Here is a 131,425-nt window from a genome sequence, read left to right as displayed (position 1 = left end):
CCATTCTATATATATAAAGCATTTATATTATTATTTACAAATTAATATTGTATATTTTAGAATTTTATTGCACTCCAATAACCACATTAAATGTCATAACAGGGTGGACATGCTTCAGTATTCTTTTCCCTTAACCAGTATGACTTTTGAAAGGTTTAACATGCCTTTTTTATTGATGAAACAAGTGTCATCAAAATATGCTGACAAACATGTCCTTTAATTTTTCAGTCATAAAACAGATTTAAAATAGTCAAGACCCCCATTAAATAGGCATCATTCTATAGCCTAACCCTTTATGAAATAGTATGAAATGGTTTGACTTCATATTGTTTTACACTTTTTTTCGAAAATATATCTGCATTTGTCAAATGCCTGAAAATAAAAATAAAAAACTTTCAGCTGGTACACCAATTCTGACACTTTTTTATTTTCTCAGAACAAGCACTGTTGCAAGGCTTAACAAGTGTGCAAAAAAGCTAAACAAGATAAAAATTAGTCATTTAAATTTTTTATTTTTTATGTTTGTCCCTTGATTTCATATCATTGGTTTTATCAATGTTGGGAAAAAAAAAAAAAAAGTTTTAGAAAAGAAAATCAAAGTTCAGAGGAAGAAGATGCTCAAAAATGCACATAATGATTTTCCAACCATGTTGAATAAGTTATATTTTAAGTTTATATTCTAACATGGTTAATTTAAATATGTCCTTGTTTAAGTGACAGATTTTTATTGGGGGGAAAAATTATGGTATGATTTATTGATTTTAGTCTGATCAATTATGTATATCTTGCGATGCTATTGACAGCATCTTAGAAAATTAATCTTTTAAAAGAATTTGTCACTGGTGTTACAACTCTTGCTTTAAAATTAAAGAACAACAGTCAAGTTGTCTTTATGAATACAAATAATGTCAAGGTGTTAAAAAAAAATGTTTACCCTCAACTTTTATGGGCAAAAACTGAACTGAAATAGACATTTTAAAATGTTAAAAAAGTCGGAAAGTCAAATTTTTTTGAGAATGACTGAAACACACACACACACACACAAAAGTTTCCTTTCTCACCATTCTGAATTGAAAAGATGTGGGAATTGATGTTTTAAAAGATACTTAAAGCTACACTATGTAATTTTTCTTTTTTTGTAAAAATAAATAAATAAAAATATTATTAATAAGAGAGTGCAACAAAAATCCATCATCCAAACCATGTATTTACTTTACCCCAATACACTTGCGCGTGTGTGGTGTGGGAGTAGTGTGAAGCTGAAAGTTTGTTGTCACAACGAAGGAGAAAAAATGACCATGGATCATTCAAAACAGCAAACCTCCGGGGAATCACTTTGTAAAAACAAAGAAACCTGGAACAGAGCAGAGTCTACAAGCAAAAAGTCCTAGGCTTGCCAAGTCTTGAATGATGTTGACCACTGGTTGGTAACAATGACAATCTATAAATTATTTATTACCATGGTCTATTTGGCCAGAATATCCTGCAGTTATAAAAGCTTTACAATGTTTGATCTTATCAGACTAGCAATCATTGTATCTAATGTTAACAAACGTTGCCTTACTTTTGTAACGTCATTTATTTCAAAACATCAACATTTCCATTAAGTCAAAACAACAGCATAAGATATGGCACTTATCTGCTCAGATGACATGTTTTTGGATATCCATCTTTTCCTTTCTTTCGTCATTTATTTGTCCATTGGCTCTGATAAGATGTCCTGTATTAATGTGTACACCGGTGCCTCAAAGCACTTTCATCCACGCAGAGGAGCAGAGCTGAAGCACAACCAAAACAATGTTCTTCCGCAAGACGCATGCAGTTTTATTTTTTAAAAATGTTATATTTTTTTTTTTTTTGCAATAAATTTTTATTTTTTATTCCTACAAAACATATACACACACAAAAAAAATTATTAAAACACACACACACATATATATATATATATATATATATATATATATATATATATATATATATATATATATGTGTGTGTGTGTATGTATGTATGGAATCATTCAAATATTTAAACCCAAACATCCACCCCTCCCCCTCCCCCTCCCAATCCCCAACCCCCAACAAACATCCCTGTGGTCACATAAATGTATATACACATGATTATAGACAATAAAAAGATTAAAAATAAATAAATGAAATACAAAATATAATAATAATAATTACATGACAAGTAATGTCAGGTATCCGCCCCATTTCTCCATAAACAAATTAAATTTTCCTAGTCTTCTAAATGACCCTTCTTCAAAGGCCGCCACCCTCCCCATCTCCGAGCACCACTCATGAAATGAGGGCGCTCCAGCCGACCTCCAACCCCTTAAAAGAACCTGTCTGTCAATCATGATGCTAGTTAGGACCTAGAACTCTTTATGTGCCTATTCTCAATGTCGATGACCGCCCCATTGCCCAAAATACAGAGTCTGGAGCAAAATGAAAGCCGAGTGCCCAAAACATCACATACAAGACTCTGAACCTTCAACCAAAACTCCTGGATCTTAACACACCACCAAAAGACATGGGTTATGTCTCCATCCTCTGATTGGCATCGCCAGCAGGTGGGTGTGTCTTTAAGATCAAGCTTATACAATCTAGAGGGGGTCCAATAAAATCTTGTATGTAAAATCTTGAATTGCATAAGGCGCACCCTTGCGTCTCTAGATGCAGATTTGACATTTTTTAGAATCCTAGCCCACTCTCCCTCCTCCAATACCAAGTTTAAATCTTTCTCCCATAATCTCTTGAGAGAGGTTGAAGCTCCGTCCCCCAGACTCTGAATTAGCAGAGAGTATTACACTGATGCCTCATGACCTTTTCCAAAAGCAGGAATCACCATTCCCAGAGTATCCTCACACCTGTAAATATCTAAAGAGACCTTGGAATCCCAAAATGTTGAACCAGATTTTCAAAGGATCTTAACACTCCACTCTCATATAGGTCACTGAGTGTAGTAACCCCCCTCACAATCCTCTCTGACAAGCAAAAAGGGGACTTATTAAAACATAATTTGGGGTTAAGCCATAAGCTCGAGGCGACATTTAAATAAATGTCAGAATTAAACACTGGACACTTTTGTCCATACCGAGTGTAAATGCGAGATAACAGGATGTAACTTAACCTCTCCGATTAGTTTGATAGAAAGGCTCTGCAATGGCGAGATAGGGGCAAGAGCTTCCTGTTCAATATAAAACCAGGAAGGGGCTCTCTCAGTTGGAAGCAACCAATGAGCCAAATGTCTGTGACCGAACGCATAATAATAAAACAAACTCTTGGGTAGGCCTAGCCCACCTTTGTCAATTGGCCTATGTAATTTGTTGAAATGCAATCTGGGACGTTTACCATTCCAAATAAAGTTCTTCGCTATGCTATCAGATTGCTTGAAATAAGAGAGGGGGACATCTACAGGGAGAGATTGTAGCAGGTAGTTGAATTTTGTAATACAATTCATTTTAATTACATTAACCATCCCAATCATCAATAAATGTAATTCTCTGAGGCCATCAGACGACATTCGGTGCTTAAGCTCTGCCTCTGCACTTTTAATATTCCATTCCAACTCCATGAGTTCTCATGCTTTGGATTTTTTGATGAATGAGGCATACTGTATGATCCGACCCCTAAGAACCGCCTTAAGTGCCTCCCAAGTCACACCCACAGAGGATACTGATGACCAGTTGGTCTCCATATAAACATTGATTTCAGTCTTTAACATTTGTTGGAAATCAGGATTTTGCAAAAGGGATACATTAAAGTGCCAACTATATGATTTATTTTTCTCTGTATATGGCAACACCTCTAAACTCTCCAGGGCATGATCTGAGACTAAAATCTTTCCAATTGAGCAATCAACAACAGATGAAATGAGGGACTTGGATATAAAAAAAAATCTATTCTAGAATAAATCTAATGTATAGTACCTACCAGATGGGTTCAAAAGTTGCCAAATATCTGCAAAACCATCCTGTGAAGCGTCAATGTTGCTCTAGGGGGCTTACACACTTTTGCTTCACTATGATCAAGGACTGAGTCCATCAATAGATTAAAGTCTCCTCCCAATATTATACCATGAGGGGTGCCAGCGGCTTGCAACATCCCTTCAAGATCTATAAAAAAGCCCTGATCATCAGCATTAGGTGTGTAAATATTAGCCAAAATCAACCTTTGCCCCTGAATTTCTCCTAAAACAATAATGACTCTTCCTAATTTATCTTTAATCTGTTTGAGACATTTGAATTGTAGATGTTTATTTATCAGTATAATGACTCCCCTGCTCTTACTTGAGCCAGCACTAAAGAAAACATGTCCACCCCATATCTTCCCAAATTGTTCGGCTTCCTGTGAGGAGAGATGCGTTTCTTGAAGAAACACTATATCATATTTCTTACATTTAAGAAAAGAAATAACCTTCCATCTTTTTATGGGGTGCCCCAACCGTTTCACATTCCATGTGGAGAGAGATAACCTACTCATGATAACATTTGACATTTTGATATAATAGAAAAAATAAACTGTTTTTCAAAAATAAGATTATACAGACCACATTCCCCATTAGTGCAACAATAAAACCCCAAACAAAACAAACAGAAAAAAGAAAAACGTGCGCATTAACCCTACGACAGCGCCAACCAGCGTCAATCCCTCTAAACTCAAAGAGTCCGTGTACGCATGCGAGAGCCCCCGCGACAACTTTGCCAACGGATTTCTCAAGTCCGCTGCTTCTGTAAAAATTTTGTGAGGCAAAACTACAGAACAGAAAATACTCCGTAAAACAGACCCCAGCCAACAGGCAGAATAAACACAAAGAACATGTAGATTCATTCACAGAACTGCCTCGAAGGTGTGTTCCTCCACAAAACAAATTCCAGCTGATATAAAGCCGTTCAGTTTCCTCAGACAGACAGACAATTGTTCAGTGAGCTGGCCGTTCATGCGTGCGGCAGATGATGAAATCATTCCAATGTCCCTTAAAAATACTCCACAAAAACAAACTCCAGCCAACAGGAGGCACAAGCACAAAGAGCGAATAGATTCATCCACAACTGTCCCGAAGCAGTGTAATTCCACAAAACAAACTCCAGCCGCTAGGCGGTACCAGCACAAAAAGAAACAAAATAGGCATCCCTGTTCCTCAGATGATCAAGTGTGTATTGAGCGAGTCAAATTCACTCGGAGGCCGTGTAAAAAAAAAATACACCATGACTTACTCAGTCCGTCAACTTTATAAAAGACGTCCTTTATGTGAGCATGTAGATATTTTGTGGTCATCCATAGTGTCCATTCTCAGTCTGGCCGGGAATTTCAGTGTAAAAAATGTAAAAGTTTCTTGAAGGAAGTGTCATTCTACAAAACAAACTCCAGCCGCTAGTATGAGCCAACGCAAAAAGAAACAAAAAATGGCACCCAGCTTCCTCAGACAACCGAGTGTATGTTCAGTGAGTCAAACCACTAATATAAGAAACATCAAATGGCTAACTCACTCCAATGTATTTATAAAGGAGAGTGCCTGTTTTGGACATGTAAATACTTTGCGACCATCCTTCGTTTCTATTCTCAGTTTGGCCAGAAACATCAATGCAAAAGTGATCTTTTAATAGTTGATGTAAAAGTTTCTTAAATTCCTTGAACAGATCGCGTTTCTCTCTTGTCGAATTCCGGGAACAAGAAAATATTGTGATTCTTCCAAGAAAGCTTTCCTTTGCTCCTCGCCTGGCGCAACACGAGATCTTTATCGGATGATCTCAGAAATTTGGCCAGAATTGATCGGGGCCTGTCTTCCTCAGCAGATCCGCAAGCCAGGACTCTGCGAGCTTGCTTGATTTCCAGCCTATGGCCTGTTATGTCGAGCAGACTTGGGAAGAGCTCGTCTAGGAATTTCACCATATCTCTGCCTTCTTCATGCTCAGGAATTCCAACAATCCATATGTTATTCCTTCGGCTCATATTTTCGAGATATTTCAGTTTTTCCAAAATGTGTTGCAGGTCTATTTTGGACACGGGTGGATTAGCGGATAATATCCTTTCCGATGATTCCAAATAATCGATCCATATTTCAACATCTGCTACTCTTGTAACCAACTTTTTTGTTTCCATCGCCGTAATCGATCGACGAATTGCTGATCCTCCAAATCAGCAACAACCTTCGTCAGCATCACCGAGATGTTGGACAGTTGACGCTGAATTTCATCTCCCGATATGCTTTCTAAATCGAGTCCCCGGCTCGCAGGCCCATCAGAGGTTTCAGCTAGAGCACGTAAGTGTCTTTTAATGTCTCCAGAGTCTGAGGATTTTGACTTCTTTGCCATGTTTACCTCAAAGAGCAAATATGTAACTGGGTGTATCAAATCTCACCGGATTATAACATGAAAACAATCAAGAAACTAGCAAAGAACGCAGAGCTTGTCGCTCACACATCTGCCCCTCGCATGGCACCACGTGACCTCCCAATGCAAAAGTTTCTTGAAGGAAGTGTCATTCCACAAATCAAACTCCAGCCGCTAGGTGGAGCCAATGCAAAAAGAAACAAAAAATGGCGCCCAGCTTCCTCAGACAATCGAGTGAATGTTCAGCAAACCACTAATATAAGAAACAGCAAATGGCTTACTTACTCCAATGTATTTATGAAGGAGAGTGCCTGTTTTGGACATGTAAAACATCAATGCAAAATCGATCTTCTGTTGATGCAAGAGTTTCTTACATTCCTTGAACTGATCGTGTTTCTCTCTTGTCAAATTCGCAAAGTCCGGGAACAAGAAAATATTATGATTCTTCCAAGAAAGCTTTCCTTTCACCATATTCCTTTCACCATATCTCTGCCTTCATCATGCTCAGGAATTCCAACAAACCATATATTTTTCCTTCGGCTCATATTTTCAAGATAGTTTTTCCAAGATGTGAAAATGTAATCGAGCGACGTATTACAGCGAGATCCTCCAAGTCGGCAACAACCTTCGTCAGCATCACCGAGATGTTGGACAGTTGACGCTGAATTTCTTCTCCCGACGTGCTTCCCAAATCGAGTCCCTGGTTCGCAGCCTGTTCGGGGGTGTCAGCTTGAGCACGTAAGTGTCTTTTAATGTCTCCAGAGTCTGAGGATTTTGACTTCTTTGCCATGTTTACCTCAAAGAGCAAATATGTAATTGGGTGTATCAAATCTCACCGGATTATAACATGAAAATAATTAAAAAACTAGCAAAGTGCGCAGAGCTCATGATTCACACATCTGCTTCTCGCATGCCGTCACGTGTTCCCCGGAAATTTTTATTTTTATTCACAAAAGTGTCATTCAACTGATCACAATGTATAGTCAGGACATTACTGAAGTAAAAAAAAAAAAAAAAAGAAAAAAAAAACCAGCACCATCACTATTTGAAAAAAGTAATTTTTGATCAAATCTAAACAGGCCCCATTTCCAGCAGCCATCACTCCAACACCTTATCCTTGAGTAATCATGCTAAATTGCTAATTTGGTACTAGAAAATCACTTGCCATTATATCAAACACAGTTGAAAGCTATTTGATTTGTTAAATGAAGCTTAACATTGTGTTTGTTTTTGAGTTGCCACAGTATGCAATAGACTGGCATGTCTTAAGGTCAATATTAGGTCAGAAATGGCAAAAAATAAACAGCTTTCTCTATAAACTCATCAGTCAATCATTGTTTTGAGGAATAAAGGCTATACAATGCTTGAAATTGCCAAAAAAAAAAAGATTTCATACAAATGTGTACACTACATTCTTCAAAGACAAAGGACAACTGGCTCTAACAAGGACAGAAGGAGATGTGGAAGGTCCATATACAACTAAACAAGAGGATAAGTACATCAGAGTCTCTAGTTTGAGAAATAGACGCCTCACATGTCCTCAGCTGACAGCTTCATTGAATTCTACCCGCTCAACACCAGTTTCATGTACAACAGTAATGAGAAGACTCAGGGGTGCAGGCCTTATGGGAAGAATTGTAAAGAAAAAGCCACTTTTGAAACAGAAATACAAAAAGAAAAGGTTAGAGTGGGCAAAGAGACACAGACATTGGACAACAGATAATTGAAAAAGAGTGTTAAGGATTTTAACCCCATTGAGATTTTGTGGGATCAGCTAGACTGTAAGGTGTGTGAGAAGTGCCACATCTATGGTAAGTGCTACAGGAAGTGTGGGGTGAAATGTCACCTGAGTATCTGGACAAACTGACAGCTAGAATACCAAGGATCTGCAAATCTGTCCTTGCTGCACGTGGAGGATTTTTTTATGAGAAATCTTTGAAGTAATTTAAGACGTTCTGAAAATTTTTTTTCAAATTGTAATAGTAATTTTTCATGTTATTAATGTCCTGACTATATATTATGATCAGCTGAATGCCACTTTGGTGAATAAAAGTACCAATTTCTTTCCATAAGAGCAAGATCTGTACATTATTCCAAACTTTTGGCCACCAGTGTATATATATCAGCATTAGACACTGGAAATGTGATTGATTAGCAAATATACAATCATGTCTGAAATGAACGTTCTGATTGGTGGATCAGCTCAGTTGGACTGTCTGTCTTTCCTGTGCCATCAGTTGCACTCCCACCTCCCGCTGCTCTATGCACGTTTAGAGAGAATCTCTTTATCAAATAATAATAATAATAAAAATTCACACAAAGGTGCTGCTGCATCACGTAATTTGATTAAAAAAGTTCCGGGTCAACAGCCTACTAGTTGTACTGGCAGCCATATGTATCATCACTTATTTTAGATAATGATATGTGGGCATACGGCGTATGCCCGCATATGCCCTAGATTACACTACTGGTGTTTGAGTGGAAGGAATCACCCTTGTTCTGAGGGATGATTCCACCTCCCGCACATGCCCATCTGCCTCCTCTGTGTTAAGTTCTGAGGAACTCAGAACTCAGCTCAGGGCTGCGAGGTAGAGATGAATGAATCCAAGGAGGATCTTGCTCTGGCGCAAGCCCCACGATCCCCTTGTTCTTCCCACGTAGCGTCCTCGCCATTGCAGTATGCATGTGATGAACTACGGCCCTCTGTTGGAGAATACGGTCTTGTCACATTTGGGTTCTGACAGCGGAGATGATGCCATGTCCTTCGCAGCTTCAGGCATGGGCGAGTGGTGCACAAAGGATGTCACCCTGCGAGAGTGAGGAACATGCACAGGCCACTGACAGAGAGCTCCTTCATGTCCTCACATGGGTGGTTGAGGAGCTCGGTCTCGAGTGGTCCCCACCAGAGGAGCCAGTTAAGTCTCACCTGGACAAGTGGTTCCTACAGGCCGGTCGTCGCCAGCAGACTGTGGCTGGGAAAACTGCAACATTCTTTCCAGAGGTCCATGCAGAACTCATGAAGACCTGGCACACACCCTACTTGTCTCACGCACAGATTGGAGGAGCTGCAGTGATCATGAAGGTGGACCATGCAGAGGAAATGGGATATCTGAAGACATTATCATAAAATTCAACCAACAATACATGAGATTAAATAGGACGGAATAGAAGAGAGGAGGTAATATTAAGTAGGCTAAGATTTGGACATATGGGACTTAATGCATCCCTGGCTATATTAGGAAAACATGATATAGGCAGATGTGAATGTGGTGAATTAGAAACAGTGGGACATGTAATGTTAAAATGTTGCAAGAGAGTTGTGGATTTGCTGAGGTGGTTGTTGGGGAAAGGAATAGAAGATAGAGTGAATTGCAGGATAATTTTAGAGTTTCTGGGAAAAACAGGGCTGGACCTAAGGATATAATAATGTGTAATATTAATTAAACACTATAGGGATATATAACAATTAATTACACGCATAGAACTGATAAACACCCTGGGTGATGTGACTGGGGCAGGGGAGCTGAACACACAGCAGCCCAGACCACACATTGCAGGGATAAACATACACTACATAATACACAGTATGAGACATAGTAAGTCATCATGTTGGATGCACAATGCACAGTAGGTGGTGGTATGTGCTTATGGCGCCAACATTTCATGATGAGGCATTGATGGTGGTGTGTAATAGTGAGGAGCAGAGACCAAGTGATGAAAACGAAGGGTGTGTGCAAACAAATGATAATGAGTTGCAAGCAAGTAGGTGAAAAATCATGGGTGAATGGAATAATCACTGGGGTTCCATTAGGAGTATCTATAGAGGAACTGAAAGGAAATATAGAGGGAGGGAAGGTAGTGGAAGCAAGACGTCTACAGGTGAACAGAGAAGATAATAAAGTGGATAGTTTTTCTGAAATGTTAAGATTTGAGAAAAATTTGTTACCGATAAGGGTGATAGTAGGTTACAGTTGAAGTCAGAAGTTTACATACACTTAGGTTGAAGTCATTAAAACTCATTAATAAAGTTTGGGAGATGGGAACTTTACCCCAAAGTTGGAAGGAAGCAGTGGTGCTACCAATAAAGAAGCCAGGGAAAGACCCAAGTTTACCACTAAATTACAGACCTATAGCTCTCACATCGCACATGGGTAAGGTAATGGAAAGAAGGATAACGGATAGATTGATGTACCATCTAGATTAGAAAAAGGGGGGAAATTCTCATCTCATCAGAGTAGGTTTAGGATTGAAAGAGGAACAATGGATCCCGTTATATATAGGAATTGCAGGAGGGTTAAAGGGAGTGTTTTATTTATTTATTCATTTTCTTAGCTTTTTCTTCCTTCTCTGGACTGGGCAGGGCCGGGAGTGGAGGTCAGAAGACTGAACTTTAGGCTCTGATATGGTCGGGGGAGGGATGGAGTTGAGGAGATTCTTGTTTCTGATCCATGCTATCAGCAGATGGCGGTAATGCAATATTAAGTGCAATTCGCCAGTAAAACAGAAGAAGAAGAAGAAGGAAGAAGATTATTTCGACGTCACTGTGGTACAGGTAGATATACAGGTGTAATCTAAAGACGCTGATCGTATTTTTATATATGTAGAAGACAGGCACAAAATGAGGTGGGTTTGTTTTTGTATTAATATTCATTGAATGTTTTAGGAAAGTGCATGTGCACCATAAAATCTTACTAAAGCTCGGGGCATCAGTCCGTTTAGCATATTTGTGTTAAACCTGCACTGCATACATTATAGATTAATTGATGATCATATTGTTAATATTTATGCATTTTTAAAATAAAATGAGTGATTGCACAATCTGTATTTGCTGTATACATTTCACCAGAGACTCTTTCGTTTGTGAGAAAATGAATGTGAATGTGAAAGTGAATTCGTTTAAGAAACTGGTGGCAAACTTTTCTTTGTAAAGCCATGGTTATTACTGTTTTGTTAGAATTCACAACAAATTGAAATGTTAAACCCATAAATCATTAAAAGTAGCATGTTAACCAGTCAGTGGCGAAATAGCGCAGCTTTCTATTATTAGTTCATACTGACGTCACACATTGTCTTAGCCCGGGGTGTGAAAAGTGCTCAGAAATTATATTTAAGTGAAAGTATGGATACTTTTAAAGTCGCAATATAAATTAATGTCGCCTTTTTACTGTCTCTGACATTCGCAACCTGGTCAAAGAATCATGTTACAATAACTACGTTTTGCAAAATGATTTTTATGTGGCCTGTTGTACACGGCAATTTCCAGGTGGAATGAACAATAGCCGCTAAAACAACAATGACTTTCCCCTTTCACTCAAATCAAGAGTAAAACGGCAAAATGATCAGTTCATAAACACTTTTCACTCTGTTCCTCACACAATGCTATTTTATGACATATAAACACTTACTATAGCGCATGACTTATTTTGTTATTACAATTTTTTAGCCCCTCCCCTCCATGCACTCCAGTGTTCATAATTATTTAGAACATAACAAATTATATATTCAAAAAACAATAAGAATGCACATACACATTTAAAACTACAAATCCTGGGGGCCTGGGTAGCTCAGTGGTAAAAGACGCTGGCTACCATCCCTGGAGTTCACTAGTTCAAATCCCAGGGCATGCTGAGTGACTCCAGCCAGGTCTCCTAAGCAACCAAATTGGCCCAGTTGCTAGGGAGGGTAGAGTCACATGGGGTAACCTCCTCGTGGTCGCTGTAATGTGGTTCGTTCTCGGTGGGGCGCATGGTGAGTTAAGCACGGATGCCGCGGTGGATGGCGTGAAGCCTCCACACGCGCTATGTCTCCGTGGCAACGCGCTCAACAAGCCACGTGATAAGATGCGCAGGTTGATGGTCTCAGATGTGGAGGCAACTGGGATTCATCCTTCGCCACCCGGATTGAGGCGAATCTCTACGAGGACTTAAAAGCGCACTGGGAATTGGGCATTCCAAATTGCGTGAAAAAGGGGAAAAAAATCCCCCCCCCCCATTAAACAAATCCCATTTTCCCAGCCTTCTATATATCACCTCCTCGAATGCCGCCACCCACCCATCTCTGCACACCACTCCTTAAAAGAGGGTGCTCCAGCCGATTCTATCCCCTAAGAATTATCCGTCTGCCAATCATAACTCTGGCTAGGACCCAACTTTTTATATATCTGTCCCCTATATTAATGAACACCCCATCGCCTAAAATACAGAGTCTGGGGCAAAATAAAAATTGAATGTCCACTACATCACACACAAAGCTCTGAACCCTCAACCAAAACTCCTGGATCTCAACACATCCCCAAAAAACATGGGTTGTGTCCCCGTCTTCTGATTGGCATTGCCAGCAGGTGTCTTTAAGACCAAGCCTATACAATCTAGAGGGGGTCCAATAAAATTGATGCAAAATCTTAAATTGCATCAGACACACCCTTGCATCTCTAGATGCAGACTTGACATTTTTTAGGATCCTAACCCACACCCCCTCCCCCAATGTCAAGTTAGATCTTTCTCCCATAATCTTTTGAGAGAATTCAAAGTTCCGTCCCCCAGACTCTGAATTAGCAGGGAGTAATACACCGATGCCTCATGACCCTTCCCAAAAGCAGCAATTACCACTCCCAGAGTATCCGCCGCTTTAGGGGGCTGTGAGCCACTCCCAAAAACAGTGCAGATTAGGTGGCGAAGCTGTAAATACTTATAAAACTGAGATCTGGGAATGCCAAAATGTTGAACCAAATTTTCAAAAGGTCTCAATACTCCACCCTCATATAGGTCACCGAGTGCATTAACCCCCCTCACAATCCAATCTGACCAACAGAAAGGGGACTTATTAATACATAGTTTAGGGTTCAGCCATATGCTCGAGGCTGCGTTTAAATAAATATCCGAATTAAACACACTAGACACTTTTGTCCATATCGAGTGCAAATGCAAAATAACGGGGTGCAACTTAAACTCTCCGGCTAGTTTGATCGAAAGGCTTTGCAGTGGCGAGACAGGGGCAAGAACTTCCTTTTCAATACAAAACCAGGTAGGAGCTCTCTCAGGTGGAAGTGACCAATGAGCCAAATGTCTAAGACCAAATGTATAATAATAAAACAAAATCTTGGGTAGGCCTAACCCACCATTGTCAGTCGGCCTATGTAACTTATTTAAATTTATCCTGGGGCGCTTACCATTCCAAATAAAGGACATCGCTATGCAATCAAATTGCTTGAAATAAGAGAAGGGGACATTTACAGGGAGAGACTGTAGCAGGTAGTTGAATTTTGGAATACAATTCATTTTAATAACATTAACCTTCCCAATTATCGATAATTGTAATGAAGCCCACCTGCTGACATCGCTCAAATCTTTTTATTAAAGGGTCAAAATTAACACTAACTAAATCAGACAAATTTGCTGGGAATAAAATCCCCAAATACTTAATGCCCTGTTTGGGCCACTGGAAGGCACCCGGCAGGAAAGCCGTTACTGGACAGTACGCTGTCAGTGCCAAAGCTTCGGATTTAGACCAATTGACTTTGTATCCTGAGAACTTGGAAAAGGAATTAATAATTCTGTGGAGGCAAGGCATAGATCTAGTAGGTTCAGAGTCGAATAATAAAATATCATCTGCGTAAAGCAGAAGCTTATGCACCACGCCTCCCGCCGTCACCCCTGGAAAATCATCCTCCTTTCTTATCGCAGCTGCTAATGGTTCCAGGGCAAGACAAAACAATAATGGGGAAAGAGGGCAACCCTGCCGAGTGCCCCTATCCAGAGTAAAATAATCTGAAATTAATCCATTTGTTTGTACCGTTGCTACAGTGTGTCTCTAAAGTAACTTAATCCAACCAATAAATGTACTCCCGAACCCATAAGTTTCCAAAATCTTAAAAAGATAATCCCATTCTACCATATCAAACACCTTTTCGGCATCAAGTGAGATGGCAGCGACCGGAGATTGATCATTCACTACTGACCACATGATATTGATGAGATGCCTGATGTTATCAGAAGAGCTACGGCCTCGAATAAACCCCACCTGATCTGTATGTATAAGAGATGTCATAACTCTTAATCGGTTAGCCAAAATATTGGATGGTAATTTTTACATTCGCTTGGATCTTTGTCCTTTTTAAGAATCAGACTGATCCGGGCTTGTGTAATGGTTGGAGGAAGCTTTCCATTCTTTAATGATTCAGTATAAACTTCTAACAAAATTGGAGCCAGTTCTGTAGCATAAGATCTAAAAAATTCTGCGGCAAAACCATCTGTCCCTGGGGCCTTGCCTGTAGGTAAGGACTTAATTACTTCGTCAAGTTCCTCCTGGGTTATCTCAGAATCAAGAGAGTTTTTTTGCTCAATCGTCAGTTTAGGAGGATCTAATGGTTCCACAAAGTTCCTAATATCTTCATCAGTGGATGAAGATGTGGAACCATAAAGATCAATATAGAATTCTTTAAAGGCATTATTAATATCAATGGCCGAGGTAAATATTTCACCACCAGCAGATTTCACTGAGGGAATGGTAGAAAAAGACACTCTCTGCTTTATATATCTAGCCAAAAGCTTCCCTGCTTTGTCCCCTGACTCAAAGTATAACTGTCTTGCCCTGAATAACCAAAACTCCACTTTCTGCAACAAAATAGTATTATATCTATATTTCAATCAGGTCAATTCTCTGAGGCCATCAGCTGACATACGGCACTTCAGCTCTGCCTCTGCACTTTTAATATTTCCTTCCAACTCCATGAGTTCTTGTGCTTAGGATTTTGCAAAAGGGATACATTAAGGCGGCAACTGTATGATTTCTTTTTCTCTACATGTGGCATCACCTCTACACTCACCAGGGCATGATCTGAGACTAAAATGTTTCCAATTGAGCAATCCACAACAGATGAAATGAGGGATTTGGATATATATATATATATATAAAAAAAAATCTATTCTAGAATAAATCTTATGGACTGATGAAAAAAATGTATAGTCCCTACCAGATGGGTTCAAAAGTCTCCAAATATCCGTGAGACCAAGATTTTTACACATCCTGTGAAACGTCACTGTTGCTCTAGGGGGTTTACACACTTTTGCTTCACTGTGATCAAGGACTGAGTCCATCAAAAGATTAAAGTCTCCTCCCAATATTATATCATGAGGGGTGCCAGCAGTTTGCAACATCCCTTCAAGATCTATAAAAAAGCCCTGATCATCAGCCTTAGGTGCGTAAATATTAGCCAAAATCAACCTTTGCCCCTGAAATTCAGCAAAAACAATAATGACTCTCCCTAATTTATCTTTAATCTGTTTGAGATATTTGAATTGTAGATGTTTATTTATCAATATAATGACTCCCTTGCTCTTACTTGAGCCAGCACTAAAAAAAACATGTCCACCCCATATCTTCCTAAATTTTTCAGCTTCCTGCGGGCAGAGATGTGTTTCTTGAAGAAACACTATATCATATTTCTTATGTTTAAGAAAAGAAATAACCTTCCTTCTTTTTATGGGGTGTCCCAACCCATTCACATTCCGTGTGGAGAGAGATAGTACACTCATATTAACATTTGACATTTTGATATAGTAGAAAAAATAAATTGTGTGTCAAAAACAAAATTATACAGACCACATTCCCCATTAGTGAAACAATCAAACTCCGATCTTCCCCCCTAACAAGACAAACAGAAAAAAGAAAAACGTGTGCATTAACCCCGCGCACGAAAGCGCCAACCAGCGACAATCCCTCTAAACTCAAAAGGTCCATGAACGCCCATGAGCCCCCTCGACAACTTTGCCATCGGATTGCTCAATTTTGCCTCACAAATTTGTGAGGCAAAATTACATAACAGAAAATACTTTGTAAAATGAACCCCAGTCAATAGGAAGAATGAATACAAAGAATGTGTAGATTCATTCACAGAAGTGTCTCAAAGGTGTGATCTTCCACAAAACAAATTCCAGCTGATATAAAAACATTCAGGTTCCTCGGACAGACAGACAGATGTTCAGTGAGCCGGCTGTTATGAGTTCATCGGATGACGTAATTATTCCAATGTCCCGTAAAAATACTCAACAAAGCAAACTACAGCTAGCAGGAGGAATAAGCACAAAGAACAAACAGATTAATCCACAGCTGTTCCAAAGGAGTGTTATTCAATAGAACAAGCTCCAGCCACTAGGTGGAACCAATACAAAAAGAAACAAAACCCGGTTCCCTGGATGGTCGAGTCAATTCACTTGGAGGCTGCATAAAAGTATATACCATGACTTACACAATCCGTCAACTTTATAAAAGACATCCTTTGTGTGAGCATGTAGATATTTTGTGGTCATCTGTAGTGTCCACTCTCAAACTGGCCAGGAACTTCAATGCAAAAGTAATCTTTCGTCAATGCAAAAGTTTCTTTAAGGAAAAGTGTTATTCACAAAACAAGCTCCAGCCGCTTGGTGGAGCCAACGCAAAAAGAAACAAAAATGTCGCCCAGCTTCCTCAAGAGTAAGTACAGCGAGTCGACCCACTCACATGAAAAACACCCAATGGTTTACTCACCCATTGATTCAATAAAAGACATTGCCTGATTGGGACATGTAAATATTTTGCAACCGACCTTCGTTTCTATTCTCAGTTTGGCCGGAAACATCAGAGCAAACGAGATCTTTTGCCGATGTAAGAGTTTCTTACATTCCTTGAACCGATCGCGTTTCTCTCGTCGAACTCGCAAAGTCCGGGAACAAGAAAATATTATGGTTCTTCCAAGAAAGCTTTCCTTTGCTCCTCGCCTGGCGCAACACAAGATCTTTATCGGATGATCTCAGAAATCTGGCCAGAATCGGTCGGGTCTGTCTCCCTCAGCAAATCTGTGAGCCGGCACTCTGTGAGCTCGCTCGATTTCCAGCTTGTGGTCTGTTATGTCGAGCAGACTCGGGAAAAGCTCATCTAGGAATTTCACCATATCTCTGCCCTCCTCATGCTCAGGAATTCCAACAATTCAAACATTATTCTTGTGGCTTCTATTCTCAAGATCTTCAAGCTTTTCAAGGAAATGTTCCAAATCAACTTTGGTCGTGGGCGGATTAGCGGTTAATTCCCTCTCCGAAGATTCCAGACAATTGATTCGTCTCTCAACATCAGTCACTGTTGTAGCTAACTCAGAGAATTTTATTTCCATTGCCGTAATCGATCGACGTATTACAGCGAGATCCTCCAAGTCAGCAAGAATCTTCGTCAACATCACCGAGATGTTGGACAACTGACGCTGGATCTCCTCTCCCGCCGCGCCATCCAAATCGAGTCCCCGGTCTGTAGGCCTGTCGGGGCTTTCATCCTGAACACGTAAGTGACTTTTAATATCTACAGAGCCCGAGGATTTTGACTTCTTTGCTATGTTTTGCATCAAAGAGCAATTGTGTATCAGAAATCACCAGATTATAACATGAAAATAATTAAAAATTTAGCAAAGTGCGCATAGCTCGTTGCTCACGTGTCTGCTTCTTGCATGGCGTCACGTGACCTCTCCCCATTATTATCATCATTAATATTGCTGGTTTTATAGTTATTATTATAATTAATAGTTACCAGACAACAACAATAATAATTCAGCAAATAGGAAGTAGCAGTTCATAGATATGATTTAAATATGAAGGCAAGTGTAGAAATAAATGTACACATTTAATTACAAAACCCTTTTGTTTTTATATATATATTTGCAATGTAAATGATCATTTTTGACTTCATAACTCTCAATATTTAGAAGTAACAGGCATTAAGAATAAAGTTTTGGACAAAAAACATCAGTGTTTCTCACTTCGTGCTCATAGTTTTGAAGCAGAAATGCAGTACAATCAGGTTCAGTTATGTGGTAACGTTACTTTCGGTTGCTGAAGCATGTAACAATGTAAATTGTCAAGAATGCCAACCAGACTACAGTATGCACATTTTCTGTATGTGTGAAATACCTGGAAGTTCTTCTACACCTCCAGTTTACCCCAAAATGGAATACTAGAGATCTTCTATACCTTGCTCTGGGAATACTGTACAAATGAACCGGAAGCAATTTTTAACACAGTCCTTTCTACTTCTCTACAGATTTATATCTGCTCAAAAGTACAAGACATATTGGGGATGTGTTAATTAATTATAGTGCTGTTGTTTTGCAGAAACAAATAAAGGCAGCCTATTTATAACATGCTGTACACTATTTAAAATAGTAGAGACTGGGGCTGTTTGTCACACTTTTTACTCCAGTAAAAATTTTTCTGGGTAAGTTTATTTTTGAAATCCAATTTCTGTACAGGCACACTTTAAAGGGATAGTTCACCCAAAAATGAAAATTCTCTCATTTACTCACCCTCATGCCATCCCAGATGTGAATAACTTTCTTCTGCTGAAGACAAATAAAGATTTTTAGAATATTTCAGCTCTGTAGGTCCATACAATGCAAGTGAATTGTGACCAAAACTTTGAAGGTCCAAAAGCACAGAGGCAGCATAAAAAAATCCATATGACTCCAGTGGTTAAGTCTATATCTTCAGAAGCTATACGATAGGTGTGGGTGAGAAACGGATTCATATTTTAGTACTTTTTAATATTAATTCTCCTCCCTGCCCAGTAGGTGGCGATATGCACAAATAATGCGAATCACCAAAAACAAAATAAGAAGAATGTTAAAGTGAAAGTGGAGATTGATAGAAAAAATGACATAAATATTGATCTGTTTTTCACCCACAATTATCATATCTCTTCTGAAGACATTGATTAAACCACTGGAGTCTTATGGATTACTTTTATGCTGCTGAATTGAGAGTACACTTTTATGCTGCTCTCAATTCCTGTCTGTCAGGTAGGTCCTTCAAGGTAGCCTGGAGAGGTAAGGTATCCAAGCCACATCAGCTACTTACTGGGGTGCCTCAGGGATCAGTGCTTGGGCCACTTCTCTTCGCTATATACACAACATCACTGGGACCCATCATTCAGGCACACGGTTTCTCTTACCACTGCTATGCTGATGACACACAGGTCTACTTGTCTTTCCAGCCCAATGACAGCACAGTGACTGCTTAAATCTCTGCCTGCCTGGCAGACATCTCGGCCTGGATGAAGAAACACCACCTGCAACTCAACCCAGCCAAGACTGAACTCCTTGTCTTTCCAGCCAACCCTGCTGTTGAACACAACATCACCGTGCAGCTGGGTGCAACTACAGTAACGCCTTCCAAAACGATCAGAAATCTAGGGGTATCCATCGATAACAAAATTAATTTCACAGACCACATCTCAAAGACCACAAGATCATGTATCATAACTAGACTGGACTACTGTAATGCTCTCATTGCAGGCCTCCTTGCATGTGCAATTAGACCCCTGCAAATTATCCAGAATGCAGCAGCACATGTGGTCTTTAATCAACCAAAGAGAGCGCGTGTTACACCACTCCTTGTCTCTCTTCACTGGCTGCCGGTTAATGCACGTATCAAATTCAAGGCTCTGATGCTGGCATATAGAACAGTCACTGGGTCTGCTCCAGCATACCTCAAATCATTTCTGCAGAGCTACGTGCCCACTAGTAGCCTGCGGTCGGCTAAGGAACGTCGTCTTGTTGTACCAACACAAAGAGGCACCAAATCACTTTCCCAGACTTTTGGCTTCATCATACCACGTTGGAGGAATGACCTTGCCATCTCCATCCGTGAAGCTGACTCACTTTCTGTCCTCAAAAAACGGCTAAAAACACATTTTTTCCATGAGCACTTAACCAGTCACTAATAAAAAAAATAAAATAAAAATAACAATTTTTATTGCACTTTAATCTGTTTTGAATACTATTTTGATGCTAGTGAAACTTTGTAATATGGCACTTTTACGTACCACTGTCTCCTTAAGATGATTTGCTTATGTTTTTCCGATTTTGTAAGTCGCTTTGGACAAAAGCATCTGCCAAATTAATAAATGTAAATGTAAAATGTAAATGCCTTTATGTGCTTTTTTGACCTTCAAAGTTTTGGTACTTGTTCACTTGCATTGTGTGGACCTACAGAGCTGAGAAAGAAGAAAGTCATACACATCTGGTAAGAGTAAATGAGAATTTTCATTTTTGGGTGTACTATCTCTTTAAAGTATTGGTTCCATGGTCACAAAAAAACTGCTGTTAAACCAGTGGCATAGGTTTCATGTGAAAATTAGGGTGACACATCACCCAACGGCCACAAAAACAAAATCTGTGCCTCTCTTTCAATCTACACCTGCATTAAACAGCCTATTATAGGCTTTTCAAGCCTGTTTATAAAAAAATTATGCACAAAACGATTTATAAAACAACAAAATGGAAAAGGTAACGGGCCAATCTAATTAATCACTGTTTTACCCGACAAACTCAGCAAAAAAAAGAAGCGTCCTCTCGCTATTATTTTCAGCAAACTTAACGTGTAAATATTTGTATGAACATGAAAAGATTCAACAACTAAGACATAAACTGAATAAGTTTCACAGACATGTGACTAACAGAAATGGAATAATGTGTCCCTGAACAAAGGGGGGTGGGGGGGGGGTAACAGTCAGTATCTGGTGTGGCCACCAGCTGCATTGAGTACTGCAGTGCCACTCCTCCTCATGGACTGCACCAGATTTGCCCATTCTTGCTGTGAGATGTTACTCCACTCTTCCACCAAGGTACTTGGAAGTTCCCGGACATTTCTGGGGGGAATGGACCTAGACCTCACCCTCTGATCCAACAGGTCCCAGACGTGCTCAATGGGATTGAGATTGTACATGCTTGCTTTGATTATTAGTGGGTTACTTCCCACCCATCCCCCCGGAATCTATGCCCCTGGTCTTGGACATATATTGATGGCAGCGTAGATGCAGCATCATGTAAATCGCTTTGTATATTCAGTAAAAATTATACATTCAAATTTTTATATGAAATAAAATTGATAAATCATACAAATATAAATTATCAGAATTATAAAAATATAAACTGATAGAAGGATGTAAACCCTCAAGAATTCCCTTCTAAAGTGTGTTGTTCTTTGTCTAAATTTTTTCCTTTTTGTAACTTTCAGTTTTGAAGGTGGTTTAAAAACCAGACTGCTTCAGCAGGAGTGCCACTTTACTTGGTCTCTAAGAGAAGAAGACTTTAATCTCTTCGATTTACAGAATCGTCTGGAGGAACAGATTCAGTTGGAATCCGGCGAGACAAGAGTAACACGGGCTTACAGCAGCTTTGGATTTATTCATTACCTTCATGGCAACCTACAGGAAGCACTCACAAATCTGCAGAAATCTGTGCAGCTCGCAAAAGAATACTACAAAGAGAGAAGCGATGAAGTTCTTATTGTGACCTATGGTGACCTTGCCTGGCTGCACTATTATATGAAGGAATTATCTCAATGTGAAGACTACTTGAGACTGTTAGAAAGGACCCATGGAAAATGTTTGGATGAATTCACCTATAGCATCCCTCTAGAGGTGCTCAGAGAAAAGGGTTGGGCTTTTCTTAAATTCTCTCACAAATATTACAATGCTGCAAAAGAATGCTTTAGACAGGCCCTTGAAATGATCCCACATGACAGTGATTTAAATACAGGCTATGCAATTGCACTGTACCGTACTACAACCGAGAACCCTGACTCTCAAGATTCGCTGACAATACAACAATTCCAAAAAGCAATAAAGCTTAATACAGATGATGCTGTTCTACCAGTTTTGCTGGCCCTGAGAAGTGTCCACCAAAAAAAGTATAGAAAAGGTGATGATATGAAAGAATCACATTCTGAACTGTGCATAAAGATGGTGATTAGTGCGCTTTTGAAGTCTCCTGAAAACCCACATGTCATGAGATATGCAGCAAAATTCTTTCGTGAGTTGGAATCGTTGGACATGGCCATAAATCTACTGAAAAAAGCACTGCAGGGTTCCCCAGGCTCAGCCTTCATACACCATCAATTAGCTATGTGTTACAAAAAGAAGAAATATAAAGCAGTGTCAGATGAAAATTTCAAGTCGGACATGAAAATGTGCATCGATCATCTAAAAACAGCTGTTTCTTTAAGGCCCTCTTTCATTTTTGCTATGGCAGATCTGGCACTACATTATGGACAGGATGATTCTATCTCAGAAGCTGAGAGACTTTTTGAACAAGCATTTAAAGAGGCTATTTACAGAAAGGAGCATCTGCAGTATGTGTATTGTTTGTATGGCAAGTACCAGCTCTGCACCAAAAGTTCTGAAAAGCTAGCCATACAGAACTTCATGCAAGGCCTGAGGCTGCAGCCTGAATCAGCAGAAGGCAAGATATGTGAGAGGAGCCTGAAAAGGGTTGCTGAATGTCGAATTGAAAGGCTGAAAGATCCTAATGACAGTACGGCATGTTGCATACAAGGATTAATCCATGAAGTAAGAGGTGAAACACTCCAGGCTGCAGAGTTCTATGAGAAAGCCTTAACGAATGGCCTTGCTGTCGGTAAATACAGTTTTTCTGTTGTGCCACACTCACTATATAGTTTTACACATTAAAGAGATAGTTCACCTAACAATGAAAATTCTCTCATCATTTACTCACCCTCATGCCATCCCAGATATGTATGACCTTTTTTTCTGCTGAACACAAACAAAGATTTTTGGAAGAATATTTCAGCTCTGCAGGTCCATACAATGCAAGTGAATGGTGACCAGAACACCAAAAGCTCCAAAAATTACAAAGTCAGCATAAAAGTAATCCATACGACTCTAGTGGTTTAATTAATGTCTTCTGATGCGATCCAGTTTTGGGTGAGAACAGACCAAAATTTAACTCATTTGTCACTGTGCATCTTAACAGCAGTCTCCTTGGCAATCATGATTTCGAGCTCGATTACACTTCCTATTGACCCTTCAGCCCCGCCCATTTTCAGCACTCCTCATTTCTGAGATTTGTCTCTTAACCTCAGGTTTATATTGAAGCTACTGAGTTAATCAAAATGGATTATTTGTGGGAGCACAGAAAGTATTTTTCACCAAGAGTTGATGGTGAGTCTACACCACCCCTTTACTACATGAAAATGCTAGTGAGGTGTTTTTTCTGTCAATGTAAAGGTTTCAACTTGTTAATAATTTGTGTTAAAATGTGTAGTTGACATGACATTTCAAACAGTGACAGCTCATATTATTTCACATACAAGTTCATGACATTACATTTGTACTTTTTAAAATGTATTTCACAACTCAAAGTTCAAAGAAAACATTTTTAAAATTGTTGCGCGCTGGTTTCTCTGGCGCATAAGGTGAATAGCGCCATCTAGCTCTCGGTGCATGCGTCAATCACTAGGAAGTGTAATCGAGCTTGAAATCAGGATCGTGTGTAGAGAATGCAATGATAAAATGTACAATTAATTTTTTTTAAATATTTTGGTCTGTTCTCACCCAAAACCAACTGGTTCGCTTCAGAAGACATTAATTAAACAACTGGAGTCGTATGGATTACTTTTATGCTGCCTTTATCTTTCTTTGGAGCTTTTGAAGTTCGGGTCACCATTCACTTGCGTTGTTTGGACCTACAGAGCTGAAATATTCTTCTAAAGCTCTTCGTTTGTGTTCTTTGTTTGTCTCCCCTGGTCTGCCATTGGTCAGTTGTCTCTACAAGAATGTAAACTGAGAAAAATGACTCATATTTGCTTCCCTTTAATCCCTAAAGTTCTCTTTATGCAAAAATACAACTTGCAAAATGCATATTATTCAGGAAGATTGTGTATATTTCTTCAATAGGTGAAAGCATTCTTCTCACAGAAATCAGGATTTGGTTCATGGACTTCAAAGATAAAGGAACATCTGTTGTTGATCTGCTCTTTGAAGAATCAAAGATTTGTGATGAAGAACAGCTTGGCGATAACAGACATAAGATTGTCAAAGGCAAATTGACAGAGAAAAGTGCGTACTTGGTAGAGATTGACATTTGCGATGCCAAGAGGATTCTTAAATGGGAAAGACGTGGTCTCACTCCTGGACCCCATGCAGTTCTACTTGCCTTCCGTCTTGATCATGGGGAATTCACGGAGAAGACCAAAGAGATTCTTGAAGATTTAGAGTTTCTTGGAGAGAAATTCTGGAATCATGTCATTGTGGTATTTACTGAAGGAGACTGTAGTATAAATGAATATACTGGAGCTCAGAGAGAAGTATTGGAGTGGATTCGCGAAAAATGTGGATACAAATACTACATCTCTGGCTACGCACCAGAAATTACAGAGAGGATTGAGCTTTCAGAGAGGATACTAAGGATGATCAGGAGAAATAATACAATGCATCTGCTTTTACCAGAGATTTCAGATGGAGCTTCTCAATCCCTTTCAGAAGTCCTAAGAGTAAGTCATTTATTCAATTTGTTCATAATGCTTCATTGATAATCTCTTTGCAAATAAAAATATTGACTTATGAAGGTCTAATTTGAAATAAAATTCTGTGTTTATAGAAAAGGTCAAAATGCAGTACTTCATATTTTTTACAGGGGCCAGACAAAAAAGATTCGTTCACTCCAGAGATCATTGTTCAGGATGGACAAACTAAATACAGGTATTATGTCTAGAGACAGGAGGTGGAAGCTATAAAAGTGTATCAGTTCCCATTCAAGTGTGTGTGTGTGTGTGTGTGTGTGTTTTTTATCAAACAGGCTACAATGCAGTCATGCAGGCTGGTTCCAGTGTGAGTTTACACAGGTTGGTTTTAACATGTTGGGAGAAGGGGAGGTGTTGTACAACACTGTTCTTCAGGGGAGTAACTGTCCAGTCCTCGCCAACTGTTACCAAGCAGGGCCTCTGTATGACATCAAATGTGTTCAGGGTGAGCTCTCTCAACTCAAACTGCCACACTGCGAGACCTCCATTGGTGAGTTGTCAATCAGAGAGTTGCTGAATTTAATCTCTGAATAAGGCCTATTTCAAACTTCAAGTGTAAGCAGTACATATTTAGTTAGCGCTTGTAAGCAGCTGCAGTTAGAGTATGCAGAGCGTAACAAAAGCGCAGCTGTAAATTGGATTCCACAGCTGAGCCTGTTTTTGCTGCGCGTAGCATTCTGAACTCGTAGAAAATGCTTCAAAAATACACTAAACCTGTTTATTAACTCGTTTGCAATATAGGCTTTTTATGAAACAACATAAAATAATGGAGTAAACTACTCTTAAAAACTACCCAATGTTTGAAAAAGGACATCTGTCAGTCTTGTCGAAGGACATCATGCAGTTACTATATACAAACTGTACATGCACACAAACAGCACTTTCTAAGTCTGGCTGAATCCAAACAGTTTTAGCAGTTTGTGATAACCATCATTAAAAAAATCCTCAATGTAGTGTCCCAGAAATCCTTTTATTTTCTGTAATCTTTCTGATTGCAGTCATGCTGAGGCTTAGCTACACACTGCTTATGTGTGCATGTTAAACAGGCCTAATATTAGGCCAATCTCTTAAAAACCCTTCAAGACATGTAAAAACATAATGGTGAACTATTTTTTCTAATGTATTGCATGTAGAGGACACAGCAAAAATGTCAAATGTGTTTTATTTTTTTAATCGCAGAGGATGCACACCACTCTTTGTCAGTTATACATTACTCTAATCACATTGTTGATATTCTGAAACCTCAGAATGTCACAAGCACACATGTGACAGTGAGCATCCAAGGAACATCATCATTCTGGATTTCCAAGATAGTAAACTGGTTTAAGAAAAGGATCTATGGACAAGTGATGCTGTTTTACCAACCACAAAATCATAGGCTGCATGTGTACCTACAACCACGCAACGTGAACCCTAAAGAAGTAAGCCATAATGAGTTTTGTGTAAATGTAGTTTAAGCTTAAACAGTCTTTCTTTGTCATTTTGACTGGCTTTTAACCCTATCTTTGTTTTTTAGGTGAAAAAATTGGATACAAATTATCAATTAATCCAATCATCATGTGATTGCATGCTTAAACATAACTGTATGTACAGGATGTCCTGTGATACTGTAGATGAGTGTGGACTTTCGGTGAAGCCAGTATCAAAGATACAACCAGAGGTCAGTACCTATTAGTACAAGCAGAAGATATAACACAAGGCATGACAAACATTTCCTACTACATGCATGATAAATAATGTGAGATTTTCTCATCCACAATTACCACAAAAAATAATTTACACTCGTACCTCCTTTTCTTTAAAAAAAAAAAAAAAGCAAAAATCGAGATTACAGTGAGACATTTACAATGGAAGTGAATGGGGGCCAATTTTTGGAGGGTTTAAACACAGAAATGTGAAGCTTATAATTTTATAAAAGCACTTGCATTAATTCTTCTGTTAAAACTCTTGTATTATTTGAGCTGTAAAGTTGTTTAAATCTTTATATTTACAGTCGTTTTAGGGTTTGTTGACATTACATCATCATGGCACTGAAGTTGTAAAATTGGCTATAACTTTACACAGAAAATGTTTGTAAGTGATTTTATCACACTAAAATGATATTAACAAACATCCTTTATGTCTTGTGGTTATACTTTTGAAAAAGTGAGTATTTTAACTTAAATAAATTGGCCCCCATTCAGTTCCATTGTAAGTGTCACACTGGAACCTCGATTTTTGCTTTTTTTGAAAGAAAAGGAGGAACGAATAAATATTCAGTATTATTCCACAAATGCTTTCGATTGAGCTTAACTTGTATTGAGCCTGGAACATTCCTTTAAGTTGGAAATCACTGGTAATTCTTATATTTTAAATCCAATACAATTTTTATTACAATCGACAATTTGATTTATCAAAACTTTGAATATTTATTGGATTCTTTATTACTACTATTTTTCTCTTTTTAGTATAATATTAAAGACTACAAAATAACACAAATGGTATGGGAATTTTATCGTGACCAAAAGTGCTAAACAAATCAAAACTAAATTATTAATAAAGTAGCCTAGTATCTTTGTCTAAATTGCAGCTCTATACACATTCTCTCAATCAAGTTCATGAGGTTTCCACCTGGGATGCTTTTTAAACAGTATTGAAGGAGTTCCCATATACAGTGGCAAGAAAAAGTATATGAACCCTTTTGAATTACCTGCATTTATGTATACTTTGTCTTAAAATGATCATCTTAGTTACAAAAATGAACTAATAACACAAATTATTGAAATTCTCTTGTAAATATTGAATACATCATTCAAACATTCACAGTGTAGGTTGGTAAAAGTACGTGAACCCATGGGCTAATGAGGTCAACAAAAACTAATTAGAGTCAAGAGTTGGCAAACCTGGCATCCAGTTAATGAAACGAGATTGGAGGGGTGGGTTAGAGCTACTTTGACCAATGAAAAGCACTCAAAATTTTTGGTTTGCTATTTACAAGAAGCATCTGCTGACGCGGACCATGCCTCGCAAAATTAGATCTCAAAAAAGAGGTCTGTCTATTAATGGAGATGATTTAGTACTGTGGCTACTCTCCCTAGAAGTGGCTTTCTAGCCAAGATGACAAAGGGCACACTGCAGAATACTCAATGAGATGAAAATAAAAACCCTAGAGTGACAACTAAAGACTTGAAGGAATCATTGGGACTGGTTAACATCTCTGTTCATGAGTCTTCCATACAGAAAACATTAAATGGGCATGGTCTCCATGGCAGGACACCACGAAGGAAGCCGCAGATTTCCAACAAAAGCATTGCTGCACACCTGAATTTAGCAAAAGACCACCTTGACACTCCACAACAATACTGGGAAAATGTTTTGTGGACTGATGAAACTAAGGTTGAATAATTTGGGAAGAACACACAGCACTACCTTTGGTGTAAAATGGGCACTGCATACCAACATGAAAACATCATCCTAACAGTGAAGTACAGTGAAGGGAGCATTAGGATTTGGGGCTGCTTTGCTGCTTCGGGGCCTGGACCGCTTTCCATCATCGAGGGTAAAAATGAATTCCCAAGTTTATCAAGATATCCTACAGGATAATGTCAGGGTAGCTGTGCACCAGCTGAAGCTCGGTAGAAGTTGGGAGATGCAGCAGGACAATTACCCTAAACATTGAAGTAAATCAAATACAGAATGGCTTCAAAAAAAGAAAATCCACCCTTTGGTCAGGGTCCAGACCTTAACTCAATAAAGATGCTATGGAATGACCACAAGAGAGGCGTTCACATCAGACTTCATAAGAATATGACTGAGCTGGAGCAGTTCTGTAAGGAAGAATGGTCCAAAATTTCTTCTGAATGTTGTGCAGATCTAATCCACAGCTACCAGAAACGCTTGGTTGAGGTTATTGCTGCCAAAGGAGGATCGACCAGTTATGAAATCCAAGGGGTCGCTTACTTTTTCCACAGCACTGTGAATGTTTAATGGGATGTGTTTGATAAAGAAATGAAAGATTATAATTGCTTGTGTGTTGCTAGTTAGTCTATACTTGTGACTTTGTTGAAGATGAGATCACAGTTTATGACCAATTAATGCAGAAAAATAGGTAATTCCAAGGGTTCACATAATTTTCTTGCCACTGTATGCTAGGCACTTGCTAACACATTTGTTATTGTAGTGCCTTTTAATCAATTAACATATCCCTCTTCATGAATACTTGGCTTTCTCTTTTCTTTGCAAGAACACAAAATTTCACTGCACTGTGCAGTGGAATCATTTATATCCAACATTTGATATAAAGTTGCCGGATGGTGTGATGAATGTGAGATTATGCCTCAAAAAGGAAAACCCCAAAGAAGGAAAAGTCAAAGTTGTATGGGGCCTTGAAGTACCTCTCGAAGGTAAGCATTGCTGTGCATATTGTGTTACTGAAATTGTGGAAAAATTGCAATTTTGGGAAGTTCAATGGGAATAAAAGACATTGTTTACTCTTTATATGGTATATAATATATATACTAGACTGCCAATTACTGCCTATTAAACTGTGTCATCCCTGATGTTTATAGGGAACTGTGTCATTAAAGCTTCAGTCTCAGAGATAATTACAAGTGTAGTTTTTATGGCAATGCCAAAATTAATTCATGTCCAACTTTGCTATGTGGGCATTATGGTTTAGTTTCAGATAAAATGTAAAATATATTCTTTTAAAAAAGTAAAATATTATCCTCTATTAAGCCATTATCATTAGTAAAATTATAGTACATTTAAAAATGATTGGACGTCACAAAAATGTCCATGACGTCACAACAGTCAAGTGAGTGAAGATGGCGATTTCATAAAATGTCATGAATTACAAGGGTAAATTTACAACTTTAATGAGATCTGGCTGTATAATGATCAGTTTTACAAAGGTCTGAATGGTTTACTGTGGGGATCTAAAAATTTAGTAATGCCAGCATGATGGAAATAGCAGCAAAATATTTAATTTGTTCTGTTCTGTTATTCTTCAATATGTCAAAAACAAGGCTAATACGACATTGCACAGTTAATAAGGGACAATAAAGGGTCCTTGCACTGATTTACATGCACATTGCATATGAGCTCTGCACGATGTAAAATTTGTAATCAAGAAAATACTAATATTCACAATGGCAAAGATGTTTCAGAATGTCATAAATCACTCCAGTGGTTGGTATAGTCAATGACAAAATGTTAACTGGGTTGAAAATGACTTTTTATCTTACAGAATATAAAGCAGAAAAACGCAAACAGATCATATCAACCGATGAGCACTGTAAGCACATGATCTTAACATAATCTTAGCCATTTATTTCATATGCTATTTTAGAATTTTTTTAATCTTTAACCTTTTTTTTGTCTCAACTAATGTGAAACATATAATTATATATATATATATATATATATACACACAGGTGCTGGTCATATAATTAGAATATCATCAAAAAGTTGATTTATTTCACTAATTCCATTCAAAAAGTGAAACTTGTATATTATATTCATTCATTACACACAGACTGATCTATTTCAAATGTTTATTTCTTTTAATTTTGATGATTATAACTGACAACTAAGGAAAATCCCAAATTCAGTATCTCAGGAAATTAGAATATTACTTAAGACCAATACAAAGAAAGGGTTTTTAGAAATCTTGGCCAACTGAAAAGTATGAACACGAAAAGTATGAGCATGTACAGCACTCAATACTTAGTTGGGGCTCCTTTTGCCTGAATTACTGCAGCAATGCGGCGTGGCATGGAGTCGATCAGTCTGTGGCACTGCTCAGGTGTTATGAGAGCCCAGGTTGCTCTGATAGTGGCCTTCAGCTCTTCTGCATTGTTGGGTCTGGCATATCGCATCTTCCTCTTCACAATACCCCATAGATTTTCTATGGGGTTAAGGTCAGGCGAGTTTGCTGGCCAATTAAGAACAGGGATACCATGGTCCTTAAACCAGATACTGGTTGCTTTGGCACTGTGTGCAGGTGCCAAGTCCTGTTGGAAAATGAAATCTGCATCTCCATAAAGTTGGTCAGCAGCAGGAAGCATGAAGTGCTCTAAAACTTCCTGGTATACGGCTGCGTTGACCTTGGACCTCAGAAAACACAGTGGACCAACACCAGCAGGTGACATGGCACCCCAAACCATCACTGACTGTGGAAACTTTACACTGGACCTCAAGCAACGTGGATTGTGTGCCTCTCCTCTCTTCCTCCAGACTCTGGGACCCTGATTTCCAAAGGAAATGCAAAATTTACTTTCATCAGAGAACATAACTTTGGACCACTCAGCAGCAGTCCAGTCCTTTTTGTCTTTAGCCCAGGTGAGACGCTTCAGACGCTGTCTGTTGTTCAAGAGTGGCTTGACACAAGGAATGCGACAGCTGAAACCCATGTCTTGCATACGTCTGTGCGTAGTGGTTCTCCCCCACATTTTTGAATGGGTTTTGTTTCACAGTCCTCTCCAGGGTGCGGTTATCCCTATTGCTTGTACACTTTTTCTACCACATCTTTTCCTTCCCTTCGCCTCTCTATTAATGTGCTTGGACACAGAGCTCTGTGAACAGCCAGCCTCTTTTGCAATGACCTTTTGTGTCTTGCCCTCCTTGTGCAACATGTCAATGGTCGTCTTTTGGACAACTGTCAAGTCAGCAGTCTTCCCCATGATTGTGTAGCGTACAGAACTAGACTGAGAGACCATTTAAAGGCCTTTGCAGGTGTTTTGAGTTAATTAGCTGATTAGAGTGTGGCACCAGGTGTCTTCAATATTGAACCTTTTCACAATATTCTAATTTTCTGAGATACTGAATTTGGGATTTTCCTTAGTTGTCAGTTATAATCATCAAAATTAAAAGAAATAAACATTTGAAATATATCAGTCTGTGTGTAATGAATGAATATAATATACAAGTTTCACTTTTTGAATGGAATTAGTGAAATAAATCAACTTTTTGATGATATTCTAATTATATGACCAGCACCTGTATGTATATATATATATATATATATATATGTTGACTACATTCCATTTTTCTCTACAGTTGCATCCTTTCTGCTTGAAAACAAAAGCAAACTCATTCAAAGGGTGGGAAATGTTGATCCCATTTTAGATTACCTTGATGAATTCATTGAACCAGAAGAGATGAGTGAAATCAGAGCAATGACAACATCACAGAAAAAAATGAGGGCCATCTACAGGATCACAGAAAGACAAGGTCTTTCTTCAAAACGAACTTTTTTTGATTCGCTTCATGAAAATGAAACCATTCTTATGAAAGATATGAAAACAGACAATGACTAATACTACTAATGTATGTGAGATGAACACTCAATCAGCAGAGAAACTGATGTATTAATATCTACACAGTCGAATGTTTTAAAAAAATTGGGGTTGTACTGCTTTACAGTGTAACTTGACATTAATGTTTAGATTGGAGTCAATGGCTTTGTTTCATGGTATGGTATGGGATAAAAACTCAGTTGTAAATAAGTTTTCAGATGTATTTTTTATTTTATTTTATTTACTCTTGTCATCTCATGTGCCCTTTTTTGTTTTTAAGCCCTCATATTTGCCTTTGTCCTTGTCGAGTACTGTTGTTTTAATGTGGCTTCATGATTAGTTTATGTTCATGGATTTTGCTTATAGCCAATTCAAGTTAAAGACTTGGCTAGTCTTTCTGTTTAATTTAGTTTTTTTTATCACTTATGACGAGGATGAGGGCGTGCCCGGGCCGTGAGGGTGCACGGCCTGCGCTGAATCAGATGATCAGCGGGAGAGCGAGATAAAGGGGAGCCGGAGACGGCAGTTCGAGAGAGAGACACGGGGCCGTGCTGCATGTGTGTGTGTGTGTGTGTGTGTGTGTGTGTGTGTGTGTGTGTGTGTTTGAATCGGGCGGGGGAGGAGTGTGACGAGGAGGAGGCCGTGGCCGGGCCGTGTGTGTGTTTGTTTGTTTTATGTTGAGTTTGACATTAAACTTTACGTTGACTGGTCAGCCAGTTCCCTCCTCCTCCTTGCCTATCCTTTAACTGTTACATCACTGTTAATAAAACTGCTCTTGTGTTCACTTTATCACAAAATAATACTATACTGTATTTTCTGCTCCTGTCAGCAATGTTACAGAATACACGACCTACCCCATCATGAACCCAGCAGTTTAACTTATCTGTTTACGCCAGAGGAATTGTCCCTTTGAGGATTATGTAGTGGACTAATGATATTTCCCTCAAGGACCACGAGCCTGCACCCACGCCTGCCATGGACACCGCGCCTATGCCAACGACTGCCACGGACAAGGTCTCGGCCATCGCAGACCCAGAGTCTGAAGTCTCGGCCGCCACAGAGCCAGCGCCTGAAGTCTCAGATTGATCTAGAAGACCCACCAACATTCTTCTCTTGCAGATGGATGTCTATATATACTCCAGACATAGCCTTTTTTAACTGTAGACCTTTCCAAGAAAACAGCCATAGGAGGCAGTGACCACAGGCAAGCTGACTATGAACTTGCAGTATAGACCTCAAAACCCCAAGACCTTTCCCAGGTGGAACTGTAAGAAAGCCGATTGGGACAAGTTTGCAAAACTTTCAGACCTGTATTCCGAAAGAACTACAGGCTGTACTGGACAGAAGAGCTGCAGGAACTCGAAGATAAAGTCTCTAGATCAAGGCAAAAAATTTAGAACAACCCAACCACAGAAAATCGCAGAGCTCATAAAGCCTGTACTGCAAAATAAAGAAGAGCCTAAATCCAGGTTGCAAGATCAAACTGGAGAGTAAAAGACAAAAAATCTGGACAGGGATGGAAAGAAACTCTGGGAGCTTCTAAAAGCAATGAATGATGAGGACACGAGTAGCTCCTGTCTCTATTAAACAAGACCAAAAAACTGGCAAACTTATTTATTGACAACTATGAGCATGTCAGCAACATCTTTGTACCTGAGGACAGGAAACAACAGGTCTGTGAAGAGCAGAGGAATATTACCAGTTCAGAGCCGCAAGAAGTTTACAGGTACATAAGCAATTCAACATGAGGGAAATTGAAGAAGCTTTGAAGACCTTGAATGAAAAGACATCCCTTGGTCCAGACAAAGTCACCAATGAAATGCTACAATATCTTGCAATATAAAGCTTCTAGCTATATTTAACAACAGCTGGAAGATATGTCCCGCAGTTCTAATAAATAGCTGACATTGTGCCTATCAACAAGAAAAACAAAGACCGAGCAAAGGTGGATAGTTACAGACCCATAAGCTTCCCTAGTTGTGCAGGCATATGGAAAGGCTCATAAAGACCAGACTCTGGTGGCATTCTAAGAAAAACATCATGAACAGGCAGGCTTCAGGCAACACTGTTCAAGCAATGACCTGATCTGAGCAGGTGGCCATCTACAGGTTTACTTAAAATAAATGTGATAATTTCAGGGATTTTCATTAGCTACATAAATTTGCAACATTTTAAAGCTGAAGTAAACAGAATTGCAAAAATAAACACTTGTTTTCTAAACAGCTCTGTGAACACGCCCCCCTTCTGCCCTTGCTCGAACAAATAGATAGTCCCTCCCCCAATGTACGTCATTGGTCGAGTCAGTGTTATTGTGTGTGTGTGTGTGTGTGTACAGGAGGGTCCCTAAAAGCAAACAGAATAATTTTCACAAATGTAAACAAAAGTATTTACAGCTTTTAAGAAAATTAACCTATGGATGGCTTACTTGTACAGTTGCTGACCCTGCATATTAAGCTGGGATAGGAGAAAGTATTTTGACACCAGGGCCGGAGTGGCAATCGGGAAGATCGGGAGAATTCCCGCTGGGCCGGTCAAAAATTGGTCCGGTTAGGTCCGCATGTTGATTGACAAACTTTCATCATATGTCGCATAACAATTGCCAACAGTCCGTAACATCCGGTAATTAAAGGATCAGAATGGTGTTCCGTATTATAGCGGACGCAGTCTGTGTTTTATCATCTCACACTAAAACAAATGAGAGAGTATCCTGTGAGAGACGAAACTGATGTGCTTCACTTGACAGCGCGGGAAGGATCACGGAAGAGCCATCGAGAACAGATAGGCTACTAATAGCTGAATGGATGAACGTGCTTCAGGTACAAGATCATCACAAGTTTAATACTGACTGCAGTCTCACAATCTCAATCAATTAATCTCTGAAATCCTTTTCCCTAGCAGTGCAGAATTACAATAGCAAAATATTAAATATTAAATATTTTTTGTCACAAAATAACAGAATACTCGAAGTAAATGAATACAGATGCAACAGCAGGACACGGTACGAAAATAATGGGACTTTACAGCTCTCAAATGATTAAACTCAACGAAACAAATTGCACAGAGTGCCTTCAATGTTGTATAATGCGTTAAAACCCTCTTAAAGAGACAGTAACCATTTTGCCTTTGTCCTGAACATTTACAATCCAAGTGAAAGAAAAGTACAAATGTGTTATTTTTAGTCTTTTATTTCACTCTTATCATTGTAAAATGGCACGTTTTTGAATGGCATGTAAAAATGTAAAAACAATCACTCAACCTTCATTGTTTCACTGGATCTCAAATCAAATCACTTTTATTGTCACTCAACCATATACACAAGTGCAATGGTGTATGAAATTCTTGGGTGCAGTTTCGATCAACATAGTAGTCGTGACAATGATGAGTCATAAACCAATTTACAATAACATCAAATTAACACAACACAATTTAAAGTCTAATACACACATAATTACACATAACACAATATACAAATAATAACATATAATGTACAGTATACAATACACACAATATAGATACACATTATTCAATAAAAAAAAAGTATATATAGAATGTACAGTAGGTTGTATTGTACTGTATTGACATTCAGGCTGTCGGTTGATAGTCAGTTGTTAAGAGAGACATAATATAATAATAATATAATTTATGGCAGTCCGGTGTGAGATATAAGAGTAAGGGTAATAAAGTGCAGTGCTGATGTATTTTGATCGTGGGAGATCAAGAGTTCAAAAGTCTGATTGCTTGGGGGAAGAAGCTATCATGAAGTCGGCTGGTGCGGGTCCTGATGCTGCGATACCGCCTGCCTGATGGTAGCAGTGAGAACAGCCCATGGCTCGGGTGGCTGGAGTCTCTGATGATCCTCCGAGCTTTTTTCACACACCGCCTGGTATATATGTCCTGGAGGGAGGGAAGCTCACCTCTGATGATGTGTCTGGCAGTTCGCACCACCCTTTGCAGTGCTTTGCGGTTGTGGGCTGTGCTATTGCCGTACCAGGCGGAGATGCAGCCAGTCAGGATGCTCTCTACAGTGCAGGTGTAGAACCGTGTGAGGATGTAGCGGTTCATTCCAAACTTCCTCGGCCTTCTCAGGAAGAAGAGGCGCTGATGAGCCTTCTTCACAACGACTTCAGTGTGGACGGACCATGTGAGTTCCTCAGTGATGTGGACACCCAAGAACTTGAAGCTGCTGACTCTCTCCACTGGTGCTCCATTGATGGTGATGGGACTGTGTTCTCTGTCTTTTCTTCTGAAGTCCACCACAAGCTCCTTTGTCTTACTGACGTTGAAGGAGAGGTTGTGCTCCTGACACCAGTGTGTCAGAGTGTGCACCTCCTCTCTGTAGGCTGTTTCATCATTGTCAGTGATCAGACCTACCACCGTCGTGTCATCAGCAAACTTAATGATGGCATTGGAGCTATGTGTTGCCACACAGTCATGTGTGTACAAGGAATACAGGAGTGGGCTGAGAACACAGCCCTGTGGGGCTCCAGTGTTGAGGGTCAGTGATGAGGAGATGTTGCTGCCTATTCTAACCACCTGGCGTCTGCTTGACAGGAAGTCCAGGATCCAGCTGCACAGCGAGCTGTTTAAGCCCAGAGCCCGGAGTTTCTCATCTAGCTTGGAGGGCACTATGGTGTTGAATGCTGAGCTGTAGTCTACAAACAACATTCTCACATAAGTGTTCTTTTTTTCCAGGTGGGAGAGAGCAGTGTGTATTGTAGATGCAATGGCATCATCAGTGGAGCGGTTGTTGCGGTAAGCAAACTGCAGCGGGTCAAGAGAGATTGGCAATACAGAACAGATGTAATCTCTGATTAGTCTCTCAAAACATTTGCTGATGATGGGGGTCAGAGCAACAGGACGCCAGTCATTTAAACAAGTTATTTTTGATTGTTTTGGAACAGGCACAATGGTGGATGTTTTAAAGCATGTGGGGACTACAGACAAAGAGAGGGAAAGGTTGAAAATGTCCGTAAAAACACCAGCCAGCTGGTTCACGCACGCTCTGATGATGCGGCCCGGAATGCCATCTGGGCCCGTGGCTTTGCGGATATTCACCCGTCGGAAGGATCAGGTTACATCCGCTACAGAGACGGAGAGTGAACTAACCTCTGTAGCTTCGGCTGCAAGAGCTCTCTCCGCGAGGGTGGTGTTATTTCCCTCAAAACGAGCATAAAAATTATTTAGCTCATCTGGGAGAGAGGCAGCAGTGTTCATGGTGGAGTTTTTATTCCCTTTAAAGTCTGTGATGATGTTAATTCCCTGCAACATGCTTCTAGAGTTGATGGTGTTAAACTGTCCTTCAGTCTTGTTTCTGTACTGGCGTTTTGCTGTTCTGATTGCCTTTCGGAGGGCATAACTGGCTTGTTTATGCTCCTCCGCGTTCACGGAATTGAAAGCGGAGGTCCGCACATTAAGTGCCGCGCGAACATCGCTATTTATCCATGGCTTCTGGTTCGGATAGATCCGTGTTGTTCTGGTCGGAACGACGTCCTCCACACACTTTCTGATGAAACACGTTACGCTATCAGCGTAAAGCTCGATGTCGTCATCAGAGGTGGACCGGAACATCTTCCAGTCTGTGTGATCAAAACAGTCTTGTAGCGTAGAGTCTGATTGGTCCGACCAGCACTGGATCATTCTGAGGGTGGGTGCTTCCTGTTTCAGTTTCTGCCCATAAGCAGAACAGAAGAGTGGTTCGATTTGCCAAATGGTGGGCGGGGGAGGGATTTGTAGCCATCCCGGAAGGGAGAGTAGCAATGGTCCAAAACCCGGTCCCCTCGTGTGTTGAAACTAATGTGCTGGTGGTATTTTGGTGCGACTGATTTGAAACTGGCTTTATTAAAGTCCCCTGTCACAATGAACGCGGCCTCAGGGTGCGCGGTTTCCTGCTCACTTATACTCCCATACAGTTCCTTGATTGCCCGGTCTGTGTCGGCTTGTGGCGGGAATGTACACAGCTGTGATATTGACCGCTGTGAATTCCCTCGGTAGCCAGAATGGTTGACACAGAAGCATGAGAAATTCCAGATCAGGAGAACAGAAAGACTTGATAGAATGTACATTCCTCTGATCACACCAGGATTTGTTGATCATAAAACATACACCATCTCCTCTGCTTTTGCCTGAGAGGGCTTTCGCTCTGTCCGCTCGGTGCACAGAGAACCCCGCGGGTTCAATGGCTGAGTCTGGAATCTCCGCAGACATCCAAGTTTCTGTTAGGCAGATAATGCAGCAGTCCCTTGTATCTCGTTGGAAAGAGATCCGCGCTTTCAGCTCGCAGAGCTTGTTATCCAGAGACTGAACATTTGCCAGTAGAATACTGGGTAGCGGGGGTCGATTTGCGCGGCGTCTTACTCTGATGAGAACGCCGGCTTTGTTTCCCCTTTTCCTCCTGCGTTTCCGCGTCCGGACGGCCCAGACAAAGGGCTCCACTTGTGTGTTTGTAAACAGCGGGTCGGCATTGAGGAATTTGAAGTCTGGTTTACGGTGTGAAATTGCTGAACCAATGTCCAAAAGTGTTTGTCTGTCGTAGACAATAAGGCAGACAACATCCAAGACAGAAAACATAAGAATTGTGAACAAAACAAACAAAACACTACCATGTTGTGTCGGAGCTCGCAACGCAGCAGCCATACTCGGCGCCATCTTGAGTCCGATCTGTTGCTATTTTAATTATCTAAAATACAAAGCACTGACCATTTAATGTGTGAGCCTGTACATCTTGAAAGAGTTATAAACATTTACAGTTCTATAGTGTTATGTGCCTAGACAGTCTTTAAAATAAAATTAGTTTGCCCACAAATGAAATGTTTCTCATCATTTACTCACCCTCATGCCATCCCAGATGTGTATGACTTTCTGTCTTCTGCTGAACACAAATTAAGCTTTTTAGAAGAATTTCTCAGTTCTGTTAGTCCTTTCAATGCAAGTGAATGGTGATCAGAACTCAGAAGGTACAAAAATCTCATAAATGCAGCATAAAAGTAATCCATACAACTCCAGTGGTTTAATCAGTGTCTTCAGAAGTGATATGATAGGTGTGGGTGAGAAACAGATCAATATTTACAGTTTTTTTTTTTTACTATAAATTCTCCTCCCTGCCCAGTAGGGGGCGATATGCTTATGTAAATCACCATAAACAGAAGAAGAACTCTTAAGAGAGAAGAGTGCTTTTGAAAGTGAAAGTGGAGTTTTATAGTAAAAAATGACTTAATTATTGGTCTGTTTCTCACTGCTTCTCATTTACTTGCATTGAATGGACCAACAGTTCTTCTAAACATCTTCATTCATGTTCTGCAAAAGAAAGCGGTGTTTCTTCATGCTGTGACAATGTTCAAATTCTACCTGTTTTCATAACGATCTTTAGCGGAGACGTAAATCACGCAGTATTTCGTGCGAGGAGTAAATCGCCCAGAAACTCTCCAAGCTGTTCATGGCAAACGTCACTCATTTGTGTGCATGAGCTTCAGGGTTAATCATGAACTCCAGATCAAACTCTGAATTGACACACGACGTTTGAAGCGAGATCGCCAAACCCGATGTAAACTGGTTTGAAGCTGGTTTTGTTAACTTGAAACTTACTCTGAAACTCAGTTTATTCAACTAGCTTAGTGCAACAGATTTAGGCTGTTTGATGAATAAAATTCTTAGTTAAATGGACAGAACAAGTGTAAAAACTTTGCAGCAGTTATGCAAATAAAAACTATTAAGGTGGTAGGTCAAACTTTATTTGTGACCTGAAATCATGTGGGCTTTATTTTGAAATAAGCTGACCGAATTTTGAATGGTTTAGCGCGGTACATGTCACGTGTGGGATAAACTCAATTTCCCAGAAACCTCAGTGAATTCAACCTCGGAAGTACATTTCTCTTGTCTTAGCATGGCGCTAATGAAGTGTGGCCGGTTGTGTATCGTAGAGCTCGATAATGTTTATTAAAATAAACTATCTGGACATATAGATCAGACAGACAAAGAAAAAAGTAAGTTAAAATATGATTGGAGCTTTATAGCTCTCCATCCATTTAATATAATAGCTTCAATGCTAGCCGGACAGGTTTCAAGTTTATATTATTTACCCTTTTATTGCATTTTAAAAGAGTCTCTAAAATGTTTCTTTTAAGTTCTCTGTAATACTCGTAACTTACGTTACTTAAGTTATTGACGTGATTTGGACAGTCAAATGGAGTTTTGTGAATCATTCTGATGATTAATCTATGATAGACTTTGCTCATCCAGTTAGGTATTAATCATAAGATATTTTCTTGTGAGTTGCATATATACATTTAGAAGTTTTAAGCAGTTTTCATTAGCATGATGGACAGCGATTCCCCATGGTTATGAATGTCTGCGTCCTCCTAGTGCACTGTTAAGATTATATTGATTTATGGGAGTGACCAGAGAAGTGTTTAACATATATTACATAAATAACTAGTATTAACGGCCGATTATGTTTATTTGCCCAGGCTTAAGATTGTCTAAAAAAGCAAAGCTTATTTTTACAACAATTTAATTTAATTGTAATTTTTTTTTTATTTAATTGTTTTTGCATTGTGATATAATTTATCTAAACAGTTAAGGACTCTTAACCCCTGATTGTCATTATTGGAATACGTTTGGACGTTTTATATTGTAATTTCCATTATTCTCAATGATGGATTTTTATTAGATTGTCATTACTGTAATACTGATTAATGATTATTTAAAAAAATAAATAAAATGTATATCAGCATAAATAAATGGCAATATTACAAGTACTACCATCATGTAGAAGTGCCTTTAAGTAGCCTATTAAAAAACAACAACATAAAATTCGAAAACATATATTATTATTTTTTGTTTTGTTGTGAGTGCAGGGGGAGTTGTCATGAAATGTGATTATCATGAATGTAACCTAAGAACATATATGTTTAAGTGATTTACAGTTAGCGAATGAATTGTGAAGTACAAATTTAAATGGATATCTTAATATCTGAATTTGTCACACTTTTCCCAACATGTCTGACAAGCTGTGGTGTATGTTTCTGTAGATTTTTCTGAGATGGCGTCAGGCATGGGAGAACAAGCACAGGTCTCCAAAGAGGAGGACGCAGCCTTTGACATGACCACCAGTGAGAAGGTAACACACGGGGCCGGTGTTACAGTAAAAACTTTGAGCCTACATCGTTACTTTTCTGAAATAATTGTGGCTTTACTTTATATCATAGAATTTTACATGCAAGTTAAAAAAAATGTATTGACTTGTGTTCATTTTTATATTTATTTGCAAATGTGGCATCTAACCGTTTGGCATGGATTACATTTGTCCAACAGGTAGTGGAGCTGCTAAACCAGGCTGCTCTCATCTCCACTGAGGAAAAACTTATCGTTCTCAAACAGGTTTTGACTTCCTTTGCCAGAATCCTAGTAAACATAGAAATCTGGGCCCGTATTCACAAAAAAATCCTCCTGAGGGTTTATAACTCCCTAACGATCCGAAGCAAGACTGCTGCCGTCAGTCCACATTAAAAACAATATATTAGAATATTATTATGACACTGACCGTTTAAAAATGTATTGCCTGAATCGCAATTAAATCGATGTATTTTAATAATATGATATTATAATATTATACATATTAACATTAACCTTTAAAAAAAGGTATCGCCTGAATCGCGAGGGTGTTTTCATTATTGTAAACTTTTGGCACTTTTCCACTGCACATTACGGTTCGACTCGACTCTGTTCGCTTTACTTTTCTGAGCTTGCTTTACCACTGCAGTTTAGTGCAGCCTCATTAATCTATATTATAGGCTGATCGTCATAGTTGCGCCACGTCTACTGCCGTAGAGCTACTAATGTACTCCTCGGCTACTAACGAGAGGAATGTCTGCACCTCGTTTATTGACCACGGCGTGGTTTTGCACACAGCCATTTCTTTTTACAATTCGAAAGTCACGTGAACAAATGATATTGCTGTCGCCGTTGCTAATTTTAAAACTAGCGGGTTGATGTCCCGTGTCGCAAATCCAGTGACGCTGGTCGTGACGATTCTCTCTGACCAGTCAGTGATCTGCAGGGTTTTGACGTCACATTTAGTATCGGCTCGGCTCGCTTGGAACCTCGAACGAGGTGGTACTAAAAAAAGTATCAGGTACCAGGTACTATCCACAGTGGAAGACCCCAAAAAGCGAGCAGAGTCGAGTCGAGCCATACCGTGCAGTTGAAAAGCCCCATTAGAGATGTAGCTACCTTTCCCACAAACTGAAACAACCCAATTACACCGGAGATAAAGGTTTTAACAAGTCGCTCCCTAGCCACATCAAAATGAAACTGTTACGTGGATGAATTAGGAATTTCTGTCATCCATCAGCAGAATCATCTATCAAACTATGCCCTCTCTAGACCGCACATCAACAATTCATAGCGTATTTTTTCCTGTGGATGTGCACTCGCTGCAGATAAAAAAAAAAAGGGGGCATTCACCGGGAATCGCAGGGCTACCCGGTGTTTTGATGCTGGATTTCATACTGGATTGTACTTCATTGCGTCAACACAGGATGAAATGTTCATCAACCGAAAAAAAAATCCAGCCATCCATCATATACTGTATATATCATTGTCTGTCTTAGCTGACAAATAGCGTTTCCTTGTCTACCAATCACTGAGGGTGATTTAAAAGAGCGCGCTAGTAAAATGTGACATCATCCATAGCAATGAGGTCAACTCCGCCTTACTCTTAAGATTTCCTTACTAAAACTTGGTCTTAACAGTTTTGTGAATAGGTTTTAAGCAAAAACTCCTAGCTAGGAATTATTTGGAGAACTCCTAGTGGTAAGATAAAAATCTTTGTGAATACGGGCCCAGATGTTTAGTGTTTACATGATTATGCAACTCTGTTCTGTATCTTTTTTTTTATTAGGTGCAGGAATTGATTATCAACAAGGACCCTTCATTGCTCGATAATTTCCTGGATGTAAGTGTAACACCATTTTAAATAGTTGTGAGGCGAGGCAGACATGTAATAGCTTACTTTCTGATTTTATGCATCCTCCACAGGAACTCATCGCTTTTCAGACAGATAAGTCAATTGAGGTCAGAAAGTTTGTCATCGGATTCATTGAGGAGGCATGGTGAGTTTTGGCAGGTCTTTGTCTTGGCTTTGTTCAGACAGACCGCAAACATGAGGTTTTTGACATATCCGACTCCAATCTGTTTAGTTGTTTGTGGTCTGAACAACAAAACACCACTTTTGCACTTAAAACAACATATTTTACAAACCCGATCCACACCACATCCATATGTGGTTTGAAATACGATTAAAATCGGATTTTTTACTATGCATTTCAACCTGAATGGTCAGATCAGATTTCAAGTAGTTTTTTGTCACATTTCCATTTTCCATTCTCTGTCCTCAACTGCTTTCTATCATTACAATGGGAGCCTATGATATACGGCACGTTACAAATGGTTCTGATTTAATTACTTGAAAATGTCAATGCAGACATTCGGGTTTGAAAAGCGAATTCAGATTGTGTGCAGTGTGAACAGACCATACAGCGTTCATGATCATTTCCTAAAGAGATGTTTCTGTGTCTTTTATATGCAGTAAAAGAGACAATGAACTTCTGCTGAGGCTTATTGCCAATCTGAACATGCTTATGAGGGATGAGAGTGTGAATGTGGTGAAAAAGGCTATTCTGACGCTCACTCAGCTGTATAAAGTGGCTTTACAGGTATCAGCCATTTTTCACTGATAGTTTTCATTGTTTGGCTGGGCTGGTATTTTTTACATGACTAGTCATATGACATTGTCTTTGTTCTGTTAGTGGCTGGTGCGCACTAAGAGTGTCTCAGACATGCAGGAGGCATGTTGGGATATGGTGACCCAGATGAAAGAGGATGTTTTGGCATTGCTGGATTCTGAGAATGATGGAGTCCGCACTCACGCCATCAAATTCATAGAGTCCCTCATAATCACTCTGTCACCACGGACTCCCGACTCCGACACGCCCAAGAAGCAGGAGGGAGACATCAGCCTGGACAAAATCCCAAAAGACCACACATATATTCGTTATGGTAAGCACATTTAAAAAAAACAAAATAGAAAATGGTTCAACCAAAAGTCAAAATTCTGTATTTACATTTAATCACTAATATGGCATTCCAAACTCTTCAGTGGTTCTTTGAAACGAAGATGGAGAAATTTTGAAAAAAGTTTTCATTGTCTCCGTTTGCATCATTTGTCATCACCTCTTCCTTCTGTTCTGCTCTAAGACACCTTGTGTGAGGAGGGGAAATCGGCTCTGGAGCAGCTGTTAAAGTTCATGGTGCACCCTGCCATCTCCAGCATTAATTTAACTGCTGCACTGGGATCACTAGCCACTTTGGCGAGACAGCGACCCATGTTCATGTCTGAGGTGGTGCAAGCCTATGAGACACTACATGGTGAGTTCAGTGCACACACCTCTTCAGTAATACTGATTACTGTGTTTAGTGGTTCTTGCTAAGACAAGCATCACTTATTTTTGCTCATACTTGGGGTTGTTCTAAACCCCTAACTCCAAGTATTAAACTTTGGTGTGTAACACATCTCATACTATTGCTTTTATAATCATTCGGAAAAAGCGATTAGAACGATAAAACTGTGTAAAAATCCTAGAGACTTACATTGTAGCAACAGAAAATCATAGACACTTTGGGGTGATTTCTTTTGACTTGATCCAGAAAGCAATGACCAAGAGCACCCTAGCAACCACATAGCAATGATTTAAAACCACTCAGTTTATCAGCATAGCAGCACCCTGGCAACCACACACAACACCCTTGCATCATGACGGCAAGTTTTGCATGGCCAGAAAATAAAACATAAATGAAATTATGTAATTATTTTATTTTCGTTTTACATGTATACTGGGTTATTTCACCAGATATGAACATATTTATGAGCTCATATCTTGTAATGTCACTTAATTTGATTTTAGTTAGATTTGATTGATTTGTGATGTAGTGTACATACAAAATGGTGCATTGACATCGACTATGTTTACATGGACACCAGAAAGCAGCTTATTACCAGAAAATGGTGTTCTGGTTTACATGCACTGTATAAGCGGCTTATACTTTACTCCCGTATACATGCAGCTCAGTCAGTAAGCAGCTTTCTCCTCAGCATCTTAATTTCCCCAGGATGCTTGTTTAAATAACAAACATGGTATCCAAGGAAGACGTTGCTATTTTATTCATTGTTGCTCCATTTTATTTCCAGATATTGCAGAGCTGTTGCTGTTTTTGTTTTCTTAACTTTGCATTGGGACCTGCAGTGGAATTGTGCTGTAATAGTGGGGTTCCCCTCTTACATGAAACTCTGGTGTTCCCCCAATTTACGAGCACATACAGGATAGGCGGACTTAAGGGACTGTCGATATTTTACTTTGGTGTGTCTAAATAGGTATAGTTTATAGTGTACGTGCTTTTCCCACTGTACTACTAGAAATGTCGTATTCTTCCCGCTGTGTTGACTTGTTTTTGGGCTCCATCCCTAGACGTTTGTTATTTGGTCTGTTCCCGCACATGTGCACTCTTTAAAAACCTATAAGAACATGGCTTATGTGTTAACATGACCACATAAGCCACATTCCCCAGGAGAAACCTGGATGTGTTAAACCACTTTCTCTTAATCCCTTAAGTGGCGTAAGAAAATCAGCGTTCTTGTTTGCATGATGTTTAGGAATGCCTTTTTCTGCAAAAGCCCTGGAATAAACCGTTTTCTTAAGTGCATGTAAACGTGGTCATTCTCCAAATGTTCTTACACTCTTTTTCTGTACTCCTCAGCTAACCTGCCCCCGACTCTGGCGAAGTCTCAGGTGAGTAGTGTGCGCAAGAACCTGAAGCTACACCTGGTCTCTGTGCTGAAGCACCCCAGCAGTGTGGAATTCCAGGGCCAGGTCTCTACTCTGCTGCTGGACCTCGGCATGTCTCAGAGCGAGATCACCCGCTGCACCCCTGCCACTGCACCGCCCCGTAAAAGACTCAATCAAGAGCCTTATGTTGAGGGCAAGAGGATAAAGATGGGTGAGTAGCTGTTTTAATGTTGTATTCTTCAAATTTCAGGTCAGAATCGGACTTTTGTGTTTTTTAGATTTTCAGACCAGCTAAATGCTAGTGTAATCCGAAATAAATGATAAAATAATCATTTAGGCTGGGTGTGCAGGGTGCAAGATCTGACACTCAGGAGGTCATGAGCCCCTTCACACCTTACATGCAATACTATTCGACACAACTTTACGACCTGGAAAATTCTGAAGCAATCGAATGAATTTTCTCTCTATTTTTCCTTTATAAACAAAAATTCCAGAGAAGAAGATTGGTTTAATTCCTTGTGGCAGTATTAGTTTGGGATTTAGAAATTAGAAATTTTTTTTAAACAATTGCGGATAATCATTCCAAATGCTGTCCCAACGTTTGACAGATTCGGATTTGCAAGGGAGACTATCTGATATCATGACTGCATCATTACGCCAGCGTGTTACTGCCAGTTACTGCATGATATTAAAATGCACAAAAAGTACAAGTTTAAAAAGAATGTACGTAAAATTGGCGTGTTGTTTCTGCTAATTATAGGCTACTTTGATTTAATCTAAGCGCAAACATGACGTTTGAAGAAGAGTTATTTTATATTTGTGTAATTGTGCTTCAGATGTGCTTGCTTCTCGCCTGTGTCACTGCATGTTGATAACAGACATACTGAAGAAGATCTGTGAAGTTTTGTTCATGTTTAGAGCCGCACGGAGCCAGCAAAGTTTTAAAATCTTGTCAATCATCCACTGCACTAAAACAGGTTGAACTTTCACCCTAGAAGGTCTTGGTTTCAACAGACTCGCTCTTGGGGAGTATAAAAACAAAAAAACTATCACGTATCCACTGTCGTGTATATACATCATAACCGATGCTACATACCCATGAATGGAGCTGCCAATTGCCCTAGAACTTATGAAATGAATACAAGCATGGTGCATAAAATAGACCATGATGGAAATTTTACAACTCAGTTTGTCAGAGTGATAACGATTTTTTTTTTGTAGCGCAACCTCTAGGTATGGCAAAGGATTTGTTTGAAGAGCTGAGAACAGTATGACCTTTCTATAGAATCCTTCTCAGTGATGTGGCCATGAATAATATGGGAAAAATGCTCATTTTATCCAAATGTGTAAAAGCTTCATTAACACTCATAGAATTTCATAGAATATGCGGGTTGTTACGCCGCCTTGGATTGGTCAATTTCAGGTAGATCGCCAGATCGGCTCGTTCAACTGCTCACACCTCACGAATTCAAGCCAACAGTGCCCAGATTCCTTCGACATGATTAAAAATTATCGGGAGGTCGTAAACTGCAAGTAAGCCTCTCTGCTCAGCTTGTTATTCCTCTCACTTGATGCGAGCCATGACCACAAGAGCACCAATGATTTACACACAGACAAAAATCGGTCGGGAGCTCACAGGACAGGCAAACATATCACTGTGTAAGCCCACCTTTAGTTATGGATATATGCATTAAATTATTTTACAGTCTCTTCTGGTAACAGGCTTATACATATTTTTGTCCAATAAAAAGCTCTCTAGAATAAAAAAGGCCCTCCCCCTAAGTTATAAATATCACTTGCCTCCAACTAGCAATAGCAAGTATTATATCTTGATTTGTCATGTGTCTTTGCGGTCAAGTGTGGTTTTGTCAGGCTGTGACACACTATAGGCTATTGGCTGTTTAAAAAGAAGGGATGTGCCCATCAGTGTTTTCTGCCCCAACTTCCTGTTTCAGTAGGAAAACGTGTCAACATAGTCAAACCTTTTCATGACATATGGAACTTGGAAATAAATATATTTGTATTAGTAACTGTTCAACCTTGAAACAACAAACTAGTGTCATAAATCTAATTCCAGGTCAGTTGCAACTGTACAAGTGGGCTGCTTTCAAAACACTTCATCCCTTACTTCCTGCTCCATATCAGTTGTTTGGTTTCAGTTTAAATAGAAGGGAATTAATCCCATGTTTGTGGTTGCAGAGGCCGCTCTAGTGGAGGATGATGAAGATAAGGAGGAACCAGCTCCAGTCACCACCCCAAAACCCTCCTCCTCCGTTGGCACCCAATCAGCTATAGACCTCACTGCCGAGTTCCTGTTGCCTCTACTTTCCCCAGAGAATGTGGCCAACCTGGTGTGTACTCTGGCTTAGCCTTTTTTTATTGCAGCAACAAATATATAAATCTCAAATTAAGTTAACTACCCGCTTGACCAACACATAATGGGTGTTTTTTTTTAAAGCTTAGAAGCTAGACTTTACAATGCATATAGGCAATATAACCAATTCTTAGCAGGTGATTTTTAATTCACTGACAAATTAGAAGTGTTCCGTTTTCATAACGACTAAATTTAGGCATGCAACTCTGAATGGCGCAAGCCGATAGGTTCTTTGAACTTGTTATCTGTTAGCTAATCTCGCTCACATGTGATATGTCAAGCCAATCGGCTCACATGGTGTAAGCTGATAGGTCCTTTGACATGTAATCGGGTAGCCAATCAACTTGGGTTCTCTCTCTTGGCCTAACATTTAGTTTGCAAGTAAGTCGGTTTAACTCCAGCACGCTGTGAGTGTTTTCTCTTGAACCCTCCACCTCCACAGCTACACCTGTCTAGATCTGCTACGGGGGATTGTATTTATGTCTAATTGTACAGCAGCATGTCATACATGCTTGATACAGCATGTCTTGTGTTTTTCTAATTGTGCAGCAGCAGCATGTCCACATGCGTAACTCTAATGTTTAAGCAGTATATCTGTGTATGTTCTATCAGTAGCAAGTCTCAATACTTAGTCTGCAGCAGCAGCAGCGTAGCAGATCTAGTCCGCCAAGGCCAATATTGTTCAATATGTGATACCAACATGAACATGCTAAGCCTTTCCGTGAGTTGTGATGACTGAACTTATGAAATATGATTTTTTTATTGTACCATAGTGTTGTGCAGCAACATATGTTCAAAACATTCATACGATTGGAAAGGTCTCGATGAAGAGCATATCAACAAACAAGACCATGTATATACTGAGTAAAAGCCATGAAAGTACACAGAATTACATGCAAGTTGTAAATAGGTGTGGCTTTTTTTGTCATGTTTTTCACTGGTATTTTTATGAAACGATGAGTCCATATGATACGATGTGTTAATCTTCAGATAATCTTGGAGGAAATGCAAAGCTATCACAGATATCTTTTTTACTTAGTCTCTAGTTACAAAGCGGACCAGTCAGAGCTGTTGTGGTCTGCGTAGACACAATGCGTAGTTACATTTTTTGAGAAGTGCATGTCAGGCCATGGCAAAGATTCAATACAGAAGCATGAATCGCCCTTAACATTCCTTGTATGCCTTCTCTTCATGAATATGTTCAAGAGCTATGTTTCCCCTCAATGCAGGTGCTCATTAGTATGGTTTACCTGCCAGAAGTGATGCCAGCTTCATTCCAGGCCACCTACACGCCTGTAGAATCTGCAGGCACTGATGCCCAGATCAAACATTTAGCCCGGCTTATGGCCACACAGATGACTTCAGCTGGCCTGGGACCAGGTAAGGAGATAAATATTTAGAAGGAAGAGAAATGTTGGAGCCATGGCCTAGTAGTTAACACACGTTCCAACACTTCAACACAAGTTTGAATGCTTTTTGACGACATCTCCTCTTGCACAGGGTTGGAGTTGTGTAAGGCTCGGGAAGAAGTCAAGGAGGAAGAGGGAGGAGCTGGCGAGTCCAGCTTTAAAGACCCTCTCATCATCCGCAAGCTGTCTGCAGTGTCCCTCGGTCAAGCCATCTCAGTGGTGGGGGCCTACAAGACACCTGTCACTGAAGAGGCCCCTCAGATCAAAAAACTTCCAGAGCCCATACTGCCCACCACACAGCTTAAGTAAGAATGACCCTATTGCACAACATGCACAAATGAATGCGTACAAGCACACACACGACTGTGCACTGTATATAATATTATTATAATATATACAGTGGCAAGAAAAAGTATGTGAACCCTTTGGAATTAGCTTTTTTTTTTTTTTTGCATTAATTGGTTTTAAAATGTGATCTCATCTTCATCAGTCACAAGTATAGACAAACACAATGTGCTTAAACTAACAACACAAACACACAAACAATTATAATCTTTCATGTCTTTATCAAACACATCCCATTAAACATTCACAGTGTTGTGGAAAAAGTAAGTGAACCCTTGTATTTAATAACTGGTTGATCCTCCTTTGGTAGCAATAACCTCAACCAAGCATTTCCAGTAGCTGCGGATTAGATCTGCACAACGTTCAGAAGAAATTTTGGACCATTCTTCCTTACAGAGCTGCTTCAGCTCAGTCATATTCTTCTGAAGTCTGGTGTGAACGGCACTCTTGTGGTCATTTCACATTCATCTCTATTGTGTTAAGGTCTGGGCTCTGACTGGGCCACTCCAAAAGGTGGATTCTCTTTTTTAAGCCATTCTGTAGTGGATTTACTTTGATGTTTAGGGCCATTGTCCTGCTGCATCACCCAACTTCTACTGAGCTTCAGCTGGTGCACAGCAACCATGACTTTATCCTGTAGGATTTCTTAATAAACTTGGGAATTATTTTTTCCCTCGATGATGGCAAGCGGTTCAGGCCCCGAAGCAACAAAGCACCTCAAATTATGATGCTCTCTCCACCGTACTTCACCGTTGGGATGATGTTTTCATGTTGGAATGCAGTGCCCTTTTTATGCCATACGTAGTGCTGCGGGTTCTTCACAAAAAATTCAGCCTTAGTTTCATCAGTCCACAAAACATTTTCCCAGAAGTGTTGTGGAGTGTCATAGTGGTCTTTGGCAAACTTCAGGCACACAGCAATGTTTTATGTTAGAAAGCAGTGCTTCCTTGGTGGTGATCTGCCATTGACACGATGCCTGATTAATACTCAAATACTCAAACCAGCCCATCAGGCACCAACAATCATGCCATGGTCCAAATCATTGAGATCACATTTTCTCCCCATTCTGATGGTTGATGTGAACATAAACTGAAGCTCCTGATCCATATCTGCATAATTTTATGAACTGCTGCCACACGATTGGCCGATTAGATAATTGCATGGATGATTGTTGGTGCCAGATGGGCTGGTTTGAGTATTTCTGTAACGGCTGATCTCCTGGGATTTTCACACACAACAGTCTCCAGAATTTACTCTGAATGGTGCCAAAAACAAAAAACATCCAGTGAGGGGCAGATCTGTGGACAGAAATGTCTTGTTGATGAGCGAGGTCAACAAAGAATGAACAGACTGGTTCGAACTGGCAAAGTCTACCGTAACTCAGATAACCGCTCTGTACAATTGTGGTGAGAAGAATATCATCTCAGAATGCTATTCTGAGATGCAGGTTGGCACTGTTTTGGCAGCTGGAGGGGGACCTACACAATATTAGGCAGATGGTTTTAATGTTGTTGCTGATCGGTGTATATGTTCTATTCCAAAACTTGGTGAGCTAACATTTTGCTAACTAAAGTGATGTTCTTATAAGCATAATACATTCCATGTAAACATTTTACATAAATACTTTCAGTATAGAATGAAATGTAGTATAAATGGCAATTTATTTTATCGGTATTGCTCAACCTTTCCACTCTGAATTTTCTTTTATTTCACTGAACTTGTCGTAATGCTTTCAGGAATTGCTTTATCCACAAAGGATTCATGCGATACTTTGTACTGCCTTTTATTAACTATACATTTATTAACCTAATTTTGCCACCTATGGTTTAGAACAGCCCTTGTGTCAAGAGCAGTATGCCGTCTTGGTAGGCTGCTCTGTATGGTTTAAAACAGAGCTGTTCTATTTGTTATTTCTAACTTGTATTTGTTATTTCTAAGACACTGTTTTGATAATCTTTTACTGTCATCGCTCTTTTATTTTATTTTATTTTGTGCTAACTCTCATTCAGAGCTCCTGGTGCCAGTGGTAGAAAAAAGGTGTTCAAACTGGCAGATGTGGTGCAGCCCTTTTCAGATGCTCATATAGAGAAACTGACCAACATGGCCATTAAGCGAATCCTCCAATCAGAAAAGATCATTGCACAGAGTGGAATGTCTCATGTAAGTCAACTTTCAGAGACATGTTCCATGGATCCTGACTCAGTACTCATTACCATATTTTCCTCTTCCCAGGTACGTGTGAAACTGCTTGCTCGGTTGGTCACTCAGTTTGACAGGGGGAAGAAGAATGATTTGTTACAGTTTGTCTTGGAGGACATGCGCAGCAGAACTGAACTAGCCTTCTCTCTGTTATACCACGAGTACAATGAATACCTGAATCAGCAGCCCTCAGGCTCTCTGGATAGCTATGAACACTGTCTGTTCACACTTCTCTCAGGCTTGCAGGAGAAACCTGAGCAGAGAGATGGGTGAGGCACACTTTCATAATACTCTTGATGGTCAATTCAAATTAGTTATCCATATACAATCTCTGAGGGGAGAGTGTTAAATCAAGACATTCAATCAAATGTATGTTTATATGCAAAATACTTAGGGCTGGTAATAGATTAAAATAATTATCCAGTTAATACCATGATTTTTATTGGCATTAACGTGACATCATTTGTGAATTCATTTGGAGGTAAAAATGTCATTCTTTTTTTGTGGGGGGGGGGGGTGGTTGGTTCCCCTTTTTTACCCAATTTGGAATGCCCAATTCCCAATGTGCTTTTAAGTCCTCGTGGTCACGTAGTGATTCGCCTCAATCCGGGTGGCGGAGGTTGAATCCCAGTTGCCTCCGCCTCTGAGACCATCAACCCGCGCATCTTATCACGTGGCTTGTTGAGCACGTTGCCACGGAGACATAGCATGTGTGGAGGCTTCACGCCATCCACCGCGGCATCCACGCTCAACTCACCATGCGCCCCACCGAGAATGAACCACATTATAGCGACCACGAGGAGGTTACCCAATGTGACTCTACCCTCCCTAGCAACCGGGCCAATTTGGTTGCTTAGGAGGCCTGGCTGGAGTCACTCAGCATGCCCTGGGATTCGAACTAGCGAACTCCAGGGGTGGTAGCCAGCGTCTTTTACCACTGAGCTACCCAGGCCCCCTAAAAATTTAGTTCTTCATGATTTAATGAAAAACATGATCCCGGTCAAGGGATTGAACACGTCTTGAACAGGGACACCTATGCTGGTGCTCCGGCAAAGTTTCTGATTGTTTTGGCCAGTATTTAGAAAAGAGGACAGGACAGAATGAAACCGTTTTAATGTGAAATTAGCTAATGGCCTTTATGGAATATACCGTGTTCAATACAAGTTAAGCTTAATCGACGGTATTTGTGGCATAAAATGACCACAAAAATTAATTTTGACTTCAAAGTTACAGTGAGGCACTTACAATGGAAGTGAATGGGGCCAATTTTCAGAGGTTTTGAAGGCAGAAATGTGAAGCTTATAATTTTATAAAAGCACTTTCATTAATTCTTCTGTTCAAACTAATGTATTATTTAAGCTGTAAAGTTGTTAAAATCATCATTTTTTTACAGTCATTTTAGGGTTTGTTGACATTACATCGTCATGGCAACAAAGTTGTAAAATTGGCTATAACTTTACACAGAAAAGGTTAGTTAGTGATTTTATCACACTTAAAATCATGTTTACATGCATATTGTTTATGTCTTTTGGCTACACTTGCAAAAGTGAGTATTTTAATGTTTACAGATTGGCCACATTCACTTCCATTGTAAGTGCCTCACTGTAACCCAGATTTTTGCTTTTTTTAAAGAAAAGGTAATCAATATTATGCCACAAATGTTGTCGATTGAGCTTAACTTGTTTTGAATATTCCTTTCAAATCATTTATAAACTATGGAAACAGCCCTGACCTTTGGTCACAAGATACTCCATACTGGATGACCCAATTTTTTATTTTTGGGTGAACTAAAAATGTAATCTTAAATATAAATGTGTTAACCTTGGCAGTCCTATAAGCAATAGAAACAAGCTTTGCAAGAGAATCCCTAAATGTTCAATGCTGTTTCATTTATCACAGGCTTTTCACCAAGCTTGTATTGGAGGCTCCAGTCATTACAGACTCTGCACTGGAGGTGATTCGGCGCTACTGCGAGGATGAGGTCAGTTAAATTGTACTTTGTGCTATGTAGCTGCTTCTCATCGTCTGCATGTATACAAAATTGTCTTGAGGAAATCTCTTAATATTCTCAATTGTGTTTCAGTCTCGTGTTTACCTTGGCATATCCACTTTGAAGGAGCTGATACAGAAACGCCCATCCAGACAGTACCAGTACCTCAATGTTCTTTTGAACCTCAGCTCTCATGAAAAAGAAAAGGTTAACCTCTCATCATTTGTCATGCATTGTTTTTTCATTTCATAACAGCATAATAACCGTTAATTGCAATGCTCTTTAGGTGCGGACCACTGCCCTCTCCTTCATCAAACGCATGTATGAGAAGGAACATCTGAAGGACTGTATTGAGAAGTTTGCTCTCACTTACATGCAGTTTCTGGTCCACCCAAACCCTCCCTCTCTTCTGTTTGGAGCAGGAGAGGATACAGGTTCAAAAATATTTTTCCTACCTTGAAATACAATGCAATTTATCAAGTTTTCATGTTCTCTTACTGAGAATCGATTTGATCTGTGCGTTCATGTTTGTGTAAGTTGTACTGGGTAAGCTCCCTTAAAGGTGCACTCAATCATTTTTGTCGCACTGACAGCATAGATTCAGCATCACAGAAAAGCAAAGGTTCTCAGTTACTGTAGAAATGCACTGTTTGTAGGAGTAAAAGTGTCCAGTTACAGGGGATGTCTTCAATATCAATGTCTGTGTTGTGATATGATACTTTTTGCTACAAAATATATATTTTTATTTCCATATTATTGAACAGAAACCTTTCATTGGCCTACAGTGCACAGCAATCCATTTTGAATTTGTCTATGTCTGAGATAGATTTATTATAAATGCTATCTAAGGATGTGTCAATGTGCACCTGTGTCAGACAGATGCTTATGGAGTGTCTCCCTTTGGTTGTGTTGCATCATAAACGCACAGTTAAGTCATTTTGTCAAGTTAAACATACAGTAGTTTGAAAAAGAAAACACGTCTCGAGATTCCTGCATACGGAATTGCGCTCCGTCCAGCTGTGTTTGAGCGCAAGAACGCATCCTCATCTTGTGCTGTTGCTAGTGTCAAGCAAGCCAGAGTTTCATTTGTTCTCTGTACAGCTGCGCATTGCCTAAACAGCTGGAGTTTCACTTGCTGCCCCCTGCTGAAAACAGGTGTTACTTCATGCTTGAATTGCTCCGATGGTAGGAATATTCCTTAATAAGATGGGCTCACACTACACTCTGCTACATTTACTCCCATTCAAATGCCTTTGAACACAGGAGACCTGAAACGCAAGCTCATGCTAGAAAAAGTTGTACTCTGCTGCGTTCAAGAGTTCGAGTTTGCGAACTCTTACCTGCGAATCCGTATGATGAGTGACGCGTAACCAAGATCGAAATGTCACACGCAGACCTCTTGACTCAATTCAAAGAATATGTATGTCAAAGCTGCGTGTTTTATTGTTGCAGGAAAGTGAGTAGACAATATATTTTAACATTTTAATTGTAATATTTTTGATATTTGTGATGTATCATTTACTTACACCAGAAACCCTCCCACGTGACATCATATACTGGTCCGTTGCTTTGTCCGAAAACAATTTGCATGCTCAAAGCCTAGTGTGACCGCCGATTCAGGGACATGATTAATTGCATAAATGTTTTTTAACACGTAATTTTCGCACTGAAATAACACGTTAAATCTATAGCCCTAAAAAATTGATTCTTGAAATTAGAATATCAATACATTATCGTGAGGTACAATATTGTTTTTATCCCCAGCTGTAGTCTGAAATGTTTAAAGTGTAACCAGTTAAATCATGTCTCTCAGTCTCTAACCCTACCCTTGTTGTTTCCCCAGAGGTGGCGTCTCCCTGGACAGAGGAGACTGTGCGGCAGTGCCTTTACCTCTATCTTTCCCTCCTGCCTCTCAACCATCGTCTGGTTCATGAGCTGGCTGCTGTCTATACTGAGGCCATCGCTGATATCAAACGCAGTGTACTCAGGGTCATAGAACAGCCTGTAAGACCTTCTTTCCCAATTTTGTCTCTTGTCTCATCATAACTATTTTTGTCTTTAGTTTTCTTACATGGAGTGTGTTTACATGTACAACAACAAAATGCTGAAAAAAAAAAAAAGGTCTTTATAAAAACATATATGAATATATATATTACACACACACACACACACACATACATACAGTACTGTGCAATAGTTTTAGGCACATAAGATGTTTCACAAAAGCATTTGTCTTAAGATGGTTATTTATATCTTCAGCTTTAGTGTGTCAGTAGGAAATATAAATGTTAGACTCCCAAACATTACATTTGCAAATAGAAAAGATTAGAATAGAAGAACAGGGAGCCCTGCAACAGATGTCATGGCCCCTACAAAGCCCCCCACTGAACATCGTGTCACTCTGAGATTACACAAAGAGACAGAAGCAATTGAGACAGCCTAAATAGATTGAAGAACTGTGGCGAATTCTCCAAGAAGCTTGGAACATCCTATCTGCCAACAACCAAGGAAAACTGTGTTCAGGTGTACCTAGGAGAATTGGTGCTGTTTTAAAAGCAAAGGTGGTCACACCGAATATTGATGTAGCTTTTTTGTTTACTGGACTTTGTATGACATTAAGTGTTAAATGAAAACTATTTATGTCATTATTTTTGAAGACATTCTCACTATGCAACATTTTCCACAAGTGCCTAAAACTTTTGCACAGTACTGTGTATATATATATATATATGTGTGTGTGTGTGTGTGTGTTTACATGAACATTTTTCAGGAGAAATTGTCTTTTTTCTCTCCTCTTGTAGAGGTTGACCAATAGTGGATTTTGCAGGTACTGATAAATAAGGCTGTGTAAAGGCTGATAACCGATTAATCTGTCAATAGTATTTTAAAATTGATTTATAGAATGATAAGAATGATTTTTAGAAGTCTTTTCTTGCTATGATGGGCACAGACAAAGAGGCTACAAGAGTCCAAAATGAATTAAATCTGTGCAACCAAAATTACCAGAAAAAAATTCAGATTTGGTGTGTAACGCAGGACTTTTACAACATTCATGCATATTTTTTTTATCTCCCAATTTGGAATGCCCAGTTCCAAATATGCTTTTAAATCCTCGTGGTTGTGTAATCTGGGTGGTGGAGGACGAATCCCAGTTGCCTCTGCGTCTGAGACCATCAACCCGCGCATCTTATCACGTGGCTTGTTGAGCGCGTTGCCACGGAGACATAGCGTGTGTGGAGGCTTCACGCCATCCACCGAGCAACCATGCTCAACTCACCACAAGCCCCACCGAGAACAAACCACATTATAGCGACCACGAGGAGTTTACCTTATGTGACTCTACCTTCCTTAGCAACCGGGCCAATTTGGTTGCTTAGGAGACCTGGCTTGGGTCACTCAGCACGCCCTGGGATTCGAACTAGCGAGCTAGCGAACTCCAGGGGTGGTAGCCTGCATATTTTACCACTGAGCTACCCAGGCCCCCATTCATGCATATTTTTACAAATCTTTAGTTGGTTAATAGGAACAAAGAGGAATTGAAACCGATAGTTCCAAAAAGGAACTATCGGCACCGATTAATCGGTAACACCAAGATATCGATCTACTTCTTCCCTCTTGATATTAAATCGTAAACAGTCATGCACACATTGAATAAGTAGACAGAGTGGTAATAAAGGTGCTTGCATTTAAAACATTTGGGTAAGAACCTATGACCTTTATGAACTTTCCCCGATAAAAGAATGACACATTGTCAGCTTAAGCGTAATTGTTGTGAGATTACGCAGCTGCCTGTTTGCATTCGGTATTCATAAAACAGTGGTGCAATTTTGTGTGCTAAAGCTAATTTTCTTTCCTCTTTGCTTTGTGTAGATAAGAGGAATGGGAATGAGCTCTCCTGACCTGCTGCTTTTGGTGGAGAACTGTCCTAAAGGAGCCGAGACGCTGGTCACTCGTTGTCTGCACATACTCACTGATAAAGGTATGTTCGTGTGGATGTACAGTATGTGTGAGAGGGAAACAGTGATTGAGTCTGTATGTGCATGTATGAACCAAAAGCTTTCTTTCCTTCCCTGTCTTCACAGTGCCACCATCTCCTGAGTTGGTGGAGAGGGTGAGGGATCTTTATCATAAACGAGTGCCAGATGTTCGCTTCCTCATCCCAGTGATCAATGGCCTGGAGAAGGTTTGTCTCCTCTCCCATCTGTCCTGTAATTTTTGTATAATTTCTCCATCATCAGAGCTGATCACATATACAAAGCAGTGGTGGAATAAAGTATACCATATAAACATGAAAAAACACAAGCAAGCATAAAAACATGGCACATTAGTTTTGAAATCAACTGATGAGCGAGCACAGGTGTGCATATATTGCCGAGTGTACATCAACTTTGAATGTTGCGAGAACTGTCTGTAATAATTTGCTGCACTGACTTGATTAAAGGCAGATGAATTGGCTTTGAGATGTGAATAGGGCTCCTTGGAGACAATGATCTAATGGATTATTAACCGTTTTGAACAGACTGAGGTGATCCAGGCTCTACCCAAACTCATCAAGCTCAATCCCATCGTGGTGAAGGAGGTTTTCAACCGACTGCTGGGCACTCAACACAGTAATAACTGCTTATTCGCTTATGCATGTGTGGGCATTTTGATTAAAAAAGTGCTTTTATTTTCATCTTATGTTTGAATTTATTAATTATATTTAACGCATTGATGTCTTAATAATATTTTGTGATGCTTTGTGCAGATATAAAAAATGTTCAGAATTATGTCAAATAAGTGTCAATGTTTTTGGTGGGGAAAGACCGAGTTGTGTGATTTTACATTAAAGGAGTGTTGCTCTTCTGGATTCTAAATGATTTTGTGTTTTGAAGGTGAGGGCAGTTCCTCCATGTCTCTCACTCCTGGGGAGCTCCTCATTGCCTTACACAACATTGACTCCTCCAAGTGTGACATGAAGTCAATCATCAAAGGTAATTACTTATTACTAAAAATGTTATTTTTATTTTATTTTTTTAGAAAGCAGTTGCATGATCGTAAACCACAAACCAAATACAGTCCACTCATCAAATAAGTACAACATTATGTATAAATGTTTGTTTTATAGTAGCTTCCTTTTTACAGCTTTTATTCATTATAGTTTGCTTAGACAAACTTTGTCCAGTAGTCTGCACTCTTTCATTCTTCTCACTTCTTGCTCTGTTTAAAGGACTAGTTCACCCAAAAATTAAAATTCTCTCATCATTTATTACATCATTATTGGCCCCATTCAGTTCCATTGTAAGTGCCTCACTGTAACCTTGGTTTTTGCTTTTTCTAGTTAAAAGGAATGGAACAAGTTGAAATACATTTCTGTGGTAATCAACATTATACCACAAATGCTGTCAATTGAGCTCAACTTGTATTGAACCCAGAATATGTCCTTTTAATGCTTATGCACTTTTAGTTTTAGAGTCACACTTGTATTATTCGTGGTCAAATTTGATCGAAAACAAATGTGCAATTTATTTATTTTTATGAAGGAAATGTAGTAACACTGACTTCAATAATGCATTTTTGGAGGGATTTTATGCTATTTCTTTCTTTACCGAGATCGTGACAATGCACAATACTTGTTGACCCCTCTCCAAACATAGCGCTTATGGTTGTGACCATACAGCTCTATTTTGGTCTCGTCACTCCAAATTACAGTGTGCCAGAAGCTGTGAGGCATGTCAAGGTGTTGTTGGGCAAATTGTAACCGGGCTTTTTTGTGGCATTGGCGCAGTAAAGGCTTCTTTCTGGCAACTTGACCATGCAGCTCATTTTTGTTCAAGTATCGTCGTATTGTGCTCCTTGAAACAACCACACCGTCTTTTTCCAGAGCATCCTGTATTTCTCCTGAGGTTACCTGTGGGTTTTTCTTTGTATCCCGAACAATTCTTCTGGCAGTTGTGGCTGAAATCTTTCTTGGTCTACCTGACCTTGGTTTGGTATCAAGAGATCCTCAAATTTTCCACTTCTTAATAAGTGATTGAACAGTACTGACTGGCATTTTCAAGGCTTTGGATATCTTTTTATATCCTTTTTCATCTTTATAAAGTTCCATTACCTTGTTACGCAGGTCTTTTGACAGTTCTTCTCTGCTCCCCATGGCTCAGTATCTAGCCTGCTCAGTGCATCCACATGAGAGATAACAAGACACTAATTGCAAATTAAAAAGCCACAGGTGTGGGAAATTAACCTTTAATTGCCATTTAAACCTGTGTGTGTCACCTTGTGTGTCTGTAACAAGGCCAAACACTCAAGGGTATGTAAACTTTTGACCATTTGGGTGATTTCTGTTATCATTATGATTTAAAAAGGAGCCAAACAACTATGTGATAATAAATGGCTTCATATGATCACTATCCTTAAATAAAAGACTCTGATCAGTCATATTTTCCAAATCAATGCCAAAATTTCACAATTTCTGCCAGGGTATGCAAACGTTTGAGCACAACTGTACCTGCATAACCTCCGATGATGCCTTTATTTATTTATTTCCAAAGGCGATGTTTCATAAGCCATTTTGAATGCAAGATCTGCGTGTTTGTTTACTATGCACCGCTAAGAAAGAGAGAATGCTCTCTGACAAGAACGGAGAGTAAAATGCATTTATTTTTTTGCCAAGATGAAACAATATGCCAAGACGGCGAGGAGAACTGTCCTGTCAGCGCCTAATTTCATTCATTCTACCTGTGCAACATTGTGTGATAAAATTATGGCAAAATGTGATAAATGTTAAAACTATATGCGCTCAAAACCAATGAGTTTATGAAAATCATAATTTATGATAATATGTTGACATTTATTGCCAGCCTGTAATATAAAGCAGCATAGTGTAGTATTTTTGTATAGTTAAATAGCTGGAAGTGGCTGATACTGGAAGTATCACATTCAAGGTTGATAATGGTGGCACCCTAGTTTCACTGAAAAATAAGGTGGATAAGTTAAAACATGAATAAATATGAGAATGTGTCATGTATTGGGGGCAGATTACTGCCATCTGGTGCAAAAAAAGAATTGCATGACTTGGAAATAATGTCATAATAATAACCAGCAGAAGCTGCAGAGATCCACGAATTCATTCCTTGCTGTAAACAGATGAATGTATGTTTGTGTATGTGTGTGTGAGCGCATGTGTTCTGCATTGTGGGTGTGTTATAGTCTCACCCTTTCATTTCTGTCTGTGTGTTCTGCATTGTGGCTGAATTATTGAATTTATTTGACAAATTACAAATAATATTGCTCTGTGTTATATTCTTGCCCATTCATTTCCTATGGTCGGTCAAATTTGACCGCGAACAACACAAGTTTTGTTTTTGTTACGCGAACTAAACTCATCAGATCCAGTCCACATTTTTTTTTGTGTGTGTGTTTAGATGGCAAATCTTGGAAAAGTAACCAAGCCTTGAGCAACTCAGATGAAGTATACCATTTTTATTAAAGAAACAAAACTGATTTTGGTCAAAAATGACCGAATAGTACACAAGGGTTAATAATACTTTTTTTTTGTTCCTCACTTTTATTCTTTTTTTTCCCCCTGTAGCCACTAACCTGTGCTTTGGTGAGAAGAATGTGTACACATCAGAGGTGCTGGCAGTGGTGATGCAGCAGTTAATGGAGCAGACCCCTCTCCCCATACTGCTCATGCGTACTGTCATACAGTCTCTCACCATGTACCCCCGACTGGCAGGTTTTGTCATGAACATCCTGGCTCGACTCATCCTCAAACAGGTCATTGGATGGATACCTTCAAACTCATGAGTCTCCGACTGCAATTACCCGTTCTATTTAGCAGGGCCAAGGCTCTGTTATAATTTTGCTTTACAAGTGGATGCTCATACCTGAAAATTGTTGTGGCCGATATTATACCTATAAATGTAGATCTAATGAAATTAACCTTTTACTTCAATTTCACTCATAGATATTTCAAAGCAGAAAAAAAAACATATTCATTCAAGACTGTCTGTAAATTTTGGAACTAACACAAGGGCCACCTAACACCTTTGTTTATCAGCCAAGAGTTCACAGTTATTGGCCAAAAACTACTGGCTGATCAAACATGTAATTTTAAACCTGTGGACAGATTTTTGAATTTTCATAGGAGTTTAAATGTGTGTCTGGATTGTTATTATAGGTGTGGAAGTATCCTAAGGTGTGGGAGGGCTTTGTAAAGTGCTGCCAGCGCACCAAACCTCAGTCATACAACGTGCTCCTCCAGCTGCCTCCAGCCCAGCTGGCTAGTGTGTTTGAGCGTTGCCCGGAGATGAGGGAGCCCCTCCTACAACATGTGCACTCCTTCACCCCTCACCAAGTGAGTAAAAACTCTTAGGATTTTCACAAGATGAAATAATCTGGGTGAATTTATAGCAAATTGTTGCGGTAGATATATTTTTGGTACTGGAAGGTATGGCTTTTGTATTTGGTTTAGATTTTGGAGGGTTTTGGATTTTTTAATTGGCATTATAATACAAAGATTTCAGGTGCAGTCCCAGATAGGGTTACCTGTAAATCTGGATAGGTAATCAGATTAAATTACTGTCATACTCTATATTGCCTACTACATACTGTATGTATTGTACTTGGTGCCACTTTTCAAGCTATAATGGAAATCTACACAGTATGTAAAAATACATCGAAATAATAGTATGTTGGATCTTTCAACACTACAAAAGTTGTTTTGCATTGAGTAGTAGTACCCAAGCTTACACGTTCTAGTTGTGTATTGCAAATGTCAGCAAATGTGTCATCTGGGTTTCAATGTTGTACAGGTGCACACTGCATACTAAATTTTCAGTTTCACATGATGTACAAGTAATTTCATAATGCTCTTCCAAACAAAACTGTAGTAGTGATTAAACCAACACATTTACATGCCAATAGTATTTCAGCCTCAGAAATCCTAGATAGCAGAGAACTGCTCTTTGAAGCAGTATGTGAATACCAGGTCCATTAATTAACTTCTTTCTAATAAAGACTCCTGTCCTCTAATTGCACCGATCAGCCACAACATTAAAACTACCTGGCTAATATTGTGTAGGTCCCCCTCTTGCCACCAAAACAGCACCAACCCACATCTCAGAATAGCATTTTGAGATATTCTTCTCAACACAATTGTACAGAGCGGTTATCTGAGTTACTGTAGACTTTGTCTTGAATGGCCAGTCTGGCCATTCTCTGTTGACCTCTCTCATCAACAAGGTGTTTCCATCCACAGAACTGCCCCTCACTGGATGTTTTTTGGTTTTGGCACCATTCGTAGTATATTTTAGAGACTGTTGTTTGTGAAAATCCCAGGAGATCAGCAGTTACAGAAATACTCAAACCAGCCCATCTGGCACCAACAATCATCCATGCGATTATCTAATCAGCCTATCGTGTGGCAGCAGTGCATAAAATCATGCATATACAGGTCAGGAGCTTCAGTTATTGTTCACATCAACCATCAGAATGGGGAAAAATTGTGATCTCAGTGATTTGGACCATGGCATGATTGTTGGTGCCAGATGGGCTGGTTTGAGTATTTCTGTAACTGCTGATCTCCTGGCATTTTCACACACAACAGTCTCTAGAATTTACTCCGAATGGTGCCAAAAACATCCAGTGAGTGGCAGTTCTGTGGACGGAAATGCCTTGTTGATGAGAGAGGTCAACAGAGAATGGCCAGACTGGTTTGAACTGACAAAGTCTACGGTAACTCAGATAACCGCTCTATACAATTGTGGTGAGAAGACTAGCATGTCAGAATACTATTCTGAGCTGCGGGTTGGCGCTGTTTTGGTAGCAAGAGGGGGACCTACACAATATTAGGCAGGTGGTTTTAATGTTGTGGCTGATTGGTGTATATTCTATTTTTCTTTGACCATTTCTAGACACAAGGTTTTCTTTCTTTTTTTTTGTTTTTTTTTTTTGTTTTTTTTTTTTTTTTAGAAAACCATACATTTTACTTGCATGTCAGTGATTCAAATGTGTGCTGTCCTCTGATTGTTTCTGTAGCAAGCCCACATTCCTTCCTCCATAATGGCTGTACTGGAGGCAAACAGCAGGAAGCAGGAGCCAGAACCACAACCTGAACCTCAACATCAACATCAAGAAATATTGGAGGAGAGAGAGGTACAGACTGGGCTAATATAGTGCAATGTGAATTTACTTTACGTCATTTTAAAAATGTCTGCTGTGTTTACTTACAATTAAAGTAGATTTAAAAAAATCTAAAATAGGTTTAATCACTATACCTTTTAATTGCAGTTTAAACTAGTTTTCGCCATGGAAGCTGGCATGTTAAATCACAATCTTGGACACAATTGCGTAGATGGATGCAAGGTGCTTATGTTTCTTACAAGATACTTATGTTTCACTTTTGTGAACCCTGAGACTTCCACCTGAATTAAACATTTATAATTAATAGGTGGTGGTAAACTAAACTAATAACATGTGCTGTTTAATGGTTTGTAGTTTAAATATGACACAATAGAGAGCAATTGTGCCTGCCCACTTTTTCAGCTGTCTCAGTTTCAGAAGTATTTTTAACCATTCATATTTTGCTTAGACTTTTCATAAAATCCTCCATAAAACAGTGCTAGAGAGAGCCAAAATAACCAGCTCAGAGGTTAATCACAACATTTACAGACTTGGATTAAAAAAACAAAAAAAAACAAACGTATTTGAAAACTGGACAAAAAGACAAAGGTACAAGACTGTTTACTTGCAGTCTTTCACAAGGGCATGAACGACAATCCCATGAAGGATTGTGAATTATGTATTCGAGTAAAAGACTATGGAAATATATAAATGTATTGATTTTAAGTTGTTGATTAAGTATAGAAACAAATTTTAAGGTTACTGCAAGATATTCTGATATACACAAATAAATATGTAGTTTGAGGGTGTAGGGAGACCGATTCGTTTGCTTCATTCACAATGTGTCATGGAAGTGGGCGGTCTCTGCTGGGCTCGTTTTGCAGGCTTGGTTGGCCGCGGTTCTCTAAGGGTGTACTCACACAAGGACCGGTTGCCTTGTACCGTGCCCAAGCACGATTGTCCCCCTCCCTACTCCCCCGCTGGCCTGCACTCACATTGCACTTAAAGTTCCGGGCCTGAGCACGCTTGCGTCATTACGATGTGACTTTTTGTTTTGAAGAAAACAGGAAGAAAACGCTCTCGTACAGCACAATGAGTCCATCATTGTAACGTTACTTACTTTGTGACTTATTTTGAGTCGTTTGGGGCGCGGTGACACACGGCCCTCTCACATGCCTAATTGTCGACAGCATCGTACCACTGGAATTTATCCTTTTCGTCTGATGAGCTGCCAGATTAATGGAGTGCATCCCGTACCTTCAGATACTGAACCCGCAGTTTTGTCAGCTTGTCATGTCATTGCCGAATGGTTCTTTGGAATCCACAAGCACGAAAATAGTCGCAAATTAACCAAATGTCTCGTAGTTTTGTGTGTTGTATCCAGTTGTTCCTGTATACTCTCTGCCCAAATTTCCAGGTAAACACTGCACCTATGCCATAGACCAAAGTGATCCCTTTGCACAGTCGCATCATTGACATCATGTTTCGAGTTCCGTGCTTGTTCACGGTTAGCGATTACACTAGATGCGTACCGTTCCTGAGCCAAATGAACTGTGACCGAGTCCACCTCTTCAAGCGGGCCAAGGCATGGTTCAGCGTACCGTATACGGGCACGGTACGGAGCGATCACACTAGTCAAACGAACTGGACTTTGGGGGTTAAACGTGCTCAGGGCACGGTACAGATTGCCTAGTGTGAGTACACCCTAATTGGTGAATCTCTGATTGGATCTTGGGTAATGTAGTTGTTTAACAGGAATTCCGTTATTAAACACAATTTAAAAAAAAGTTGAAATAACACAGACTGATGGCTTCAACGGAAGCATATACCATAGATGAACAACCTGGAGCTCACGTTAGGTCGTTCTTTAAAGGTTTATAAGTTATCATTGAAAATCAGTTAGTCTATGGAAAAAATAAATGGGATTTTTACTTCCAGAACCAGACTGTTGTGCTCTATACGTTACTGCTCCAGCAATTAGTCCAACGTCTGCTAGTAAATAGCAAGTAAAAATAACATAGGAAATGTATAATAAGTCTCTCTTTCTCTCCCTACAATATTCATTAAGGTGCATGTACCAAGGCATGTTTCAGTACCAGTACCAGTAGCACAAGTAGAGCCTCCAGCCTCGGAACCCGTAGCATTTACAGAACCAGTACCACAACAGATCTCACCCAAGAGGGAAGAAGTTGAGGAGCCCATGGAGCAGGGAGAAATAGCCCATGATGCTCAAGAGGACATATCTGAAGCAGCATCACAGGTAAACATGTGCCCTTCATACACATATATATTATATAAACAGTCATCATTAATGATTTATGGCACCCATGCTGACTGTACAAGAGTGAGTAACATTGCTTGACTTGAACTTCAGCAGATGGAGGTACCTGAGGAGGAAACCCAGTCCAGCTCTGTTGCAGAAAAGGCAGACGAACCCATGGAAGAGTCGACAACTAGCTCTGCTGATGTGGCTGACCAACCAAGAGATGTGTCTGAGGATGTTGGCACAGAACCAGAGCCAGGAGAAAGCAATGAGGATTGATTGCATTTGAAATGGACTGAAAGAATGCTCTGACTTGATGAAGCTAATGTCTAGTTCCTCGCTGCTTTGGTTCAGTGTACTATGTATCTGTGAACAAATACTTCATGTCACTAGCAGTAAATCTGGAGCAAATATAATATCTGAATATTATTTGATTTTGAGTTTAAGACATGTTAAAATTAGTTTGAAAATAAATTGATTTTGTTTGTCAAATGTTTTGTTTCTACAATAAAATGTCATGTCCAACAAATTAAACATTCTTTGACAAGAATGAGAAACAAATTATTGCACTCTGTTTATTTACTGCAATCAAAGGTTACAAGTGAGATGTTTAATTTAGCTAATTGCAGGTCTACAAATGCCATTTTAAAAGTTGTACTATTTTAACTTGAACATGCCGTTTTAAATGCGACAAAATGGCCAAAGGGAGCTGTTCACACGAGTGCGGTTTTGCATCTGTCTGCACTGTTTTTCAGTTGTTTTCTATGTAAACGTGTGCTTGACGGATGTCTCACTGTTTTCAATATCTCAACCTTTATTTCTGTAAATATTCACTTTCAAACAGCCCTCTTAAGCAGTCTTTTCTCCCAAGAGTTGTTCTTTTGTTTTTGGCGATTCACATTCTTCATGCATATTGCCACCTGGGCAGGGAGGAGAATTTATAGTTAAAAAAAAAAAAAAAAATTTGCGTTCCAGGTTCAATGCAAGTTAAGCTCAGTCGACAACATTTGTGTCATGATGATTACCACAAAAATACATTTCCACTCTTTCCTCCTTTTCTATAAAAAAAAAAAAATGCAAAAATCAAGATTACAGGGAGGCACTTACAATGGAAGTGAATGAGGCCAGTTTTAGAGGGTTTAAAGACGGAAATGTGAAGATTCAAATTTTATAGAAGCACTTACATTAATTCTTCTGTTAAAAATTGTGTATTATTTGAGCTGTGAAGTTTGTCATTTATTAAATCGTCATTTTTACAGTTGTTTTAGGGTTTGTATGGTAACAAAGTTGTAAAATTGGCTATAACTTTACACAGAAATGGTTTATAAGTGATTTTATCTATCATCTAGATAGATAGCTATCAGCTATCTAGCTATCATCTGTCTACATTTACATTTATGCATTTGGCAGACACTTTTATCCAAAGCAACTTACAGTGCCCTTATTACAGGGACAATCCCCCTGGAGTAACCTGGAGTTAAGTGCCTTGCTCAAGGACACAATGGTGGTGGCTGTGGGGATTGAATCAACAACCTTTTGTTTATCAGTTCAGTGCTTTAGTCCACTACGCCACCACCACTCCAATCTATCTATATCATCTATCTATCATCTATCTATCATCTATCTATCTATCATCTATCTATCTAACATCTATCTATCTATCATTTATCTATCATCTATCTATCTATCATCTATCTATCATCTATCTATCATCTATCTATCTATCATCTATATATCTATCATCCATCTATCATCTATATATCTATCATCTATCTATCTAACATCTATCTATCTAACATCTATCTATCTATCATCTTTCTATCATCTATCTAACATCTAACATCTATCTATCATCTATCTATCGATCGATCGATCATCAGTCTATCATCTATCTATCTATCATCTATCTATCATCTATCTATCTATCATCTATCTATCATCTATCTATCTATCATCTATCTATCATCTATCTAACATCTATCTATCATCTATCTATCGATCGATCGATCATCAGTCTATCATCTATCTATCTATCTATATATCTAACATCTATATATCATCTATCTATCTATCATCTATCTATCTATCTATCATCTATCTATCATCTATATATCTATCATCCATCTATCATCTATATATCTATCTATCATCTATCTATCATCTATATATCTATCATCCATCTATCTATCATCTATCTATCTAACATCTATCTATCTAACATCTATCTATCTATCATCTTTCTATCTATCATCTATCTAACATCTATCTATCATCTATCTAACATCTATCTATCATCTATCTATCGATCGATCGATCATCAGTCTATCATCTATCTATCTATCTATATATCTAACATCTATCTATCATCTATCTATCATCTATCTATCATCTATCTAACATCTATATATCATCTATCTATCATCTATCTATCATCTATATATCTATCATCTATATATCTATCTATCTATCATCTATCTATCATCTATCTATCTATCATCTATATATCTATCTATCATCTATATATCTATCTATCATCTATCTATCTATCATCTATATATCATCTATATATCTATCATCTATCTATCTATCATCTATATATCATGTATATATCTATCATCTATCTATCTATCTATCTATCTATCTATCATCTATCTATCTATCTATCTATCATCTATCTATCATCTATATATCTATCATCTATCTATCATCTATCTATATATCTATCTATCATCTATCTAACATCTATATATCATTTATTTATCTATCATCTATCTATCATCTATATATCTATCATCTATCTATCATCTATCTATATATCATCTATCTATCTATCTATCTATCTATCATTTATCTATCATCTATATATCTATCATCTATCTATCATCTATCTATATATCATCTATCTATCTATCTATCTATCTATCATCTATCTATCTATCATCTATATATCTATCATCTATCTATCATCTATCTATCTATCATCTATATATCTATCATCTATCTATCTATCTATCATCTATCTATCTATCTATCTATCTATCATCTATCTATCTATCATCTATCTATCATCTATCTATCATCTATCTATCTATCATCTATATATCTATCATCTATCTATCTATCTATCATCTATCTATCTATCTATCATCTATATATCTATCTATCATCTATCTATCATCTATCTATCTATCATCTATCTATCTATCATCTATATATCTATCTATCATCTATCTATCTATCTATCATCTATATATCTATCTATCTATCTATCTATCATCTATCTATCATCTATCTATCTATCATCTTTCTATCTAACATCTATCTATCATCTATATATCTATCATCTATATATCTATCTATCTATCATCTATCTATCTATCTATCATCTATATATCTATCATCTATATATCTATCTATCTATCATCTATCTATCATCTATCTATCTATAATCTATCTATCTATCTATCATCTATCTATCATCTATCTATCTATCATCTTTCTATCTAACATCTATCTATCATCTATATATCTATCATCTATCATCTATCTATCTATCATCTATCTATCTATCATCTATCTATCTATCTATCATCTATCTATCTAACATCTATCTATATATCTATCTATCATCTATCTATCTATCATCTATCTATCATCTATCTATCTATCATCTATCTATCTAACATCTATCTATCATCTATCTATCTATCATCTATCTATCTATCATCTATCTATTATCTATCTATCATCTATCTATCTATCATCTTTCTATCTAACATCTATCTATCATCTATATATCTATCATCTATCATCTATCTATCTATCATCTATCTATCTATCATCTATCTATCTATCTATCATCTATCTATCTAACATCTATCTATATATCTATCTATCATCTATCTATCTATCATCTATCTATCATCTGTCTATCTATCATCTTTCTATCTAACATCTATCTATCATCTATCTATCTATCATCTATCTATCTATCATCTATATATCTATCATCTGTCTATCATCTATCTATCATCTATCTGTCTATCATCTTTCTATCTAACATCTATATATCTATCTATCATCTATCTATCTATCATCTATATATCTATCTATCATCTATATATCTATCTATCATCTATATATCTATCTTCTATCTATCTAACATCTATCTATCATCTATCTATCTATCATCTATATATCTATCTATCATCTATATATCTATCTATCATCTATCTATATATCATCTATCTATCTAACATCTATCTATCTATCATTTATCTATCATCTATATATCTATCTATCATCTTTCTATCTAACATCTATATATCTATCATCTGTCTATCATCTATCTATCATCTATCTGTCTATCATCTTTCTATCTAACATCTATATATCTATCTATCATCTATCTATCTATCATCTATATATCTATCTATCATCTATATATCTATCATCCATCTATCTATCATCTATCTATCATCTATCTATCATCTATCTATCTATCATCTATATATCTATCTATCATCTATATATCTATCTATCATCTATCTATCATCATCTGTCTATCATCTTTCTATCTAACATCTATATATCTATCTATCATCTATCTATCTATCATCTATCTATCTATCTATCTATCTATCATCTATCTATCTATCATCTATCTATCTATCTATCATCTATATATCTATCATCTATCTATCATCTATCTATCTATCATCTATCTATCATCTATCTATCTATCATCTATCTATCATCTATATATCTATCTATCATCTATCTATCATCTATCTATCTATCATCTATCTATCTATCTATCATCTATATATCTATCATCTATATATCTATCTATCATCTATCTATCTATCTATCTATCATCTATATACCTATCATCTATCTGTCTATCATCTATCTATCTATCTATCATCTATCTATCTATCTATCATCTATCTATCTATCATCTATATATCATCTATCTATCATCTATATGTCTATCTATCATCTATCTATCTATCTATCTATCATCTATATACCTATCATCTATCTGTCTATCATCTATCTATCTATCTATCATCTATCTATCTATCTATCATCTATCTATCTATCATCTATATATCTATCTATCATCTATCATCATCTATCATATCATCTATATATCTATCTATCATCTATCTATCATCTATCTGTCTATCATCTATATATCTATCTAATCTCTAAGGGACGCGGCCAATTAGTGTAAAGTAGCTGCTAAGCAACAAGTTTGTTTTAGTTACCCATCTGCGTCCATAGCAACGGAAGTCCGTTGATTTGCTCCTTTGCCATAAATTGAGAGAATACAGATCGTAATATACTGGATTTCTCCATAGTTTGTGTCTAAGATTTACTCAAATGGATACACCCGGGGAATCGATAAACAAAGAGAGGATGCAGGCTGCAGCGAACTTTAAAGCTTTCATGATGAAAAACAGCACAAAAACAAACCTCAATCTGTAAGTATATCCTCTTGGCTTCACTTAATCAATGAATCCTTGTATTTTAGTCCCTTTGTCTTTATATTTTGGAGTAAAAAGTGCAGTTAACAAACGTAGACTTTGTGTAACAACACCCCTTTAGCTGGGGTAAGTTGTCATATAGCTGCCATTATTTATTGGCTTTTCAAAGACATTTAAACAGTCACATTGAAGGAATATTCCGGGTTTAATACAAGTTAGCTCATTCAGCAGCATTTGTGGCGTAATGTTGATTACCACAAAAATTATTTTGAATGGTTCCTCTTTTTCTTAAAAAAAAAGAAAAAAGAAAAAGAAGCAAAAATCTGGGTTCCAGTGAGGCACTTACAATGGAAGTGAATGGGGCCAATCTGTAAAGATTAAAATACTCACTGTTTAAACGTATAGCCACAAGACATAAACAATGTGTGTGTTAACATGATTTTAGTGTGATACAATCACTTACATTTCCTGAGTGAAGTTATAGCCAACTGAACAACTTCATTTCCATGACATAACAGCATAAACATCCATGAAAACAATGAATTAACAACTTTACAGCACAAATAATACAAGAGTTTTAACAGAAGAATTAATGTAAGTGCTTTTATAACATTATAAGCTTCACATTTCTGCCTTAAAACCCTCCAAAAATTGGCCCCCATTCACTTCCTTTGTAAATGTCTCACTGTAACTTTGATTTTTGCTTCTTCTTTTATTTTTAAAGAAAAGGAGGGATGAGTCGAAATAAATTTTTGTGGTAATCAATATTATGCCACAAATTTGTATTGAACCTGGAATATTCCTTCAATGTGTCCCAGTCTGATTTCCTTGTTCAATTGTTTACCCAACAAAAAATATATTAAGATTTTAATTAAGACTGAAGTTCATTCATATAATAATGTATCACGTATCATTCATTTAAACTTTCTTGTCCAGTTATGACCACCTTGCACGATTGTTAATCAAAATTATGGATGAGCGTCCAGAGAACGCAGTGGATGTGATAGAGGACATGAGTCGTGACCTGAAAGGAAGTATCCTAAAGGAGATGCAGGACACTTTGCGTGATATTCCGTCCTCATCTGCAGCTCTGTTACTGGCCGAGCAGCAGAAGACTCTTTTCTCACGTGGGGCAGGTGATGATGGGGATCACGAGGAAGAGCTGGTAAGAAAACAGTTTCTCTGTTGTCTTCATGGGAGCCTCAAGTAGGGCCATAGATAGAAACTCTGGGCCCCCCGACTCTTTGTCCCATACATTAATACTACTGGAATTGTGTGTAGAATCGATTTCACCTTTATGTCCCTGTCCCAAGTACTGCACATTTTATGTATCCCTTATCTGAAAACAAACACATAAAATGTGTAATCCTGACTCCTGAGGGTCCCCCAGGTGCAGGACTGAGAAACGCTGTCCTTAAGCAATCTCATATGAAAAGTGACTATTGAAAACATAGCCTTAATTTTAAATGTTTGCCTACATAAGTGAACATGTTATCTGACAATTGACTGTCCACACTGCGACAGTGAACCCAAAAAAGTATTTTGTAACTCATTTCACACTTAAATTAATGTCATTCATTGCAACTGGCATCTGCAAACAAATGCTGCCAGACTTTTTCTTAAAAGTACATTTTTCTTAGACATTTCTGCAATTAATTAATTCACACAGGTCAGATGTCCCAAGCAGGGTAACCACAAGTGAAGTTCATCACATTAACTATGGACATGTTCCAAGAAATTTGACAACCAAAAAGTGTCCTATTATTATTTATTTATTGTTTTTGTATGTTTTTTTTGTCTTGAACGTATATCAAGGTAATGTTTTTTAGAATTTAAAACCTAACAAACTTCTTTTGTGAGATGTTTTGTTTGATTAGTGGGGTTGTGCTATATTTAAAAATAAACTGCACTTGTTTTGGTAATGTTCCCTTTGTTAAGGGTTTATAAAGGGGTTTGTTAAAGACAAATACGTCATTTATAAATGCATTATAAATCATTGATATACAGTTATAAAGACATGAATAAAAAGTCTCAAATTAATAAAAATACTTTCAAGCATTAATTGCCAAAGAGTGTGAATCATGTTATAAATGCTTAATTAAATACACTTATTCATACTTGTGTTAATTTAAACCATAAAAGCCCTAATTCTATGATTTACTGTATGTCACAATGCAGCAAAAATAGCCAGTTATAGTGAGATTAAAAGGAAGGATTTTGTTATTTTGATACAGTCTGCTTTGTGTCAATATTCATTACTGTAATGTCTTGACTAGCTTTCCTGGTCAATGGTGCTACTCCTGGTGCTGGAGTCCTTACCTACCTAGTCCTAGTTACCTAAAGTCCTCTGTAAAAACACTTTTCAGGTCTTCATGCTTATTCACTGCATATATCATATAATAAAGACTTATGAGCATTAAACCAGATTGAACTTTATGAACACAGGTTTTTAAAGTTGGCAACTCCTTTATAAATTCCTCATACAATCACAAAGCACTTTATAAGGAACACCTGTACACCTGCTTATTCATGTGATTGTCTAATCAACCAATCGTGTGGCAGCAGTGTAATGCGTAAAATCACGCAGATACGGGTCAGGAGCTTCAGTTAATATTCATATCAACCATCAGAATGGGTAACAAATGTGATCTCAATTATTTCAACTGTAACATGATTGTTGGTGCCAGACAGCTGGTTTGAGTATTTTTGTAACTGCTGATCTCCTGGGATTATCACGCACAACAGTCTCTAGAATTTACTCAGAATGGTGCTAAAAAAACACATACACACACACACACACACACACACACACTCAAAAAAACACCCAGCAATCGGCAGTTCTGCAGATGGAAACACCTTGTTGATGAGAGAGATCAATAGAAAAAATGGCCAGACTGGTTCGAGTTGACAGAAAGGCTACGGTAACTCAGATAACCACTCTGTACAATTGTAGTGAGCAGAATAGCATCTCAATATGCACAACACGTCGAACCATGAGGTGGATGGGTTACAACAGCAGAAGACCACGAAGGTCACTTTATTACCACCATAGTGTTCCTTACAAAGTGCTCAGTGAGTGTATGTGTCCACTTTCCATTAGGGTACATTTTCATTGGTTAATATGTCAGGTAAAATGGCTCATTGTTTGGCAGATATTGCACCCTTTTTCATGCATGTTTTTATATATGCATATTAAAGATTTGTAATGTATTTCTAAAGGATTTATTGGTCATTAATGAACCCCTTTATAAACCCTTAACAAAGGGAACATTAATGTCAAGTGTTACCCTTGGTTTGATATTTTGTTCTCTATTGCATTGACAGTCATACAGAAGCATACAGTTTATATAGTAGTAGGTAGAATTACAATGCTTGATTCAGCATGTTTTGGTGGGTCCTATATACAGTTCAGTGAGTGGAATTTGCTGCACAGCTACATCTGTCTGTATCACTTCCAGGTGGAGTCACCTTTACCGAATGTTGCAGAACTTGCATTCTTCTTTGAACAAGCTGGTGTGGGACTAGGGAGAGAGGAGATGCACAGAGTCTTTCTGGCCTTGAAACAGCTGGTGGACACACAACGTCTCCAGCACTGTCGATTCTGGGGGAAAATCCTGGGCACGCAAAGCAACTACCTCGTGGCTGAGGGGGAATTCAGAGAGGGGGAAGGGGAGGAAGAGGAGGTGACAGAAGAGACACGTGAGGATGAGGAAAGAGAGGAAGAGGCACAGGAGGAAAAGAATGAAATTGAGGCTGTGGAATCTGTAAGTCACAAATGTAAATTCATCTTTTAATTTATTCTAAGTAATCTGTAATTCGATAATCTACGCAAAGGGTGGCTACTTCGAACAAGCTAAAATATAAAATAGTTTTGATTTGGTCACTACAAAATTATAAATTTTCTTATAGGCTGACCCACCCCCCAAATCAACATACAAGCCACCCCCACCTGTACCAAGGGAAGAAAACCACACTGGTGTGAACAAATTCACTTATTTTGTGTGCCAGGAGCCAGGCATGCCCTGGGTCAGACTGCCGTTAGTCACCCCCGCTCAGATCACAGTAGCACGGCAGATCCGCAAGATCTTCACAGGCAGACTTGATGCTCCTGTTGTAAGTTATCCCCCCTTTCCCGGCAATGAGGCCAACTACCTGCGTGCCCAGATTGCACGCATTTCAGCAGGCACGCATGTCAGCCCTATGGGATTCTACCAGTTTGGGGAGGATGAAGGCGAGGATGAAGAACTGAGAGACAGCTTTGAGGAGAACCCTGACTTTGAGGGCATCCATGTAAACGAGATGGCAGAGTCACTGAATTTATGGGTCCATCATGTACAGCATATACTTACGCAGGTAATGAAAATTTGGAAACAATTTTTGCAGTATAAATGTTACATATTACTATAAAGATTAGAAATAGCCATATGTAAATTTAGCCGCAAGGGCCACAATTGACAGATTTGAAAGAACACATCCTGTGGATGATGCGGATACAGTTGTTTTGGTGACTTTGATAGGGACCAAGGCAGTCACGAGGAGAATCACACTGGAGAGAAGGAATGGCTTTCCAAAAAGTTGTTTATTCTTGTTGTAGAGGTGCAAAATGTGCAAATAAAAAGTGTTTTAAGTGCAAATAAAAATCAAGGTCTTTTTAAAAACAGTCTAAAAACTAGAACTGTGGGTACTAAAAGCAGTACCGACTCCCCTCCCTAAACAATGGAAGCCAGAGTCCATTGCACTCAAGCAGGGCCAAACAAACAACCTTGTTCCCACATCCTCTAAACACAATCCATCCATCTTGTCTCATGCCTCTACTGGCTGCAGATATATATATATACACATTTTCCCCCCCCACGTTTGCTAAGTGGAACATACCATTTGGATTAACATAAAATTAACCCTTACCCTCACACTCTTATACAAATTACATTGAAACAAAATAAGAATGAGAGATAAATGAAAGTTAAACGCAACACCAATAAATAGGACAGATAAAACAGCAGAATTTGCACATTACAACTTAAATAGCTAAAATGAGTGCTTGCCCATTAGGTGTCACCTCCCTAATGGTGAAGCCCACTTGCTAAAACAGGAAATCAAACAGCAAACCCCACATGAAAATGCTGAATAAAACAATAATTAAGTCCTTGGACACATTAAAATCACTTGTATGCTCATACGCTCTCTATCACAGTGGCAAATTTCAACTTCCTTGATTACACATTTTTGGAATTTTTATGAGTTTTTTGGCTCATATATGCCAAAATTTGTTGGTTCATATCTGGCAAATGATTTGATTAACCAAAATTCCTTTTAAAGGTGCGCTCAGTAATTTTTTCCTCATTAAAAAAGATCACATGACCAGCCGAATACTACTTACTTAAACCAGAGACTATTCAGCCGAGACAGACCACTGGTATTAAAATGAAAGGGAGAAGTTTGATCGCCCAATGGATGTAGAAAGGAAGTTCACCTTACAGGTAAAAATGCCAATCACCTTTTAGAGACAGACATCGTCTGTCAGTCAGCTCAAGAATGTGCATGCACATTAGCTGAACCAGCCTGAAAAATGTAGCGTGATCTGATCTAAAGAAGCACAATTTATGATACCATTGTTGTCAGATTGACATCCCAGATGTGTATGACTTTCTTTCTTCAGCAGAACACATTTGAAGACAAATAGAAATATATCTTAGCTCAGTAGGTCCTTATAATGCAAGTGAACCTACAACGATTTTTGATGCTCCAAAAAGCACAGACAATCAGCATTATACTGCTGCTTAACGGCAGCGATTATTTATAGTTAAAAAGTACTTAAATATTGATATTTTTCGCACCAAAAGTGACCGTATCGCTTAATAAGACATTCATTTAACCACTGGAGTTGTATGGATGACGTTAACGCTAATTGTCTGTGCTTTTTGGAGCATCAACTGTTGTGTCACCATCCACTTGCATTATTAAGGACCTGCTGAGCTGAGATTGTTTTTCTTCAAATGTGTTCTGCTGAGGAAAGTAAGTCATATATTGCTGGGATGGCATGAGGGTGAGTAAATTATGAGAATTTTCATTTTTGCATGAACTATGCCTCTAAATATGTTCTTTGTTCATAATCTTGAACAACCGACTTGGAGATTTTGGTCTTTTCACATTCAAATAGATAGGAGCTGTACTGTCATGCCGTTTGTATACATAGAAAATAGCAGCCCAGGAGTGTTCCCAAGATGGCCGCCTGAGTGAACGGACTTGCCATGAAAGGGACTTATTCTCAGTAACCACCCTGTTATTGGACCCTACTCTTGGATTAAATTAATCCTGGCTGATAGTGAATAGTGAATTTCTACAATGGCGTAGGTAACTGAAATCTATTGATTTTAAATGATGCTGCATCCAAGCCCCTAGGTGTCAGTGTAAGTCCAAGATGAAACAAACAAAAAAGTTACCGAGTGCACCTTTAACTTTTTTAGACAGGAGCGTCTCTAGATGATACACATCAAATTTCAAACAGCTTCTGCTGAATAGCTTATGATGAAAAACTTTCTCTGAAAAAATGAAAACGATGTGACCGCTAGATTTGGTCATTCCGGTGGACTTTTAACTGAATTTTGATTCTCTTACGGTTCCTGAGATATAATTCACTTGTTATAGCTCCACCTTGAAGCAGATTCTCACATAATGGTACACAGCTTCTTGCAGATGCCACTCTTTCCTATTTCTTTTGTAGACAATGCACTTACAGTATATACCAAATTTCATGATGATTGTCCTTTCACAGTTCAAATTACTTGCTGCTGAAATTTGATTGGCTCTATGAGGTCATTTTTGTTAATTTGTACAAATGATATTTCAGCACTTATGAGAAGGCACATCCAATTTGGCCACACCTGACAGATTTATTGCCTTGTCTCTTTAGTTAGGAATAATTAAAAACACAGTAAGTACATGTAGTTTATTAAATGTACTGCTGTGCAAATTGTGCCTTTAACTCTATGTACTTGTATTTAAAAAAATTAAAAAAAAGACAATGCACAATGATACCATGTATTTTACATCTGTACATGTTATTACACTGTTCAGCTTACCCCTAACCCTAAAAACAACCTAAACCTAACTTTTCCCCATACCCATAACCCTACCTGTATGCCAACCAAATATGATTCTCACATGAGTTTCACAGAGAAACAAGTATGTATACCATAACTACATTTTATCAAAGACATATTTTTTAAAGTATCTAATAAAAATTGAGAGCCTATAAAGTGTGATGAGTTTTTACAGTATTTTTGAGTATATTTTACATAGATTTTTGTGCACACAAAAATGACAGAAAGTGTGTGATTGTTAGGGCCGCTGTGTGTGGGTAAACTTAACTAAGAAGTCTACGGATGACTTGGATGAGGATGCTGAGGAGGAAGAGGGGGAGGAAGAACCTGATGAACCAGAGCCTGAGGTTGGACCTCCTCTTCTCACACCACTGTCCGAGGATGAAAGTCAGTCAACTTACATCACATTTACTCACAACTCCACAAAATATCTCTAGTACAGTTTAATGTTGGTCCTCTTGAATTATAAAACAGAATATGTGGATATATTGTCTGCAGAGATTAATGACACCCCACCTTGGAGCTCCATGATATCCTCAAACCTCATTCCTCAGTTTTCCATTGCTGTGCTACGCTCCAACCTCTGGCCGGGAGCTTATGCTTATGCGAGTGGCAAGTAAGAACCCTGCTTTTCAGAATGCATTATGTCTTGTGCACAAACGCTCCATCTAACTCTGTACTTTTTCCTCTCAGGAAGTTTGGCAACATATACATTGGTTGGGGGTTGAAATATATTGGGGAGGGCTACACCCCACCCATGCTTTCACCACCCCAGAGTGAGTATCCCAGTGGCCCAGAAATCACAGAAGCCCTGGACCCCAGTGTAGAGGAAGAGCAGGCTTTGAAAGAAGCCCTGGAGGAGACGACAGCTGCCCTGGAGGAGACAGAGGGACTGGAAGAAGATGAAGAAGATGATTAAAATGAAAGAATTACTGTGCAATGCACATTCTTAAAGTTTTATATTTACAATTAATTTAAATTGATAATATTAATTTTTGGGTGAACTATTTCATCATTTACTCACCCTCATGCCATTCCAGATGTGTATGATTTTTAGAAGAATAGTTCAGCTCTGATGGTCCATACAATGCAAGTGAATTGTGACCAGAACTTTGAAGCTCAAAAAGCATATAAAGGCAGCATAAAAGTAATCCATAAGACTCTAGTGGTTAAATCTATATCTTCAGAAGCGATATGATAGATGTGGGTGAGAAACAGATCAATATTCAAGTCCTTATTTTTACTATAAATCTCCACTTTCATTTTCTGAAATTGAAAGTCGAGATTTATAGTAAAAAAGGATTTAAATATTGATTTGTTTCTCACCCAAAATTGCTTTAGAAGACATTTATTAAACACATATTGATTACTTTTATGCTGCCTTTATATGCTTTTTGAGCTTCAAAGTTCTGGTCACCATTCACTTGCATTGTATGGACCTACAGAGCTGAAATATTCTTCTAAAAATCTTTGTGTTAAGCAGAACAAATTCATACACATCTTAAGATGGCATGAGGGGGAATAAATGAGAGAATTTTCATTTTTGGGTAAACTATCCTCTTTAAGTGATGTTCCAGCTCAGTTAGGGCTAATCAGTTATATCTGTGTTCAAACAGTGTCTTAGTATGTACCCTGATTGTGTATTCACATAGACCTGTAAAAATACATCAAAGAGATCTCTCAAGGTCAAGGTTTTAAACAAATCCATCAGTAATGAGAAAGTATTAATACCCTTTAGTACAGTAACATAATCACATTAATATGAAAACAAGTAGTCATTTAAAAAGTCAATTGGAGGGAGTCAGATCATTTATTGTTTTTTTTTTAATTAGTTTTACATAACAGCTTTGGTGAATAAATACATGCCCTACAATATCATACAGTTATTACTGACTGCAATTGACCCTTTTTTGCCTTCAAACTTCATGGTTAAATTAAGCTTATTCTGCCAAGCGATTATCATGCTCAAGTTCCTGTATTTATACGTGACTTTTCAGTCTTATGCATCAGAACATATTTTACAGATGAAAATGAAAGACAAAAAGCATCGAATTGCAAGATTTAACAGAAGTTATCTATTTCAAATGCCTAATATTTCTAATAGGCCTACTGAGATGCAAATGTATCCAAACAATGTTTTTTGAAGATGATGCTGTTTTGTATTGTAAGTATTATAAATTACACCAATAAATTAAATTCACCATGATCACCATAATATAATCTTCATCACAAAGAGTGGAAAGAATACTGCCACACAAACTTGAGTCCTATAAAATTATTTTCCTTCATGCAGATTCACTCTTCTATGTGGTGGTACAAAACTGGAATAACCATTGATGTTGAAATTAGAGTCATTTGTTAGTTTTCATTACAGATCTAACTGAAGAAAGAACTGTTGGAAATTTCCTCCATAGAGGAAAAACAATAAATCAGCAATTAGCACTGTTTCAGTTCTTGCTGATAAATGTTACAGGATTTAGTAACTCCATGTACAAATCTAGAATTATCATCATTAATATGTTATGACCAGATTAGTAACAAAATGATCATTAAATTATCAAATGTAATTTATAACAAAGGGAAGTTGTCGTTCTAAAAGACTTCACAACATTCTTTGGGATAAAAGATAAATTGCTTCGAAGACAGTATGATTTGGGAGAAAAAACAAAAAACAATAAAAAAATAAAAGAACAAAGTGCAAGTAACTTTTACATAGATTACAAAAGTGACCTTATTCGCAGTAGTGCCATGTTTGATTTTTGACAGGGATGAAAACGAGGCTGTGAAGGATAGACCTACCATCTCTTTAATGGATTGTTCTGTTGTTTAAACAGTTCCACAGATGAAACTTTGGAAAAAAAAGAAAAAAAGCATCTTTCCAAAAGAATTCAGTAGACAACAAAATCACAAGTTGCGAAAAATAGATGTGATAGGGCCTTTATATAGCTTTATACTGTGCATGCCATTCTCACAGACTCATTTTCATTCCTGTCAAAAATCGAATATGGCACTAATGTCAATAAGGTCTATAAATAATAAATATGGTAATTTTAAGGAATCACTCTTAAGTGAGAGGAAAGACACGAGATGAAAAGATGCAGTCTGCTTGGAATCATGACTTGGACTACATTAGCGTAGGTCATTCTCCTCATCATGTATGGTCTTCTTGATTCTCAGTAGCATCGTGTTCTGCCACTGATCAAGCCTTGTGATTGATTCAAATTCCCTAATCTAATCAAAACAACATGGACAAAACAATGATTACATTAAATTGCTCTTTGATTAAAGTATATTGCACTTGCATTTTATTAATGAACCACAGTTAAAATGTGTCAAGTGAATTATGTGAAACTTGAAACAGTACATTGGGAGGACTTACTGCATCAGTGTATGCATCAAGTTTCTGTTCTTCATGGGCATCAAGAAGTTTCTGTTTAGTGGGAAATGCAGTAGCATGACAATTGATTAATTCGTTTAGCATAAAATGTCACAAAATGGGTAGACAATAAAACTTGGTAACACATTGCATTAAGGTTATATTTGTTAACATTAGTTAACTACATTAGTTGCCATGAATTTACAATTAATAACACTTTTTCAGCGTTCATTAATCTCGGTTAATGTTAACCCTTAAAGCTCTGCAGGTGTCTATTTCAGCTGCATGCCCAACATTAAAGACTTATAACTCTACAAAAAAAACCCAAAGAGGGTCAAGTGTTTGGTATAATTTTAAAGAAAATGTTTCAAATTTTTGAATGATATAGATTATGATAATTATGAGACTCTCAGCCCCAAGAAAATGCAGGGGGAAAAAACAAAATAAACTTGAGTGAACAATTAACTTGCTTTCTTCTTTTTCAGATTTGACATTATATATCTCAGGGTGTAAATAAGGTGGCAACAAAAAACTTTTTTTTTTTTTTCTTTTTCACAATCACGTCACCTGCAACTGAGTAAAATTTTGTGTTGATATGATAAAGCATTCAAAAGTTATAGCATTACAAAAATAATTTATACTACTGTCCAAAAGCCTCTCCGAACAAATAAAACATAATTGTACATAAGAAATAATTACACATACATATACAACAATGACTAAAGGTTTGCTCTCTCTCCAAAGCATGCAGACATGAGTAACGAGTTCTCATTTAGTTCCATTCTGTGTCATTTGAGCCATCATTGAGTCTGTGTCATGTACTTGACGCCATCTCCTGGTGGCCATATGTAATTAGAGTGAACCTATCTGCCCACCTCTGGTTGCAGCGATCTGAATCCTCATACGATTGGTTTAGTGTTCCATGACGCTGAATGTACTTCCAATGAAGTCATCTGATCCAGGAAAGCTAATGTGTTTTTAGCCAGATTGCACATTATGTGCCGTGTGCACATTGTACAAATTTTGTCTGTGAGTAAAACAAATAGGCTGGTTGTATTCTACTCTTTGAGAGCTTTCCAACGACATATGACATCAGTTTGATTTCTTTACCGATTACAATAAAATGTGCAGTGCAAAATTCATATTAAATTATCAAAACACAATACTTCTGATTGGTCTGCAAATTTCAAAACACTTGTTCAGTTTTGGTCATAATGCTTACATGCATTATAAAGTAAAGCTTCTAAACGTTAAAAACTATACCTATTTTGTATTGGGTCAAGAGTGTAATAATTAATATTTTGATCATTATTTTTTTCTATGCGGGCCCTACATTAAAAGTTGTATACATCAACATTAGTTAATGCAACATGAATAAACATGAAAAAAAAAAAAACACACAAGAAAAACAAAACAAAACAAAAATATTATAGTATTCTGATAAATTAAAATTAGCCAAGAAAATCTTATTTTAGATTATGCATTAATTATGTTGTTACACCACGCTAAAACCAAGGTTGCACTGCACATTTCAAGTGATGATGACCCAGAAATGTGTAAGTTCTGGGATCACAATCCTAAACTAAAGAACAATAAGTAAAATACAAAGCAAATTAATTCTTTGTATTTTACACACAACAGAAAGGAAGAGAAAAATTCAAAAACCTTAAGAAGTTTGCACTCTCTGGCATCTGAGAAGGCAGGAAACATTTCTTCATACTTCTGTACAGCCAGCTGATGACAACAAGAAGGGTCAAATAAGGAGAGATCAGTGAGTTTACAGAGTCATTTCTGAGTATATTAGTCAAAGCCCCTTTCACACACAGATCCCGGGATTAATCCAAGGAAAAGTCATTCCGGCAACTGTTCTGGAACTGCCAAATTTGTTCATTCACACTGCGAGAGCTTTCCAGTAATCTGTGCTTACATTTTACACACATCCCTAGACAATCCCATAAAAACAAAAAAGTGACATCACGGATTGACGTCTAATGTAAAGTGTCTTGAGTTTACTGATAAAAGCGTCTTTTCTCTCGAGAAGCCTGCTCTTTCATTCTTTTGAAAGCAAATAAACTGCATATGGCAAAACTAAACTGACGGTTAATTTAATCGTTTGTGTGGATGGCGAGTATCTCCCTGGTCATTGTATGAGATTTGCATGATAGCCAATTTTAATGATTTTATTGTGACAGTTAGGATTACTTTTATAAACAGCTCATAAGTTCATAAGATCATTTTTGTTTTGTTCGATGTAAATAGTTTTTGTGTTTTTGTCTGCTGTCTACCAACTGAAATGTCTCCCAAGAACAATAAAGACTGAAAGTAAACATAAAAACAACAAGAAAAAAACAAAAAAACATGCACAGTATCAAGCTGCATTGCAATATTATAAAAAATTATATTTTAAAAAACGAATATTTTTCAGTGATACTGCCCTGCAACAGTTAGTTGTGCATTCGATTCAGTAATTGCGTTTGTAATGTAATTTGATTGTAAACAGGTCTGCCTTCTTAAAAATAAAGAAAACAACTACACAGACAAGGTAAAACTGTACTTTTTTTCTTCAGACATTAGCGTTTATTACAATCAAAAATGATTATTCATTTGCCCTTTATTTGTTGGTGTTTTTCTTTTGTTTCCTTTTTTTGGACTAGCTCTGCCATTTTTTTTCTGTCTGCCTTAAGCACTTTTTAAACTTGACAAATAAAATGTATTAGTAATATACATATTGTATGCTAACTGTTGCGCTGCGATTAAGCATCGAGGCAGATGTCATATCTATCATGATTTCTACAAGCTTTAAAATTTAAAATAAAAGCTATTTTTGAAGAAAAACAGAAAAGTATCAATTGGAGCCTAATGTGTGGAAAATACTAAATAAATACATTTTCTGTACCATTATGTTCTTGCCCTTTATAGGGTTAAGAAAAGAATGAACAAAGAAACAGATGGCCTGTCATAATGTTGCAATCGCTGTGTCGAGCACCTAAAAAGCTATACGGAGTCATTACAAAACTGGTAAAAGTGTATCTCGTTGTGTTTCTTATGTAAGCGGGTCTAAAATTAATTAGCCTCTACCTACCGTATTTTCATTTATCTTCCAAATTCTGTAGAATGATGTTTATGGAGATTGCACTTCAGGTTTAGAGCGTTCCCTGCATGAGACGGCACATTTTTCTTCACATTCATCACAATTTACAAACAATTATTTGGTTAAATACCCTAAGTTTACTTTTAACATTTTTAATACCCAAAGTACTGTACATCGCAGACTTCAACCGCACCATATATGAGGGGGAATAAAGTTCAAGCTCCGACATGTGGTGTGCTTCACTCTGAATGAAAATTTTATTTTATTACGTCAGGTTGGTGAAGCTGTAAATGTAGCCAATTGTTTCTTAATTTAACTGATATTTACAACTTTAATTTCTTTACTTGTATATTTTAAAAAATTAGAAAAAATCCTGATTCACACAATGCCGTGAATGAAAAAACAAATGGCAACGGTTTATGACAGCCATATGTTTTTAAACCGCGGTACACCATGAAATTGTTGGCTCTCTATTCTGCACACAAACTTTCTCCTTCGCATGATAAATGCATCATCACTACAACACACCCTTCACTGTATCAGCTCTGCTTTTGTTCACACAGACACGTCCTGGGATTGACCCCGGCAATGTTACTAGGGTCTGATCCCGGGATCAAATTTTTGGGCATTCCGGCACAGGCTTGCATTCACACGGAAGGCTCCCCGGCATTCATCCTGCCAATATCCCGGGATCAGAGCCCAGTATGAATGAGGTTACACTTTGAGAAGACTAAAGCAATCACCTTGCAGTTGAGCATATCCACACAAAAGTGACACAGTGCTGCTTTGAAGAAATGGTCCTTAGCACCATACTTCAACAAGGTAGTATCCATGGAATAAGTTCCAATCTGAACATTTGGACAGGAGACAATCAGGTCAATTAATATGAAGGGTAAATAAAACAGTTTTCATCCAATTTTAGATCAAGCCACACCCACCTGCTCAAATATTTCAATGGCTTTCTGGTACTGTTCCATCTGAGCTGCATAGGTTGCCACTTTGAGAAGACACTTGTTGGCTGCACTAAAGAGAGAGAGAGAGAAACAATATTGTTGCCTTCTGACCTCAAATGTTCTACAACACTTCTAAAAATGCCAACCTGGTCTCATAGATTCACGTTACTATACCTACATTTTTGCAAAATGATTTCTACGTGGCTCGTTGTACGTATTGCAGCAGCTTCCTGGTGAAATGAAAACTAGAGGCGCTACAACAATCAAATTGATTGACTTTCACACAAATCACGAGTAAAACGGCAGATCATTAGTTCATAAACACTTTATTTTTTACCCTGTTCCTCACATAGTGCAATCTTATGACATCTGAACACTTTTACCATAGCGCATGACTTGTAAGGAGATTCATTTTAACATACATACATTTAACAAACTACATTTACAAGCTTGTTCGAGCGCAATCAAATAGTACTAAAATTTAACCAATAGAGCAATAGAGAAATAAATGTAATTATTCACCTAGAATCAGTTATCACCTTCTTTATTAAAAACTGAAGTAACTTTTTCAGTGTTAAAATATTTTCTTCAATCCTTGCTGTCGGTAAATACAGTTTTTCTATTGTGTCACACTCCCTATATAGTTTTAAACATAAAGGGATAGTTCACCCAAAAATGAAAATTCTCTCATCATTTACTCACCCTCATGTCATCCCAGATGTGTATGACTTTCTTTCTTCTGCAGAACACAAATGAAGATTTTTAGAAGAATATTTCAGCTCTTTTGGTCCATTCAATGCAAGTAAATGGTAACCAGACCTTTGTAGCTCCAAATATAGCATAAAAGTAATCCATAAGACTCCAGTGGTTAAATCCATGTCTTCAGAAGTGATATGATAAGTGTGTGTGAGAAACAGATTGATATTCTAGTCAATTTTTACAATGAATTCTCCTCCCTGCTCAGTTGATCTCCACATTAACTTTCACCTTCTTTTTGTGTTTTTGGTGATTCACATTCTTCATGCATGCACACCCCACTTGACATGGAGAAACGTTTATAGCAAAAATGGACTTAAATATTTATCCATTTCTTACCCACGCCTATCACATCACTTCAGAAGATATGGATTTAACCCCTGGAGTCATATGGATTACTTTTATGATGTCTTTATGTGCTTTTTGGAGCGTCAAAATTTCGGCACCCATTCACTTGTATTGTATGGACCAACAGAGCTGAAATATTCTTCTAAAAATCTTAATTTGTGTTCAGTATAAGAAAGGAAGTCATACACATCTGGGATGGCATGAGGGTGAGTAAATGGGTGAACTATCCCTTTAATATGCAGAGACAACTTTAAGTAAGCCATACATACGTTAATTTTCTCGAAAACTGTAAACACTGTGACCCTGTTTCCACCTGGTATTAAGATGCACTTCGGGTGATCCGATCACGTGATCAGCATTAAATACAGGTCTAAACGGGATCTGAACCGTTTTGTGATCAGATCACAAAAACCACATACGAATGTGGTCAAAAACGCATGTGACCACACTGCATTTGAGGTGTAAATGATAATCCATCCTGTTTGCGTCCCGGCAGCAATGAAGCACCACCCCTCACCTGTCAATCAACGGCTGCGCTTAAACAAGAGTTTAAACTTTGCCGTTTACAAGTGGCTTTAAATGAAGAAAAAAAAATAAAAAATAGCCGTCCGATTGGAAAATGTAAAAAAAAAAAAAAAGCGGGTACATACACCATCATGAGAGCTTCACAAATTGTATTTATTGTGTCTGATATCAACACAGATGAGAAGCACGAACACCTGAAACTCCTTTAATACAGGTAATACACTAAAATAACGGATAATTCTGCTTGACACGTTTGTGCTTAGATTAAATTTCAACCACATATGGGAGAAACCGGATTTCGCGCTTTCTTTGTCTTTTCTGATTTTGTTGCGCTTTATTATCATGCAGTAACACACTCACAGCGATTGGTGTTTGTCATCATGAAACAGAGACCCTCCCCTCCACATCCGAACACATAGTGGTCACAGGAGACACATTTAAACAAGGAGAAATGTTCAAAAATCTGTTCTGAAAACATTATTTTTGCAATTCCATTAATTGGTGTACTAGTGGTGCAGGAATTACATACTTCAGCTATAAGCTGTTATTGTATGACTCAAGTCAATTAAATTACAATTCTTAAGTAGAAACAACAACATTTAAACAGCAAATCTGAAATAAGTGTACTTGTAACTAGTTACCTTAACTTAAACATTTAAGGTCACTCTATATGAACACCAAGTTAATTGAACTTAATTACACAAGTTTTGGAGACGCTATTAGTCAATTCAACTGAGGAAATGAGTTTACGTAATCTACTGAGTAAAGTCAACTCATTTGTTTTTTCAGTGTAGAAGTGCCACAAAATGACATGGTAGCTTTAGCTTTTGCTGTCACATTTTCTTTTTCGAACACTGTCCGTTTTAGGCTAGGAAGGTGGTTTTTATTTTTGTAAAACTCGATAGAACATTAACCTTAAAAACTTCTTCTGTTTCGGTGAAAATTTAAATTACTTTTAGCGCCACTCTGTGGACATTTCACACAGGAAATGCTGTGATACGAGTAATGAACCATGTAACAATTTTTGGCACAAATGTCATCACAATTACTTAAAATTCATGAGATCACAAAGAATGTTGTAGATTACCTGGTGGACTCCTCCCCTTTGAAGTAATCTGCTGCCTGTTCATAATGAGCAACCGCCTGTAAACAAATATATAATTAAATAAATATTGAGTCCATTTTATTTTTCACATCACAAGGGTTTCTTTATCATTTGATACATTCAATACAGTGTCATCTGAACGGATAGGAAATTATTTTCATACTTTTGACCAATTGCTTAGATTAATCTAGAGATACCAATTGCCACTTTTACATAAATAGACCACATCCCACTTACTTTGTCTATGTCCAATAACTCCGTCTCACAGATTTCAGCTATAGAAATGTGGTGTTTCGCTGCAATGTTGAAACGTCCCTGTGGAAACAGAAGTGAATGTGTAAGGGCAGTTCCTAATCAGAGCACTCTATCAGTGTTTGAATACTTCTAATATGGTTTTATCTCACCATATCTGTGTAGATGTCAATGGCCTGACAGAAACAGCTTACTGCCTCTGTATAGAGAAGTTGTAGAAGCACAGTACAAATCAAACCATGTGTATATTTTTCTTCTGAATTAGATTATGCACACAGAGAAATTTGTGTTGGTACAGTAAGTGAAAATATGGGAGAACAATGAGAGCTGTACCTTGAGGATCAGCCTTTTTGAAAGCATTGCCAGCATCAATGAAGCTCACGGCTGCATTGTGCTTGCTTTGCACTTGCAAATGCAGTTGTGCAGCTTTGCAGAAGGCGCCTCCTGCAGCTTTTACAATGGAATAAAGCAATGGTGCATTAGATGCAAGCTTTTTGAACACACTTATATGTTGGTTTTATCAAACAAGTGGTCCAGAAGTTGCCATGTAACATACCACTCCAGTTCTTTGCCATCTTGAACATGTTGGCAGCTCTTACATACATGTCACATGCCTCCTCAACCTTGGAGGAACTCCTGCAATGAACAAAAGCGAGAAGGAAGGTTAATTGGATAGTCAAGAAAGGGAGCACTGTTTTCGGAAACAATTAAATGGGGCCATATGAAGCTGTCGACTGCACTAGCACAAAGTGTTTTCAGACATGGACAACATGAAGCAAGAAGATCGCGAAATCAGTGTGAGTGCAAAGGCCAAACATTGCTCTATGGCCTGGTAATACTTCATCAAAAACATGGACGATGGCACCGTTTATTGCAAACTGTGCAAAACGAACTTTAAGATCTGCTTAAATATGCTAATATGATTAAACACCTGAGAGTGAAACATCAACTGATCATCCCCACTATAGCCAACAGTGGTGAAAGACTATATATGGAAGAACAAGAGCAGACCTGCATTGGTGAGTGGTCCAAAAAGCCATCAGAATCAGAATCAACTTTATTACCAAGTTTGCTTACACATACAAGGAATTTGTCTTGGTGACAGGAGCTTCCAGTGTACAACAATACAAAAACTGCAGCAAGACATAGATAATAATAAAACATAAAAAATAATTATACACATACGTACATACATACATACACATACTGGCAGCCAAAAGTTTGGGATAATGAACAAATTTTGCTCTTATGGAAAGAAATCGGTACTCAAATGGCAAGTTTGGCATTTAACTGATCACAGTGTATAGTCAGGACATTAATAACGTGAAAAATTACTATTACAATTTGAAAAAAATGTTCAGAACTTCTTAAACTACTTCAAAGAGTTCTAATCAAAAAATCCTCCACGTGCCACAATGACACAGATCCTTGGCATTCTAGCTGTCAGTTTGTCCAGATACTCGGGTGACATTTCACCCCACACTTCCTGTAGCACTTGCCATAGATGTGACTGTCTTGTCGGGCACTTCTCACGCACCTTACAGTCTAGCTGATCCCACAAAAGCTCAATGGGGTTCAGATCATAACACTCTTTTCCAATTATCTGTTGTCCAACGTCTGTGTTTCTTTGCCCACTCTAACCTTTTCTTTTTGTTTTTCTGTTTCAAAAGTGGCTTTTTCTTTGCAATTCTTCCCATAAGGCCTGCACCCCTGAGTCTTCTCTTTACTGTTGAACATGAAACTGGTGTTGAGCGGGTAGAATTCAATGAAGCTGTCAGCTGAGGACATGTGAGGTGTCTATTTCTCAAACTAGAGACTCTGATGCACTTATCCTCTTGTTTAGTTGTACATCTGGGCCTTCCACATCTCTTTCTGTTCTTGTTAGAGACAGTTGTCCTTTGTCTTTGAAGACTGTAGTGTACACCTTTGTATGAAATATTCAGTTTTTTGGCAATTTCAAGCACTGTATAGCCTTCATTCCTCAAAACAATGATTGACGGACGAGTTTCTAGGGAAAGCTGTTTCTTTTTTGCCATTTTTGACCTAATATTGACCTTAAGACATGCCAGTCTATTGCATACTGTGGCAACTCAAAAACAAACACAAAGACAATGTTAAACTTCATTTAATGAACCAAATAGCTTTCAGCTGTGTTTGATATAATGACAAGTGATTTTCTAGTACCAAATTAGTAATTTAGCATGATTACTCAAGGATAAGGTGTTGGAGTGATTGCTGCTGGAAATGGGGCCTGTCTAGATTTGATCAAAAATGACTTTTTTCAAATAGTGATGGTGCTGTTTTTAACATCAGAAATGTCCTGACTATACTTTGTGATCAGCTGAATGCCACTTTGATGAATTAAAGTACCAATTTCTTTCCATAAGAGCAAAATCTATACATTATTCCAAACTTTTGGCCACCAGTGTGTGTGTGTGTATACACACACATATAAATGCAAATTGGCTCACTAATTTAGTTTAAAAAAAATCATCAGTTCAAGGTTTAAATGTATATTTCAGCGACAATATAGATAAATGCGAGCAACGCAATGCAAGTAATTATGCAACGCTATCAGTGTTGCTTATAACTGGGGTTATAAACAAATTATACACGGCAAATTTATTTACAGCAAACAAGCATTTTAGCCCTTTTATAAGCATTATAAAGTTCTATGTTGCATATTCATTACTGCAATTATTGCAGAGCAGCAAATGTGCATCATTTGTGGATTTACCCAAAAAACGATCCAAACAACGAACGCGACGTTTTCATCATCTTGTCTGCCTCAGCCATGATGGCCAAAGCTTCATTTTCTTTCCCAGAGTAATCCATTTAGTCAGGTCAGATTTGCACTGGGCTCTTTATAAAGATTTCCAAGCAATATCGAATTCACAATCACAACGCCTGTAATGACGTTATTTGTTTTATTGACACATCATGCGGAAATCAAAAGTAAATTCGCACAGACGCCGTAACACCGTTAGGGATTGTCACAAAATATACACATATTTTCTCAAAAGACCAGTGAAGCAGTGCAACGCTACTTAAACCATAAATTCATTTATAAATAGCTACGAGTTATTAATTTGATTTACTAATTATGTGTGAGCAATATGGTTTAGGTATCACCCATTAACGTGAATTATGGCGATTTCTCGCTTTTCTTGAGTGTACACAACTTACCCTGGTACCTCAGTGGCCACCGCGCCAAGCACACATCCAGTTCCAGTGTGTTGCTCGCAAACGCGCGACGGAGGATATGCAGGAATTCTGTGATCTTTTTCATTTCACACGTGAGGTATTATTTATTTTCGAAGATAAGACATTTTCAGTAGAACAGTTAGGCCAGTGACGTTTTATATAAATCACTTTAACAGTCTGTTTCGGAGGTGCATGATATGTTGTACAATAGTTGGAACGTGATACAATGTGGATGGCCCTTATGCTGGCCCGGAAGAAATACATTTGGATGTTTTTCCACCTTCAGTATAATATTGTATGCGTACTTTAGTAGTATACCCTGGCTAAACGCTCTTGTGACGATATGATTGGTGTAATTATCATTTTAACAAAAACTCGTTATTTATTAATTTTTTACAGCAAGCACAAAATGTTTTCGGATAGTTGATACGACATTTCAAGCAATGTTATGTCTTTCAGTATGACATGTTTTAGCTAAAATATATATATTTTTTTTACTAATTCATGTATAAAGCAAGGCGTTTTTATGACCATATCAAACAGAGCTTTTAACATAGCTGAAAGCATAACGGTCTACTAGCGTGTTACGACAGTGGGTCACCGTCTGATACCATACAAATGAATAGGGAGAGTCGTAAACGGACACCTACCTGTCGCAAAATTCTCCGTGCGTTCTCTCATAAAACAGCAATTTTGTCGTAGTAAACTCCACACATAGTTAATTTAACATGATTTTTTTTTAGTGTACAACATGTTGAAGATTAGCGTACAGGCGGTCAATTCATTAAGTGATTAGCTGTTTCCTCTCAAAAGTAGTTTATTAAGCGTACTGAAGCATCTCTTCCATAGACATCCATTCAAAAAGAACGGCATGTTGTCTCCTCGCCAGTGTACCGCCCATAGAATGTCGCCGCGGTATGCATTACTATGCTAACCTTATTTTATAGCTCCATGATGCTAACCTTGTACGTTAAAATAGGTAGAAGGGCTCTGGTACAACATTGCCCGCCCACATTTTTAGCCGTCTTTGTTCCTGAAGTATTTTTTCCCATTTATTTCTTCCTTTGGGATTTCATAAAAGAGTCTTAGAATTTTAAGCCATGAACCAAATCAATCAGCTCCAAAGTGAATCAAATCATTACAAACTTTGATTTGAAGCAAAAAAGTATTTGAAAATCTGAGAAAAAGACAAAGGTACAAGACTGTGCTTGCCGTCTTTCATGAGGGCACGAACCACAATCCCATGATGCATTGCGAAGACAGCATGAAGTTAAATATGAAGAATAAAATGTTTATTGAAATCCTCTTAAACAAAAATTAGCAAATCAAATTCTTTTATGAAACATTTTTAACAGTTCAGTGGACATCATGTCTTTAATGTTTGTCATTCAGTTGTAATTCATCTGACACAAAGTGTAATGTATTTTAGGCTTAAAAGGAAAACAGTAGTTCACCCAAAAATGTAAAGTCATTATTTACTTACCGTCATGTCAATCTAAAGCCTTATGACTTTCTTCTGCCAAACACAAACCATAATATTAGTACTGCAACAATTATCAAAATAATGTAAATATCGCAACATGCATATCACAAGGGCTTGTGATAGCTGAATGACTGTAATACTATAGAAAGTTATGTCTACGGTGACGCAGATAGCAGAGAATTGACTAGGCAAGCAAAGTGTGTGCGCGTTCGCGCCAGTGAGGTCATATGCGAGACAATTAACGAGCTGTCGTGATGCGTTGGTAGAAAACTGGTAGTCTAAAGGCCTTTTCACACCAAAGGCGTTGCGAATATGAGGCGAATCACTGACGAATGGCCCTTTCCCATAGAAAGCACTTCGCTTTTTTACTTCAAATACTTAGCATTCGCTTCAAATGTTCGCCGTTAGCACAGTCACGCCTTTACAGTAGGTGGCGCTATCGAAAAAACAATTTTACCCCATAATGGTAGGTGGCTCAACGCACCTATGAGCTGGTCCGCCCATTACCGTCACTGAGTGAGAAGAAATAATCACTTGACAAGTTTGAAAAACAAACAAGAGAAGCAAACGATTCTCTTGCGAGCAGATCGCAAAAATAAAACGCATCTCTCTACCAGCTGAAGCAGCGATGATAAGTGTGTTGTTAATTTACTCAACGAGAAAGAAAACTTTCGAGACACTTCACATACTATTTCAGTTCACCTGCTGGACAGCATGAGAGTATTATGTATACACAATCTGAGGGGTGATTAGAAAGTATCAAGTGTGAAAAATAATATTAACCGTTAAAACATTATCATTTGAAACAATATTAATTGTATGCCACTGTCACGAATACTGTATATCCTTGGGTTGAGTGCATTTGTTTAAAATTACTGCATAATGAACACAATGTTATATATGCTAAAATCCCTGCATGTTACTAATTAAATGTGATGAAATTTAAATGCTCCAAGAGAGCAAGCAATAAAACAGATCTCTCCCAACAAAACCCATCTTTAGTCTGACCCATTATTACATATGGGAATATCCGAGTTGAAATTGCCCACTTATGACCTCAGTGCGTTCCAGTCAATCACACGTCATGGTCACATGAACACATGCCAAATGCATAAACACATGCACAGTCTTCCAGATGCTAGCTAGCTGGCTATCTAGTAGCTATTTTTTATCCCCTTTTCTCCCAATTTGGAATGCCCAATTCCCACTACTTACTAGGTCCTCGTGGTGGCACCATTACTCACCTCAACCGGGTGGCGGAGGACAAGTCTCAGTTGCTTCCGCATCTGAGACCGTCAATCCGCGCATCTTATCACGTGGCTCGTTATGCATGACACCGCGGAGACTCACAGCATGTGGAGGCTCATGCTACTCTCCGCGATCCATACACAACTTACCACACGCCCCGTTGAGAGCGAGAACCACAAATCGTGACCACGAGGAGGTTACCTCACGTGACTCTACCCTCCCTAGCAACCCGGGCCAATTTGGTTGCTTAGGAGACCTGGCTGGAGTCACTCAGCACGCCCTGGATTCGAACTCACGACTCCAGGGTTGGTAGTCAGCGTCATTACTCGCTGAGATACCCAGGTCCCTCTAGTAGCTATTTTTACAAACAAAATAGGTGAAAACGTAGGCATTGATTGATACACAAACAATTCTTCTTAATGTCCTCTTGTACATTTATTGTATATTTAATATACAGACATTTCCTGCAATGAAAATACTTAAAAATTTGTTTTTATGCTTCACAAAACCCAGCTCCAGTTTATGCTCGGAGGTCGTGGCATCTTGGAAATGACGTCAAATGACGCTACTCGCTGAAGTCTGCGTTGATTGATCCACTCTGTGTTCACAAGTCGGATGTCTGACTTCAAGTGGTGTTCCAGTCATTATTTTCAAGTCGGAGGTGGGAAAATACAGAGTTTTGAGTTGCCTGGAATGCAGCATAAAAACATGAGTCTGCACAGGGCACCCTCAGCAGCTGCCGACGATTTAGTGCCAAAACGAAGAAGCACCTCAATTATATGGCATTATTTTGGCTTCAAAACAGATGACTACATGCAGACTGAAGTGTTATGTAAAACATGTAAATCACGGGTGGCAGCGCAAAGAGGAAACACTACAAACCTTTACAATCACCTCAAGTCAAAGCACAAAAATTTGTATCAGATTTGTTTGGCAGAAAAATCTTCAAGCACAGGTGGATCAACCCTCTTTCCTGAACCTAAGCAACAATCCATAGCATCAGGTTTTGAGAGCTCAACAACATATCCTGCAGGCTCCCAGCATCATAGAGAAATAACAGAGGCTATAGATGTTACCTGTGAGTTGGTGATTATTTAAATTAAATTATTATTTCACATTGATGTGAAAGCTGTCATTGTTAGATTTGTGACATTACATTTAATTCAATGCAACAGTAAAAAATTGCTGTTTATTTTCAGAATTTGTAGTGATGCTACATCCCCAAAAGAACATGTTGGTTATATCATTTTCAGTTTTTAATTATATTTAAATAAAATGTCAATATTATCATATAGCATTATTTAACAAGTTATCGCATACCGCGTTTTTCGTCAATATCGTGCAGTCCTAAGGAAAATTATCGACAAAGAATTTAATGATCTATTAGTTTAATATGTGCCGCATGCAGGGAGAAGTTATGTCAGTCATGTCACTTCACAGCAGTGAAGAGACATACATGATGAAACTCGTTTGAAATATGTCAGAGGCAGGTTATGGCTATTTTGCTGTGGTAACCTGTATGGCTCTTTACAATAACTGAAATAATTAGGTAAAGTGATATGTAACTGTTATGCTGTCAAGACGCTTCACGTTTACTGAAAAATAACTGCACACCTTAGAACGTCTGTCAACCAATCAGAATCTGCATTCAGCAGACCCGTGGTATAATAATCTATAGTTTAAAGATATATTAAGACCTCAAAACCCTATTACTACAATAAATGTCACATAAATCTCACAATTTTTGTAAGTCACACCTTAACCAGTAGGTGGCAACAAATGATCGACTTTTATGTGTTTTAAGTCACAAAACCATTGCTAAAGCACAGAGTAGTTCACAACAAAACAAGTCTAATTATACTTATCTACAAATCTACTAAGAGCATTCAACAGTGTTTAAGCATCACAAATGACAAAGCATAGCTATCATTTTGTAAACTGCTATGCAAGACTATACAAAAAAATAAAAAATAAAACAATATTAGCCTAACAATAATTAATAAATGATACAAATAAATCTTGATTTCACTGTAATGTCATCAGTCACTTTTACTCATTCATCCAGCCACTTTCTTTACTTGCTGCATGAGATTACCCAAGTAAACAAACAACATACCTCATTCTCTCCTTCAGTTGGTCAACAAATCCTGATCCTCACTTGTTCAGTGAAGGGCGTATTTGTTCAGTGGGTAAAACCAATGATATGCTCCTTCACAGCCCACATTCAAATGCTATTTGCTTGCACTATAGTCAGTCTTTACAGGCATGAGAAGCACCAAAGCAGTCTCACACTTCAAAATGGAGAAACGTCAGTGAACAAGAAATATGAGTCGGTGAATGGAGGTGAACGAGAACAATTTGTTTAAAAAAAAAAAAAAAAAAAAGAAAAGATTAGTTCACAAAGGAAACATCGCTACTGCGCGCAGTGTAGAAAGCGTGCAGCTGACTGGGACAAGCAAGTGTTACGCTGCTTCAAGAAAATTAATGAACAATGTGAAATTTCAGCAGCAGTGCTCAATATAGTATATACATAAAAAGAGTGCTGGTAAAGTCGGTTCTTCATATTTACATCAAGGCATATTTTGAATTAAGAATAGCAAATAAAAGGGGTGGATGATATAAGTAAAAATCTATTTCAAGATATTCTTGACATTTGTGGTCAATAACGATATAAATGATAAACATTATTATGGAAAAGTGATTCTAAAACTTCTAAAAAAAAATAGTGAAAGTTTTGATTTAAAACAATGTCCAAAGTAAAAATAAAATGATCACTTCTCAGAACATTAAATAAAGGGGGTGGGACATAGTGGAGTGTCAGCTTTGAGATGATCTCTATCTCTGTCCCTTTCCCTTTTTCTTTTTAAATGTTATTTGTAGGCCCAAATGGAATTTGCACACTCAGAACCCAGCAGGTTTACACAGAATTGTGACATCTGTCATTTATAAAAGTTCTACACATTCCCCACCCCTTGCATGTTTATGAAATATTTTGGCTAATTGAATAATTCTACCAATAGGAGTGTAGTACTCTCCGCTACATTTAAAACATTTTACTGTTTAAATCCCTTCCACAAAATTATGCTGATTTTGACCCAAAATTAGCACAGAAAATCTGTGTTGGTCTGGTTATTGGTTAACGCATCTCTTCCAGAAAACTGCCAGTGGAACATGGTAGTAACGTTTATAAAAAGTTCCAAGGGGACTAGCCATGTCATACCATTTCTAAAAAAAATTATTTAATGTTAAAACATTGATATCTGTATTAAGGATGTAGGCTGAAAACATCACAACCTTTTTATGACAGAAATGTATAACATAGATGTGCTAGATAAGTAATTATTTAAATTCCTGTGTAATCATTTTAAATTAATACTTTGAATTTTTAATTTCATATTTCACCACAGACATGGATCTCCCACCTCAAAGGTATCCTGGAAGTCTTGATGCACCAAACCTTAAGACAAAAATGGATAGTTTTTTGCCTTATTCTGATCGACGCACATCAAAAGTGTGGAACCACTACACTCAGTTAAGTTTTCATCGTGTGGAGTGTAACCATTGTAAGAGACAGCTTTCCTTTCACAACAGCACCACTTCCATGAGAGAACACTTAGGACGCAAACACGGCATTTGGGAAGGAGCAGCACCAGCTCACATGGTTCAGACCACTTTACACCGTAGTAGATTAACAGCATGCAACACCACAGGCAATGCATTGACATCTACATGTCAGCCAATGCTACCCGTTACTATCAAAGAGGAGCAGCAAGCGGTGCTGCTACATGATATTGGGGAAAGCAAGCCTGTTCGGACTTCATGTGCCCCTGGCTTTGCTGGAGGCAATACATCTAGTTCTAATGCCGATCCTCAACAAGATACACATATGAGCTGCCTAATGTATAATTTTTCTTCAGGGGAGATGAACAGCACAGCTGGAAACAGCGGCAACCGCAGTGGTGCAAGAGGCTGCAGTAACAAGCGAGCTGAGGTGTTGACTGATCTTATCTTGGAGATGATATTTAGAGATCTTCAGCCATTGTCTGTAGTGGAAGAGAGGGGATTCAGACTTTTACTGGGTTGCTTAGAGCCTAAATATTCAGTGCCTTCTCCATCTCTGCTTGGCAGCCTACTTTGGCATCGCTACCATATTCTTAAACAATACCTTCAGCAGCATCTGCAGACTGGACTAGCCTCTCACTCTTTGGCCCTCTGCACTGAACACTGGCAATCTGTAGAAGGATGTGGGGTTGAAGGAGATGGTCAGTCCTACCTTACAGTCAGTGCGCATTTTGTAGACTCTCATTGGCGCCTGGCACGTTGTGTGCTTGAGACCCGGCCAATACCAGAATTAAATGGTAACGGATATAGAAGAGGGCATGCTCATTTTGTGGACACCTTGAGAGCAGTACTGTCTGAGTTCCAACTTCCAGATCATTTCGTTTTCTGTGTTGTGCATGACACCCCCTCTAGAACGGAGTCAAGGGGGCAAGAGAATATGGCCATTGATCCAGAATATCAACTAGAATTTGCTGGACCCAGCCATCCTCCTCTTAATAATCTTCCTGAGGGTTGGGCACCTCTACTTTGTGCAGGACAGGCCCTGAAACTCTGTGTGCAGGAGGGGCTTTGTGTAGAGACCGTCAGACAAGTTCTTGCGGATGCTCGAGGCATCGTCTTGCATTTCCAGCATAATGTGAATGCTGCTACATCACTGAGCCAGAAAGCAGAGGCTGTTAATAAAGAATCAGCAAGTCTAGTCTTGAATGACCCAGGTCGCTGGACTACTGCCATTGAGATGTGTGAGAGTCTACTGGATCTCAAATGGGTGATAAGCTCAGTATTAGAGGAGCAAAAAGTAGCACCAAACCTGGTAGATCATCAGTGGCGTCTTATACACGAACTTGTCCCAGTGCTTAAGACTGTCCGCATTGCAGCATCGTTTCTTAGTGAGGACATCAATGGCCCCATTTCTGCCCTAATGCCATGCCTCCAAGGAGTGTCCCGGCTCCTTGGACAGAAAATTGCAGAGTGCAGCTGTCCTGTGGTGAGGGGAGTTATGGAGAGAATTCGTGCTGGAATGGACAAACGTTGGAGTCTGAGCGATGAAGATGCTCTTCTGGACAGCCCTGCTGTACTGTCCTCGTTTTTGGACCCCCGTTTTAAAGAGTTGCGGTTTCTCAGTCCACATGCCCGCAGCAAGCTGCATGACAAGGTGAAAGAGCTTCTCTCGGTTCAAGCTTACGCAAGCAAAGAAGGAATGATCAGAAAGAGGGTACAAAGCATGGAAATGGAGGAGACTGTGGATGAAAGTGGAGAACCTCCAGTTTTTGAGTTAGATGATCCCTTGCAAATGCCTGTGATGGCTTCTTTGGACTCACCTGAATCATGTGGCTCAGGAGAGGAGGGCGACAGCATTGAATTGCAACCATGCAAGCCCTCTGCTTTGTCATCTCCAGAACAGGTCAATGAAAATGCACTTGAGATTGGATCGCCCATCAGCAGTTGTACCAGAAAAAGAATCAGTAAAAGACCTTTTAGTGGGACTACTCTGACATCGCCACTAAGAGGAGATTTACAGCTCAATGCTCGTATACAAATGAGTCCTCTTCCCCAGAGTATGTATGACATTCTTTTGGGGGAGGACCCCACTGAAAGAATGCCTGAGATTCACCAGCAGCTGGAAGATTACATTGCAGAGCCCCTCTCTAGACGTAGTCTCTCACCTCTGCAATGGTGGCTCAACAAGGAACACCGGTTTCCTGCCGTGGCTAGACTGGCACGAAAATATCTGTCAATACCTGCTACTGCTGTTTCTGCAGATCAGGCCTTTGCCCCAAGAGAGTCTACAGTGACCCAAAGAAGGGCCACATTGGGATCTAAACACCTTGACCACATTTTATTTCTCCATCGGAACACCGATTATGTAGATCAGCTAAAAGGTGGCACCTCTGGACGGGAAACTGACCAGAGGAATGCTGTCGATGGTACCCAAAGCAGAGAGTATCTTTACCAGACTCTTGTGTCCTATGAAAGTAAGATCCACGTGTCTGAGGAAGAATTATGATCACTGTTTATGTACATATGGACAAGGTCATGCTGACAGTTCTGTTTAATGGGGGTAGACATTTGCATTTGAACACAAAAAGGCTTTGTCTCATGCCACAAAATAAGCTGCTTTTAATATGGCTTATCTGATGGTTTTAGAAATGACAATTGTAGTGAGATATAAATACAATCAAACTGCACTGCTATATTGTTTTGAAATAACTAATGGTGATTCCTTGTACAAGGAATTTGTGACACTATCATTTCATATAGTCTGGTCTCTAAGAGGTCTGAGGATTTGTGTAGTCGTTGTCTTGTGACTAATGTATATAATGTTTTACTAAATCACTGATTGTTAACTGCCTGTAATGCATTACTTAATGGATATTATATGTTGTGTACATAGTTAAATTCTGCATATACTGTTAATTCAATATTGTCACTTTACAATGTTGGAAGCATTACATGAAATGCATTGTCAAGCTTGTGCATAAATTTCAACATTATCACTTCCTTTCCTATGTATGGGGGATATTATGAATTAGGGCTTTTAAGACTTCCCATTTGTACATTTCACTGTTATGTAATGACTCCCTACACACTTGGGTTGTATGTAAACTCCAAATTAACTCGGACTATCTCTGATGTCGGCATTGTCAATGTGGTTCACTTACAACATGCTTTGTGAACACAAAATGCTCTGTCTGGGTCCACTTTCTTTTAAACTTTTGTGTAATTCCAAATGTATTTGACCGTTACAGTTTACTAAACAAAGGTTTTTACATGCAGCTACACAGGGACACATTTTGTGGACAGAGAAATTTTACACCTACTGTCACCATGTATATAGAACAAGCACCACTGAAGCCAGTGCAACCTATTGTGGACTTGGAAATTAGGTATTAGATGACTTTTTGCTATTTGCAACAGTAGACTTCACAGTGTACCCTATAGGTAGCATGTCAAGATTAAAGTGTTTTAAAAAATATTTTGGAGCCTGAAAATTACGGGGTTTTGATGTTTTTATTTTGTTTAACAATACGATATTAAAACAATTACTTTAATAAAATAGAACATAACCAAACACCTTACAATATAATACAAATTAAAAGTGAAAATTAACAATTTCTATTAACATTAAGGATGTTTCAGGGTTGCTCAAAAAGGGAAAGGGATAGTCAGTTGATGTGTACTTGTATGACAAACGTAATGTATCCTAATGATTATAGGTTTGTTGTAATAAAGGCTTCGCAACCGATTATAAAAATAATAAAAACTGGTGGCTGATGAAAAACACGAATTGGTGGACCTTAATCTTTTATTGCATAACTTAATTTACCTTTATGCATTTTTTTGTGCAACAAGTGGGAGGGTTCAATTGTAAATCTAAACTGAGTGAAAACATTGAACCTGAACTCAATAAGAACATGTACAATGTCAATAAGAACAAAGACAAAAAAACAAACATGCCCCTACCTACTTTCAGAAGATCGGAAATATCCCGACCAACATTTGGGAAATTTTACCACATAGAAAATACTTTAACTTTATACTATGTTTCATTTTCATTTAAATTACTATTAAACGTTCTCAGTATCAATGGTAATGTGTAAATTATTGTCCGACCTCTTCTGAAGCGGCGAATATATGCTCAAGGGAAGCGTTGTCACGTGACAACTGCTCCTTTTCTCAACACTTTTCAGATTGCACCAATCACAGTCGTTTGTGATTACTACATATTTTTTCAAAATAATTTCTGGAGGAAACACGGGCAGATTTCCATTTGTATGATGTACAATCCTCGAAATTTATATATTCAAACAATTGTTTTTGTTTTTTGTGTTCAAATCTTCCCCGTTTAAGTAAAAAAAAAAAAAAAAAACCGTTCATGAGTTTTGCATGCGGACCAATTGATAACGGATTCTGCTTTTACGGCCGGTAAGCGCCCTCCTGAGGAAGACACCTTTGTATTTTAATGACTGTGTCAGGTATTGGGTGGATGGTGGTGAAAGATGTTTAGATGCTTGTATAACTGTGCAGAGAACTGATTGCCATCCTAAATTAAGGTTATTAGTGGTGTTCAGTAAGACTGTAAGATATATAGCCTATATACATATTCGCGATATATCGCAAATGAACTTGAGACATGATTTTAATGCATCCATTCATTCAGTTTACGAAGATGCAGAGAGCAGAAAATACTAGGCACACTTCTCTGTGTGTGGTCCTATTAGATCGCCCTCCAGCTTGTTGGCGATTTCTCATATTATGTGACGGTTAAATATGTACTCCTGCAATAGGTTCCCTTATGACTCAGTACACTGGACATTGCAGCAAAGCATATGGGGAATGCCTTCTTATACGACCTAGTTGAAACCTCTCTACAATAACGCCAATATTCTAATATTGGCTATGGTGTTTGAGCCCCACCTGTTTTGGTGCAAAAGTGTCCGCTATAAAAACAGGTGCACAAACACCATTTCCTCAGAAGTTCTTCCTTCAAGACAGCGATCATCTCTTGTCTAGAAGCCCTCTACCTTCGTTGTCGAAATACATGAGTCAGCGGGTGGAATCTTTGCAGGAAGACTTTCCGCTCCCCTGCAGTGCTCTGGCGAACATCACACCGCCTCACCGTTTGACGCTTCGCTGGTGAACGGGCCTCAGCATCCTGATTCCCCGCAGCGCTTCGGCAGGGTCTGTATATCCTTACAAAGCAATTGCATATTGTGTGATATAAATATAAATATATATTAATTTATATATCTAAAAGAGTCACATGTTCGTGTCTTTTTAAAGATGTCGTTCCGTAAGTGTTCCTTGTGTGAGAGGCACATCCTGCCTTCAGATCAGCATGAGAGCTGCGTTTACTGTCTGGGCCGTACCCACGCAGAGACAGCTCTCATGGAGACAGACTGTCCTCACTGTGAGGGCATGAGTCTCAAGATGCTTCGCTTGCAAATCACCCTCGTTCTGAGGGACGATTCAGCCTCACGCACCCTCCCACCCGCCTCTTTTGTGATACCCAAGAATTCGTACGAAGAGGCACAGCGGGGTCGCAAGTTCGAGCAGGATGACTTTGAGGTGGTCCTCGTGGCGGCACAGGCCCCGCGAGCCCCTCAATCTCACAGAAGCACATGTTTTCCGATACGCTATGTACGAGACGAGCTCTGACCTTCTGAAAGAGCGGGCGGCCCTGTCTCGTGCAGCGGTTCTGATGCTGGGGATGATAATGATGAAGTCATGTCTTTCGCTGCATCTGGCCAGTGGTCAGTGGATGATGCTGCCGCCCCTCCCCCCAGCAAGGGAGAGAAATGTGCACGCACCACTGACAGGGAGATGTTCCGCATCCTTACAAGGGCAGTGGAAGAGCTTCACCTTGAGTGGTCTCCCCCAGAGGAACCTGAAAAGTCTCACCACGCCATCAAACGGCAGTGTCCCGCAAATCTACCCCATTCTTCCCTGAAGTTCATAGCGAACTATGTCCTGGGGCGCGCCCTTCTCGGCATGCTCACGCAGTGACACCATCCGCTTTAATGTGGACCACAGGGAAGAAAATGGTTATACTCTATTTACCCCCTATGGAGGAGGTGGTAGCACCGCACCTCTGTCCAGATGTAACAGGGTGTAGAGATCACGCCCCATACATCCTTCCAAACCATGTCGACAAATGTCCACACTGGCGGGAAAAGCTTACTCAGTGGCAGAATAAACTGGATTAGAACTCCACGCAATGGCAGTGCTCCAGGTATTTCAAGCCAAGCTCCTCAGGCAAATGTATGAGCACGGCTTTGATCCAGAGACATTCAGAGAGCTCCGCACCGCTACAGACTTAGCCTTACATACCACGAAAATCACTGCGCAAGCCATCGGCAAGTCCATGGGCAACCTGGCAGTTCTGGATCGACAAATATGGCTGACCCTCACAGAAATGAGTAATAAGGAACAAGCCACTCTTTTGGATGCTCCAGTGTCTTCAGCCAGCCTCTTTGAATAAGTGAATAAGTTTGCTGAGCGTTACGTCACGACTCAGCAGCAGTCATAGGCTATGAGACACTTTATGCCCAAATGGAGTATATCACAGCAGGTTCGCCCTTGCTCTGTTTCGAGCCAGTGCCCGACTAAAACCCCCATACCTACTGCCCCACCAGCACCTGCGCATCAGCACACGCAGCAAAAACGCTCCTGACGGGCACAACCCTTTGAAGCAGAAAGCAGAGCATGCTGTTCCCTCCAGGTCTCCTCCAAAAAAGGCTCGATTGGAGACACAAAACACTGTTCCCCATCTCCCCACTACTGGTTGTCGGGAAAGGAATATTGTTGTTCACAATATTGTTCAAAATGTTGTTTCTGTGTCTTGCACTCGAATAAATGCAATAAAAAATGCAATAAGAGCAAAAAAGAATACAGCACTCTTTGCAAATGCACGAGATTCTCACACATTCTCAAAAAAGAGCCCTTTTCCTCTTCAAAGCACACACATTATGCGCAACCACTTCCCTATAGTGAGCATTGCATCATATCATACAGTGAGCAAGCTAAATTGCCCTCTGTCCCATTATGCGGACATGTGGCAAGCCCTAACGGGTATTTCAGAATGGGTGCAAAAAATTATGACATGGTTATATGATGCAATTTGCACACCGGCCACCCCATTTCAACACTGTTCTGTCTTCCACGGTTTCACCCGAAGACGCGCCAGTATTACGAGCCGAAATGCACAATCTCATTGTGAAAAACACAATAGAGATTGTGCCAAATTGTCAAGCACAGAAAGGGTTTTACAGCCGCTATATTCTTGTTCCAAAGAAAGACGGCGGACTTTGGCCAATCCTGGATCTGAGACATTTAAATCGTGCACTCATAAAGCACCTATCCAAAATGGTTACTCAGAAACAGATCTAATCGCATGTACGCCCACAAGATTGGTTTGCGTCGATAGATCTGAAGGACGTGTACTTTCGTATCCAAATTGTACGACATCACAGGATGTTTTTGAGATTCGCGTTTGAGGGAACAGCGTATCAATTCAAAGTCCTGCCCTTCGGATCGTCTCTGGCTCCTCGCACATTCACGAAGTGCATTGATGCGGTTCTCACCCCTCTAAGACTGAGCGGCGTACGCATCTTGAACTACCACGACGATTGGCTGTTACTGGCGCAATCAGAGGATCTGTTATGCCAGCACAGAGACTTACTGCTTCAGCATCTAAACAGCTTGGGCCTCAATGTGAACTGGGCGAAGAGCACGCTATCCCCCAGTCAACAAATCTTCTTTTTGGGAGTCCGCCTCGACTCCACGAGCGGGCACGCGCACCTCACGAGTGAGCGCATTCAGGCCATTCTACAGTGTCTGTCTCAGTTCAAACCGGGGAGAACACTTCCACTGAAGCTGTTTCAGATAGCATTGGGATTTATGGTGCCGGCATCAGCCGTCATTCCATTAGGTCTCTTATAAATGAGACCTCTGCAGTGCTGGCTGAAGCGCTGTGTGCCACAACATGCTTGGCACCAAGGGTGCATGTGCATCATTATATCCAGTCGCTGTATAGCTGCTTTAGCACCATGGACAGCTCTTGCATTTTACCAGTGAGTTGTTGCGCTGGGGCAAGTTGTCAGGCAGAAAGTGGTGACAACGGATGCTTCCAACACAGGTTGTGGGGTGGTGTGCGATAGATGCCCGACTTTCGGCACCTGGATAGGGGCAAAGAAAGCATGGCACATCAACCACCTAGAGCTATCGGCTGTATTTCTAGCATTAAAGGCTTTTCAGTCAGAAATAGCGAGCTGTCATGTCCTGGTTCGCTCAGACAACATGAAAGTTGTGGCATATATAAACCGCCAAGGTGGAATTCATTCACCGCCACTGTTGTGCAAAGTCCGAGAGGACTAGGAAACAGTTCTATTAGCTGCACCAAAATGGACCAACCAGCCATGGTTTCTGGAAATTATGGAGATGCTGTACAGCTCGCCATGGGAAATACCGCTAAGGAGGGATCTCCTCTCTCAAGCGCAAGGCACAATCTGGCATCCACAGCCCCAGCTGTGGAATCTGCATGCGTGGTCCCTAAACGGGGCCCACTAGACATGCCAGAACTGACGCGTTCAGTCATGAACACCATTTTACAGGCCAGAGCTCCGTACATGAGACACCTCTGTGCGCTAAAATGGATGGTGTTCACTGATTGATGTCTCTTACATTGGAAAGAATCAGTAAAATGCCCCATATATGAAATTCTAATATGTTTTCAAGAGCGATTAGACACAGGACTCACCCCGTCAACGCTCAAAGTGTATGTGGCAACTATTTTTGTGTATCACGCACATGAAGCCGGTGCCTCTATAGGCAAGCATGATTTAATCATAAAGTTCCTTAAGGGAGCAAGACAATTAAACCCACCTCAGCTGGCTACAGTCCCGACTTAGGATTTAACTTTAGTCCTAAAAGCTCTCGCAGGGATAACCTTTGAGCCTTTGGACACCACTACTGCTGGCTCTGGCCTCAGTAAATGGGTAGGTGACCTGCATGCATTATCAGTCAACAATTCATGTCTGGAGGTTGGCCCCGGTCTTTCAAGAGCCACTGTCAAACCCAGGAAACACTCCCTTCAAAGCGCAGGTGGTTCACCTTCAGGCCTTCTTCTCTCCTCCATTTAATTCAAATGAGGAACAATCATTGCATTTGTTATGCCCTGCACACTACATGCATACGTTGAGTGTACTTGCCAGTTCAGACTGTCTGATCAGCTCTTTATATGCTATGGAGGACACACAAAAGGAATCTCCGTCTCCAAGCAAAGGCTCTCTCACTGGATTGTCGATGCAATTGCCTGGCTTATGAGTCACAGGGTAAGACTTGCACAGTTGGTGTTAAAGCACACTCAATTAGAGGCATGGCCTCATCATGGGTATGGACGAATGGTGTGTCCTTACAAGACATATATTTTGCAGCAGGATGGTCCTCTCAAAACACATTCGAAAGGTTTTACAACCTTCTTCACAAGTCCTCTCTGTTTAGAGCACTTGATATTCATTGGCAAAATATATATACTTATGCTTCTTCCTTTTAGTACGGGCTCCCCATCATTTACACAACTGCCAGCATGCAGGCCATTATAATTTACCATAAAGTCACAAGCACTTTCATTATGAATAAACTCCCTTCCCAACTGGGTTCATATGGAGTTAATTCATACTATAATACTATACTTCATATATTGTTATGAGTGCTCTCCTCCTGGCCAACATGAGGATCACTCACTGTGGCATACTCACTGTGGCATACACTGTCCCACAAGACTGCGGCATCATGTTCCTCTCTGGGATGTTATGTCGTGTAGTGCAGTGTGATGGGATTCTGTTCCCCATATGCGTTGCTACGCAATGTTGTCATGAAGGAACGTCTCGGTTATGTACGTAACCTCGGTTCCCTGAGACGAAGAGAACGAGACATTGCAAACGCTAGCCGCACTACAAGTTCTTGAGGTACGAGCGATGCACTCCTTGTTCTCAGTCTCAGTAAGCTCTTCATGCACATAGCTTGGATGATCGCTGTCTTGAAGGAAGAATTTCTGAGGAAATGGTGTTTGTGCACCTGTTTTTATAGCGGACACTTTTGCGCCAAAACAGGCGGGGCTCAAACACCATAGACAATATTAGAATATTGCTATTATTGTAGAGAGGTTTCAACTAGGTCGTATAAGAAGGTATTCCCCATATGCGTTGCTACGCAGTGTCTCATTCCCTTCGTCTCATGGAACCGAGGTTACGTATGCAACCGAGACGTTTTTTATCACAAAAAAAATCGCCTTGACTTTCTGTACTCTTCAATTGGTTCTATAAACTAAACCATCTTGTTTTTTTAGAAACCTTGTAACTCTTAACGTACACTTAAGGTGAAGTTTTCCCAATCTTAAGGTTTACTTAGAAAAATGGCACTTAACCGGCTTTATGCAACATTTAACGTGTTTTAAACGTTCTTAAGTAAAAAAATAAATACTTAAGGGAAACCGAAAGGGATTATGACGTTTTACTCATAAACCCCTTAAATAACACTTTATGGTTATTTTCTGCAACTCCTATAAATTTAAGGGAAACTTTAGGGCGTTCTTAAGGGAAAATTACAGTTAAGGTGCTTTATGCAACCGGGCCCATGTATTTTAAAAGTTCATATGTGACGTTGTTTCTGCGACAGCCCCAGAGCTCCGACGCTCGGTGTATATGTCAGAATCTGAATTCACTCACTCATTTAATTCACTCACTGCTGAGATATAGTGCACTCACTGTCATTCACTATATAGGAAATAGTGAATGAGTGAATGATTTTGGACACAGCGATCGATTTTGATAGCATAAAAATTAATTTGTATCAATGTTTTTTTTTTTTTTTAATTAGACATTTTTGATTACATGGTAAAAAATAAAGGATCAGTCTGGGTTTTTTCCCAGTTACCCCATTTTCGATGTTTTGGATAAAATGGTTGAGTCCATTTTCATCAGTGGACCCTCATGTTAGGCTTGTTCGAGATGCCAACCACCTCTCCTTGTAAGTAGATGAGAGTAGGCTGCTGCAGTCAGTGGAGGAGTGAGATAAGAGCTGTCAAGTTGGACAGTTCTCACTTCTCGTAGTGGATCAGACACCTTCGAGATCAAAGGTAGATATCATGTGGTTCAATTTAAATTCTGTTGCTTTTAAATGAAAATAAATATGATGAACAAGACACTCAATGTAAATGTTATTTAATTCCCCATAAGACATGTCTTTCCATACATTTTTAGTTGAATAAAGACACATATTTTAGACATTTCAGAAATATGATACCAATCACATATCCCATTCAAAGGTCAGAGTGTTGAGAATATTCACATATAATTTATACATGTAAACACATGATATTAGAGATAAAAAATCAAACATTTTAAAAGAGAACAAAACATCACGGTTGATTAATCCAATGAGCATTAAGCTGTGTCGTCAGCAAGTCATTTCCCATCGAGCCTGCAGTTTGCACAACTCAGAAAAAGCAGGCTCGTATGAGATGAGCAAGTTCTGCGCAGAACCGATCACCAGTGATCACCGGCAGGTGCATGCCGGTTAGAAATCTGTCCGACTTGCTGTGATATCATGAAGACTTATGTCAAAAAATTTCCCGCGAGAGCAAGGCGGCCATAGTTGTAGCAGTCAGGCGGCGCAGTTTTCCGAGCTGTACACGATGGGAAATGACTTGCTGATGACACAGCTTAATGTTCATTGGATTAAACAACGGTGATGTTTCGTTATCTTCTAAAATGTTTGATTTTTTATCTCTAACATCATGTTTTTGTGTGTATAAATTATTTGTGAATATTCCCAACATTCGATCTTTGATTGGGATATGTGATTTTTATTATATTTCTGAAATGTCTAAAATATGTGTCTTTATTAAACTAAAAATGGATGGAAAAACACGACTTATTGGCAAAATTAAATAACTGGTACAGTGAGTGTCTTTTTCATCATATTTATTTCATTTTAAAGAAACAGAAATTAAATTATATCCACTTTATCAGCACAGCACATGAAAGTGAATCACAAAATATCTGCCTTTGATCTCGAAGGTGTCTGATCCACTACGAGAAGTAAGAACTGTCCGACTTGACAGCTCTTATTTCTCTCCTCCCCAGACTGCACCAGCCTGCTCTCGTCTACTTTCAAGGCGAGGCGTTTGGCATCTCGAACAAGCCTGACTCACGGGAGTATTTTTGACATACGTGGTCATGATATCACAGCAAGTCAGACAGATTTCTAACCGGCATGCACCTGTCGGTGATCACTGGTGATCAGTTCTGCACAGAACTTGCTCATCTCAAACAAGCCTAATGAAATCCATGCTGTTTTTTCTTCAGACGAGCCTAATGAAATGCATGCTGCTTTTTCTTCAATCTTTGGATTGGCAGAACTGAAGCGCCGAATGTTGTCTGATGGCCTCAGAGAATTGACCCGATTGAAATACAGGTATAATACTATTTTGTCGCGGAAGGTGGAGTTTTGGCTATTCAGGGCAAGACAGTCATGCTTTGAGTCAGGGGACAAAGCAGGGAAGCTTTTGGCTAGATATATAAAGCAGAGAGAGTCTTTTTCTACCATTCCCTCAGTGAAATCTGCTAGTGGTGAAATATTTACCTAGGCCATTGATATTAATAATGCTTTTAAAGAATTCTATCTTGATCTCTATATTTCCATGTCTTCGTCTATTGACGAAGATATTAGAAACTTTGTGGAACCATTAGAACTCCCTAAACTGACGACTGAGCAAAAAAAGAGTTTTCGAGCGATGTGGGCAGGTGGGCTTCATTACATTTATCTATGATTGGGAAGATTAATATTATTAAAATGAATTGTATTCCAAAATTCAACTACCTGCTACAATCTCTCCCTGTAGATGTCCCCCTCTCTTATTTCAAGCAATTTGATAGCATAATGAAGTCCTTCATTTGGAATGGTAAGCGTCCCATATTACATTTCTATAAGTTTGTCTCATTGGTCACTTCCACCTGAGAGAGCCCCTCCCTAGTTTTGTATGAACAGGAAGTTCTTGCCCCTATTTTGCCATTGCAAAGCCTTTCTATTAAACTAACCGGAGAAGTTAAGTTACACCCTGTTATCTCGCATTTGCATGCGGTATGGACAAATGTCTCCAGAGTAGTTTAATTTGGACATTTATTTAAATGTTGCCTCGAGCATATGGCTGAACTCAAAATGTTTTTTATTAATAAGTCCCCTTTCTTATGGTCAGAGTGGATTGTGAGGGAGGTTAATACGCTCGATGACCTATATGAGAGTGGAGTGTTGAGATCCTTTGAAAATATGTTCAACATTTTAGGATTCCTAGATCTCAGTTCTTTAGGTATTTACAGCTGCGCCAACTGCTCTGTACTTTTTTGGGAGTAGCATACAGCCCCCTAAAGCAGCAGATACTCTGGGAGTGGTGATTACTGCTTTTGGAAAAGGTCATGAGGCATCAGTGTATTATTATTAATTCAGAGTCTGGGGGATGGAGCTTCAACTTCTTTTAAGAGATTATGGGTGAAAGATTTAAACTTGGTATTGGAGGAGGGAGTGTGGGCTAGGATTCTAAAAAACGTCAAATCAAATCACTTTATTGTCACTCAACCATATACACAAGTGCAACAGTAGGTAAAAGTCTTGGGTGCAGTTCCAAGCAACATAGTAGTCATGACAGTGATGAGACATTTACCAATTTACAATAAACATCAGATTTATACAACACAATTTACACATCTAATATACACATAATTACACACAACACAATATACAAATAATAATATACAATGTACAGTATACAATACACACAATATAGAATACACATACACACAATATAGAATACACAGTATACAATAAAAATAGTATATATAAAATATACAGTAGGTTGTATTGTGCTGTATTGACATTCAGGCTGTTGGATGATAGTCAGTTGCCAGTGTGTTGTTAAGAGAAAATATAATTTTGGACTCAAGATGGCGCCGAGTATGGCTGCTGTGTTGCAAGCTCCGACACAACATTGTAGTGTTTTGTTTGTTTTGTTTACAATTCTTATGTTTTTTGTCTTGGATGTTGTCTGCCTTATTGTCTACGACAGACAAACACTTTTGGACATTGGTTCTGCAATTACACACCGTAAACCGGACTTCAAATTCCTCAATGCCGACCCGCTGTTTACAAACACACTAGCGGAGCCCTTTGTCTGGCTGCCCGGCCGCAGAACCGCAGCCAGAAAAGGGGAAGGAGAGCCGGCATTCTCATCAGACTAAGACATCGTGCAAATCGACCGCCGCTACCCAGTATTCTACTGGCAAATGTTCAGTCTCTTGACAACAAGCTCTGCGAGCTGAGAGCGCGGATCTCTTTCTAACGAGAGACGAGGGACTGCTGCATTATCTGCCTTATGGAAACTTGGATGTCTGCTGAGATTCCAGACTCAGCCATCGAACCCGCGGGGTTCTCTGTGCACCGAGCAGACAGAGCGAAAGACCTCTCAGGTAAAAGCAGAGGTGGTGGTCTATGTTTTATGATCAACAAATCCTGGTGTGATCAGAGGAACGTACATTCTATCAAGTCATTCTGCTCTCCTGATCTGGAATTTCTCATGCTTCTGTGTCGACCATTCTGGCTACCGAGGGAATTCACAGCGGTCATTATCACTGCTGTGTACATCCCGCCACAAGCCGACACAGACCGGGCACTCAAGGAACTGTATGGGAGTATAAGCAAGCAGGAAACCGCGCACCCTGAGGCCACGTTCATTGTGACCAGGGACTTTAATAAAGCCAGTTTCAAATCAGTCGCACCAAAATACCACCAACACATTAGTTTTAACACACGAGGGGACCGGGTTTTGGACCATTGCTACTCTCCCTTCCGGGACAGCTACAAATCCATTTGGCTAATTGGACCACTCTTCCATTTTGCTTCTGCCTGCTTACAGGCAGAAACTGAAACAGGAAGCACCCACCCTCAGAACGATCCAGTGCTGGTCGGACCAATCAGACTCTACGCTACAAGACTGTTTTGATCACATGGACTGGGAGATGTTCCAGGCTGCCTCTGATGACGACATCGAGCTTTACACTGATAGCATAACGTGTTTCATCAGAAAGTGCGTAGAGGACGTTGTTCCAACCAGAACAATATGGATCTACCCGAACCAGAAACCTTGGATTAATAGCGATGTTCACGCGGCACTTGATGCGCGGACCTCCGCTTTTAATTCCGGGAACGTGGAGGAGCATAAACAAGCCAGTTATGCCCTCTGAAAAACAGCAAAACATCAGTACAGGAACAAGACTGAAGGACAGTTCAACACCACCAACTCTAGAAGCATGTGGCAGGGAATTAATATCATCACGGACTTTAAAGGGAATAAAAACTCCGCCGTGAACACCGTTGCCTCTCTCCCGGATGAGCTAAATACTTTTTATGCTCGTTTCGAGGGAAATAACACCACCCTCACGGAGAGAGCTCTCGTGGCCGAAGCTACAGAGGTTAGTTCACTCTCCGTCTCTGTAGCGGATGTAACCCGATCCTTCCGACGGGTGAATATCCGCAAAGCCACAGGTCCAGATGGCATTCTGGGCTGCGTCATCAGAGCGTGTGCGAACCAACAGGCTGGTGTTTTTACGGACATTTTCAACCTTTCCCTCTCTTTGTCTGTAGTCCCCACATGCTTTAAAACGTCCACCATTGTGCCTGTTCCAAAGCAATCCAAAATCACTTGCTTAAATGACTGGTGTCCTGTTGCTCTGACTCCCATCATCAGCAAATGCTTTGAGACACTAATCAGAGATTACATCTGCTCTGTGCTGCCTCCATCACTAGACCCATTGCAGTTTGCTTACCACAACAACCGCTCCACTGATGATGCCATTGCATCTACAATACACACTGCTCTCTCCCACCTGGAAAAAAAGAACACTTATGTGAGAATGATGTTTGTAGACTACAGCTCAGCATTCAACACCATAGTGCCCCCCAAGCTTGATGAGAAACTCCGGGCTCTGAGCTTAAACAGCTCGCTGTGCAGCTGGATCCTGGACTTCCTGTCAAGCAGACACCAGGTGGTTAGAATGGGCAGCAACATCTCCTCATCACTGACCCTCAACACTGGAGCCCCACAGGGCTGTGTTCTCAGCCCACTCCTGTATTCCCTGTACACACATGACTGTGTGGCAACACACAGCTCCAATGCCATCATTAAATTTGCTGATGATACGACGGTGGTAGGTTTTGCAGAGGGCATAACTGGCTTGTTTATGCTCCTCCGCATTCCCGGAATTAAAAGCGGAGGTCCGCGCATTAAGTGCCACACGAACATCACTATTAATCCATGGTTTTTGGTTTGGGTAGATCCGTATAGTTTTGGTCGGTACTACGTCATCTATGCACTTCCTGATGAAACACGTTACGTTATCAGCGTAGACCTCGATGTCGTCACCAGAGGCGGACCGGAAGATCTCCCAGTCCGTGTGATCAAAACAGTCTTGTAGCATAGAATCTGATTGGTCTGACCAGCACTGGATCGTTCTGAGGGCGGGTGCTTCCTGTTTCAATTTCTGCCTGTAAGCAGGCAGAAGCAGAATGGAAGAGTGGTCCGATTTGCCAAATGGTGGGTGGGGGAGGGATTTGTAGCCATCCCGGAAGGGAGAGTAGCAATGGTCCAAAACCCGGTCCCCTCGTGTGTTGAAGCTGATGTGTTGGTAGTATTTCGGTGCTATTGACTTGAGGTTGGCTTTGTTAAATTCCCAGGTCACAAGGAACACGGCCTCAGGGTGCACGGTTTCCTGCTCACTTATACTCCCATACAGTTCCTTGAGTGCCCGGTCTGTGTCGGCTTGTGGCAGGATATACACAGCTGTGATAATGACCGCTGTGAATTCCCTCGGTAGCCAGAATGGTCGACACAGAAGCATGAGAAATTCCAGATCAGGAGAGCAGAAAGACTTGATAGAATGTACGTTCCTCTGATCACACCATGATTTGTTTCTGGAATCTCCGCAGACATCCAAGTTTCTGTAAGGCAGATAATGCAGCAGTCCCTCGTCTCTCGTTGGAAAGAGATCCGCGCTCTTAGCTCGCAGAGCTTGTTGTCCAGAGACTGAAAATTTGCCAGTAGAATACTGGGTAGCGGCGGTCAATTTGCACAATGTCTTAATCTGATGAGAATGCCGGCTCTCCTTCCCCTTTTCCGGCTGCAGTTCCGTGGCTGGGCTGCCCAGACAAAGGGCTCCACTGTCGTGTTTGAAAGCAGTGGGTCGGCATTGAGGTATTTAAAGTCTGGTTTTCGGTGTGCTATTAAAGAACCAATGTCCAAAAGTGTTTGTCTATTGTATACAATAAGGCAGACAACATCCAAGACAAAAAAACATAAGAGTTGTAGACAAAACAAACAAAAAACTGCAATATTGGGTCAGAGCTCACAATGCAGCAGCCATACTCGTTGCCATATTGAACTACATCTATATCTACATCTAGAGGTGCAAGGGTGCATCTGATGCAATTTAATATTTTACATCGATTCTATTGGACCCCCTCTAGATTGTAAAGGTTTGGTCTCAAAGACACACCCACCTGCTGGCGATGCCAATCAGAAGACAGGGACACAACCTATGTTTTTTGGTGGTGTGTCAAGATCCAAGAATTTTGGTTGAGGGTTCAGAGTTTTATGTGTGATGTATTGGGCACTCAAATTTCATTTTACCCCAGACTATGTATTGTAGGTGATGGGACGGTTATTAATATAGGGGATGGGTACATAAAGAATTGGGTCCTGGCTGGAGTTATGATCGGAAGACAGGTCATCCTTAGGGGATGGAAGTTGGCTGAAACGCCCTCGTTTCAGGAGTGGTGCACGGAGTTGGGCATGGTGGCGGCATTTGAGGGAATGATATGTAGAAGGCTGGGCAACATGGATTTATTTAATAAAAAATGGGGCAGTTATTTGGACTTTTTGGAGAGCTCTTGGGGGGAGACAGTGGAGGGAGATAGACAATGTTAAATGTGTGTGTGCATTCTTATTGTTTTTTAGTTTTTTTCTAAATATTTGTTGATTTATTGTTTATTTATGTGTCATTATTAATTGTAAAGAGGAGGCGAGAAGCAGCTTTCCTGGTTCAGGTAAGTGTTTTATTCTCCTTACTGCAGCAAATACACTCTTTCAGGGCTTTCCCAATGTTCATTAATTCACTCTCAAAGTAAACAAACTACTTTACAAAAATAAACTCTCAGCTACGCAATAATAAACTCCTGACTTCACAATAGGGTCTCTGGTGCCCAGGCTCTCTCTCCCGTCTACTTGCGGTCTGGCTCTATTTATGCCGCTCTCCCCGTGCTCACTGAAATTAGAGACAGGTGTTAGACATAATTTAGCTCAGGTGTAAGCGCCCTTACCGCTTTCTCTCTCTCCGGAGAGATGCTTGACCACGCCCCCGCTGCCACATATCCCCACCGCCCGACTCAGGCCGGGGCGGCATCCGGCCTGCCTACCACTCCCCCCATTCCTGGAAAGGAAGTCGGCGACAGCCATCTGCGCCCCCGCAGAACTTAAACGGCTGAAGTGCCAGATACCAACGGGTGATCCGGGCGTTAGTATCTTTCATGCGGTGGAGCCACTGGAGTGGGGCGTGATCCGAGCAGAGGGTGAAGGCCCGCCCCAGCAGGTAGTATCGGAGAGTGAGGACCGCCCACTTGATGGCAAGACACTCCTTTTCCACGGTGCTGTACTTAGTTTCCCTTAACGAGAGCTTACGGCTAATATACAGCACCGGGCACTCCTCCCCCTCCACCACCTGCGAGAGTACGGCCCCCAGCCCCCTGTCTGAAGCATCTGTCTGTAAAACAAAAGGGAGAGAGAAGTCAGGTGAATGTAAAAGCGGCCCCCCGCAAACTGCGGCTTTAACTTGCGTGAACGCCCGTTGACACTGCTCTGTCCACTGGACCGGATCTGGAGCTCCCTTTTTAGTGAGATCAGTCAGCGGGCTGGTGACGTCCGAATAATTAGGCACGAACCTTCTATAATAGCCAGCCAGCCCCAGGAACTGTCTCACCCCCTTTTTGGTCTTGGGTCTCGGGCAGGTTGCAATCGCCGCTGTCTTGTCAATTTGGGGACGCACCTGCCCGTGGCCCAAGTGGAACCCCAGATACCGTACCTCCACCCGTCCAATCGCGCACTTCTTCGGATTCGCTGTGAGTCCCGCTCGGCGCAGCGATCTCAGAACCGCCCTCAGATGTTGCATATGCCACTGCCAATCATTGCTATAAATGATGATGTCATCTAAATAGGCAGCGGCGTAAGCTGAATGCGGTCTGAGGATTTGGTCCATGAGACGCTGAAACGTAGCCGGGGCTCCAAACAAACCGAACGGAAGTGTCACAAATTGGTGTAATCCAAACGGTGTGGAGAAGGCGGTTTTCTCACGGGAAATTGGTGTCAAGGGGATCTGCCAATAACCCTTCGTCAAATCCAATGTCGAATAAAAACGAGCAGTGCCCAACCGATTGAGCAACTCATCAACGCGAGGCATTGGATATGCATCAAATTTAGACACTGCATTGACTTTCCTATAATCCACACAGAATCGCACAGACCCGTCACTCTTAGGCACTAGAACAACTGGACTGGACCAATCACTGTGGGATTCTTCTATTACCCCCATATCAAGCATCGCATCCAATTCTTCCCAAACAATTTTCTTTCTGTGTTTGGGTAGTCGATAGGGGTGGCTACGTACCACCACCCCCGGCTCGGTCTCGATATGGTGATGGATGAGGTTTGTACATCACGGTAGAGGGGAGAACACATCTGCAAACTCCTGTTGCAACCTAGCAACCTCCGCGAGTTGGCTCGGTGAGAGGTGGTCTCCGCAAATGACTGGGGTGAACTGTTTATGTTTTGAACTCACCTCCGGTACTGAATTTCATTTTTACTGTTTGGAGGTCCTTCCTCCCAGGCCTCTCGCAATACATCAAGCACGCCACGTGGGCGTCGCCCATACAGCAGCTCGAATGGGGAGAAGCCAGTGGAGGCTTGCGGGACCTCTCGTACTGCAAATAACAGGGGGTCGAGCCATTTATCCCAGTTTCTAGAATCATCGTGCACGAACTTACGAATCATATTTTTGAGGGTTTTATTAAATCGTTACACCAGGCCATCCGTTTGAGGATGGTAAACACTGGTGCGAATCGATTTAATATTTAACAACTCGTACAGTTCGCGTAGTGTCCGTGACATAAATGTTGTGCCCTGATCGGTGAGGATTTATTTCGGAATCCCTACCTGGGAGATTATTTTGAAGAGTGCCTCCGCAACACTGCGTGCTGAGATGTTGCGAAGAGGCACGGCTTCCGGATATCGCGTTGCATAGTCCATTAGGACCAATACAAAGTGATGTCCACGTGCTGACCGTTCTAATGGCCCGACGAGGTCCATTCCAATTCTCTCAATGGGGACCTCAATCAAAGGGAGAGGGCGCAATGGCACTTTTGGGGTGGCTGGTGGGTTAACCAGTTGGCATTCGCGGCAAGCCGCACACCACCTGCGGACATCGCCGCCAATGCCTGGCCAATAGAAACGGGCTATTAGACGGTTCAGTGTTTTCCTTTCTCCTAGGTGACCCGCCCTGGGATTATAATGAGCCGCCTGGAATACCATTTCCCGACGGCTCCTTGGAATCAAAAGTTGGGTTGTATCCTCTTTGGTCCGAGTGTCCTGTGTCACTCGATACAACCGCTCATTTATAATTGCAAAATAGGGGTATGAAAGGGCAATGTCAGGCTGGAGTCGTTGACCATCGATAACTCTCACTTGGTCAAAGGCGTGTTTGAGGGTTTCATCTCGCGACTGCTCCAAAGGGAAATCCCCCTCAGGGAATTCCCTGAGAAGGGGAGGGGCTGCAGCCTCTCTCCCTCTCTCGTCATTATGACGTGGAGCTGTCGAGGATGGCCCCGGCTCCACATCCCCTGCCAGAGCATCGCACATTGCACATCTCCCTAACTTTATACAGGACCCGTGAGGCGGGAACAAACTGCGGCCTCCACTCTATGCTTTTTCCCCCGGAATTTAATCGTCAGGGTCACCACCGGATACTTGTGAATATCCCCGTGTACACATTTCACCTTCACCGTTTTAGTTGTGACCAGTGCCTCGGGTTGAACCAAGCGTTGGTGGATAGTGGTTTGATTACACCCGGTGTCCACCAACGCTTGGTGACTACCCCCCTTGACACTTACCAGTATCCGGTATGCTCCGGCCCGGTCGGGGGCAGCCTGTGGGAGATCAGAGACCCGCACCACTGTCCCCAGCTCAGTCAGAGGGCACTGATCTCGGAAGTGGCCCGGGTCTCCGCACCTCCGGCAGGCCGGCCCAGGCGCTACGCCCGCACTTGCGTCGGCGGACGCCCCCCCCCGAGGGGGAGAGCGGCGGGGCATTGGAACAGAGGAAGGTGTTGCCTCCCACACCCGGGGAACTGGTCTCCATGGCTGAAGTCCTCCTCGTCCGCATGGGCCAGGAACGGGACCTGGAGAGAGAGCAGAATGAGAGGAGATAGGGGAGGGGAATGAGACAGGGGGAAGAGAGAGAGAGAGGGAGGGCTCTTCCGCCCTCGGGATCGCCGCCATGTGGTCCTCCGCAAGCTGGATAGCTTCCTCCAGCGACGCCGGGCGGTGGCACTGGACCCACTCCGCCATCCCTTTTGGCAGTTGATGTGTTAATTGCTCCAGTACCACCTGGTCGATGATCACATCGACGCCGCGGTCCCCCGCTAGCAACCATCTTCGGCAGGCGTCGCGGAGCCGTTGGGCGAAGGCAAACGGGTGGTCGGAGTTCTCCAACTTCAGGCTCCGGAAGAGCTGACGACTTTCTTCCAGACTCCGACCAACCCATTGCAGGATGGCTTTTTTTAAGTCTCCGTAGGCCAGGAGGCTCATTGCTGGTAGTTGTTGAGCCGCAAGCTGGGCTTCTCCGGACAGTAGCGGAATGAGTCAGCCGCCCACTGGTCGAGCGGCCAGCCCCAGATCTCAGCGGTGCGTTCAAAGAGATCCAGGAATGCCTCTGGGTCGTCCGCCGCCCTCATCTTTTGTAACGCAGGCGGGGGTAACGGCGTGTTGGTGTCCGGGGTCACGGCTGGGGATGCCTCTTGGCTGAGAAGGCTCCGGATCGCCTGTCGGTCCTCTGCTTGAGCTCCACAAACCGGCGGTCTTGATCTTGCTGAAGCTCAAGCAGGGATTGCTGGTGGCTCCGATGTAGGCCAGCGAGGGCCTGGAGGATCTCCGCCAACTGGGAGGACTCTACGGGGTGACTTCCATCCATCTTTAACCAAACTTCAGTCCCGGGTTTCGGCACCAGTGTAAAGAGGAGGCGAGAAGCAGCTTTCCTGGTTCAGGTAAGTGTTTTATTCTCCTTACTGCAGCAAATACACTCTTTCAGGGCTTTCCCAATGTTCATTAATTCACTCTCAAAGTAAACAAACTACTTTACAAAAATAAACTCTCAGCTACGCAATAATAAACTCCTGACTTCACAATAGGGTCTCTGGTGCCCAGGCTCTCTCTCCCGTCTACTTGCGGTCTGGCTCTATTTATGCCGCTCTCCCCGTGCTCACTGAAATTAGAGACAGGTGTTAGACATAATTTAGCTCAGGTGTAAGCGCCCTTACCGCTTTCTCTCTCTCCGGAGAGATGCTTGACCACGCCCCTGCTGCCACATTAATTTATTATCAGACCACTGAGGTGCGAGTTTGTGTTGGGGGGGTGGGGGGGTGATGTTCGGGAAGGGTTTTAAGTTCATATAATTTGATTCTGTATTTTCTGTCATGTTTATTTAATCTTTGACTGGAATCAATAAAAACTGTTAATAACAACAAGGCAAATCTCACAAGAGAACTGCCCAAATACAGACAGCACATTACATGCCCCACCAGAGACAGAAATATACTGGATAACTGCTACACAACATATAAAGGATACATATCACTCTGTCCCACGAACAGCTTTGGGACTCTCTGATTACTATCATCTTCTTCCGATCTACAGGCAGAAAGTAAAATCAGCTAAACCTGTAGTAAGGACTGTAAAGAGATGGACCAATGAAGCAGAGCTGGAACTACAAGCCTGCTTTGACTGTACTGATTGGAGTGTTTTTGAGGCTGCAGCCACAGACCTGGACGAGTTCACAGATACTGTGACATCATATATCAGTTTCTGTGAGGATATGTGCATTCCTACTAGGACTTATTTAACATACAACAATGACAAACCATGGTTTACAGCAAAACTCAGGCAGCTTTGTCAGGCAAAAGAGGATGCTTACAGAAGTGGGGATACAATCTTGTATAATCAGGCCAAAAACAGACTGACAAAGGAGATCAGAGTGGCTAAAAGAAGCTACCCTGAAAAGCTGAAAAAACAGTTTTCAGCTAACGACCCTGCATCAGTGTGGAGAGGCCTGGAAGGCTTTACCAACCACAAGACACTTTCCCCCAACACTGTAGGGAATCAACAATTGGCTGACGACCTAAATGTGTTTTACTGAAGATTTGAAAAGCCCAGTCTCACCTCCCACACAGCTCTGACCTTCACAGAACACAAACACTTACACCTCCTGCAACTCCTCCTCCTCAACTCTCCTGCTACTCTACCTGCACTTAAGATCTGTGAAGAGGATGTGTGCCGGGTCTTCCGGAAACAGAAGACAAGAAAAGCACAGGGCCCTGACAGTGTTTCATCCACTTGTCTAAAATCCTGTGCTGACCAGCTGGCTCCCATCTTCACATAGATCTTCAACAGATCACTGGAGCAGTTTGAAGTTCCCTGCTGCTTCATCCCCGTCCCAAAGAAATCCAAGATCAAAGGTCTTAATGACTACAGACCCGTCGCTCTGATGTCTGTGGTCATGAAGTCATTTGAGAGACTGATTATGGCCCTCCTGAAGGACATCAATGAACCCTTTCTGGATCCCCTGCAGTTTTCCTAACGAGCAAACAGGTCTGTGGATGATGCAGTCAATATGGGATTGCATTACATACTTCAACATCTAAACATACCAGGGACTGATGCAAGGATACTAATTGTTGATATTAGTTCTGCTTTTAACACCATCAACCCTGCTCTTCTGTGGATTCAATTAACCCAGCTCTCTTTTCCTACTTCTGTCAGTGGACCACCAGCTTTCTGACAGACAGGCAGCAGCTAGTGAGAATGGGCAAATTCACCTCCAGCACATGTACAATCAGCACTGGTGCCCCCCAGGGATGTGTGCTCTCCCCACTACTGTTCTTCATGTACACAAATGACTGCACTGCCAAGGACCCCTCTGTTAAGCTCCTAAAGTTTGCAGAAAACACTACATTCATTGGCCTCATCCAAGATGCCGATGAGTCTGCATACTAAGGGAAGTTGAACAGCTGGCTGTCTGGTGCAATCAAATCAACCTAGAGCTGAACACACTTAAAACAGTGGAGATGACAGTGGACTTTAGGAGGAACACCCCAACATTACCCCCACTCACCATTCTGAACAGCACTTTGGCAGCAGTGGAGTCATTCAGGTTCCTGGGCACTACCATCTCACAGGACCTGAAGTGGAAGACCCACATAGACTAAATTTTGAAAAAGGCCCAGCAGAGGTTGTACTTCCTCTGCCAGCTGAGGAAGTTCAACCTGCCACAGGCGCTGCTGATACAGTTCTACTCAGCAGTCATTGAGTCTTCTTCTATATTTAGAAGGCTCATTGAGTCTTCTTGCACTTCTATAACTGTCTGGTTTGGTTCAACTACCAAGTAAGACATCAGAAGACTTCATAGGATAGATCTGACTGCTGAGAGGATTATTGGTGCTCCCCTACCCACCCTGCTAGAACTGTACACATCCAGAGTGACGAAAAGGGCTGGTAAAATCACTCTTGACCCCATTCACCCAGCACATTTCCTTTTTGAACTGTTGCCCTCTGGACGGTGCTACAGAGCTCTGAGCACCAGAACAGCCAGGCACAGGAATTTTTTTTTTCCTTTTGTCAATATAACCATGTGCAATATTCAATCCATCCATCCCTAATTATATCCATATTTTGTTTATATTCTTTAACATATCCTACCTCTCCTTCAATACATTACATCACCTGCACATAACTGTATATCTGTATATAAAATATTTTTCATCTGTTATGTCTTATTTTTAAATTTTTATGTCACTATATGTATATATGTTTAAATGTACATGTTTGTATGTATGTATGTATATATGGTTATATTTGCATTGGAAGCTTCTGTCACCATGACAAATTCCTTGTGTGTGTAAGCATACTTGGCAATAAAGCTCTTTCTGATTCTGATTAAAATAGTTCTCTTTTGTAGGGCTGGGCGATATGACAATATATATCATGGTCGACGATATAAAGTGTCAATCGTCAGAGATTTTGCTATATCATGATATGTAAATATCCATGTGCGCAGCGTGACCATATCTATCATGGGGTAGGTTTCACATGAAACTGAAACCAGGCTTAATTGTTCACTAAAGGAATTATGCGGATCAGGAAACAGCGCAATCACGCCCACAAAACTCATGGCTGATTCTTTGCAATTCTGATTTTGCGGGCTGGTTCTGAGTGCTCTACAAGGAAGGATGCTGAAGTCCACCATGATCTGACTGATACACTTTGCCGGGACAGCGTCACTGTGATCCAGACACCTGGATCATCTCTTTAACATGCCAAAGTGTGCTTGACTACACCGCACATCTGTATGTCTCCATCATTTGATTAATTTTTGCTGATGTGATCAAAAGAGCTTGTTATTAAAACAGGTGCAACATCTGGTTCACAAAAGCTGACACAGATGTTGGGAAATTTTGGTAGTATAAATGTACACGGTATGGGTTAATGTGCCCGCGCACCTCCATCATTATGTAAGGAATTTTATAACAGAATTACTCGCGTTCGACAACCATTATAAGAAAGATTTATGACAAATAATTTGATTATTTGTCTGAATAAAATTCTCCACCATAAAAATCGTAATACAATAGCTCACAATTTCTATTGTAAGGAATTAGCTTTAATAAGGGAATTATGGTTAATTCACTTATTGGAGTAATATTATTCTCATGGCTTATTGAAAATAATATCACACATATTTTAGGTATAGCTTTAGGGCCGGATCTTTGAAAACATCAAGTGACAAGATTATCAACATATACCACAGTCAAATTATCTTTGAATACAAACAAGACTTTATTGCTAATCTAAACATAAAAACTAATCTAACACATACAAACATGAAACAGGTTGGTGAGTTAAGTGAACAGAGTGACTTGAATGGAAATGATCTATACAAAGAAAAGGAAATTTATGGAGTCTGCAGACAATGTCTTGATAACCATTCACACTTAATTCAGTCTAACTCGATTTGCAATCGGGTAACTCAAATTATATTAAAGAGACACCAGCACTTTCAGCAAAGTCTGGAGATGTACTTGTTTCCTTGAGTTGCTTGGTTCTTTGGCTCTTTGTAGAAAGATCTGGTTGTTCCATCGATGTTTCACAGATGGACCTCTTTTAAGATTGTGGATGTCTGTTGCATTGATGGATGATGAGGCGGGCTTTGAAGCGAGGCCTTCCGCATGGATGACTTGTGGCTCCTGTCACGTGTGTGGGTCGAAGTGCAGAGAAGAGCTTTCTCGGAACTTACGCTACGAGCTTTCTGGGACTTCTACATTGCACGGAACTTGAGGGGTGCCAGAGCGATGCCGCAAGCCACAAGGGCAAGAGTGTGGAGGATGCAGAGCTGCAGAAAAAGTGGAAGCGCGGAGCAAGAGAAAATAGAGAGCATTTTCCTTGGTACCAGAGTTTTGAGTGTAGACTGGCCGCACCCCAAAAGTGTCCTGAGCCAATCAGAAGTGACCTTTCGGAGTCACATGGTCAACTCCTTCCTTCCTTTTCAAACTGATTTACAATCCTTTGTGTAAAGGATTCTTAAATCCCCACTCTAAAAAGTACACGTTTTAATCATGAATTTCATGAGTAAACTATAACTGCAAATAACCTGAAAATACTTCACACCATCATTCTAGAATTTAAGAGACAATCAATTACACACCAAACACTTGTACATTCTTATTAAATTACAGTTATAATTCAGTTATAATGCATGATAAAACGTCCTACTAATTAGTTTTTCGTTTTAACACGGATAATAAAAGATTAAGGATTATAATCATCGATTTGTCAGTTATAAGTGATTACAAATCACTACACATATTTTAAAAGGTACATCAGGCTATAATCATTAATTTGTCAGTTATAAAAGTGATTACAAGTCATAACATCATTTTCAGAATTATCTAGCAAGGCTAGGTATTGTGTACATTTTGGTACAAACAAGTAGATTGGTTAACTCACAAGTACTGTGACTTTGTGTGAAATGTTCCTGGATTAAGATGAGAGGTTTTAGGATTAGAATTGTGTCAAGGTTCATAGATCCTTTTTAGCTGCTGTTTGCAGAATAATGATCATGATGTCTTGTGATCTGATGAGTCTAGTTTAAGTTTAGCAAATTGGTTTATATCAAAGGACAAAAGGAGAGTGTCTTAGCTTTTCCCGGGTTTTCCAGGGAGTGTGTTCTAACTCATAGGGGTCATAGGGGTATTTCCTCATTTACGACATGTACGAGAAGGGGTCCTCTGCATTCACAGATCTTCTTTTGTTCTCAAGATGGTTAACACTCAACAGATGTTGCAGCCGTAGACTGGCTGGCTCCAGTAGGAATTTCCTTATAGCTCAGGAGAAAGTCAGTGTAGATACTGTATTTAAATCATTCTGCGTAGAATTGTTGAATTTCTCATTGTTATCTTCTGCATCAAAGTCCTACACAGATTAGAAAAATATAATCTGCAAACTATCGCATGATGATAATCACTTGTGGTAATACAAATAATCTGTTTTAACACTTTAAAATGACGCACACTAAAGAATATTATGAAAGTCAAAAGATGTGCTCTGCATTAATTCCGTCTTTTTTAAATCTTTTTGTTTTTTGTTTTTTGCAAGAAGTGTTTATAAATATACTTTTAATTTCTTTTCTGCAAGATGTGTTAGTTTCCTTGTGTATTTTCTACTAAAATTATGTAATATTTTCTTTGTTACTTTGCTTTGAAAAGATCTTCAGTTGTAATAAAACTGGTTTATAGAAAGTTTATAATAAAACTGGTCAACAACATATCAGACTGAAATGTGGCATAATGTGAAATTGAGTATTATGGTAAGGTTGATGTAAAACTGAGTGTTTATTTTATCTTTAACTTTGGTTGTCAAGTTCTAAATAAAGAGAAAATTATGTAAAAGGAAGTAGTTTTGTCAGAGCTGTAGCCTAGCAGGCTGCGCTCGTGATATGTGGTGCTGATGCATCGTGGGTGACCCGAGTTTGAGTCCTGGCTCATGAGGTCCTTTCCCGATCCCATTCTCACTCTTCTCCCTCTCATTTCCTGTCACCCCTCTACTTTTCCTATTCCAGTAAAAAGCCATAAAAAAAGGAAGTAGTTTTCATTTCAAATGAAAACCCGGTCATCACTGCTTGCAGCTATACTTTATGTATATTATGGTCCAAAATGTGTGGCCGTTGGCTGCAATATATGCTTTCAAATTCTGTGTGCGTGTTCAGCGGCTCGTCTTGGTGGTGGCGCGATTACCCGGTTCCCCTTCCTTTACATGCGACGAGAGACGGGTCTCTCGAGGAGAAGCAAGAGTATAGCATAATTTTGGCATTCAACGAGAACGGTTACAAGCGACAGGTGATTGTTATTGCTCCCCTCGTCTCTTAATCTCATTTCAATCGGCAGCATGGGCTGTTAATTTCTGGCCACAATAGTGCCGCTGACGAGGGGAGGTGGTCGATCCGAGACCCGTGTGGTCTTTTTTTCTTGAATTATGATGCCATATTTTAAAGCTTGTGACATTGTACACGCTGCTGCAACATTTTCTTAACCTCTTTGATCGGCCCTGTGTACTAACGATCTACATCTAAGTTCAGAATCCATCATGGCGGACAAAATTAATCGCAGGTGACCGATTTAATCACGGGTTAAAAGTTTAATCTCTGATTTGTTAAACCATATTTAAAATTAACTGGTGCAACATAACTCAAATAAAAATAAAACTTGGATCAACAAACCCTGGATTAACTCTAAACTTAATTTAATACTTATTGGTGCATCCCACCATAAAACAATAAAAAATAATATATACATATATATAAATTAAATTAAAACAATAACAAATTGTAATAAATTATAAATAAGCACAACAGTATTCACCTGGTTTGATGGATAATGACAGAATATTAATTTTTAGGTGAACTATTCCTTTAAAGCTTTGTTACCCCTGCGGAGTCTGTAAAATTGTCACCTTACCTATCATAATGGGCATTATATTTTGAACTAGCAGGTGCTAAGTCTATGATAAAGTGACTATAAGTCAATTTTACTGTTTTGTTCTCCACAGAACATATATTGAAAATCCAGTCAGAGTCCTTGTGTTCTCAAGAAGCTCTTGGGTCCTGTGGAAAAATGGAGGGACATGCCTCACAGCCATTCTCTTCAATAATGGTGCTGCCATTAATTCCAATAGTATTATGAATGCAATTAGAACATAATAATACTTTACAATAAGATTCAGTTTGCTCTAGGCAATGAAAAAATGTATTTTAAAAAAATTATGCAAAAATCATAATTGTCAGAATTGTCATAAAAATCTAAATTGTCGATAAAGTCTCTTGATATTGTAATTGTGATTTTAATTAATCAAATTTACATTAAAATACTAATTTTGTGTGGGAAAACTGCATTCCATATGGACCCTTTTCATATTTACGAGTTTGGAACATACTGTAGAAGTAAACTTATGGAAGGACGGACATATTTTTGGTATCATTTGTCTATCTGCACACAGAGAGACATATCTATCAAAATAAAATGTTGTCCATTTCCCTGTGTTAATAGCAATTTCTTTACTGTCTTGTGTCCTGTAGGAGGATTAACGTGGGTTCGCGTTTTCAGGCAGAGATCCCTGCACACCGCGACCTGCTGTACATGTTGTATGAAGAACACCTCGCTCAGCTCGTCTGGTCTCCTTGGAAAGATCTTTCTACCAGTACAGAGACACAGAAAAGGGGTGGGGAAGACACACCAACACTCACCCAACTCTCTTACTTACAGTAAAACAATAGCACAAAACAATCTCACAGCAAAGGAATGTCATATACTTAACAGGGTTGGTACCATAGTATCACCTAAATTGCCAGGAGTCAATAAAAACTATGTAGCAATTAGCAATTCATTGAACAGGCAATTGTTTCAATTACTGTTGAACATGGTTTTTAGAAAATCAAAGGTGTATAAATATGTCTATGTTTTTATGGAACAGATTACCCAAATATGAATATGATGTCCTTTACTGATTCTCATGTTGTTTCAAACCTGTATGAGTTGCGCATATTCAAACTTGGCATGATTATTCACAAGAAGCATTTGTTGATGTGGACCATGCCTCACAAAAAAGATATCCCAAAAGACCTACGATCAGAATTCTTGCTTTGCATACAGCTGGAAAGGGTAACAAAGTTATCTCGAAGAGCTTAGATATTCATCTGTCCACAGTTAGACAAATTGTCTATAAATGGAGATGATTTAGTACTGTGGCTACTCTCCCTAGAAGTGGCCTTCCAGCCAAGATGACTCAAAGGGTACACCGCAGAATGCTCAATGAGGTAAAAAAGAACCCTAGAGTGACAGCTAAAGACTTTAAGGAATCATTGGAACTGGTAAACATCTCTGCTCATGAGTCTACTATACAGAAAACATTAAATAGAGGAAGCCGCTGCTTCCCAACAAAAACATTGCTGCACACCTGAAGTTTGCCAAAGACCACCTTGACACTCCACAACACTGCTGGGTAAATGTTTTGTGGACTGATGAAACTAAGGTTGAATTGTTTGGGAAGAATGTGCAGCACTACATATGGTGTAAAAAGCGTACCACATACCAACATGAAAACATCATCCCAACGGTGATATACGGTGGAGAGAGCATCATGATTTGGGGCTGCTTTGCTGCTTTGGGGCCTGGACCACTTGCCATTATCAAGGGAAAATTTAATTCCCAAGTTTATCAAGATATCCTACAGGATAATGTCAGGGTAGCTGTGCGCCAGCTGAAGCTCAGTAGAAGTTGAATGATGCAGCTGTACAATGACCCTAAACATTGAAGTAAATCCACTACAGAATGGCTTAAAAAAAAGAAAATCCTCCTTTTGGAGTGGCACAGTCAGAGCCCAGACCTTAATCCAATAGAGATGCTGTGTAATGACCTCAAGAGAGCCGTTCGGACCAGACATTCTAATAATGTGGCTGAGCTGAAGCAGTTCTTTATGGAAGAATGGTCAAAATTCCTTCAGAACGTTGTGCAGGTCTAATCCACAGCTACCAGAAATGCTTGGTTGAGGTTATTGCTGCCAAAGGAGGGTAGACCAGTTATTAAATCCATTACAAATATGTTATTTATGTAGTAGTACTAACCTTGTATTACCAAATTAGCAGTTAACCATGTCAAAGGAAAATGTCACTGGATGTCTAAGGTCATTGTTTTTTGATTGCTTTGCATACTCTTGTTTATATATGCTGTTCCAGTGCACTACCATGGGGAGGCATCAACATAGAACTAGCTCTCCACTGCCTTCATGAAGTGTAAGGAAACATAATGGTGAGCTTAATAGTTCTCTTGAGTCTTTCATTTCTACAGATGTTTGTTTGATACAGCTCTGTAACTCACTTGTCAGGCAGAACTGGATTTATTGTTAATGAGAGATGATTATCGGACCTTCTTGCACCCTCTGAGTGATTACCACTACACAGGTAAATGCTCTTTACTTCCCCAAAAAATTTAACATTTAAAAGATTATGAAGTTCTTCATAAATTTGACATTGCTCTTTTTATTTGACAGGGTCAGACCACTGGACCCTTCACGAGATAAGACTGTTGACAAAAGCTCTGATTGACCATAACAAGGACTTCCAACAGATTCATAATGTGGTATGAAAATTCTGTAATTTTACAGAGAAATGGTAACAATTATTCCTAATCAAGGAACTTGCAAAACCAGCTGCCAGAATGCCAGGGTGTTGTAGGTGGTTGCTTTTTGGCCCAAGTCAAAGGAGCCCAACCACATGTCTGTTTGAGATTCTAGTGCCTATAGACATTGCTTGGGTCCCTCATTAAATCTATGGTATTTTTTTCTGTTTTACTGTATGCCAGATGAAAATTGCAAATCAGATTGTTTAGAAAAGTATTAGTGCACCTCTCCTTGTGAAGCCACACAATTTGAGGTATCATTCATGTACATAATACAAATGGTGCTAGATGAGCTATGTGCCAAAGTTTAAT

General features: G+C 39.6%; 5 protein-coding genes across 16 annotated transcripts; 4 read left to right on the top strand and 1 right to left on the bottom strand.

Moving 5' to 3' along the window:
- Positions 1-10,877: 10,877 nt before the first annotated feature.
- On the top strand, positions 10,878-32,657 carry LOC127421286 (uncharacterized). 5 transcript variants are annotated; one of them, XM_051664212.1, is made up of 10 exons: positions 10,878-10,955; positions 21,365-22,764; positions 24,045-24,640; positions 24,784-24,848; positions 24,946-25,160; positions 25,850-26,091; positions 26,187-26,330; positions 28,893-29,052; positions 29,898-29,945; positions 31,709-32,657. In XM_051664212.1, exons 1-10 carry the CDS (start codon positions 10,951-10,953, stop codon positions 31,966-31,968), a joined length of 3,135 nt encoding a protein of 1,044 aa, XP_051520172.1. In that variant the 5' UTR covers positions 10,878-10,950; the 3' UTR covers positions 31,969-32,657. The 5 variants fall into 5 exon arrangements, 3 of the variants coding, with proteins under 3 accessions (XP_051520172.1, XP_051520162.1, XP_051520154.1); XM_051664202.1 differs by having other exon boundaries at positions 24,748-24,848; positions 28,920-29,052; XM_051664194.1 differs by having other exon boundaries at positions 24,748-24,848.
- A 1,702-nt stretch (positions 32,658-34,359) lies between these two features.
- Positions 34,360-67,030, top strand: sympk (symplekin). 3 transcript variants are annotated; one of them, XM_051664126.1, is made up of 27 exons: positions 34,360-34,763; positions 40,974-41,062; positions 41,257-41,322; positions 42,845-42,898; positions 42,982-43,055; positions 43,532-43,658; positions 43,752-44,001; positions 44,200-44,370; positions 45,757-45,996; positions 47,985-48,136; positions 49,389-49,539; positions 49,660-49,873; positions 51,923-52,073; positions 52,146-52,381; positions 54,012-54,093; positions 54,196-54,309; positions 54,389-54,536; positions 55,946-56,106; positions 57,973-58,081; positions 58,185-58,285; positions 58,622-58,712; positions 58,977-59,075; positions 61,673-61,860; positions 62,264-62,440; positions 64,123-64,239; positions 66,275-66,466; positions 66,584-67,030. In XM_051664126.1, exons 1-27 carry the CDS (start codon positions 34,745-34,747, stop codon positions 66,746-66,748), a joined length of 3,738 nt encoding a protein of 1,245 aa, XP_051520086.1. In that variant the 5' UTR covers positions 34,360-34,744; the 3' UTR covers positions 66,749-67,030. The 3 variants fall into 3 exon arrangements, with proteins under 3 accessions (XP_051520086.1, XP_051520082.1, XP_051520095.1); XM_051664122.1 differs by having other exon boundaries at positions 34,371-34,763; positions 66,581-67,030; XM_051664135.1 differs by lacking the exon at positions 34,360-34,763 and adding an exon at positions 39,792-39,926 and having other exon boundaries at positions 66,581-67,030.
- A 4,779-nt stretch (positions 67,031-71,809) lies between these two features.
- rsph4a (radial spoke head component 4A) lies at positions 71,810-80,128 on the top strand. Its single transcript, XM_051664398.1, has 7 exons — positions 71,810-71,958; positions 72,898-73,126; positions 75,420-75,707; positions 75,877-76,314; positions 79,307-79,451; positions 79,563-79,680; positions 79,758-80,128. Exons 1-7 carry the CDS (start codon positions 71,858-71,860, stop codon positions 79,981-79,983), a joined length of 1,545 nt encoding a protein of 514 aa, XP_051520358.1. The 5' UTR covers positions 71,810-71,857; the 3' UTR covers positions 79,984-80,128.
- Positions 80,129-80,860: 732 nt separating this feature from the next.
- On the bottom strand, positions 80,861-92,784 carry LOC127421457 (alpha-soluble NSF attachment protein-like). 3 transcript variants are annotated; one of them, XR_007893995.1, is made up of 12 exons: positions 92,208-92,439; positions 90,027-90,106; positions 89,804-89,920; positions 89,623-89,669; positions 89,456-89,533; positions 89,201-89,256; positions 86,470-86,554; positions 86,275-86,379; positions 84,106-84,174; positions 83,316-83,467; positions 82,444-82,494; positions 82,209-82,295 (listed from the first exon to the last, which is right to left on the bottom strand). XR_007893995.1 is itself a non-coding variant. In XM_051664530.1 (11 exons), the coding sequence occupies exons 2-11, from the start codon at positions 90,073-90,075 to the stop codon at positions 82,194-82,196; spliced, it is 759 nt and encodes a 252-aa protein (XP_051520490.1). In that variant the 5' UTR covers positions 90,076-90,106; positions 92,657-92,784; the 3' UTR covers positions 80,861-82,193. The 3 variants fall into 3 exon arrangements, 2 of the variants coding, with proteins under 2 accessions (XP_051520490.1, XP_051520480.1); XM_051664530.1 differs by lacking the exons at positions 83,316-83,467; positions 92,208-92,439 and adding an exon at positions 92,657-92,784 and having other exon boundaries at positions 80,861-82,295; XM_051664520.1 differs by lacking the exon at positions 83,316-83,467 and having other exon boundaries at positions 80,861-82,295.
- si:dkeyp-117b8.4 (uncharacterized) lies at positions 92,678-102,749 on the top strand. Of its 4 annotated transcripts, none has more exons than XM_051664285.1 (3): positions 92,683-92,771; positions 95,919-96,483; positions 98,813-102,749. In XM_051664285.1, the coding sequence occupies exons 2-3, from the start codon at positions 96,021-96,023 to the stop codon at positions 101,470-101,472; spliced, it is 3,123 nt and encodes a 1,040-aa protein (XP_051520245.1). In that variant the 5' UTR covers positions 92,683-92,771; positions 95,919-96,020; the 3' UTR covers positions 101,473-102,749. The 4 variants fall into 4 exon arrangements, with proteins under 4 accessions (XP_051520262.1, XP_051520245.1, XP_051520235.1 ...); XM_051664275.1 differs by having other exon boundaries at positions 92,684-92,766; XM_051664294.1 differs by lacking the exon at positions 92,683-92,771 and adding an exon at positions 95,755-95,781.
- Positions 102,750-131,425: the final 28,676 nt, after the last annotated feature.

The sequence above is a fragment of the Myxocyprinus asiaticus genome, chromosome 3 (genome assembly GCF_019703515.2).
Source record: "Myxocyprinus asiaticus isolate MX2 ecotype Aquarium Trade chromosome 3, UBuf_Myxa_2, whole genome shotgun sequence".
NCBI lineage: Eukaryota > Metazoa > Chordata > Actinopteri > Cypriniformes > Catostomidae > Myxocyprinus > Myxocyprinus asiaticus.
Note: the sequence above shows the minus strand (reverse complement) of the source record. Positions and strands in the feature narration are given on the sequence as shown.

Bases quoted from the DNA above. Each gene is read 5' to 3' on its own strand.
- LOC127421286 (XM_051664194.1), top strand. The intron at 24,849-24,945 runs GTATTATGTCTA...TTTATCAAACAG, and splicing joins GATGGACAAACTAAATACAG to GCTACAATGCAGTCATGCAG. The intron at 29,946-31,708 runs GTAAGCACATGA...TTTTCTCTACAG, and splicing joins CATATCAACCGATGAGCACT to TTGCATCCTTTCTGCTTGAA.
- sympk (XM_051664122.1), top strand. The intron at 44,002-44,199 runs GTAAGCACATTT...TTCTGCTCTAAG, and splicing joins CCACACATATATTCGTTATG to ACACCTTGTGTGAGGAGGGG. The intron at 62,441-64,122 runs GTGAGTAAAAAC...TTGTTTCTGTAG, and splicing joins ACTCCTTCACCCCTCACCAA to CAAGCCCACATTCCTTCCTC.
- rsph4a (XM_051664398.1), top strand. From the start codon at position 71,858: ATGGATACACCCGGGGAATCGATAAACAAAGAGAGGATGCAGGCTGCA. The intron at 73,127-75,419 runs GTAAGAAAACAG...TATCACTTCCAG, and splicing joins GGGATCACGAGGAAGAGCTG to GTGGAGTCACCTTTACCGAA. The intron at 79,452-79,562 runs GTCAGTCAACTT...TATTGTCTGCAG, and splicing joins ACCACTGTCCGAGGATGAAA to AGATTAATGACACCCCACCT.
- LOC127421457 (XM_051664520.1), bottom strand. From the start codon at position 92,305: ATGGATTACTCTGGGAAAGAAAATGAAGCTTTGGCCATCATGGCTGAG. The intron at 89,257-89,455 runs GTAAGTGGGATG...ATTTGTTTACAG, and splicing joins AGTTATTGGACATAGACAAA to GCGGTTGCTCATTATGAACA. The intron at 86,555-89,200 runs GTAATCTACAAC...CTCTCTCTTTAG, and splicing joins AAAGGGGAGGAGTCCACCAG to TGCAGCCAACAAGTGTCTTC.
- si:dkeyp-117b8.4 (XM_051664285.1), top strand. From the start codon at position 96,021: ATGTCTGACTTCAAGTGGTGTTCCAGTCATTATTTTCAAGTCGGAGGT. The intron at 96,484-98,812 runs GTGAGTTGGTGA...ATTTCACCACAG, and splicing joins AGAGGCTATAGATGTTACCT to ACATGGATCTCCCACCTCAA.